The following is a 144,179-nucleotide window of genomic DNA, read 5'->3' on the forward strand; positions in this document are numbered from 1 at the left end:
GCTTGGTATTGGGTTTGGAAAAAACTATAAACTCTTTTCCTTATGAGTTCAAATCAGCCCCCCACAAGATTGGCCCCACAATGTCCCACAATACATCCCCACCATGTATTGGAAACATCTTCCAATGATAATATGATGATGTCATCATCAGGAGATATTCCCAATGCACGACAGGGATGTACAATGGGATATTGTGGGGGGCTGATTTGAACCTATTAGAGAAGAGGATTTCATTGTGATTTAATGTGATGGAGGTGTTTTGAATGGAAGTTTGGGTTTTTATGGTACTAGCAAAAGTGCACGTGGCAATATCAAATGATGATGGTGATAATAGTTAGCAACCAAATGACCTTACTGATTGAACCATTAACCTATTTAATCAAGAAAATAAACTATGATTAAGACATTAATTCATTTTTTTCTTTGTATTTTATCCATTTGTATTTTTACTAACAATAATTCTTATTTTTGAAACATATTTTTGTTTAATATGAAGAATATATAATATTAATGCATGTTTAAAATTTTAAATAAAATTTATAAAAAATCTATTTTTAATTTTTATTATTTAATTTATGAGATAATAAAAATTACTTATTTACCGAGAGGAAATGTAATTCCAATATATTGTTTGAATATTGGTTTTTAATATTGTGGTCAAATCAATTATATATATATATATATATATGTTATTTATTATTTATTTATAAATATGTTATTTATATTGCATTTTTGTAAACTTCTTATATGATGAAAATAGTTGAAAAATACATATATTTTTTGTTTTTCTTTATTTCAACTATTACATTTTCTTTTCCTTTTAATAATTTGTCATTCTTTTAAATTAATCGGATCATATCAGATTTGGATATCCAACATCTTGATCAGATTTAGATTTGAAGCAATATTTTATGATATTCGATTGGATATTCGGATCAAATCGAATTTAAATATACCATGATTCAAATCCAATTCGATCTAGTTGTTTGCATCCCTACCAAACTACTTACCTACAATGACCTAGCTAATTAAATCATTGAACCATTTGACATGGTTAGTAGGGTCATGCGTTATACATTAATGCTCTTTATTTTTGTATCCTAATTTTTATCCCATTTCTATCATTAATGAAAATAGTTCTCATTAATCACACTTTTTTATATGATAAATACATAATATTATAGAATGTACCCAAAATTATCTACAAATTTTTACATTTTTTAGAATTTTATGTATTTTATTATTTAACAATAACACCATGTGTTCATCAATTTGACATGGATAGTCGAATCCCTAACCCACCACTTGGATGGAAAAACCATTTTTTCTTTTTCGATTAATTTTAAATCATGTATTCAATTTTTATCATTAATAAAAGTAATTCATTTTTGCATTTATTTTTGCACGGGGTAGTATCAAATGATGATGAAGATAATAATCAGCAACTAAATGACCTTACCGGTTGAACCATTAACCTATTTACCCAGGAAAATGGACTATGATTAAGACATTAATTCATTTTTTTTCATTGTATTTTAGCTATTTCTATCTTTACTAATAATAATTCTCATTTTTCAAACATATTTTTGTTTAATATGAAGAATATATAACATTAATGTATGTTCTATATTTTTATTTTATATTATTTAATTAATGAGATAAAAAATTACTTATTTACCAATAGGAAATGCAATTCTAATATATTGTTTGAACATTAGTTTTTAATATTTTAGTCAAATCAATTATTTATATATATATATATATAGTATATATATATATTATTTATATATAATAAATGTGTTATTTATTATTTATTTATTTATAAATATGTTATTTATATTGCATTTTTGTAAATTTTTTATATGATGAAAATAGTTCAAAAATACTTATATTTTTTGTTTGTTTATTTCAACTATTATATTTTCTTTATTTATTTATTTATTATTTTCTAAAATTAAATCAGGTCATATTATATTCGAATATCCGACATTTTGATCAAATTCAAATTCGAATCAATATTTTTGAAACCTGATCGAATCTTTGGATCAGATCATATTTGAATATACCCTGATTCAAATCTGATATGATTTATTTGCATCCCTACCAAACCACTTGCCTATGATGGCGTAGCTAATTAAATTATTGAACCATTTGACATGGTTAGTCAGGTCATGTGTTAGACATTAATGCTCTTTATTTTTTATCATAATTTTTATCTCATTTATATCGTTAATAAAAACAATTCTCATTAATCACACTTTTTTTATATGACAAATATATAATATTATAGAATGTATCCAAAATTATTGACAAATTTCTACATTTTCTAAAATTTTATGTATTTTATTATTTAATAATAACGTCATGTGTCGATCCATTTGACATGGATAGTTTAACCACTAACCCACCACTTGAATGAAAAAACCATTTTTTCTTTTTCAATTAATTTTAAATCATGTATTCCATTTTCATCATCGATAAAAGTAATTCTTATTTTCATATTTATTGTTGTTTAATATGATGAATATATAACTATAGAACAATATCAAAATGTTTTATACAAAGCTTATATTTTTCTTTGAGTTTATGTATGTATGTATGTATGTATGTATTTAATATTCTTACTTAGTTATGACATCATAAATTGACCCATTTGACTCGGAATGTTAGATCATTGACTTACCTATCATCTAGATATGGAAATGATTTCATTTTCAAACTGGTTTTAAATTTTGCATTTCATTTATATATATCGTTGATAAAATAATTATTGTTTATTGTACTTATTTTTGTTTATATTATTAGTATATAATATTATAGATGTGCCCAAAATTGTTTCATATTTTTTATACTATTCTATTTTAAAAATTTTATTTTTAATTATACATCATGGGTTAACCTATTTGACCTGAAAGGTTAACCTATTTAATTTCCCATCGGTTCTAAGTTGTATATTTGATGTCCAACATTAATAAAATTATGTTTATTTTATCATATTTATTTTTTAATATGACGCATATATAATAATAGAATTGTGCCCAATTTTTTCAAATTTTCTTTTTTTATATTTTTTGTATTTTTATATTTATAGAATTGTATTATTTATTTATGACTTCATGAAATTATCCATTTGACCCAAATGGTTGAAGTACTTACCCACCACCTAGATGGAAAATATGATTTCATTTCTAAATTTATTTTAAAAATATAAAATTCCATTCTATTAATAATTATTGTGTATGGATTTATTAATGGAATTTAATTATGATAAACAAAAGTATTTTTTATATTTTTTAATTTGTATTATTTATTTATAACATCATAAAATTATCCATTTGACCCAAATGGTTAAATTACTTACCCACCACTTAGATGAAAAATATGATTTCATTTCTATGTTTATTTTAAAAATATAAAATTTCATTCTTAATACTTATTGTGTATGGATTTATTAGTGGAATTTAATGATGATAAACAGAAGTTTAAATGTTGGATTCAATGAGAGATAATGTGATTTATTTAATGACTTAAATGTGAGACTTAATAAAAGCTAATTGAATATACTTAATGGTATTCTTTTAATTACATTTTATGCCCTTTTAATAGAGATGAGCTAAATTCAAGATGAGGGGTATTTAGTAAAAAAAAATCCAGAAGCCAATACCTCCTCATTCGCACTTTTATAAGTAGTATAGATGTGTGTTATGAATAATAAGGATTCTTTTTGTGGTGACTATAGGAGGGAGCCTAGGTGAAAACAATGATCCTCTAGAAGTTGAGTTGGGGGTGATCCTTAACTTGATGACCAATGCATTGGAAAAAAGGGTTGGAAGAAGATAATTGTTGTGTTAGACTCCAAATCTACTATGGATGCCAACAATGGATCGACTTTTAGTGCATATGGACTTATCATTATATTTTGGTTAATATTTTGAATTTAGTTAAAAACTTTTCTTTGTTCTCTTTGTATATAAAAGTACTTTTTACTATAGAGCTCATAGTTTTAGCCATGGTTTTAAAAAATGACCTGGAAATGGAATCATTCTGGCCACCGGTTTCTAAGTCGATGGTTTAACTGTTCGGTTTGAATGAACGGCCCATTCTGACAAAAAATAATTAAAAAAATAAAAAAACGGCCAAAAACCATTGAACAGGTCAACGGTTTGACTGCTTGGGTCAACGGGTCATTGACTGATTCAACAATTTTTTGCCAATGACCAGGTTTGGGGTAAAACGGAACCAGTTGTCTGGATAGTTTCCGGGCTAATCTGACCGTTGGGGTCAACGACAGTTCGAAAACCATGGTTTTAGCCCAATGCTATTCTAAGTTAAGTAGTTAATGTATTGATGAACAAATCCAGATTACATACCAATAATAAAATAGTAAAATATATCTTTTGATTGAAATGATTTTTGATATATAGCCCCACGCAATGCACAGGGAAGCCAATACCCAACATGATGACAAAAGGTATTAAAAGAAAACATAAATCTTATATCATTTGTCCCCCAAAAAACAATAGAAGAATAATAAATTAATGTAACTCATTAACAATTTCAAATTAATTAATATAAAATATATTTCTTTTGAAATAACAATGCATTTCAAATTCATATTAGTTTTATTATTTATTATTATTAATATTTATTTTTTACTATTTACAAGGTAATATTTAATAATCATTATTTTCTATTATTCATTACTTTATTATCTATTATTTTAAATAATATTTTTATTTGTATGATCAAAATTATATTTATTTATTGAATATAAAGTTCCTTTTTATGATTTTTAAATTTTATTAATACTTTTTACTTAATAATAAAAATAAAATTATTATTTAGAAGAATAATACAATAGTTTTTATATGGATTGCAAATGAGTTAATTTTTATTCATGACTCAATTTAACCCATGTGATTATATTACATATCAGCCATTAATTAAATGACATCTAAATCTATCTCATTACCGCAATACCAAATTTGAGTATGATCTAGACTTGAATGCAAGTCTTAACATTTAAATACAAGTTGAATTCAACAATTTCAACTCTAAATTCTATCAAAGTTTAACATTGGGTTATGGATTAGATTTAGACTTGCCTACACTCTATTATCATTAAACACGTAAATAATAGGAATGGCAATTCCACCCTATATGGTGAGTACTTGCCCTGACAAGGTGGACTTTTTTTTTAATTTTTTGCAGTTAGAAAAATAAATTTTGGGGTGGGAACAGGTCTTGGGATTTCACAACCTATCCAAGTATAGGTAGAGTCCAATATTAAGCTAAACCCAACTCTCCCTCGATCTATATATTGAATTGAACACATAAGAGCTTAAGTATTATGTGTTGAATTTAATAATATTATTAATGTTTTAGAATCTTATGTAAAAATATGATTGATAGTTTATGTGTTTTCTACACATTTTGATCAAATGATTGGAAATTTTGATGTTTGCTTATGTTATGATATTTGTTTATTGCTTATATGTAACAAGAAACTAGATGTGGGTTATAGACTTAACCCACACAACTCTCAAATGTGGGGAGGTTATGGTCAGGAAGGATTTGGATTTGGAATATCCAACCTGTTACAAGCAAGGTACAAAATTTTGATATGTATTGGGTCGTATCGGCCGATACGTATCGTATTGTGGCCTTCTCGGTATGCCCCTATAGGGGGTGTTTCGGGATCTAATCCGGTTCATGGGCTAGATGGGCCTTAAAACAACCCCCCTAAACCAAGTTGGAAAAAACTAAAAGAAAATGATGCAAGCTTCGATACAATCCGATATGCCCCTATCGGCGTATTGGAATGTATCGATATTTTGAACCTTGGTTACAAGCTTTAAGGATGGTATGAGTTTGGAGGTTTGGGAGGCGATAAGGGTCTAGAATTTACAAAACAATCCTGACCTCCCCAAACCCACCCCATTACCACCCATGCTAATCAATGTTTGATATTTCATATTTCAGACCATATTCTAATTAATATGTATGCATTGTTATACTATATATATATAATTGGACTTGGATTTTTATTTGCCTAAATGGGAATAAATCCACATTCAATCAAATTACTAAATAGATGCAAGTTTTAATTCAGTTTAGGTCAAGCTAGGTCAAGGATATGCGAGACATGCACAAAATATACTTACTACCATAATCCAAGACCTACAATATACTTCTATAGACTCTTTACAAATCAACATAGAGCACATTTTTCCAATAAAGAAAAAAATATCATTAAATTAAACCAACTATTTCAAAGAAAAACCCTCAATAGTTCACCTTGCAAAGTAATTCCTACACTTAGAAAGAAATGAAGTAAAAACATCCAAACTCCTTGAATGTTAATGCATGAGTTGGCCTTGAGTTTGTGTATGTTAATTAACTTGTTAACTAACTTAAACTAAAATGTAAAAAATGTTATTTTTCCCAATATAACGAAGATAATATTATAATTTTCAAAAATATTTCAGCCACATTTTATCACTCCATCAAAGAAGGCAAATATGTAATGAAACAAAAAAGAAAAAAAGAAATTGAGGCAAGAATAAAATGACAAAAAAGAACTTACAAAATTATACACCATCAAGGAAATTGGGTTGTTTTATGTCCTTTTTTTTAAGTGCATTAGTTAAAGAAGTAAAATATCACTTTTGCCTTCATTTATTTATAACTAAGAGACAAGGGTATTTTATGTGTGCTAATTAGTCTAGAAGTCAATGCAAGTTATTCGCACTTTAATAGTATAGATCAAGGGCAACTTCTTATGGCAACTATATATATACTCCGCACATTTCCACTACATATATATTGATGAAAGTTTTCGATAGTAAAAAATGCCCTTGATTATTCTTTAAGTATTTTATACATGTTAGATTGATGAAATCTTATTATTTGAACTTTGGTCAAGATTTGTAGTTAATTTCAGATTCTAAACCCCAACTTTGGTTCAACTCAAGCCTTATTTCATTTCCCTCCCTCCCTCCTCAACTTTGATATGATTTATGTTCTTCAAAAATTCTATTATTTTTAATTTTGTAGGTATTAAAGGGTTCCACCAAGGATTTTAAAGTTGTTAAAAACTTAATATGGGACATCATATTATATCGATGTTTTAGTACTTGGTGATTCATCATCATCGTTGTCATTGTCATCATCTTCCCCCTCATTTTTATTGTTGTTGTTGTTGTTGTTGTTATTGTTATTGTTATTATTATTATTATTATTATTATTATTATTATTATTATTATTATTATTATCCATTCCTTTTTATAATAAACATAAGCAGGGATGTCAACAAGTCGGGTTTGGCATGGGTTTGCCTCAACCCTAACCCGACCCTATAATGCCTCAACCTGAACTTGACATGACTCGCCTTAAAATACATGATTTCTAAACCTGACCCGACCTTATAGGGTCTAACCCAAATACCGACCCAACATAACATGTAGCATTTCAATTGTATTTTTTAACATGTTTTGAAAACCTAAAATCCATTAATTTAAGTTAGTAAATTGTTTTATATAATTTAAGATGTCACTTTTCCCATTAAAAAAAAGAAAAAAATCAAAACCAACATGTAAATAAATGTTAAGCTTTAAAACTGTAGAGTTAGAAGTTAAAAAGTTACAAGAATACATTGTATATATGCAGGGTATCATGATTGGCGAGCAGGTCAGCCAAAACCCAAACCCAACTTGGGTTGAATAATCAACACCCTAAAGCCCGATATATTGACCCTAACCTGACCATATAGGGTTGGGTCAAGCTAGGTTTACCATTTGACCCGACCCATTGACATCCCTAAACATAATAAATATATTTCTTTATACATTAATAAAGGTTGGCTTAGTTTGTTTGTAATAAAATTTTCATTTACATTGGTTCTAATGTATGGGGAGGGTAGATAGGATAAGTGTAAATTTTTGCTTAATTTGTTTTAGATCTAACTTTGTCTTATTTGTTTGTAAGAAATAAAATAAAACGTAAAATAGAGTGATCCTTGCATTATATGAATGAAAATATAGATAGGAGGGTTATTTATTGGGAGTCTAGTATGAAGCAATATATTGTGGTTCTCATTTTATATGAGAAACGAGGTAGAAGGGAAATTGTACAAGTGTTTTACCATTTTTAAGATGCAATATTTGTATTGCTAGTGAATGCAAATGAAATAAGAAACACAATTTTTTGTATCAGGTAGGAGTGCAAATCATAGCTTCAAACAAGTAGGCATGAACTTTGTATTTTATTCAGACTTTCATTACAAAAAAAAAAGGTTGTAGTCACTTGAATTTTCATTAAATGATTATAAAAATTAGTTTATGTAATTTTAATGTACATTGTTAGATTAGAATTATCAAATAATTTATCATAAGTTCAACTCATGTTAGTTTTCAGTTTGTTTTTACCGTTTTTCAAGATGCATTAACGTGTAGCAGAGATTATGTATATCTATTAGGAGTTTAGATCTACTGACCACAATACACTAGCCACATCTTATACATAAGACATTATAGTTGCACATCATAATATCTCATTGTGAATGACAAGTAAATACAAGAGAATAATTACACATCATAACATCTCCTCGTGAGTCATGAATGACAACTAAATACAAGAGTTGTTCTTGATGAGTGAATATGAGGTTTTGTACATAGCCATTGGCTCCATATGTCTTAATAGTAACAAATTCACTAAGGGTACCAACAAATGTGTTAAGTGTGTAATTGTATCTGTTGAGTTAAAAGTATTTAATAAAATGTTATGAAAAATAAAGCATGGATAAAATGATTGGGTGGTTGTCAACTATCTTGAATCAATTTGCAACTCTCCAGAAAAGAAGTTTGCTACTAAGAGCTTATAGAATAAAGCATCGAAATTTAAGTGGTCTACAATGCTTTTATGTTTTAGGAGTTAATATAAATCATATGCATGAGATACACTTTATAAGCTCAAACTTAACAAATCTTGGTTAACCAAATTTTAGAGACCAAATAGATAGTATTGGGTATAGTTTTTAAGTGTTCCTATACTTTAAAAAGTAATCAATTTAAGTACCTTGAGACCAATATGAACCCAACCTTTCTCAACTTGATCCCACCTAAACAATACATATATGCATCTTATTATTTTACATATTTTCGATCCATGATGCTCTTATCATCATCATTCATACCTTATCCCAACTATATGGGGTTATCTATATGAATCCCATCTCTAAAGGATTGGACACCATTAACAAGAATGTAGCATTCTCCTTTCATTTTTTTCAACTGTAAAAAAAAAAAAAACAAAAGATAATAAGTAAAATATAGGTTTGATTACCCATTTCAACTCAGAGGAAAAACAAAAGGGGGTAAGAAACATTGAACAAGAGTGTAGCATTTCCCCTCTCCATTAACATCAACCAAGAAATATAAAGCATTTCCCATTTTGGTATAGCTACACTTGTTTGATATTTATTGTAATATCTCCTTAACATTGACATGTTTTAAAACATGAAACCTAATAAAGTATGACAAACATATTCTCATGCAATCAACAACACCTATATACCTTTGTAACAACTAAAAGTAGAGAAGCAGGATGAGAGAAAATTCACATTGCAAGGGCACTTGTAGCTTCTTGTAGAAAAGCAAGGCCATTAGGAACTTGCCTAATAATATCTCTTGCAACTGCCTAAACTTCTTGATGTATTAATAAACTTAAATTGTAATGATTTATATCTTTGGTTAATGAAAAAATGGACATGGCTCTATTTGGTGACTCGTTTTAAATAATTTCTACCTCTTACTGAAGAATATTCATTTCAACTAAAGAAATATATAGATAAGTATTTAAGTGGTTTCTCTATAACTTCTCTATAATTGGAGAAAAAAAGGCTCATTCTAGATGGTTTCCTCATTGGCATTGGCATGAGAAGGGTTAGGGTTTTTTCTCCCTTGTTTCTTGTCTTTGTAATATTAAAACTTATATTCTCAATTTCTTTTACACTTAAATTAAAAATGAGAGGGTGCATAATGGAAGGGACAACTAGGGTATAATGACCTTGCACATGTGAGATCAAATGCTTTGTATGGCTGATGTGTAAAAGGTTGAATGGAATAGCACCCTAGCTTGCACCAAGGTGATTGCAATGGACCCAAAGTCTCCTTTTTGAGGATGCTAAGTTACTATCTCAATTTCTGTATTATCGATGCCATGAATTGTATTTAATTTTGCTTTTTCTTTCCATGGTATTTATCCTCCATTAGCCAATTGAGGAGTGGCTCAATTGGTACATTAGCTAGTTTGTTCCAATAAAGGCATAGATTCAATTATTGCAACCATCGACTTTGGGGAGGGGGTTATTAGTGTGGTGTTATACTATTCAAACAACCTCTATGGGGGGGATCTGGGTGTAAAACCAAAATACAAAAAAAAAATCTCACTCTCTCTAATGTGCTCTATACTGGTTTATGTACTTTTTAAATGATGTAATTGGTGTGGTATAATTCGTATAGATGGGCACTGAGAAATTCCATAAATTTGGCCAAAACTACATGAATTGGGTATTGCCAAGTCTTATCTTTTTACTTTATTGATGCAATCCTTGCTCATCGGTTGGTATTGGGCTAGCATGACTTAAACCATAATCTTGTTTTTCGAGCATAATAATAACTAATAAATCGATTAAAAAAGTTACCCTTAGCTATGTTTGCAAACAATTTAGAATTTGGAACCAAAACTTGGTTGTCAATATTGGTTACAAGGTTGGCTCCAAGGTATATTCATGAAACCAATTATTAAAAAATATATAATAATATGTTGTCATTGCCTCTTTTTTTTCCAAAGCTTTGACCTTGGATAACAACCTATCAAAAGCATTATACATTTTAAATCCACATAGTCATTCAATTTTAAAGAAAATATAACGTAATCCAAAAACAACCTAAGTAATATCACATAATCACTACTAATTCATAATCTAAACTTTTACACACATTCAACATTCTATATCTATATCTATACTATTATAAAAATTATAATAGTATAGACACATTTGGAATTTTTCTTGTTTAAAATGTTCATATTTGTGTATTTAGTACATCTTTAATTATGAGGGTTGAAAAGGTAATTCCAGTTAATGTTTTTCACCTCATTTACCCCATTTCATTAAGCCTTATATTTAAGGTATTAACTTCCATTATCTCTTATTAAATCATATATTTAAGTTATTTTTCACTAATAAATGATACTAATTAGATCTATGTTCAGTATTTTTAACAATATAAACCCGCATATTTTAAAACTTTTAAAGGCAAAACCTATCTTTATCCAAGCAATGACCAACCAATTCAACCATCTGAATCAAATTGGTCAATCCATGAAAAATTAGACAAATTTTATAATATTTTTATTAATCAAATTTAAAAAGTTAGTGTAACAAACAATACTTATTTTTATTGATGATGAAAATGAAACACATAATTTAAAACTAACAAAAAGTGAAATTATTTTCCTTCTTAGCAAAGATCAATAGTTCAACTTTTGGGTCAAATGTGTTGAACTTTAATGTTATAATTAAATAAAAAAAATAATAAAATATAAAAACACAAGAAAGAAAAAATACATAAATTTTACACAAAATATTTGGGCATATGTATAATATCGTATATTTGTCATGTTAAACAAAAATAAGTGTATATAGTAGAATTATTTTTACACATATATATAGAATGATAGAAATGAAAAAGTACAGAAAATTTGAACAAATCTATAATTCTATATTTACACTAATACTAAAAATATGAATAAGATTGTAAAACTTTATTTTGACTAAAATACCTTTTATTTGAATTTAATCCATATTTAATTGTGAGGCTTAAAATGTAATTTAAACTATTACTTTTCATCTCATTTAATTCTCTCTCTTTAAATCTTATATTCTCTTTAATAAATGAACAATAAAAAGATGCACTAAGAAGATAAAACATTACAAAATTAAAAGAAGAGTCTAGCTAAGCAGGTAAGCTTGTAGATGATATCCAAAACTTTGTAGCCCAATATGAGGTGTTTACATAATTAAATTCCAATTTTGCAATGTGCATTCAATAAATAATAGGAAACAAAAATATAGAAAAATACATTAATCTTATAGGAAAAATTGGATACATTATTAATATCATTATCATGATATAGTATTGCCATGTGTGAAGTCGTACTAGTCTACTTAAATGCAGAACCAATACAAATAGAACACAATCAACCATCAACCCAAAACAATACAACACAATTAACCCATAACCCATCATTCAAATTTGTATGGTCAAATTATACATATTGAAATTGGATCCTACCCGATAACAGATTGACTTGACATACAATTGACTTCGGGTAGAACCGACCCATTTGCTACCATGTTTTTTTAGCAAATGGGTCATTAGTCAGGTTAGTGGATTTTTTTTCTCACAAAATTGGTTTTCACAGCCCTTGCAGTCGTGTATTGAGAACTTGAGGACTTCTCCCTATCCCATTAAAATGTTCCTAATGTGCGGCTGCCATTAGGGGTGTCATTGGATTGGATTTGGTCCAATCCGATCCAGTCCAATGTGAGTCCATTATAAATGGATCAGGTCCAATCCAATCCAATGAATATTTTGGATCAATTTGGACCGGTCCAATTCAATGTCTAGACCATCCAATCAGTTCAAATTCATTTTGATTTAAATTGGTTTCAACCCAAACCCGATCCATGAACACATATATTCTTATCTTATATCAAGGGACCAGATATTGGCTTAATCCAACCCATTCCAATATAAATTTATTACGGATGGACCAGGTCCACAATCTAATAAATATTTTGGACCAGATTGGTCCAATCCAATATTTCTTGTTGGTCCGTCCAATCCGCCCAAATTCATTTTGTACTGGACGGGGTCAAATCCAAAATCGGTCCATTGACACCCTTAGCTGCGGTGCCTGTGAAGCGGGTGTGTGGACCAATTTTGTTACGAGTAAATGTAAACCCAATAAACTCACATCCAAAAATTTCAAATCCAAATAAAGCGGGAAAAATAAGGAAAAGTGCAAAACCGAGCCTCCAGCCGGGCTTAGCTAAGTGGACAATCTTCTCCGGAGACCAGACGCACAGACAGCGCTTTTCATCTCTTTCTGTCGCTGTTGCGAAGTGGAGCCTCTCGCTCCGATGGCGGAGAAGAAGCCCCTGAGTCTCAACGATCGCCACAGTCGCCTTCTCGAAGACTTGTCTTCCCACCGCCAACCACCCAAACCCTCCCAGGATCCGGAGCAACCTCGCAAGGTCAAACTAGAGGGTCGACGTCGACTCTGCAAGCTCTCGTCGACTTCGAGAGATGACGACGATGAAACTGTGTTCGATGCACCTAGTTTTGCAGGAATCACGGATTTTGATTCCCCGCCTGCAAAGAACGCCACCGAGAGTGTCCCCAGCTGTGGTTACGAATTCAGGGGTTTTGATTCTCCACCCGGAAAAACCGTTGCCAATGACGCTGCCGGCGGTGGAAACGAGATTAGAGACATACTCAACGAGTTAAGCTCTAGACTTGAATATCTATCGATTGAGAAGAGAAAACAAATCCCTAAAACGGCTGAATCAATTGAAGGAGATGAAGTGCCCAAGAAACAGGAGGACGTTTCCGTTGTTCCTGAATACGCCAATGCTTCTTCCCCATTCCCTCTCTCATCTGACCCGTCCGGTTCCTCGTCGGACGCTGTTACTCAGTTTAAGGATGCAAAGAATGTTGAGGAGAAGGCGGAGAAACCAGCAGAAAATCCCAGTGATGCGGGGAATTTAAAGAGCAAACCAGTCAGTGATAATCTTGCTGGTAGGGTAAGAATTTTAAAGAACGCTAGTAGAGAACACATGCGGCATTCGCTGGTTCCCTACGACGACGATGAAGACGATGATAATGATGATTGTGTAGTTTTAAGCAGCAATGAAGCGGCTAAAGATGTAAAGCATGCTGCTTCTATTGTTAGGGAAGAAGTTAGCAATGCCGTCTCGGTTGATTTCTCCGAAGATTATACTGACGGTTCAGTTGCCGAGGGTGACGAGATGGATTCTATCACTTTGAGTGGGGCGAGCTCCACATACAGGTTGCCTGGTAAAATTGCAAAAATGCTGTATCCGCATCAGCGCGATGGTTTGAAATGGTTGTGGTCGCTTCATTGCCGGAGAACTGGTGGAATTTTAGGGGATGATATGGGTTTAGGAAAAACAATGCAGGTAAAATATGGGGATTGTTTTTCATAAGAACGATTACTTCTCAAATCTCACTGTTGTATCCCGTGTTTTCTGTACTGGTTCATACATGACTGATTAGTTTTGTACTTTGACACAACATTTTACAAATCCTGCAACTCGAGAATTAAGCTTTGTAATTATGTATTATATATTGTTCTATTTATTCTTATAATTAGTTTGATATGCAATTATCCCTTTATTAAATTATAGATGCAATGCAATGCCCTCAATATCATCTTAAATCATGAATTGATAGCTGACTTACTTATGGGTATACAGTATATTGCAAATATATATGTGTGTGTGTGTTTATTACACTTGGGATTTGTAATGCAAGGAAGAAAAAAAAAACCTTGGGAGTTTCTGAAGCTCAGTCAACTTGTTCTTGGCTTCTTGCCTTGAAAGTTTCGAACTATTTACTATAGACAACCTCAGAATTTTCCTACTAGATAATTAGTTGAGAAATTTTGGGAATACCTATCCACCCCCCCGCCCAAAGAAAAAAAGGGAATACTTCCTCTTCCATGTCAAGATTGAAAGCAAATCGACTCAACTTTGCAGGTATCTTGTGATTTTCATTTGTGAATGTAAATACATACATATTTATTCACATTTTGGTTAAGCAGGCTGATGCAACCACATCTGAAAGGCTGTTAATCTGTTGTTAATCAAGATATAGCTAACTTAAGCCTGCTGCAACATATAAACAAGTTACTAGAAAGTGAATGATTGTGAAAAGATTGCCATACTCCTTTTTCTTGAGGGTCTATTTTTTAGTTGGGGTGGTGATGGTGATCTATGCAATGCTAAGTAATTCTTCTGTTGCATCAATATTTGATGAGATCTGTGGTGGGCCTTGAGATACTTCTTCAATTGGTATCAATTATTTTTCTTTTTGGCTACCATCTACCATGGCAGAATCATCCATGCCATTTGATGGGTGCACTGGAATTTTGATATTCAAACATATCCCACCATGCTCCACTCTTGTTTATCTAGGGAATCCATTTTTTGATAATTTGCAGTTTGGATCTTATAGATGATTTTTTTTAACAATTTTACATGCATGGACCTATTTCCTCCCTCCTTTCTCTCATTTGTCAGACCATTTTCAGATGTGCAGCTTTTTAGCAGGGCTTTTTCACTCAGGTTTGATTAGGAGGGCATTGATTGTGGCCCCCAAGACGCTTCTCTCTCATTGGATCAAAGAACTATCAGCTGTGGGGCTTTCTGAGAAGACGAGAGAGTTAGACTTTTTCTTTAACTCTTGTTTTCCCCTTTCTAATATCATCTATTTTCATTTATTGGTTATTTCTTTCCCTTTTCATGCAGTTACTTTGGGGCTTGCGCAAAACTACGTGAATATGAACTTCAATATATACTCCAGGTTTAAATTATCTTCTTAGAAAACAAAAATAAAGTTGTTTAATTAGTCATGAATTAGTTAAAGTCTATGTGGAGATTTACTGATATAAAAAGAAATACTCTGGATGTACAGTGGAAGCTTTTTCCAAATGGTACTACTTATATTATTCGCATGGTTTACTGTCTATGCTTGTATGAATTTCATATTGAACAATGAACACTTTTTTTTGAAAAGTGTGTAATTGTACTAAAAGGAGAAGGAGCTTCTATTGGAGCAAAAACATTTACAAGTACATGCTATCTGTACCAATCCAGTGTCTAGCTCTATACATGACAATATAGACAAAAACAAAAATTCAGAAGACGCACTACATCAATGTCGGACAATATAGCTTCTTTCATAGATGCTCTGTTCTTGGAGATCTTAATGTTTTGTTCCTTCTGCAAAATCTGGAACATTGTGAGAGGAACTAAGTTCCAGAGAATAAACCCCACTGGCTGAAACCTTGAGCAGGCCAGGTTCATAGCAGATAGTGAGGGTCTTGTGGAAATGGCCCTTGTGTTCCATGTTCCTGTTGGGGTGGGCTGAAGCACAGGGCTTCTGTCTCTCTGAGGTGGGACCTGCACAGACATACTATGAGCTATGTTTGGTGAAAAATCTGGAGAGCCCAAATTGGCTGTCAGTCAGTCATTTGAAGGGCTGTCCACTTCAGCCTCTTTGAATAGTTTGTCTGGAGCGCTTCAAAGCAGCTGATCCATCTTAGCTGTATGCCTGTATCTTCAGTTCAGTGCTCCCAAATGGGCCCTAAATAACTGGGGGAAATGAGTCCAGATGCTATAGGAGAAGTTGGAATGGATGAGTAAGTGCCCGGCAGATTCATTTTGATTCTTGCAGAAATGGCAGGTAATTTCCAACTGCATACCCCCAGTGATTAGCTAACCTATAGTTGGGATCTTCTCCAGTGTTGCCCAGATGAAAAAGTCACTTTGGAAGCAGCCTTGGCTATCCAAATCCAATCCCAAGGCGCTCCTGTTGAGGCAAAGCATCATGATGGGACTTTACTGTAAAGATTCCTGATTTTTCTAATTTCTACCTTCCACCACATTGCTGAAAGAATGAGTTGAATCTGACTGATGCAGTCAAGCATCTAAGTTAATCTTCCAGATTCTCAATCAAACATATTTCTTCTCATCCTTGGAGCCCAGACCACCCTGCTTCCTACCACCTCACAATTATCCTTGGTTGTTGTCTCCTTGTCATCTGTGAAGCTGAATGGCTCTGGGAAATATTTCACAAAAGGGCCTTGCACCATACAAGCAATCCTTCCAAAAATTTAATAGTGAATATGTTATTTGTGATATTAGGTTCTTTATCTCGTGCTTGTTGATATTTCCATGTTTTATCATAGGATGACATGCATACGAATTTGCTTTCTCTCTTGTAGGACAAAGGTGTTCTCCTCACCACATATGATATTCTGAGGAACAATACAAAATCCTTAATTGGGGATAGTTATTTTCATGATGAGAGAAGTGAAGACAACATTACATGGGACTACATTATACTTGATGAAGTAAGTGTAAATTTGATTCTTTTCTATTTTCAGTTGGAAATTTGGTGAAATCCATACTGAATTTGAATTTATTGAATCTCATGATTCTACTAGCCATATGATGTGGCACTTTGACTCTGTAATATGAGTTGTATATATACATGTATGTATGCATGCCAGCCTCAGTTTGTGCTAGTACATATGCACACACTATGCAGTGTGTATGTATGTGTGAATGAATGGATAGTGCATGCATGCATTCTCAGTGCTATGTAGAGAGATGTTATTAAGAAGTAACTTAAGATTGCATATTAAGAGTGAAAGAGTATGTGCTTGTAAACTGATTATTTAATAAAAAATAAAACTGTATGAAAAAATTCTTTCACCTAAATAGGTGAACAAGGGGGCTGAAAGATATTCTATAAAGGGCAGAGTAGGGAAGGTGATGGTCTAAGCAGTTGGGCATTCCAATTATCATTGTCTACAGTGAAGGTTTAGTATCAAGAGAGGTATTCCTTTGTGGCTGTTTCATCAGTAGTTTTGAAGACATATCTAGAACCCCTTTAAGGATTAGTCTTGCTTTGGTAAACCAATAGTGAAGATATTGAATGGGTATTCCTTTTTTTTCATCTTTTTGTTTGAAATGGAAGCGGTGGAAGTCCCATCTTACCATTGTTTGATCTTGAATGATTATAGACTTTGACTTGACATGTGGGATCTTCTTTTTGGTATAATGAAGATTCTGATGTCTACGTAATATAATTTTTGGGGTTCCTTTGGATGTTTTCTGTAGATTGACCTTTTGCAAATTAGTAGAGTATTGAATGGATTTATCATGGTTGCTGATGGGAACCTAAACTTGTCTGTCGAATTCTTTATAAGTGTTCATTTGGCGGGTAGGACACTGGGTAGATACCCAAAACATTGGACTTGGTTGTAACTATGGAATCCTTTGGATAGTGGACTAGTGGTTGCCAACCTGAAACAACCATCCTTCTTTATTATAAACTATAAAGGAAGATTGATTTACTAAATGATCAAATAATACTAATTTACCATTTATGCCCAAACTTTATTCTGAATTTGAGGTTCTTTGGTAACATATTATAGATGTTTTAGATAGGGGTGCAACTCTTGTTGGCCCAAGTTAGCATTATATACTGCTTTGGGCAGGGCCCATTCAAATTTTGACAAAAGCCCAACCTGAGCCTGTCCAACTTGCACCCATAGTTTTTGTAGGATTTCAAGACTGCTATTCAGTCTTGATCACTAAGAGATTTCTGGTTCGATGAGAAGAGAATGTGAAGAAGAAGTAGAAGAAAGAGTGGTGAAAGAGCAATAGAACACAGTTTTTGAGGAGAACAGAATGTCAATATTCTGCCGCCGCCACTTTTAAGTTAATATATATAGGTTATGCTAGTTACATGAAAGGACATATCTGCCCTTGGTGTTTACATCATAACTGCTAACAAATAACAAACAATATAGAACTGAAACTAGAAATAACAGAATAGTAAAATAACCACAGCTGTGACTAGATACATTCTACCCTACGGACAGAGTGGGACCACAGCTGTGGGGCCCACATCAATGTTCTCTACACTCCCCCTCAAGTTGGGAGTATATGTTCATCATTCCCAACTTGGATAGATCCGCCTCTAGCTTTTTTCTTGATACGGCTTTAGTGAGGATGTCTGCTAGTTGCATACTGAATGTGATGTAAGGGAGGCATACTTCTTGAGATGAGACCCTCTCTCGCACAAAATGGCGGTTAACTTCAATGTGTTTGGTTCTGTCATGCTGTACTGAATTATGTGCTATATTAATGGCGGCTTGATTATCCAGTACAACATCAGGGGCTTCTCATACTCAATACCCAACTCCTCAAGTAGAGATCTTAGCCATAGGATTTCAGTCACTCCATTGGCCATGGACCTATTCTGCTTCAGCACTTGACCGGGAGATAACACTTTGTTTCTTACTTCTCTAGGAGACGAGGTTTTCTCCCACAAGAGCACAATATCCTGAGGTAGACCTTCTGTCATCAACACTCCCAGCCCAATCTGCATCAATATAGACCTCCACCTTCATGTGATTGTTGTTCTTGAAAAGTATACCCCTACCTGGGCGTCTCTTCAAGTAGGCTAAGATTCTTTCTGCCGCAAGAAGATGTGTGGTTCTAGGAGAATGCATGTACTGGCTGACAATATTAACAACATAAGTAATATCTGGCCGAGTGAGGCAGAGATATAGGAGCTTTCCTACCAGTTGTTGGAACATAACTTTGTCTTCAAGAAGCTCCCCACTCTCGGCACTAATCCTATGATTCTGTTCAATTGGTGTATTTGCAGGCTTGACACCTAACTTTCCAGTTTCTGCCAACAGGTCTAGGACATATTTCCTCTGAGATATAAAGATCCCCTGTTTGGATCTAGCAACTTCAATACCCAAAAAATACCAGAGTACACCAAGGTCCTTCACCTGAAATTCTTGGTGAAGAAGCTGTTTAAGAGACTCAATCTCATGGCTATCATTCCTTGTGACCACAATATCATCAACATATACTGCCAATAGTGTCAAAGAGGACTCCACCCTCTTGATGAATAGGGTATGATCTGACTGGGTCTGTACATATCCAAACTTTTCAAGTGCTAGTCTGAATCTATCGAACCAAGCCCTAGGTGACTGTTTCAAACCATACAAAGCCTTGTTGAGCCGGCAGACCTTCTTACCTATTTCTGCATCATAGAATCCAGGAGGCAAACGCATGTAAACTTCTTCCTGCAGATCTCCATTCAGAAAAGGCATTTTTTACGTCCATTTGGTATAAAAGGCCAAGTGTGACTTGTTGCAAGGGACAATAGAACTCGAATAGTAGTCATCTTGGCTACCGGTGCAAATGTCTCCAAGTAATCTATGCCATAAGTCTGTGTAAACCCTCTTGCAACTAACCGAGCCTTATACCTCTCAATAGATCCATCTGCATTATGCTTCACCATAAATACCCATTTGCATCCAACTGGTTTCTTTCCTTTTGGCAAATCAACTACCTCCCAAGTGTTGTTTTTCAACAGGGCATCCATTTCAACTTGCATTGCATCTTTCCATTCAGGGACATATAGGGCTTCTTGCACTATTCTTGGAATAGGGACATTGAAAATGGAGCTAAGGTAGGACCTAAAGGTAGGAGATAGGCGATCATAGGATAAAAAATGGGAAATACAGTGGGCTGTGGATGTGGTACAATGTCGTTTCCCTTTACGGACTGCAATTGGAGGGTCAAGATCATCTGTAGGGGAAGTCTCTGTGGGCTCTGGTACTGAAGTAGCTGGACCTGGAGCTGCAGATGAGATTGGAGCTGGTCTGGACTGTTGATGATCAGGATCAACCTGCCTGCACCGCCTGTGATAAACCCTCAACTCCTGATCCCCCTGACCACCCTCATCATTGCAGCTCTCATTACCCAATGGAATAGGTAAAGGAACTGCCCCACTCTCACTGCTCTCCCCCTGAGGGGCAACCCGAGGATAATAGGGTGTCCCCTCAAAGAAAGTGACATCCATGGAGACAAACTTCTTCCCAGAGACAGGATCATAACAGCAATAACCCTTTTGAGTTTGTGCATAACCAAGGAAAATGCATTTGGAGGCTTTGGGTTCGAACTTGGAGGGATGGGGTCCGAGAAGCTGAACAAAGCAAGTACAATCGAATGTTTTAAGGGGAATAGAAAACAAGTCCTCACGTGGGTGTAGAAGCGAAAAAGGAGATCGCATATCAAGGACCCTGGAAGGGACCCGATTAATAAGGTATACCGCCGTGAGGATAGTATCCCCCTAGAAGCGAATAGGGACATTGGAAGTAAACATGAGGCTTCTAGTCAGTTCCAAAATGTGCCTATTCTTCCTCTTGGCAACTCCATTCTACTGAGGTGTATGAGGGCAAGAGCTTTGGTGGATAACCCCATGATGAAGAGGATAAGATGTCAATGATTTAGCAAAGTATTCCTTTGCGTTATCAGATCAGAGAACTTTGATCTTGGCATCAAACTGGGTTAGGATCATTTGGTGAAAATTTTGGGTCAGGGAAGGTACCTCATCTCGTGAACGCATGAGATAAACCCAAGAAAAACGGGTATGGTCATCAACAAATAACAAAAAGTATCTATACCCACCCATGGAAGGGATATGATAAGGCCCCCAAACGTCAGTATACACAATATCAAAAGAATTATCACTCCTTTTATTACTCAATAAATAAGGCTTTCTACAATGCTTATCAAACTCACAACTTTCACACTGTAGCTAAGACAAATCAATAGACTCAAATAAAGTAGGAAACAGACTCTGTAAAGATCGAAAAGACAAATGACCTAATCGGTTATGCCAAAGCATAACCGGACTCACACTCTGAGAAACAAAAGACAGCTTCTCTATTGATTCTCCCTGATGGAACCGCTCCATGAGCAGATAGATCCCATTCGTCTCTCGGCCAGTCCCAATCACCTTCTGCATCTCCAAGTCCTGAAAAACACATCGGTCAGGGAAGAAGGTTACTGAGCAGTTCATATGCTTGGTAATACTACTGACTGAAAGAAGGTTAGTATCAAGCTTAGGAACATGCAAAACAGATGATAGGGAGATAGTATCTGAAAGCTTGATGTCACCATTCCCAGAAATAGGAACTAGGGAGCCATCAACAATAGATACCTTATCCCTACTAGAAGACAAATGGTAAGTAGTAAACAATGAAGGCAATCTAGTCATGTGATCAGATGCACCTGAGTCTATTACCCAACAAGGTTCAGTAGTACCTGGAGCTGAGGCATGATAGGCTGAAGCTTGAGTACCTAAATGGGCGAAAGCAGATGTGATAGGGGCTGATGGAGGCTGCGGTGGCTGAGCTGAATTTCCAACCTCCTTTTCTAGCTGTATTAGGGCAGTCCGAACTGCAGTTAAGGTCTCCAACGATGTTCCTTTTGTGCTAGATGAAGATGCTGAATCAGTGTTCATGGCTACATGAGCAGTGCCCTTCTTGTTTCTTAACTTCGCAGGAACCAAGTGGGGATGCAGTTTCCAACATGTCTCTTTTGTATGTTTGGGTTTCTTACAATGTTCACATACTACATCCTTCTCCAAATCACCCCCTGATTTGGGTGTAGCCGCTACGAAGGCTGATGTGGGTTGCATCATAACCTTCCTTCTGGTCTCTTCACTGTGTACAAATGAGTAAGCCTGAGAGAGAGTCACACTGTCTCTAGTCAAAATCTGCTGCCTCACAATATCATATTCTGAGTTCAGTCCCGCCAGGAACTCAAACACTGTTTGTCTTGATGTGCTTTCTATGGGTCTGAGCATCTTTGGGACTCTCCCACTCAAGAGTTTCTAAGTGATCAATCTCATGCCACAGGGAATTCAAGGTAGAGAAGTAGACCGACACCGTTTTCTCTCTTTGTTTAAGGGTGTTCACTTCACATTTCAATTCATATGCTCTGGCAACATTAAGGGGTTGGGAGTAAGTCTCTTTCATAACCAAGTAGTTTTCTTGCATCCACTTGGTATATGTCGGGTCTCCTTTGGAAGGTTCTTTCATATCTCCCAGGAGGTACCCTAATTTACCTCATAGCCATCATGGCTGATTGGGCCCATTCCAAATAGTTTGATCCATCAAACTTTACAGTCGTAATCTGACCACCCATCTCAGAAATACCACCATAACTGGTGTTCCCAAGACTGCCTTCTGCCTGAATTTTAGACTCCATTTCTGTCAAGTCTCAAAACAGCACTTGAAGCACCAATCACAATCAAAACAGTATAGGCCTGATCTATATTCCCAGTGTATGTGCACAAAACTGAAATAATTCTGATCTGAAAACAACTAGCCAACACAACAGTAGCTGTCCGTAGATTTCTAACCCCCTTAGAACTCTGAGAACAGCCTTTAAAAAACTGATATGCTAAGGAAAGTTAGGGTTTTAATCAGTCCTGAAAAGAAGCAATTCAGTCGCACAGTCCAAACTGTATAGATGAGCTTGCAGTAGGGTTAATAAGAAACCCTAGAATCTGATCGGACCTACCAATCAACTTAAGAGTAGCTCTAGGTAGATCACAGGGTTCAGTCAAACACTAGGGCTTGCCGCAGATCACTTTCAAACCCTAGAGTAGAGAGAAACACAGTTCGGTCCAGGGTTTGCTGTAAAACCCTAGTGAATCGAAGAGAGAAAGAGCTAGAATGGTTCGGCCTTCCCCTCCAGATAGGTCCAACCTATCTTCTCTGAAAGAACTTCTCTTAAAAAATAAACAACTTACAAGGAAAAATAGTTCGCTGCCTTCTAGGGTTACCTGAACCCTAGTCTTCTCTGATCCTTCCTGACCACCAACACTCTGCAACCCTAGCAAGTTTCCAACAGCTGCTAGCACCTCTGGCGATCTCCAAGAATCAGTCTGCGAACTCTTCCTTTTCAGCTTTCAGTCCTAGGAGATTCTCATGTGGTCGGCTGGTATTAGACTCACATGAAAAACCCTAACTTGGCTCTGATACCATGTAGGATTTCAAGACTGCTATTCAGTCTTGATCACTAAGAGATTTCTGGTTCGATGAGAAGAGAATGTGAAGAAGAAGTAGAAGAAAGAGTGGTGAAAGAGCAATAGAACACAGTTTTTGAGGAGAACAGAATGTCAATATTCTGCCGCCGCCACTTTTAAGTTAATATATATAGGTTATGCTAGTTACATGAAAGGACATATCTGCCCTTGGTGTTTACATCATAACTGCTAACAAATAACAAACAATATAGAACTGAAACTAGAAATAACAGAATAGTAAAATAACCACAGCTGTGACTAGATACATTCTACCCTACGGACAGAGTGGGACCACAGCTGTGGGGCCCACATCAATGTTCTCTACAGTTTTAAAGAAGAGTTTCCTCAAGTCTCGTGTTGGTGTTAGTGTCTATATGTGTCTAATACTGTTTTATTTTTATGTTTTACTTTTTTAGGTAATGGTCTTACATTTGTTTGGACCGTTTGGTACTCATATTTTAGTTCCATATTTGTAGCCTCTGATGGATATTTGGAAGAACAATGATTTTCTTTTGTTTTGATCAAATAATACTTCATTGATATTTTTTTTTATAATTTTCCTTTCTTCTTTCCCTTGATTTGTTTTCCATTTTAGGGGCATCTGATAAAGAATCCTAGTACACAAAGAGCCAAAAGTTTGCTTGAGATACCTAGTGCTCATCGTATCATTATTAGTGGAACACCACTACAGAACAATCTGAAGGTGACACCTTAGTTTATTTGTTACTAATTCTTTATGGTTTATAGAGTATGCAACACTGAAACTCTGTTGTCTCTCAAAAAAAAATTGTTGTGAAACAGGAATTATGGGCCTTGTTCAACTTCTGTTGTCCTGGACTCTTGGGTGATAAGAATGAGTAACTGTTCACATGCTTCACTTGTCCTTTTCTGAACTATTACTTTTCATGTTATTGAATTCTGAGATCTTTTCAGGTTTAAGGAAAGATATGAAAAAAAAGTTCTTCGCGGGAATGAGAAGAATGCTTCTGATAGGGAAAAGCGTATTGGCTCTACAGTTGCAAAGGTATTGGTTTATTAGTGGGAACTAGGAAGTAGGCTTATTAATGGTACTGTGTCATTGAATATCAAAAGATGTAATATTGTGTCTTATTGGTTCTACATATTTTTTGGGCACAGATGTAATATTGAAAGAAAACTCTCGAGTTTTTTGCTCATTTTACTGCTCTTTTCCTGGTTTGTAGGGGTAGCTGAGGCTGCCCACTGATGTAAATTCTTCTTACAAATTAATAAAAATCTTGTGTTTTTTACTGATAAAAAATGATATTGTGTCATTGAAGTGTGGTGTGTCTAGTTTCCTCCACAAAGTGAATGCTGAAACTGTGCAAATACGTAAATGACTCTTGTTCCAGCTAGTTTGGTACTCCAAAACATGGACTTTGAATATCTTCTGAGGTTCTTTGAAAGATATCATAAGTATGAAGTGATATGCTGAAATTCCTATTCAAAAATCCATTTTTGGAAATAGTTTATGTTCTAGTTCTATCTTCCATTCTTGTGCTCCACAGCTCCATGCATGCTACCTGGTTATTTCAAAAAGGATTGTCTATGTGTTTCGGATGCTCTAATTTGCATTTACTGTCTTGCTAGCCTATACCTGGATAACATTTTTTGTGCTTAATTTGCAAGTCGGAGTTTTCATCAGTTTTAGATGGCAGTAAACTTTACAATTGATTCTTGCCTCTTTCACTCTCCAAAACACCATTACTAACTCTTTGTCATCATTTTGATTCTTAAAGAAACTTGTTATTGTTATAGATGCATTTTTCACAAGTGATGTTTGTTTTCAGTATCAGGCACAGACCTCAAAGCATGCGCTTATGTTTCTAATGCATCTCATGAGTGGCGTTTGTTTGATACTAGGAAAAAAGGAGTCATGAAACTCATAAAATCCTAGGCAATAAACAAAGATAATCATGTTGTAAATTGATTCCTATTATTAAGTATCTAATCTTTCTATAACCAACCTTGAAGAGTGCTGTTTATCTTAAAGTGACTTCAATGTGTTTCAACCACATGAGGTTTGGACAAGAATGGAATTTATTAGTCAAAAGAAGCATGTTTATTGACTAGATGTTGGCAAAACAAGAATATAAAGAGAAATAAAAGGGTGGAGATTTTCCTGAGCTTACGGTTTTTATTGAATCAATTGTCCTCAATCCTTTTCTTTTGATAAAATTTATTTTTTGTTATTATCAATAAAATTGTAACCATTAAAGGTCCATAAACGTGGATTCTGTTGTTTTACATTCTTTTCCATAACTTCGTTGACCTTAAATGTGGATTTAGTTTTTTTCATTTAATTTTTATTTGCCTTGCAAATGTATTTTCCTGAAAATATGCATTTAGATTTGATTTGCCATGGTTTCAATAATTGTCAGATAGCATTCTTAAAATGTAGAACAATATAAGTACAGTGCTTAATCTTTTTACAGGAGTTAAGAGATCGTATTGAACCATATTTCTTGCGTCGCCTAAAAAGTGAGGTTATACTTGAAAATGAAGCAACAAAAGGTGCCAAACTTTCTAAAAAGAATGAGGTCATTGTGTGGCTGAGACTGTCCCCTTGCCAGGTATTATCTACTTTGCAATTTATTTATTTTATCTCTAACCTTTTTGTTATAAATTCGTCTGATGATGTTCTTGTTGATTTTTGTTCTTGTGTAGCGGCAACTGTATGAAGCCTTCCTGAACAGTGAGCTGGTTCTTTCATCATTTGATGGCTCACCTTTGGCTGCACTTACGGTACTGATATTGGAAGTCTGTTATTTCTTTCTAAATTAATTTCCTTGTACTTTGTTTTATATCCTTAATAAATTTTTTATTGTTACTGATAAAAAAATTTCATTGTTTTGTACTTAGAACCCTTTCTCAGTTTTGGCTTATTTGCTTAAAATTTTGAATTCATTATTATTTTTGTAGTATACTTTCAGTCCCTTGAAACCCTAGTCAGTCAGTCTAATTTTCAGTTGCCAAGTTATGTCTAAATGTATTTTGATATTTGGCTGATATATTTTGAAATCTAGCAGGTAGGTATTTAAATTAGAATGTTCAACATCACAATTTGGTATTTTCATGCTATTGTTTTTGTTAGTGGCTGCTTAACCTCATGCTCTCTTACATCTGTTTGCTACTTATGGAAGTTTTATGCTATATGGATTGATTTGCATTATTCTTCTAGAATTTTGAAAGAATTAAATATATTGGTTTCTTTTTAATCAAAGTTATGTTGGTTTGAAACAGATCCTGAAAAAAATATGTGACCATCCATTTCTTTTGACTAAAAGAGCTGCTGAAGATGTATTAGAGGGGATGGATTCAATGTTAAATCCGGAAGATCTTGGTGTGGTGGAAAGAATGGCATTGCATTTGGAAACTGCTTCCTATAGTGATGACTCTGAAAATATGCATTACAATGTTTCTTGCAAGATTACATTTATATTGTCTTTACTGGTTAGGATTACAGACCTTTTCCAACTTGCTCCTCCTGGATATTTCATTTGACAAGCTGCATTTGATAGTGTGTTACATTGTTGTAGGATAACTTGATTCCTGAAGGGCATAATGTATTGATTTTCTCTCAAACTCGCAAAATGCTAAATCTTATTCAGGTAATTCTGGATAGCTGAATTGTCTCTTTTTTTTATTGCTAAATTTATGGTATTTTAAAGAATACTGCTTTTCTCATCCTGGTTTAGTTTTGTACTCTGGCTTCTGTGTCTTTACTGACTTTATGTGCACAAGTACCTTTAGTTTTTATCTTTGTTTCTATACATTTATAAGATGTCCTTGAAATTTGTTGTTACATAATAATGTTCAGCATTGCAGCTAATGAAAGATAACACATGTCAAAGTTTAGTCATTGCTTTTTCTAGAAAAAGGGTGGCATTTTATCAAGGATTCACAGGTGAATACATTGTTTGGTTTTGCCATTGCAGATGATCCATTTTGTGTAGTCTCCCCTTTTAAGCTGTGTATTATATTGGGGGGCATGCGATGATATTCCTAGGATCTTTGAAGGAGTTTGAAACTCTTTTGTAATGATTGACTTTTCTATAGTGCTTGTGATATGAATAATTCATGTGAACTGCCACATGCCTAAATATGACTGAAGTTTATTTGAGAGCATCATCCCTTAATGTATTGAAAACATTGTGTTTTTGCATAATAATAAATGATTATTTGTTCCTGCCTATTTCATTATCATATTGGTTATTATTGGTAGTTTCTTGGAGCATGATACAATGTGTCAATGTGAACAACAATCCTCAGTATGGATTCCTTTTGTGTTGTTGCTCTGGTTCATTTTTTGTGAACATTGTGTTTTATGAAATTGACACTCATTGTTAGAAATGGGAACCAAGAAACATGGTTTTTGACAAAAAAGAATCGTTATTTTTTAATATTATCCAATGGAGAAATTTAGGTAAAAATAGCTCCAGAGATCTTACAACTAATGATTTATGAAGGTGATTTTGTTTGTTAAGTCTTAGATAATCCCCGCCAATAAGAGAACCAGGACTACCAAAATTGATAAGCACACCCTTGGAATATGTAAAGTATGAAACAATGTTGAACTTTTGATTGTATTGCTTAATTCCATTTCCAGTCATCACTTTTTATATTTGTCTCATATTTACTAATTCTCAATTAATGCACTGTGAGATGATATTGGATTTTTTCTTCAAAAATCTTGTTTGGTATGGGTAGTGTTCTTATATATATGCAATGTAAGCTTGTTTTGTATAACTCTTAAATTGTACTTGCTTGGCATGAAAATTGTTTTTCCTTTGATATTTTCCTTCTCAGGAAGCAATAGTATCAAAGGGCTACAAGTTCTTACGGATTGATGGGACTACAAAAATCAGTGACAGGGAGAAGACTGTGAATGTCAGTTTTCTGGACATTGACAACAATTTCTTATTTTCTTCTTGAATCGGTTATCTTACTTTTGCCATTCACATACAGGATTTCCAAGAGGGTGAAGGTGCACCCATTTTTCTCTTGACATCTCAAGTTGGCGGTCTTGGTCTTACGCTTACAAAAGCAGACCGTGTGATTGTGGTAGACCCAGCATGGAATCCAAGGTGATTTAGGTGCACATCGGGTGTTTTTTTTGTAATTAGTTGACACTTAAGTTTTCCATTATGTATAGTTGATTCTACAAATTAATTTTCTTCATCCTTTTTTAGCAATGATTAATATTCCATTAATATTTTCTTGCACCATTTCATTGATCTTTTTCCTTGTCCAATACATTATATTCTTTATATGGATGCGTGGTTTTGAAATGTGCAAGAAACATGGAACATAAATTTTGAAGCATGTCTCTATTTTCCATCTAAAATTTCTAGCTTAGAGTTGTATACCTGTCCATGATTTATAATATGAGAACACCAAGTTGCAACTTCTTTCAAAACCAGGTTTATTCTCTCTTAGTTAATTATCATTTACAAGGAAAGTGAGTAATTGATCTGGTGGTGGCTCTGATTTTGTAGTACGGATAACCAAAGTGTTGACCGTGCATATCGAATTGGGCAAAAGAAGGATGTTATTGTTTATCGATTGATGACGTGTGGCACAATTGAAGAGAAGATTTATAAAATGCAGGTTATAAAATTTTCTCCATAAAAGTTGTCTGGTCCCTTTCCTTTTATCTGGTCCCTTTCCTTTTATCTGGTCCCTTATACTTCATGTTGAATTAGTTTTTATGTGAGCCAATCTGCATGCTGTCCTTATATGCATGTGCATGCATATGGAAAATAGGCAATATGAATATATTGGAAAAGCATGCTTTTCAGCGGAGAAGCCTTCTATGTCTTTATGTTTACCTCTGGAAAATGTTTATGTTGGACTTTGGAAGTTAAAATTGTTGCATCATTATGCTTTCTCCATTTGATGCAGGTATTCAAGGGAGGCCTGTTTAAATCTGCAACTGAACACAAAGAACAAACTCGGTACTTTAGCCAGCAGGTATACTTGTATGTGTTGTCTAACTTGCAAAGTTTTTGAAGGGGTGTTCTCTAACATGAATATCTATGATGCCCATAAATGCACAAGGACATCCACACGGATACAGGAAACAGGGTTATGAGTCTCCATTTCCTTAAACCCTGGACACTAAGGGGTATCCCATTTAATATGCTTATATTCATGCTTTTACATCTAGTTTTTTGGAGCTGAATGTCATTTCTCAAGACTTATGTCTTGCAAAATTTTATTGAGTTGCTAACATTTAGAGATTTTTTCATAGTGTAGTTTTTCTTAAAACATATAAATTTTACACATTTTAATATTGTTAATGCTATGGAGTACATCTGGAAGTGCTTGTGCAGTTTTTTCATAGTATAGTTTATTGTGTTGTATCTGGCAAGTATCATGGTTGACAACAGTGCACTAGGCTTGTATAGATATCCAAGTATTATAAATGAATGTTTTTGTTTTTCTTGTTTCTAAAGGATGCTGCATTAGAAAATAACAAAATGCATTTTTGGATGTGCGTTTTTTTTTTTTCCAAAACTATGTGCAAACATTTTCAGTTTGATTCAAGGAAAATAAAAAATATCCCTATCAAAAAGGTGTTTCAAGAATAAAAAAAGTTTTCATTTCCAGAAGGATGGTGTGGCTTCTATTCAGTGTATGGCACACTTTGAAATTTCCTATAGACCCTCTTACAAATTGTTGTTTTGAAGTTCTTATCGTCACACCAGACCACATTTAAATGGGTTTGTGTCCAAAGGGTAAATAAAAATAGAATTATGAATTGGTAAGCTAATATCCATTTGGTCATAGTCTTTCTCTGTTTATTCTCTCCCTCCCTCCCTCTCTCTCTCTCTCTCCCTCTCCCTCTTCATATTGTTGTATATTTTTTGACACATATAATCAAGCCACTGGATAAATACAAGTTTTTGAAACCAGAAATTCAATTGTGTTTCTGTCTCAGTTTTGGAAAAAGAACACTAAATGACCAATAGCATGTTTTCTGTGTTTTTGTTTTAAGAGTTTAAGAAAACAATGCTTCTTCAGACCTGCTTTGGGCCCAATTTTTTGGACCACCACCACAACAACACAAAATTCAAATGGAAAGTGCCCACTAAATAGTTTACATATTTTACCCCTTATTGGACTTGGTGGTTAAAAGTTGTTTAGTGACATAAGTTTTTAGATTTTCTGTTGTTAATTTATCTTAAATCTTTCAGGATCTCAAGGAGCTTTTCAGTCTTCCTAAACAAGGATTTGATGTATCACTAACTCAGCAGCAATTACATGAAGAGCATGATCGACAGTGCACAATGTATTGTCTCTATACCAGCAGCCATGTTATTTGCAATAGCAGAAAAATGTTGTCTTTAGCTGCATTCATATAAAGAATGCTTTGTGCCAATACTAGGGTAAATCATGCTTATAATCATCTTAATTCTTTTTTAAACATTCCTGATCGTATCAATTTGGTATTATTCCTCTGTCTTAATATTTTCTTTGAGTGCCTTTTAAGGAAACAATTTTCTTCTGACATGCATATGGGTTTAAGGTGAAGGAAAACCACTTGTATTGTGAAATAGATGGCTTTGTTAGTGAAGTTAGTAATATGCCTAACACCTCGTTGTTTAAATCGAGGTTCAAAGTGTTGATACACCCCTTAGTGTATTGGGATGTATTGGCACTTTCAAAAAGAGTATCAGTCTTGTTACCCTAATCCTGCATATTCCTCAGTTCTCAGTTTGCTATTGTTCCAGTCTCTCAGATCACCAGATTTGGAGATTTCACCTCACTTTTCATTACTACCCCAACTTTCAGAGTCTTAGACTGCCTTAGCCATTGCCGCTGCCTTACAGTTTGACAAAACTAAAATTGGAACCTTACCACTGATAATGTGACTGCATTGGGGGGCTTTTCCCCCACTGTTCCAGCTGAAAACTGCAGGTAAATGGAAAGTTATCTAATTACTATTGTTTACCTATAAATGCTCTCCTATTAATCATCATTTTCCATGTTTCAATTCTGTTTTAGTTTGGATTGCATTTATGCAGTTATGGTTATTTCTCCATTATTACATTTCACTCTTGCAGTTTTCTCCTAATTTTATATACTTTGCAATAGGGAGGACTCTTTAAGAAATCACATAAAGTTTCTAGAGTCTCAAGGTATAGCGGGGGTCAGCCATCACAGTTTGCTCTTCTCCAAGACTGCACCTCTACAACATGTAGAAGAAGAGGAACTGCTAAGGTGAGGCACCACTTTTTGCCATGAGTAATATATAGGTGTTAAGATGAGGTTCTAATGGAAGTACACTCTTCATTTTTCTTGTTCTTTGTCTTGATATATGATACTCTTTTCATGAGTTCTCTTTCCAGCAACGATTCAGCTCTATAATTTGCAGTTGAACTTCATTTCACTGACTGCAAAATTCCTGTCATGTATGACCAACTAGTTGTGTTACACAAACTTACAATGTCAATACTCAACTGCCCATAAATCACACATCTTAATTGTTATATCTGTGTGAAATAATATTTTAGAAAGAATAGAGGTATATCAGTGACCTGAAAAGTCAGAAGCAAGATGAAAATGTACGGCAATATGCAAAAGAACATAAAATGATAAAATAAGATTACCTTTGCATGTAACAATAAAAGAGCAATTAGATCTTGAATATTGGGAGGGAAAACAGTTGTTCCAAATCACAATTATGGTATTGTTTTCCCAATATGTAGGATTGTATAGCTTTTCTGTCAATAAGATGCAATAAATTAGTTCATGTTTTGACTACACATGTTAATCAGATCTAGGGATCACGTGTCTGGTTTCCTATTGTAGGTTACCTAGAAAAGATTATTTTGGAGATATAATATTCTTTGATTTATCTGAGAGTGCAGGAGAAAGCAAATTACATACGTGGGACCTTCATCGTCATGCTTTTCACTTGATCGCAGTGTTGATGGGTATGACACCTGGTTAACCCATCAATGCTGTCCTCTCATGGTGGTGAAAAAAAACTAGAATGCAGTATCTGACATTTGAATTACCCTTTATTACAGGGCTCAGTATGCTTTCAAACCCAAAGATGTGAAGCTCTACAGCAATAGTGCATCTTCAGGTGGTCCAGGCAAACCAAAGGAGGTGGAAATTATAGAGAGAATTGAACGTCTATCTCAAACTTTGGCAAACAAGGTATGCCAGATCCTTGTGCTAGTAAATAGGTTACAGGTCTAGCCAGTAGCCAGTAGCCAGTTGATGCAATTTACCCGTATAATGGATCAAAGCTATGTTAGATGGCTTCCTTTAATCCTTTAGGCCTAATTATTTTTTCTATGTTATTGAAAGCATAAATTTGGTTTATACTGAAATTAGATAATTTTTTTTAGCTGGCTTCTGATGACTTGATATACTTCACTTTTTTCTCCAATAAATATGATTTGTTTACTTGTTGGAAACAATGTGTTTCAGGCCACAATTTCAAGGTTACCAGATAAGGGAGACAAGATACGAAGGCAGGTCGCTGAATTAAATCTAGAGCTTGATAAGATAAGGATGGAAGACAAAAGAATTGAAAAAGAAATTATTGATTTGGATGATATCTCAGGGGACCTTCATAGGGTTTTAACTGTATAGAGTTTAGCTTTTTTACTTCTTTAATTCTGCAAAGTTACTCTGATTATTACAAACATACAAATGAAGTTTCCAGTTTGAACCAGTAACTCTGTACATTAGTATGCTGTGCCCTTGATTAATGATTTAAAGGGCTAACTAATTTTATTGAATGAGATAGTTTCATCAATATCGTTTTTAGAGCATCATTTACAATGAACTTATCATAGGGATGTTAATTAAATTAGAACCAAAGATATTTATGATTTGAAGAAATGAAATCCATTTCTACTTTTATTTTAAGAGACCAGGAGGATTAACAAAAGGTTTGTCAGTTATAAACTTATCATTGGGTCTTGTTGGATAAAGCATAAAACTCAATAAGCTTGATTAATAAGAGGGTTGATTTTGGTTCTGTTAGAAATCCTTGTCTCCATATTGTGCATGTTGGAACTGGGTTTGGGTGCTATCTTATAGGTATGGGACACAATGGGAGTATTCAGTCCTCACAGAACCATTCTCACACTGCTCACAGCCTTTTGATCCATTCATTGGGAACATCTTTGTATTTGCACTAGCGGGGACCCATGCGATGCATGGGATTTATCAACGAAAGTGAAATAACCAAAACTTATAACTAAGAATGCAATGCTCTTTAAAATAATTAAATCTTTGTTTTAATAATTTATTATAAAATGTTTTACTAATTTAGTAATTTAGTAATTTGGATTAACTATATTAATATTTTTAATAAAAATAATAAATTATTGCTATCTACTTAATAAAATAATTATTTTTTTCCATATTATTTGTTAGTGTTCTATTTTATTTATTTTACTTTATTAATGATTAAATGTTTCAACTGTTGTAAATATCACTTAAATATTTAAAATACTTAAAGATCAATAAAAAACCAGCGGTTTCAGTTTTTAGAAATATATAGAAATAATATGTATACTAGTTGGTTCGGTTAACCGACTGTTTTTTATATGGTTAATCGAAACCGAACCGGTACCTTTGGTTTTTCTAGAACATTGAACCGAAGTTGAATTGACCGGTTCGATTAATTGATTTTTTGGTTTGGTTTTGGTTGATTTGGTTTTTCATTTTTTTTTTGCTCACCTAGCCTGCAACAATGGGGAATACCTTCATATGCATCAAAACATGTAAAAATAGTGAAAATGGCTCGCTTTTGCAAGAGGATTATAGATATGGTCTAACCTTTGCTCGAGATCACTAGAAAAGCTGTCGGAATTATGATTGTTGGGACAATGGGCTGAAGGAAGAAGAGACTCTCGAGTTCCAAGTCTAACAAAAGCTGATAATCTTTCTCAGACGCATCTCACTATTTTTCTCTCACTAGGGTTACACTATTTTGGTATGATCCCGCTCACTTGTTATTGGGATCTTGCGTCTCACGTTTTTCTCATCCCAAACCATTGTATCACAACAATCAAACATGGGAAAAAGGAATTATTTAGGAATATTCCTCTTTTCCCATCCCTATCCCGTAAACTAAACAGAGCTTAAGTGTAATAATATTTGTCTGGGCCCACAAGCTTGCCCATATTAATTATAAAACTATAATTTTTTTACAAATTAAAACTTTTATCTAATTCAAGTCTAGTATAAAAAAATAAGGTAAAATACAAAAACCTCCTATGAAGTTTCTGACAATAAGAAAAACCTCCCCTTTAGTTTCATTTTAACAAATACCCCTCCTGAACTTTTAAAAATCCAACAAAATTCTCCCTTCCGTCACTAACCTAGACGGTAAATATACAAAGTTATGAAATTACCCCTGACAATTGTCATTTAAAATATTTTTAAAAATCAAAATTGCCCTCATTCAAACAACAACACATTCACCATTTTTTACATTCTTTTTCAAAGCAAAAGAAAATAATGTATGGCTGTGATTGGGGAAATGCAAAGAAACCAAAAAGGAACTGAGCAGATTGGCAGTAAATAAGGGGATCCCGGAGGGCACCGGGTTCCAGTGATTGAAGTCTATTTTCAGGCGGCCGGTGTAACAGGCGCAGAGACTACTAAAGGAGTGTTTCTAGCATATTTGGGGAGCTACACGTCAGCACTGTAGGTGCAGTGAGGGTAGTCCGCTGGATAACCAGTAGCAACGGTGATGATTCATGTCCGAGGGCAAAAGTTGTGGCAGAATTGGTTTCCGACGAGAGGGTGGTGGCTCTTTTTCCCGGAGAGAATGGCAATGCACGCAATCTTGTGGAACTATTAAGTTTCAAAGCTTCTAATGTGTGCAAAACAGAGGGCTCATATACGCCACATCTAGTTTCTTCTTTTAAAATTTTTGCCACTTTTTGTTTCTCAAAATCATAGCCGAGCATATCATTTTCAATCGAAAGATTGCAAGATGAATACAAAGATGTTCAAGATGATGATGCTCTATGTACCATGGAACATGGAACATACGTCTGGATCTGCTAGATATAACAGAGACTATTTACCAAACAAGGGATGACTGCGAATGTATACCAGTAGGCCGGAATATGTCACCGCCGGTGCAATACAAATCAAAGACAGAGCTTTTACATTTTCATACGTTTTCATGCACACAAACGATAGAACAGAGAACACTCAATTTCTAACAAAGACAGTAGCAAAAGGTATCTTGAAATTAGACCTGTTCATGGGCCGGGTCGGGCCGGGTTTGATTCGGATTTTCACTCTGTATTAACAGAATTTTCTAAGGTCCGAGCCCGAGCCTGATCCAACCATCGGACCTACAACTTGGGCCTGAGCCCGGCCCTCATAAAAAGCCCGAAGCTCGGGCCTGGGCTCAAGTCCGAAATTTAGCCCATATTATTAGCGGTTGAATATAGAGAGAGATTATAAAGAAAAGAATAAAAAATGTAATTAGCCCGCGGGCCTAATTACATGACCAAGCTCGACCGGGGTGCGGACCGGGCCGGGCCATCGGACTACCCGGCCCATGAACAGGTCTACTTGAAATGTGAGACCCGCTCAATAATACTGGTCAAATGACCCAAAATTATACAGTCATTTTAAGAGCTTTCTCATTTTCTATCATCAAACACCAAATGCATCTTAATCATCGTCCTCCAGAGTCTAGAACACTCCCATGCCTCTGAATCGTTACTTTGGTTTGCTTTGCTGTTTGATTGTTAATATGTTCCGATATAAGCCTTTCTTCAGACACCTTCAACTATTTAACCCATTTGAGCAGCTCTGAGTAGAACTTCCACAACTCCACGTGCCTTTTCACGCTCAACCAAAGCAATCCGAGCAAGCCTTTCTCATGTTTCAGATGACAAGATTTGACTAAGCATCTTGCCTCCTTTCATCTGCTTCTCTTTTGGCTTCTTCTGTGCTGCTTCGAGTTCTGCTAATTTTCAATACCATGTTATGCCATTAACTTCTGCATTCTTCTTTGTCTGTTAACTTCCATTTCGGGATCAGCCATTGCTTTTTTCCTTCCTTCTCAAACCCTGGATATTCTCTTAGCAAGCTGAAACAACCAGCCTTAAGGTAAAATAATTTAGGGATGGGAGATTGAGGTCATAGTAAAATTGTATGTAAAATAATTTATACAAGGGCAGAATGGGTATTTGAAAATTTTGATACATCAGCCTTAAGGTTTTTCGTCTGGATTAGTGACGGAAGAGAGGATTTTGTTGGATTTTTTAAAAGTTGAGGGAAGGTATTTGTTAAAATAAAATTAGAGAGGATTTTATTATTGACAAAAACTTTAGGGGAGGTTTTTGTATTTTGTCCAAAAATATATAACATTTCTCTCTCTCTATATATAATTTATTGTCTAAATATTATATAATAATATTACCATATATGCATATAACTTATAAGTTGAACTTATTAGAAGCTGTTTAGCTTGGGCCTTATCCACTAGAGCCATCATTAGACTTCGAAAATACGATGCCCAATTTGACTTCAAATCTAATTATTTTAGATTTGGATGTTAGAAATTGCATTTAGTTAATAATTGAATTGGATGTGGATTCAACCTCATCCAATTTGATTAAAATCCACGTATAATAAAAAGTTATTATTTTGTATATATTGTATAATTATTATATATACATATATATTATGTGTAATTATACATATATACATTTATACTTAAAAATTCAAAATCAAACATAATAATAAATATAAATTTCGTAAACTAGTCCTAGTGTTTAACTATTATCTTAAAACCTCCCTACTATTTACACTTACACTTAGTTAAATTTGACATCACGTGACCGATATTTTTCTAAAAATTCCAAAAATACCCTTTCGAATCTCTCTCTCCTCACCTCTTTCCCTGCACAGTAGACCGTCAACCAACGCATTGCCGTTGAGACTTCATCTTCAACTGTTCTAACCGAGATTAACAGAAAAATCTCATATCCAGTACACAGACTCCATGCTGAAAGACTCGGGTTCCATGCTCCTCCGGTAGTTAGATCCAGTTCAAATCTCCCTGCCGTCTCCCTAATCGGATCTCAGATTTGGGTATCCATCACCAGAATCGATTCCGTGGTCAGATACAGTCCATATCTCAGACTCATACCGCTCCGGAGGTCGAGTTGTTGCCACGCGTTGGAGATCTATGTCTAAGATCTGAGATCTGGATTGCACATCGCAACTCAAACTCAGAACTTAGTTGGGCTGTATCTGACTAGAAATCTCAGTCCTCTGGGGCGGCACAAGTCTGTTGAGGTCTCCGGCGTTTTATCACACATCACTGTGTTTTACGCACCCACTGGAACTGAATGTCGGACGATGAACAACCATGGGAACTGCTCCACCGATTGCCTTGAACTAAGAAATTGCTCCACCGGGTTTCCTTTGATCCAAATACTGAAAACTGAATCCTAATCCCCCAGTCGCGAACTCGATTGGGGCTAGATGTGTAGGATTTGCATCCTGTAACTTCTGATAAAAAAGAGGGTACAATTCAGTGAGGAAGGAGGAGACGGCTTTGCTATTCTTCGCCATCGTTGTCAACCATGGTAACTTGAGCGAGAAGTTGGTTTCTCTCACAATTTCACGAATGATGTGATCTGCATATTAGCTTTTGGGAGGAAGTACAGCGCAGATGAGGGTGGGAAGAGGTTTAAGAAGTTGCTTATGGAATTTGTGTCGTTGTTGGGCACTTTTTGTGTGAAGGACTTCATTCCATCACTTGGGTGGGTGAATTATCTGAGTGGTTTGGACGCTCGGGTGGAGAACAACTTCAAAGAGTTAGACTGTTTTCTTGATCAAGTAATCAATTACAACAACCTCTTCTTATCCTAAAATTCTAAATTCCAATACTCCCAAAAACAAAAGAAGAAGCTGCATTTGCATTTTCCTTTTTTTTTTTTTATTCTAACAGATTGATTCATTTGTTAGAAAAAGTCACGGTAGATTCAACAACCCAAAATCATCTCTGTTCTACACTCTGTTTCTGGCACGATCCATGCTTCTCTTGAATCAGAGCTCTCACTCGTTGAGAAGTCATTCCATGCTGTCATCTCAACCCAATCGTTAAACGCCGGTGTGATAAAACCCCTGGCCAGATTCCCCTATTGCTGCACATCGCAATTGATACAGTCCAGATCTTAGGCATCCACTCTGGAGACCCGACTCATGCTGCACATCACCGGAGATCTCAGACTCAAACTCATTTGTGCGAGAAGAACCGACCTTCGGTCAGTTCAATATTAAATGTTCAATACATGGGAGGATGAGTCGCTTGTTCCCCATGTCTGATTTTTGTCTTTGGTAAATGCTTTCATGAACTCGTTACATTGAGGAATGTCTGCAGTTATTCCCTTGTTTAGAGTTTTGTTGTTTTATCGGTCCACGGGCTTGGTTGTTTCCAGTCATGAATGTCCATTTGCGTATTGCTTTACCGTTACATAATTCTATTCCCGTGTTAGAGTCCCTAACGTCTACACACTGCTAAAGATATGGAGTCTCTTTTATCATACCACAGTAACACAATTGGTGTCCGGCGACCAGCCTGTATCCTACCTTCGGTAATTAGCCTGTTCTTCTATCTCCAGCAAACAGCGATTAGCTGTTTTTTCTGTGTTTCCCAGCCTTGCAGTTTTTTGGGTCTTTTGGTTTATAATCTGCAAGATGACAGAGGTTAGACGATGATGTTTGATGACTCCGGCAATCAATCTGTATTCTGGTCAACAGCAACCAGCTATATTATTATGTGTTAGGTGATTAAAAATCATCATCGAGTTTTTTCTCGTTATTATGGATCATCATTCAAATTGCTCGGTGTTTCAAGTTATCGGTTCGGGAGCAAAAAACAAAGCAAGGGAAGCAATTTCAATCCTCTTCAGGTGAAAATTACAAGTGAGGCAATCAAGAGTTGAAGCGTCTCAGGTCACTCCCCAAACTGGAAGATGAACAGTATCACTCTAATGTGAATACACCTCACCGCCCTTTCAGAAAACACATGGTCATCATGCAAGCTCCCACCTATCAGCTAGCATGGTAAAACACGTGGCATTGAGCCTAGTCACTATTTGACAGGTACTCTAACTCTCTCAACAAATTTACAGCCTTCATTTGCACTGATTTTTATTATTTCCATTGAAAATATTGGCGTGGAATATTCGGGGTTGTAACAACTCATGTACTCAGAGGCACCTCAAAAGGCTGATTAAAGCAAACAAGCCGGAGATAATCTTCACCTCTGAAACTAGGCTCGATACAGAGAGAAGCCATAAGCTAGCTAAATATTTGAAATATAATAATTCTGCCCATGTCGAAGCAACAGGTCGATCTGGTGGCCTCTTATGTTGTTGGGACTCGCATATAAACATTCAGGTTTTGATGACCACAAATCATATTATCAAACTGAGCGTTCTCGATCTTCATGTACATCAAAATTGGAAGATAGTTTTTCTATATGGTCATCCACACAGAGAACATAGATGGTCTATATGGGAATCTATATAAAACATGCATGATCTTCGAGGTGACCCATGACTGTTAATTGGTGACATGAATGCCCTTGTTTCTCTTCATGATTACAAATCTGGCCGGATTGGTAGAATAGCACCACAGTTATCCCAAGCCATGCAGAATACAATCGATTCATTTGCTCTCATAGACCTTGGGTTTATTGGTCCACCATATACATGGACAAATGGACAATCTGGCTCACGTATGACTGCTCAAAGACTGGACAAACCTCACTTTCATCTCCAGATCTTCCCAGACTCAAAAATCTTCCATCTCCAGTTTAACCACTCCGACCATTGCCCTTTACTTCTCAACACTCGACCTTCTAAAGAAAACATCAAACTTCACTTTCATTTCTTGCCCATTTGGGCAGATCACGAAGACTGCAAGGAAATTGTGGAATCAACTTGGGGGAAGCAGATCCCTGGTTCAAAAGCACGCCAAGTTACCTTTAAACTTAAGGAGTGCAAAATTAAACTCAAGGAATGGAACAAGAAAGTGTTTGGAAGGGTGGAGGAAAGGCTTCAACGGCTGCAACAAAAAATACATGATTTGCAATCTAATCTGAGAACTCAACGTGACAAGGAAAACCTACTATACAAGCAATATGATGATTGGCTAGAAAAGGAAGAGCATCTTTGGCGAGTCAAGTTTAGAGAATTATGGTTAAAAGCAGGGGATCGCAACACTAAATTTTTTCATCAAATGGTGAAGTACAAAAGGAGAACACAAGACATTGAGTGGATCCAAGGAAGGAATGGTGAGTGGCTAACCAATTGCAACGATATAACATCTATTTTTGAAGAAGCAATCAAGCAAGTGGGTAATATAGATGAATCAAGTCAATTTCATCGGCTTGACATTTTGGATTTTCCCAAACTTACTTACACCCAATGTCAATCATTACTCTCCCCCCCAATTGCAGAAGAAATTAAAGCAGCATTATTTCAAATGCACCCTCACAAGGCCCCCGGTCCTGATGGATATATTGCCTTCTTTTTCCAACATTATTGGAGTTCTCTAGGAACAGACATTATCCAATTAGTATCTGATTTTTTTCAATCAGGACAACTTGTTAAGGAAATTAACAACACATGCATCACTTTTACTCCCAAGTGCAAGAATTCAGAAAGGCCGTCTGACTATAGGCCAATAAGTCTATGCAATATTATCTATAAAATCATCACCAAATGGATGGCAAATCAAATGAAGCCATTACTTTAGGAACTAATTGCGCCAAATCGAAGCTGGGTTCCTCAGAGACAGACAAATATCAGATCATGTCTTGCTCACTCAAGAAATTCTCCATCATGTCAAGAGACAAAGAACAAAAAAGGGATGGGCTGTAATTAAGTTAGACATGTCCAAAGCCTTTAACAGAATGGATCGGCTTTTCTTGGTTGAAGTTATGAAGAAAAAGAATTTCCCACTTCATTGGTGCAATCTCGTATAGGAATGTATATCTACTCCATCATTTGCAATCAAGTTACGGGGAACCTTATCAGGACATTTTCAACTGAAGCGAGGCCTTAGACAAGGAGATCCTATTTCACCATATCTCTTCATTTTAGGTATGTAAGTTCTAACTCTCCTAATGCAAGAAGCAGAAAGCAAAGGACTCATTACGGGTTTCAAACTTCGTAAATCCAATTCTAGCATAAGTCACTTACTTTTTACTGATGATTGCTTCTTTTTTTGCAAGGCTGACCCAAAGGAACTTACAAAATTAAAACAAATTCTTAGTTCTTTTGAAAGTATTTTGGGCAACAAATAAATTACACAAAATCAGAAATATTTTTCAGTCCCAAAATACATAGAAGGCACAGAAAGTTACTCTCTTCTATCATGGGTATCAGACAAAGCAGTCATATTTTAAAATATTTGGGAGCAAGAGTAGGAGGTGAGAAATCTAGAATCACACAACAGCAGGGTTTGTTACATAGGTTACAATCACCAGTGGAAGGATGGAAGTCAAGGTTGCTATCCCAAGCAGGAAGAACTACATTAATTAAGGCAGTGGCTTAATCCATTCCCATCTATGCAATGGCCACAAAGTTATTTCCCAAGAGATTTACATCACAGTATGATAAGCTTTGCAGGGATTTTTGGTGGAAGGGATTTCGACAACATCGCTCATCTCACACTATCTCATGTTTACCAAAGCAAAAAGGTTGATTAGGCCTCCCGTTAGTAGAGGAGATGAACAAGGCAATGTTTGCAAAGCAGGTTTGGAGATTATGCTATGGAGCACGTTCACTGTGGGCCAACTATATTAAAGAGAAATATTATTCAAACTGTAGCATTTTTGTAGCAAAAGTGGCAAAAAGCAATTCAACTTGGTGGAAGAAAGCGGTCCAAATCGCTCAAGTGATCAAGTCACATGTTTGCTGGATACTTCATCATGGGTCAAAGATAGATGCAGCAAATGACCCTTGGGTCCCTACTTTGCCAGGACATATTCCCCAGATATATGGTAATCACATAATGCCTATGTTTCATCTTTTAAATAGTGATGGCACTTGGAATGTTGGTGAGCTAAACAGACATTTTTCAAATGAAATCATCAGGCATATATTATCCATTACACCTCAACCGGACTTATCATTTGATTGCTTGCTTTGGAAGCACACACATAGTGATGTTTTCACTGTTAAATCTGCTTATTAGGTATTTATTAATGCCAAACCATCAACATCTTTTAGTTTTTTTTCCATTGGAGTCTAATCTAGAAGCTTAAGGTCCCATGTAAACTCCAAGTTTTCATCTGTAAGGCTTTATGGCATGGAATTCCTACGTTGGACAAATTTGGTTTCATCGCACACATGCAAGACAAACTTTGTTGTTTTTGTAAACAGCACCAAGAAACCTTCAATCATATATTCTTTTATTGTTCCTATGCATGGGCTATATGGTGTCATGCTCAATTTGGCATCGATCCGGATCACCATGAAGAAGTTTCTTTACATCAGATTCTCAATAATTGGTTCTTGTCCACCAAACGGGAGTTAACAAAGCCAGATCAAATCGTGTTCTCATCCAAAATTAGTATCTTGCTGAAACTAATATGGGACGAAAGGAACCTTAGAAGGCACCAAGGTCGGGCATCTTCACCAGAGGATTTATTCCAAAAAATGCCATCTTTCCTTCTTGAGATAGGAAACTCCAAGGGACCAAGAAACCTGAAGCAAGAATTGGTTCCCATAGATTCCGAGCATATCAAAATTTATACTAATGGTTTTTTTAATCCATTCTCAAATCGTGCAAGTGCAGTTTTTGTCATAGCTACTCACGATAATCACTTACTATTTGCATCAGGAAACGTCATTGCAGCTGAAGGAAGCCAAGATGCTGAATTCAAGGCAGTTGTTAAGGGACTGGAAAAAGCACATCAAGAAGGATATAAACACATATCTCTCTTCTCTAATGCAACGTAGGTTATACAGGCCATTCAAGAAAGAAACAACATTGGCAACTAGATAAGTCAAATGCATATTGGAACTATAATGCTCAATATCACAAAATTTGAGGGCTTTCAAGCAAAACATATCCCTAGAGATCAGAACACTCTAGCTCATCTTTTTGTTTACTACTAAATATAATATACGACTTTTCTGGGCTTCATGTACTTTCAAATTATCAATAAAAAAAAGTACAAGGTATAAGTAATTGCTATAAAAATTTTGAACAAAAAAAAATGGGAGGATGGTAATAGAGAAGACACGGAATAGGGGAGAAGAGGTTGGGGAAGGACGAAGGAGTTTTTCTTAGGGAAAAAAGGAAATTTCACCCTTTTCCGTTATGATTTGCCTGACAATTGTCAGGAATAGTAGGGGTGGTTTAAGACAGTAGTTAAAGAGTAAGGGTAGAGTTATATAATTAGCTAAACAATAGGTTTGGTGCATATTTGATCTAGCCCCAACTCAAAAGAATATAGTTGCTTGAGCATAAAAATTTATAGATTTAATTGGGCTAGGTTATGTTATAAACAATTTGTTACTTTTCATTATTAATTTTAATTAGGGAAAATTCTCGATCAGTACCCTGTATTTTGCCTCGAGTGGCAATTTGTTCCCCAAACTTTAAAATGCAACAAGTCAATACCCAAATTTTCAAAATGTGACAATCCAATACTTATGGTTAACCAGTCCATTAAGTGACATTTAAAAAGTTAAAAATGCCTTTCGAATGCCATCTAATTCTCTTTATCAACCATCCAAACGTAGACAAAAAACTAAATAGCCCCAAATTCTAGCATCTTCTATTCAAAAAAGTTGGTGATTGTTTAGAAGAATCTAGAATTTGGGACTGTTCATTTTATTGTCAACATTTAGATGGTTGATAAAGAGAATTAGATGACATTCTTAGGGCATTTCTGACTTTTCAAATGTCACTTAACAACTGATTAACGGATTAGTTAACTGTAGGTATTGGATTGTCACATTTTGAAAGTTCGGGCATTGAATTGTCGCATTTTAAAGTTTAGGGACCAAATTGTCACTCGAGCCAAAGTATAGGGTACTGATAAGGAATTTTCCCTTTTAATTATCCTATGAATACAAATTTTTATCAATTTCTTAATTTTTAATAGTTGCTAAAAATTAATATTTGTTATTTAGTATTTTTATAAATTTTATAGCCATACTACCCACATTATTTGTGGGCTTGGTGTAGTTTAGTGCTAGACCTAGGTTGGGCTAAGTTATAAATGGTTATGCCTAAGTAGAAGGAGTCTTATGACATTATTTTAATTAATTTTTATAAGTTTAATATTAAACTATATTTTAGTTTTTTAATATTTTTATTAACTTTATTATTTTTTTATTAGTTATAGCTATTTGGTTTCAAATTATTATTATTATTCACACCTTACGAACAAGAACCATTTTCGAAAATGGGTCAACACAAACCTGTTTAACTTTTCTTCATTTGAATGATAAAACAGGTTCTACATTTTGGGCACTATGCAAAATAAAGGTCTCAACTCATAAAAAATATTAATTAATTAATTAAAAATGCATTAATACAGAGTTATCTAATAAAATAAAAAGAATAAAAAAAAACAAAATGAAACATTAGAACATGGATTCTATTTGTAATATATCGAATTCATATTTAAATCATAATATTATTAAATCTATCAATTACTATTTTTATATTTAAATTTCTTATTTTTATTAGTGTTGATTAAGTTTGATTTTTTTAAGTGGAACTAAAATGTTTTTAATTTTTACAAAGTTTTGTTAATATTCAATAGTTTTACGTGGAAATTTAGTGGATTTTTTAAATTAATATTTTTTAAAATTTAGTGGAATTGAAATGTTTTATGTTTGATTATTTAACTTCAACATACTAATATTTTACTTTATTATGTTGACTTATTATTTTTGGTGTTCTATTATTTGACTTATTAATATTTTACTTTATTATGTTGTATTATTATTCCCCTCCCTCCCTCTCCCTCTCTCTCTCTCTCTCTCAATTGTCACTTTTAAATGTAATAATAACATTTAAGAAGTCTCTTATTTTAATAATAAAATGCATTAAAATAAGAGGCCTTGGAAAATGCAAATGTCTCTTTCTCTCTAGCATTGTAAAGTTTTATTGATCTAATCAAAATAGACAAAGATTACTTTTTTACATTTTTAAAACAAAAGAAAATAGGAAAAAAGCAAAAAATGGAAAAAATAGATAAATGGCTTCTCTCAAAGGAGAGATATGTTGACATGGACTGTCCGTGATACTTGAGAATATTCCATATTTTCCTTTACCATCAGAAACTAAATGGAGCCCAATTAATTTGATCTATACAAAAAATCAATAAAAAATAAAATAAATTTATTTAGAAAACAAATGAGAAAAATAACAAACTAGGGATGTTAAATTTAGAATAACAAGAAAAAAATCCCACTTCATTTATCCAAAAGAAATTAAGAACTTGATTGACCCTTTTTGCATGAACTCTCATAAAACACCAAAAGAAACTAATAACAATGATTAAAGTATCGGTATCAAGTTTTGTATCGGACTACTTGGATACGGATATGGATATGCTTTGGAAACGTATGGATACAGATGAAAAATAAGGATACATTAGGGAAACACATAAAAATTTCATAATACATTAAAAATATTAAATTTAAGGCCAAATAACCATAAATAATGTATAAATACATAGAAAATGTATATTTTAATGATGTATATGAAAAAAATATATCACAATTAATATAATATGATGCATATATATCATACGATTTTATTGATAATGTATCAATCAAGAGTTTAAAATGCAAAACATATTGTCCTATTATATTTTATTTATTATATCAATTATTTTCGATTTTACTATTTTTACTTCTTTACATTAACAAAGAGGTCAACTGAATGTTAATTTCTTTCTATGTAAATTAAAATATTCATTAATAATTTATAAAATGTACAATCTCAACTTAAAATATATCAAATATATTAAAATTTCTAAGATACATATCATATGCAATTCATAATTTTTAACTTTTAAAATGATTATTCCATTATTATATTTTTATTCATATAATTTTCTAATTAAAAATATTTTTTGGTATAAATGTAGATTGTAGATTGGTAGATTTGATAGATTCAATTTAAGATTATATTTTTGAATATTTTGTAAACATTGTTTTTATTTTCTAAATAATAAATATGATTTTATGTAATATATATATATATCTTGTTCAAATTTATAAATTTTAAGTTCTAAAATAATTATTCTCTTATTAATATTATATTTTTTATAATTCTTTTGAGATTCAAATAATATTTTGATATAAATGTGGATTTGATATATTATTTATATCTATTATTTTATAAAATACTGATTTTAAGTATTACTTTTTAAATTTTTAGTTAAATCTAACAATAATATGTATTATTTATTTGAATTGCATTAAAGTAATAAAACAATAAAACTTTTATACATTTATTTATAACTTGAAGGATAGAATGGTGTAGTGGCTTATAGGCGTAGATGTTGAGTTCTTTGTTACTTCTTGACGTGGTTTCAAACCTTTATAACATTTTTTTCCCAATAGAAGAGCATGTGCATTCACGTATCACGGGTAGCGTATCGTACTATATCGGTTCATATCAATGTGTATCAGCCGATACAATATGATACGGATCGATACATGCCTGTATTGGCCCAATATGCATGACTAGCAGGATACATCTTCAGTTGTAGTGTATCCCATGCCAGACACTAACGATACCGATACTCCCCATATTGGACATATCGTATTTCTATTTCAGTTCTTGACTAATAGTACTTGTTGTGTCCTATTGGTTGTTCAGTTTTACTCTTTTTATTTGGCCTTAACTACTAAGGTGCTTCTAATATATTTTGAACTATATAAATATAAATTATTTCTTTGTTGGACCACTAAATAACTAATGATTCATCACTTTATACTTTTTTATGCCTCATGCCTTGAGGCTTAGTGCATGACTCATTTTAATATAGACCTAAACCTTATATAAAAGTTGTGAGGCTTAAGCTTTGAAGTAAAATCTATGTACCTTGCTTCAAGATCTATACCTTATGCTTCAAAGCTTAAGCCTTGTAAAGCAATGCTGACAACCTTCTTTGAAATTAACCTCTTGGAGACTTGGTTAGGGTGAGACTGAGGAGTGCCAAAACCGAAATTTGTCTCTTTAATAGCAAGGCCCTCTTGGAGTCACCTGAAATGCCAGCGAGTTGGGTTACTTGGTAAACCTGCTTCGACCCGACCCTGTTGAGTCGGTTTGGTGTCAAAGCCAACCTGTACCAAACCTAAGTACCCAACCACTATGATACACAGCGACATAGAGTTCATTGAGTTAGGGTGCTATTTGAGGGATAGGGTGTGCTAGGTTTGGTATATGTTTTAGTGAGTTTATCATGTTGGTGTTGAATAAAATCCTCAATGGTTGAGACCCGTAGGAGTTACCAAAATCCTCAACAGTAAGGTACGGAGTAGAAACATATTGCATCAAACGTGATATAATCGACCTTGAATGCCGGTCTTATATTGGAGGATCTACTATAGCAGCAAGATTGGTCCACCAATATCACGAATAGAATAGTAGACAATTCCAAGGGTGAGTTGATAGATTGTGGTGAATAAGGGGTGACTTCATATGGATGGAGTTCGATTCTAGTGTTTACACAATTAGGTTGTTTTCAATGCAATGTTTTAAAAACTGACTTGGAGGATGAACGTCATTGCATATATTTATTAAGTACTCTGGGTAGAGTAAAGGGTGGAGTGTGCGAGAGATTGGAGCTTGTGTTTCAGTTCGCTGCAACCATTCATCAATCATCATGGAGCGTTTCGGAGAAGCTTCGCAAAACATTTTCGACCGATGTCTCTTTGGAAAGGTAATTGCAGACAAACAACTCAATGCAAAAGGGACTTCAGATGCAGTCTGAAATCTGTGGAGTAGATCTTTGAAGTACGAAGTGGAATGGCTGATGGGGGATGTGTTATGGATTTCATTTAGGAAAGCTTCGGACCTTGAATGGGTGCTTGAAAAGGAACTGTGGATGGTTAAAGACTATCCTCTGCTATTTAGAAGGTGGGAGCCGAACGTCGTCCCTCGTGAGCTGGTCTTTACAGGCATGGTTATAACGGTTCGAATTTTAGATGTCCCAGTGGAGATGATGACTGCTGCATGGACAAGAAGGTTGGCCAGGAGAGCTGGGACTGTTGAGCAAGTTTTGACTGGAGATGTAGAGGACGATGAGGATGAGGACCTACATTGCTGGGGTCGTTTCCTTAGGGCGAGGGTGAGGATCGACATATCTAGAGCAATCGCAGTGGGTATCAGAGAGGTGTCACCTACAGGAAAGTCTCTCTGGTTCCTACATCAATATGAACGGTTACCCCTGTTCTGCTACAGATGTGGGATCCTTGGGCATGGGGAATCAAAATGCTTAAGAGTCTCAGAAGCCCACTTTCTGGAGGAACTTACTGCCACTCTAGTGAGCCAGACAATGAAAGATGAGAGTGGAAGAGGAAGTTTCGGGCACTGGATGAGAGCACCCATTATAAGCTTTGCTTTCAGTATTTTAATAGGAACTGATTTACACTCCTTAGAAATAGTAGAGGAGAGTATGGGGGTTTGATACCGCGTAATGCGCATGCACGCGTGTATGCAGTGCAATGAGGCGTTTTAGAGGCGCACTTTGCTTGCACTTTGCTCACACCGCGTGGTTCGCAAATGATGGATTTGGTTTTGGTGCGATGCTGAACCAACACCTACCTTTTCTTCATACCTCTTCATAAAATATTTAAAGAGCATGAATCAGGCTTCAAAAACACACATTTTTGTAATCCACTTTCTCTCTCTCTCAGTCCGGTCTACTATAGTCTCACATAAGGTTTTTTTTGGAGATTCTTCAACTTTGCTGGTTGCAGATTCTCGCCCAAGGCTCTGTTGTATCTTGGGAACGGATTTGCCAGTAACCCAACATCAAACTCAGTAAAATTGAGTGGGGGCAAATAACATTCTAAAGACAGTGTCTTCAGAAGCGTCTTAGAGCTTCTCCTCCAAAGTTACAGTGACCCCATTTTTCAACAATTTTAGAACGTTATTTTGCAATGGAGGCGGAAGAAAGCATGACTTCGATCAAGATGATGAACCAAGATCTTGTTCTACTAGACCAGTTCGATGGAGCAAACTTCAGCCGATGGCAAGACAAGATGATCTTCTTTCTGACCACACTAAAACTATACTATCTGCTGGACCCGAATCTGCAATCACTTCTTGAACTCACTGACAAAGACTCAGAAAAACTAAAAAAGGAAAGAGCAAAAGAGAAGATGACTCACTTCTATGTTGAGGACACATACTGAATGCCTTATCAGACTGGCTTTACAACTTCTACAAGGAACTTACATCTCCAAAAGAAATCTAGAAGGCCCTGAAATTCAAATACAAGGTGCAAGAAGTAAGTACGAATAAGTATCTTATTGCAAAATACTTTGATTCACCATGAACGGCCATAAACCCATACTAGAGTAAGTTCATGAACTATATGTGATAGTCAACAAAATTCGATCCCTTGATATCATCATTCCTGAATCTTTCCAAGTGGGAGCAATCATTGCCAAACTTCCACCCTCTTGAAAGGACTGCAGGAAGAAGCTTCTACACAAGGCTGAAGAACTTACCTTGGAGCAAATTCAGCAACACCTTCGTATTGAAGAAGAGTCTCAGATTAGAAACAGTAGGGATAAGACACTAGTCGGTATGCTGAACTCTAAGGTCAATTTTGTGGAAAACGGATCAAAAAAGATTAACCTTGCATTACAGGTAAAGAAGAAGGATGGAAACTTCAAGAAGAGCAACAATAAGAAAGGATCCTACTATGTTTGTGGAAAGAAGGGGCATTATGCCCGAGTCTACCGACAACGAAAAGGCGGAACCAAGTCTGCAAACATGGTAGAAGACAATCTAGTAGCCATGATTACTGAAGTCAACATGGCAAAATCGTCTTCTGCAAGCATAGTAGGGGTTATGCATTAAGCCAATTACATTATATTGAGAAAGTACTTGAGAAATTTAAGAATTTAGGGTTTAAATAATATAACACACTATATGATTCTAGTATAAAGCTAGTAGAAAATACTGGTAGAGCAATTGCACAACTTGACTATGCTAGTGCAGTAGGAAGCTTGATATATGCTATGCTTTGTACTAGACCTGATATTGCATTTGCAGTAAGCAAACTTAGTCGGTTTACAAGTAATCCCGGTGCAGAGCACTGGAAAGCAATTGGGAGAGTTCTTGGGTATCTCAAGAGAACCTTGGAACTTGGCTTGTCTTATTGTGATTATCCAGCTGTACTAGAAGGGTATACTGATGCAAGTTGGATTACCGGTAATGGAGATAACAGGTCCACCTTTGGATGGATTTTCGTCCTTTGTGGGGGTGCGATCTCTTGGGAATCCAAGAGACAAACTTGTATATCTCACTCGACCATGGAATCCGAATTCATAGCCTTAGCGACTGCTGGAAAAGATGTTGAATGGATTAGGAATTTATTATTAGATATAAAACTTTGGCCTAGTCCTATGCCTCCAATTTTCATTTACTATGATAGTGAGGCAACTCTATCAAGAGCCTATAGTGGTACCTACAATGGTAAGTCTAGACATATAAGTCTGAGACATGAATTTGTTAGGCAATTGATTCAAGATGGAGTCATCACTATAACCTATGTGAGGTCAAGTAAAAATTTGGTTAATCCTCTTACCAAGAGCTTGGCCAGAGAATTGGTAAGAATGACACCAAAGAGATGAGATTAAAACCCTTTACTTAGTCACCTGTAATGGTAACTTGACCTAAATTGAAAAACCATCAGTATTGGGTTTAATGGGTAACAACAAGTTACAACAATGTGACTGTTAGCACCAACATTGAGAAATTTCCCATCACAACATAAAAAATGTTGTCTGTTATGATGAGAGGTTAAGTTAAACTCTTAATGAAGTTCTCAAATGTGTCAAATAACGGAACACATAGTGGAACTTCACCTATGTGAACATAGAAGTGGTGTCGCTTCTTTTGTATGCATAACTGTGTCATAGTAATTTGGATTGAGAGAGAGCTATGTAATTGATCAATCAATGTGAGGGATTGTTGGATTTTAATCTCATAAGAGATTAAACCCAATGGGTTTGATTGGTCAATTACATAAGAAATTACACTTGCACACTTGATTGGAAAATTACCTTTTCTCTTACAAAACCTAGTTTTGAACTTGTCCCACATTGGAAAATTATAAGCTTTGTTTTCAGTATTTTAATAGGAGCTGATTTACACTCCTTAGAAATAGTAGAGGAGAGTATGGGGGTTTGATACCGTGCAACGCGCGCACACGCGTGTGCGCGCGTGTGTGCAGTGCAATGAGGTGCACTTTTCTCGCACCCGCGTGGCTCACGAAGGATGGATTTGGTTTTGGTGCGATGCTGACCGTTGATCACCGTTAATGAGATCAATGGCCACCATTCGATCGGGTGTGATCAAGAGGAACAATTCAAAATTAATAGTCATTAACTGTTAACTACCTTTTAAATAGTCACAATGTTTGAAATTGTGACTGTTCAAGGTGGCTTCTCTGAACCAGCACCTACCTTGTCTTCATACCTCTTCATAAACTATTTAAGGAGCATGAATTAGACTTCAAAAACACACATTTTCGATATCCACTTTTTCTCTCTCTCAGTCCGATCTACTATAGTCTCACAGAAGGTTTCTTCGGAGATTCTTCAACTTTGCTGGTTGCATATTCTCGCCCAAGGCTTTGTTGTATCATAGGAATGGATTTCCCTACAACCCAACAACAAACTCAGTAAAACTGAGTGGGGGCAAATAACGTTCTAAAGACAGTGTCTTCAGACGCGCCTCAGAGCTTCTCCTCCAAAGTTACAGTGACCCCATTTTCCAACACTCACTGGTAAAAGGTGACCGAAAAACCACCATGATGGAAAAATGGGTTGAGTGTAGTATTGACAATGGTTCTCATTTCGAGGGAGTAGTTACCTTCTTCATGAAAGGGCCTAACATAGAATCCTACGATGCCAGATCCTTTCCCAATAGTGGAAGTATTCCTCGATAATGCTCACTGAATTAGTAGACCAAGATTTTGGCATCCTACAAGCAAGCAAAGTTGACCAAGGCAAGCAAAGGAACTTGATTGGAGCCGCACGAAAGCTGGATTTGGGTAGGATGGCGAAAGGTAAAATGAAAGTTCTAGAAACTGAGCCCCTGGCAAAGATTTAGAAAAAAAAAAAAGAAAAGACACTGGAGTGATAATCAAGGAACCCTGCGAGACAGGTACATGGAGACCTACAAAAAGACAAAAAAAGAGCTGGGAAGATTTCATGAGTAGTAGGTCGGGTGTTGAGAGGGTCAGAGCTCTTCAATCCCTAGACCCGAATTGGGGTGGCTACCAACAAAAAGGTAATTCCTGTAGTAGACCCGGTTCTCTCTCCCTTTTAAAAGATGATAAGGTCTGCAAAGGAGCCCTGATTTCCCAAGTTTTCTTAACAAAGCAAGGGACATACACTCAAGAGATCAGCATGGAAGAACAAAGCATCGAGGCTGGGTTGGATCAGAAAATTGATGTTGTCAATGATGCCGATCTTAATGATATTGATATCAGCGATGAGGTATAGTGTCCATGCTATTGCTCTAGTTTCTTTTTTGATTATGTTAACTACTTGAATTTTTGGGGAAAAAGAACTTTGTTTAAAATGCATAAGTTGCTTCCTAGCATGAAACATAATTGCCGAGCTCACTACTCCCCTGTTAGTAACAGAAGCACCAGAAGCTGCCCAAAAAATCCTCTAGGTGCTTCAAAGGGGGTTAAGAAACGTATTTCCTCAAGTCGAGCATCCTCCACTTACATCAAATCGGGCTTCTTTGTTGGCCCTTATACAAAAATTTGTAAAGGATCTTGCATCAAAACCAGTTTGGTTCCTAGATTGTTGAAATGCTATTGCTCTCCTTTGTTATAGATAGAGTTGTTTTCTTTTCTTTTGAGTTGGGTTCTCTTATCGTGTTTGCCAGATGTTGAAAATATGTGGGTTAAGGTGGCTGTCCCGCAACAGCCCCCAAGGTGACAATGAGAATTTTCAACTGGAATAGTCAAGGGATCGTGTCTCCCAGGACAATTGCAATTTTGCTAAAGACCCTTAAGGATGAACAAATAAATATTTGCTTTCTCTTCGAGACCAAGACATCTCTTCTTAGGTGTCGGAGGAAATTGAGAAGACTTTGGGAGTGGAATTGTTGGGGGTGGATGCCTGTGGGGTATAAAGGGGGACTGGCTCTATTTTGGGAAAAACAAATTAAGCTCACAATTGTTGGAGCTGATTAAAACTTTATCCATGCAAGAATCTCTGATGATAACTTTGGTGACTGGTACTGCTCTTTTATTTATGGTGAGCCTAAAGCTAGCAAGAAAAGGACTTTCTTTGAAAAATGACAAAATCTCTCCCAAGTGTATGTAGGCCCCTGGCTGTGTGTTGGGGATCTGAATATGTACTTCAGCAAAAGCAACAAATACGGGGGAAAGCTGGCAAAGAGGACAGTCATCCTCAGAAATAGGAAGGTGATAGCTGATTGTGGTTTAAACATTCTAGAGAGTAAGGGTCCAGTTTACACATGGTCAAATAAAAGGCAGGGGATAGAAAATGTAAGAGCCAAGTTGGATTGGGTTCGCTCAAATGCAAATTGGAGGCTTCTGTTTCAATGGGTTGGAATTAGAGTCCTACCTGCCTCGGGACCAAACCATTTTCCCCTTGTTATTGATACTGAGGCCCCTCCTACTAAAAAAGTGAGGCCCTTCTAATTCGTGGAAGCCTGGACGACCCATAATTTTAAGGAGAAATGTAAATTTCTTTGACAAATTTTTCAAAAGTGCAATAGAGAAGTGTTTGGGAACATCCAAAGTAAGATAGCTGCAATGAGGGAAGCCCTAGCTAGCGAAATGAGTGCCAACAGAGATGACTTTAACTTAGAAGTAGTAAATAAACTATAGGACCAACTTGACTCTTGGATGAGAAGAGAAGAGATGCTATGGGCCCAAAGATCTAGGATTAATTGGCTTAGTCTAGGTGATAGAAATACCAAATTCTTTCACATTAAGACTATTAAGAGAAGGGCCAAAAATCAAATTTCCAAAATACAGGACTCCAATGGAACTTGGGTCGAGGGTGATGATAGGATCTCTGAAATTCTAGTTAACCATTTTGGAAGCATCTTTAAATCTTCAAACCCTTTTTGGGAAATGTTGAATATGGTGACTAGTTTTGGTAATAGCAGATTGACAGAGGATGCTAGGGACTGGCTTGGGAGAGACATTACTGAGGAGGAGATTACTATGGCTTTGTTCCAAATGGGGCCTAGGAAGGCACTTGGACCGGATGGCTTTCCAAACTTCTTTTAGAAATACTAGGAAATTGTGAAGGAGGGTGTCTTTAGGGTTGTTAAGAGTTTTTTTCACTTAGGCCACTTTCTGAGGGAACTGAACACAACTTACATAGCTCTGATCCCAAAAAACAAGAACCCAGAGTGTGTTGCTCATTATAGGCCCATTAGTCTATGCAATACTATATACAAGATTATCTCCAAAGTTCTAGTGAACAGGCTAAAGCTGATGCTAGACACCATTATCAACAAAAACCAGAGTGCTTTCATCCCAAGCAGAATGATAACTGACAACATCCTCATTGCTCATGAACTCATTCATCATATGAGGACCTCAAAGAGCAAGAGAGGGATAATGGCCTTAAAACTTAATATGAGTAAAGCTTATGATAGACTGGAGTGGCCTTTTCTTGAAAGGGTTCTTCAAATCTTAGGTTTTGGTCCAAAATGGATACATTGTGTAATGGAATGTGTTACCACAGTAACTTACCAAATTCTGGTGAATGACCCCCCTTCTGAGAAAATCATCCCAGAGAGAGGGATAAGACAAGGAGACCCTCTCTCCCCCTATCTTTTTATTCTATGCTCTGAGATGTTCTTGGCTAGCCTAACAGACCTAGTGCAAAATGCTAAATTGTCAGGTATCAAGTTAAATGCTCATTGTCCTGTTATATCTCACCTGTTCTTTGCAGATGACAGCTACATCTTTATTGGAGCCTCCCTCCAAGAAGGAGCCCATGTGGTGGAAGCAATTCACATTTATGAAAAAGCCTCGGGTCAATAGGTGAATTTTGCTAAATCTGAGGTTTTTTTTCAGCTTTAAAAAACACCATAGATTCATGAGAATAATAGCAAAAAGCCTTAAAATCAAGCTTGTTAGGAGCCCATCAAAGTACTTGGGCTTGCCAACCTAGATGGGAAAATCCAAAGCAAATCTTTTCTCCTATCTGGTAGAGAGGGTGCAAAAGAAAACAAATGCCTAGAATGAGAGGTACCTCACCCAAGCGGGCAAGGAGGTGCTCTTGAAATCAGTAATTGCTGCTATCCCTACTTACTCCATGTCTTGTTTTCTTCTCCCAAAGAAAATTTTTAATGAAATTAACAAGCTTTAGAGGTCCTTCTAGTGGGGGAAAAATTCAAATGAGAAAATCAAGATTCATTGGCTTTCTTGGGAGTCCTTAACATAAAACAAAGGCAATGGTGGCCATGGCTTCGGGGATCCTCATTGTTTCAATGCGGCTCTCTTAGCCAAGTTAACCTGGAGGCTTGCAAATAAAGAGAATAGTTTGTGGGCACAAGTAATTCAAAATAAATATTTCAGAAATAAAAATTTTATTAGAAACAAGCTGCCCAACAAGAGCATTTTGGCAGGAAGAGAACTAGTGTTAAGAGGGGCTTGTTGGTTAGTCAACATAGGTAGTGATGTTTCCATTTGGATTGATAACTGGCTGCTTGGGGTGGAGGGCTTTAAGGTTATGGGGCCAAATCCTGGACCAGGTACTCCTCAGTTTGTCAATGAATTTATTGATTATGAGAATAGGAGATGGAATACTAAAGTAATCCGGGGTTGCTTTAGTGGGATTATTGCTGACCAAATTGAAAAGATCACCTTAGCTAGGGGTGAGTGGGATGATGTCTTAGCTTGGATTCCGGTCAGTGTCAGGTCGGCCTATTTTTTGGAAAAACAAAATCAGGTCTCAAAAAACAATGGTAATAACCTTGTGCCAAGAAGCACTCTTTGGCAAACAATTTGGAAATTACCAGTGGAACCGAAGATAAAATCTTTCCTTTAGAAATGCTATAGGAACGCTCTTCCAGTTAGTTCAAATCTGGTCCACAGGAAAATTATCAACTTTGAGAATTGCAGACTTTGTGGTAAAGAACTTAAGACTATCTTTCATGCACTGTGTTCTTGTGAGGAGATAAGGAAGGTGTGGTTTGGGAGCTGTTTCAATGCAAGAATGGAGGTTTATCCTCCAAGTATAACCTTCACTGACTGGTTTGTTGGATGGATCCAGTCCTGTAAAGTTTCAAAAGAATACTCAACTTTTCTACTCCAAAACACAGCCTATCTACTTTGGTTCATTTAGAAAGCCAGAAACAAAGTTATTTTTGGTAATTAAAGTTTCAATGTGAATCTTATCCTTTCAGATGTTTGCAAGCAATTGCTATTCATGATAGAGATTTCGAAGAACTTCTTAGAAGGTATGAGTGTATCTGATACAAACCGGAGCTGCAAAACTTTTTGGGTGCCTCCCTGTGTAGGTGTTTTTAAGATAAATGTGGATGGAGGTTTCAGACAACCTAGTTTAGGAAGTTTTGGTGCTGTTATCAGAGATCATACTAGATTTTGCATGGCAGCCTGCTATGGACCTGCTTTTGTGGCTTCATCTCTTCAGGCTGAAGCTATTTCGGTTAGGCAAGGTTTAGACTTGGCAAAGGTAGCGGGCTTCTCTTTTTGTGTTCTTGATTATGACTTCCAGGAGATTGTAAATGCCTTTCAGAAAGGCTTCTCTAAGGTTCCTACTATTGTGAAATCCCTGCTAAAGGATATTTTGAATGTGGCTGCGACTTTTTCTATTTCTTTTTCCTTTGTGAACAGGAGTTGTAATTCCAGTGCTCATACTTTGGCTCAGAGAGGTTTTCAGGATCGGGGTCTGCTTATTTTCGACTAATGTGTGTGTGTGTGTGTGTGTGTGTATTAAGTATATATATATATATATATATATATATATATATATATATATATATATATATATATATATATATATATATATATATATATATGAATTAAGTATATATAATAATAATAATAATAATAATGTGTGTATGTATATATGTGTATAAATATATATTTTAGCAATAAATAATGTATAAATATATTTTAGATATGTTATATATATTATTTTATATTTGATTATGTTTTTTAATTTAGTTTTTATATTTTTTTTAATTTATAAAAAATATTAAATAAATGCAATTTGAGGCCAAAATAGGTTTTTTTCACAAAAATAATGGGGTAAAGTTATGGCCTCCGAAAGTTTTGCATGCATTGAGTGTGTAACCTGCAACCTAGTTACCAGGTCAAATAGGTCAATGGTCGAATTGGCCGAGTCGAATGGTTCTTGACCAAGTCAACGGTTTTTGACGGCTTGATGGGTCTTGACTAAACTAGACCCGAAATCCTGGCTGGGTGATGGTTCAAACGGTTCGATCATCCAAGTCAATACACATAAATCAAGGCTTGCTTTTGCAAGTCTCTATGCGTACGGATCTGCATAATGGGGGAAATGTGAAGTGGTGCCTATGTAGCAACATTTATTCAATAAACACCCATGGTTCCAAACACTACCTAAGTTAACACAGAAACTCAAGTCAAGTCTAGTACATGGCATGGTTTACATTTGGCTTCCAATTGCTTGAGCATAAGGTTTCTTTTCCATTTCTTGTTTTTCTTCATCTTGTGTAGGACACATTTCTCTTATTAGCTTAGCTCCTATGGTTATTGGTGTGTCTACTAGGTTATAGTCATCCAATCTAAATCTCTTCAAAACAAAGTCAATGTATCTTTCTTGTGATAATTCTAGTGTCTTGGATTTTCTATCCCTTTTAATTTTTATTCTTAAGACGTATGAAGCATTCCCTACGTCCATTTCAAATTAAGAATTCATCCAAGCTTTTATATTTTCAATTAATTCTATGTCATTACTAGTAGTTAGTATATTATATACATAAAGAGATAGTAATACAATGGAACTCCCACTATTCAAAACATATACATAGTGATAAAATACAATTGGATGAAAGCCAAGTTTTACAATTGCATTGTGAAAGTATAATCCCACATGCGAGATGATTGTTTTAGACCATATATAGATCTTTTTAATTTGTAGACCTTTTATACTTTCACTCTTATTACATTAACCTTCAGGTTGATGCATGTAAATCTCTTCATTTAATTCACCATTTAAAAATGCTATTTTTACATTCATTTGAAAGAATTCCTAATTATAATGAACAACTAATATCGCAAGTATTATTCATTTACATATGTAAATCTAGCTACAGGGAAATACATTTCGTCAAAATCAACACATTTTGTTTAGGTGTACCCTTTTGCTACTAACCTAACTTTGTATTTTTTCTATTCATCCATCAGATTTTAGTTTTTTCTTGAATATCCATTTATAACCTACAACTCTTCTTTCCTTGGGCAATTCTACTACTTCCTACAGTTATTTTTTATCATTGAATTAAATTCTTTATCCATGGCAATTTTCCAACTTTTATGGTCAAGAGAGGACATGGCATTATGAAAACTTAGAAGGTCACAAGAATATGTTTCATGGTTTAATGCATAATCAGCTATATAATTGTTTTGGAAATTATAATAATCCTTATATCTAGTGTATGGGATCCTTTCTCTTTGGATTCTTGAAATTGTATTAAACTTTAATGGTTCTAAATTTTCAAAAATTTTAGTAACTTCATCCTTTTCTATTTCAAAAATTTCAACTAATTTCTTAGGCTGATCTGAGTTAATTTCATCTTCTAAGAATACATCCTTGCTTTCAATTAAGTCTATTGTTCCATCAGATTTGTATCTCACAAACCTGTAACCTTTTGATTATTCTAAATAACATATAAATATAGCTTTAACACTCTTCTTATCCAATTTGTTCCTAAGTTGGTTTGGTATCCAAAAAGTGCAAGAACCCCATATTTTTAAACTTAGTTCATAGTTCATATGGAGCTAGTTTAATGGTTTTGGTTGGGACTCTATTTAAAATGTAAACAACCGTGGATATTGCCTCCACTCCCCAAAAAAATGTTTTCCTAAGTTAAAGCGGCTTAGCAGGGATCTTGTCATTTCTAGAAGTCATATTTCTTCGTTTTACTACTCCATTCTGTTTGGCTGTATAGAAAATGGTCAATTGGTGGTTTATTCCATTTTTTAACACACAATTCATTAAATTGTTTGGAATATACTCACGACATCTTTGAGTCCTAGTCTTTATGTTTCTACCAATTAGGTTTTTGATTAATGTATAGGAATTCATTGGCTTTGCATGGTTGTCCAAAAGTGAGAATGGAACCCACCTACCAACATGATCTGACACTGCACATCTCACCATGAGACTGGAACCCACCATAAAAGTGAGACCCGCCATGTATGAGATGAGCGGTGTTAGATCATGTGGCTAGGTAGTTGGAATGTGCTTTGATGGTTGGTGATCCGAACTCTATTTCATGAGTGAAAATGGAATGCAAAGCTATAGGTAATGTGATATAGATGTGGGAAGAGCTTGTGCATAGTAAATTCAAGCCCAAATTCAACATGTTTCTAGAAATAGGGGTGGATTCGAGTCAAGCTTGGGTCATTAAGAAAGCATGAGGCTTGAGCTCGACTGTGAGCCAAATGTTTTATAAAAATAAAAAATTATTTTTTATTTGATATTTAAAAATTAAGAATTATAATAATTAGTTATTATTATTATTATTATATACAAATAAAAATATTATATATATAACATTTTTATTTTACATATATTATTTTGGGAAAACTCTAGATTAGTACCTTGTACTTTGGGTTTAGTGTCACTTTGGTCCCCAAACTTTAAAACGTGGCAATTTAGTACCCGGACTTTCAAAACGTGCCAATTTAGTACCTACCATTAACCGTTGTTAAGTATCATTTGAAAAGACACAAAGACCCTTTAAGTGTTATCTAATTGTCTTTATCAACCATTCAAACACTGATAAAAAATGAACGGAGAGATATAACCCTAACTTTTTTAAATAGAAGAGGCAAGAATTTGAAACTGTTCATTTTTTAACAACATAGATGATTGATAAAAAAATTACATGACACTCAAACGGTATCGCATTTTAAAATTCGAGGAATAAAGTGACACTAGCCCAAATTACGGAGTACTTATCAGGAATTTTCACTATTATTTTCTATATATAAATATAATATTGTTATATTTATTATTTAATATGTATGTATATCACATATGGCTCGATTAAGAAACGAGTCCTAAATCGAGCCCAACTCGAATAACTCGTAAAAAGTTCGGACTTCGGAGTGGGTCGTGTCGCTTTTTTCTCTTTCCCTCTCAAATCGTCTCGAGTCTGAGAGAGTCTGTAGTCTTGACTCTGCAGACTCTGAGAGTTTGTGAGGTACGCTTCTCTTCTCTGCTGTCACTTCATCTCTTCTGTCGTCTTTGGAAGACTAGAAAAGAGCCGTTGGCATTGTTGCTTGATTCCATCATGATTCTAAAGTTTTAGGTTTTTTTTTTTTTTTTCTTTTTTTTTTCTGGGATAGTTTCTGGTTCTTGAGTTTATTTCACCGCTCGCGAAGTCCGGGACTCAGGCAAGAACTTAACGTTATTCAAGCCCTAAGAACTCACCAGGTAGGTGGAACTGTAGGATAACTTTTGTGATATTAACTTATTTATTCTCTTCTTTCTTGGTTTCTTGCTTTAGACTTCGTTTATGCCTTAGTAAGCTTAGCTACTTCACTATTAGTAAATATCAAAGAACAACGACAGTTGTCTCTTGATTATGCTTGAACTCCATTGACGTCTTATACTAAAGAGAAAAAAAAAACGCTCCACTAACGTCGCTTTTATATTGATGAATCATTCTCTCTAACTTTTTGGCAATATTTTGTTGTAAGCTGATATTTTCAATGAAAGAGTGAGGTTGAGTTTGTCTAAAGAAAAAGGGAAAATTTGTCTTACCAGTTACCTGCATATTCTTAAGAAGAAATTGCTTCTTTGTGCATGTTAGCATGGGTCTCTTCAAGTTGAGCGGAAACATTGGGAACTTACGGTCAGATTATACGCATGATCCAACTATAGCTAGAAATCGTAAGAGAAGGCGCCTAAATTCTGGTGGGTTTAAGCCCGATTCTTTCATTGGCAATCGGGAAGAAGCCTTGCATTCAGACCCTGAGGATCAAATTCCGATAGATGATACTGAGGATCAAGTGGATGGCGACTACAAGATCTTCCTGAAAATTCTAGGTGTGGACTCTGATGCAGAATCTACGGAGAATGACGTGGATCCTGATTATAAAATGTTCATGGACAATTTGAAAGAAGATGGAAAATCTTTTATATATGAAAGAATGAAAAAAAATGGTAAATTTGTTGCAATAAGGTATGCGGAGGAGGATGATTTGAGTGATAAGAAAAAAATAGAAGGCCAGAGTTCAGGAGATCATTTTCCAAGCGGTGAAGGAAAGGATTCTATGTTGGAAGAAGATTTGAAATTGGAACCATTAACTCCTTGTGGGGAAGATAGCTGTGCGATTAAGAAATATTGTCCCGTGGGTTTTTATACTCCGTTCCCTGATTCCAAGAATGAAACAAAAATTTCCACGGTGGATGAAAGCTATTCTATGTTCCTAAAAAATGTCAAAGTGGACGGTTATTCAATGATTCTGGTGGATGAAGATGGTAACACTGTGAAATATGAAGATGACTATCCAAGCCCAACTAAATCAGAATCACTAGGAGCAGAAAGTCCTTTGGATTGTAGTGCACAAGATTTAAATTCATCCGTAAGTTTTCTGTTTTTGTTACTGTCTATGTTGTGTTTTTATCCTTTTTTGGGTGTTTTATTTCAACTAATTCCTCTTTACTCTTCATAATGCAAATTCTAGATGGATGAAAGTGACTGTAGTTGCATTGAGAGTCAGATGGCGAGAAATCTCTCTGAATACAGGGACAACCTTATTGCTGTCCTTAGGAAGCCTTATAGTTGGACAGAATACGAAAAATTGTTGAGTGATGCAACTAATCAAAAGCAGGTTGAGCGGCATAGAGACTTGCGTGGAGGGTTAAAAATTTATCAAACGGAGCAAACTGGTGCATCATATGTGGATTACTTCCCCGGTAAGTGGAATATTGCAATAGTATTTCACGTTCCTTGACTCTTTGTCTTTGAATTATGCCATTTATGATGATAAGTCTAAGATATCTCTCTTACAGCTGTTGTCTTGGATGGTCTGTAAATTGTTATAAAATTTATCCTTAGGTATTGGGTTTCAGGTGTGGAACTATATTTCTTGTTATTGTCAAGGTTTAAACAAATTGAAGCATAATAATGAGGAGAAAATAGAAACCAGGTGTTGCAATTTGTTGGGTAGTCAAAACTTTCAACTGCTCTAGTATCTCTTTTATTTATAATTTTATATGTTAAGAAATTATGTATGATTGCTGAAATGCCTATAGGGAGGTTTGAACAAGTTCTAGTTTCAGGATGTAAGAGGGAAGAATGAGAGGAGTCTCCCAATATTTTAGTAGGCACACTACCAAGTACCAACTCCAAAATTTCCTGGAGTTAAGGAGTAACCTTCAAAGGAAAGTTTGATGGTTCTCTGTAGGAGACTGTCTGTGTGTTTCTCCCTGTCAACAAACCAACGGACTTCAAATGATCTGCCAGCCTCTGGAGGAGAGGATTGAATGGTGTTGAGGGCCTTTTTGTTTTGGGGGAGATAGATGAAGATGGGTAGATATGGTTTTGAGGAAGTGTTGAATGGTATTGAGGGTTGGTGCTTTTCAAGTTTAAACTTTCTTGTTTTATGTCTGGATTTGATTGATCACTTGACTATTATTATTGATAAATTATAAGAGATAGTAGGATGTGGCATGGAAATATCTGTTTGAATTTAGAAATGCAGTAGGTGATCCAGAATACTGTTATGGTAATCCAGGATAACTAGGCGATAGGGGGGCCTTGTCGCCTAGTCACCTAGGCGATGGATTTTTTAAGTAAAAACCACATATCCTAGGGTAGTTCCCTAGGTTCCATAACCATCTTTCCTTAATAACTATCCATAATTTTCATAAGAAAATTATAAACTTCATGTTTAAGTCTAGAAAATCAACATATTTATGAGAAGTAAAAGAAGAAATAAAAGAAAATTCAAAAAAATAGGAAAAGAAGAAAAGAAAAGGTGGAAGAAGAAGAAGAAGAAGAAGAAGATGTGGAAGAAGAAATGTGTTGTTGATTAGACAAAATTTTAAGTTCTTCCCTTATTGATTCAGATTTTGAAGTCTTTGAGGGTTCAATACAGCAGTTAGCAATGTTTGTGTTGATTAAACCCTAACAAATAAGAAAATAATAAAAGAAATTAGTTTATAAACATAAAAAATGAATATTTTTGTTTAATAATGTCTATTTTATAATTATTATAATCTCAAAATAATAGCAATGTAACAGTATGTTATAAGACAGTATACAAAACTGCTTGGCGGCTGGGCGAGGCGAGTTTCCAAGGGTGGGTCTTGGCAACTATGCTGGAGCTACATCGATGAGTTTTTCAGGTTCAACTGGAGATAGGAAACTCCAATTGTTCCATTCTGAATGTGGAAGGAGCTTCCTAGGTTGTGATATCTTGGTTCTCTTCTACAGCTGCTGGCTTGGGGCCGTAAATATTTGATAAGGGAGGCAAAGGCATTGCATCCAATATGAATTGATAATTCAATTTGATCCCTAGATCTGCCAAAAGCCTTGCCAGTTCTTTGGAAAAGACTGGGGGTTACAAGAACTGAATTGGATTGGAGGCCTCTAGGCCCAGGGTTTTAACCTATAGAAATGTTAACCTTGGACTGTTTTTATTATATTGGTCTTCATATCCCTATATATGGTGAATGTGGGGGGTTTCATTACTTAATAAATGTTCAAGTATTCTTGCTGATAAAAGAAAAGAGAAAAGAGAAAGAAATACAGTAGATAAGTTTGTAGGAGGCAGTATGGTCATGGAGGTTTCCAGTCAAGCCCAGAGATGTGCTTCAGTTTGAGGTTGAGAATTATAGGGTTGAATAGTATAATAGCAGAGGATCAGGGTCCCATAACTTAATAAGAGAACTAAGGAGATAAAAGTAATGATTGACTCTCAAATGTCAACTCTGACTAATAGATATGCTGATGTGGAAATTGAATGACATTATAATCATATTAAGGAAAAAATATGTAGATACATGATAACATGATATGAGTGCATTTTTTTGGGTATGTTCACATGTTGCAAACATTGCCTTGTAATGGTTATATTGATTTTGATTGATATTTTCTATTAAAGCTCCAGAAAATAATTTGTGGATAGTCACCTAATTATTCTATCTCTGGCTTGGCAGTCCAAAAAGTTTATTTATTTCATTTTAACAAGTGTCAATTCCTGATTTTTTTAGCTGCAAATTTGTTTTATTTGTTCATTTTGTAGATTTTTCTGAGGTGCTTAAATCAGTTCAACGTAATCGTCGTAGAGCTTTGAACCTGTTGCGGGGATTTTTCTTTTATCTGAAGGTGATTTTTATTTGATATTCATTTGAATATGTACTACTATATGTTTTTTAGTTGTACAATGTACTATTGTAGTTTACGAGTTTCCCTTTTGTTTGGTTTTTGGAACATTCTGGAGTTGGCTTGAAAGTTTCCCTTTTGTTTGGTTTATGTATCTCTCTTTGTTTTGTTAAGTGTGTCCCCTTTTGTTTGTTTCACTCTCTTTTGTAGCTTTGTTTTCTGGTGATACCTCATCACTATCAGATGTACTACTTTCTTTTATTAATAAATTTTCTTTTTATTTATTACCAAAAAATGTACTATTATAGTTTACACATTGCTTTTGGTGTTATGTGTTAATGCAGATAGATGTACCACTACCACCATCAATCCACCCAATATTATTGAATATATAGGGGAAGCATTATATATTTGTTTATAGGAATAGGAAAAAGTGGGGCACTGTGCCATTATTTCGACAAGAAAAATACTAAATATCAAAAACAGAATAAAATCTTTAGAAAAACTGTAAAGTGCCAATTGATGTATCTTTTGTGTGTTCCCCTTGAGTTTTGGAGATGAACTCCCTTGGCCACAATATATTCTCAAGAGTCTTGGTTACTATGAATGGTCTGTATGAGAAAGGGCCATTACCCAATGTTGGTCCCAGCCATTTGGAGTTTGGGATGAGTAGACTGGATATGGACATAACCGTTATAACTTTCTTGTATATGAAGTGGTTTTTCTTAGATTCAAACCTATCTTCTCGTGCCTGCAAGCCCAAAATTGTACCATTGCACCAAGCATGGCCCCTAACTTCAATATACTGCAATATGTAAATCAACATTCTTGAAGAAATATTTCGAAAAGGCTGTTAGCTCAGTCGGTATAGTGTTATTGACATGAAGGTTTAAGTCTTGTAGGGTTAAATTGTTGAAACTCCAAAAATCATAGGTGCAGCCCATGGTGCTAAAATTTACCTACTTGGGTTCAAATTCAAGTTTTTTTTTTTTTTTTTTCATGGGGCTACACAATGGGGGGCAACCTGTTCCCCATACCCATTAACCCCCAACCCTGGTGGCAACGGGATTTGATCCCAAGTCTCCGCTACAACCAGCCAGGGAACTTATCAACTGAGCTACCAGCAGTTGTTGCATCAAATCAATGTTAATTCACCAAATGTAGCAAGTTAGCAACAAGCCAGGTGAGGCACACCTCACAAAAAGAGCCATGCCTGTTAATCTGGACCTTTAAAAACATTGATCAGGACATATGACTGGATTGGTCCCACCCAAACCTCTGCAGTAAAGATTAGCATGGTTGATGACTTTTAATCATCTAGTTTATAGTAATGTTTGGAATATTCCCAGGTGTAGGTGTGTAGCCAAGCATTAATAAAAATTCTCCATTGTGACCATATTGTAGTTCATGACTATCATCTCCATTATGACCATATGGTAGGCTGCTGATCCTTTGACACTGGGACAAGTTGCAAGTTATGTGATTAAAGACGCCAATAATGTGGCTAAGTAATTTTTTTACATGTTGCTGTTTTTTATCAGCTTGCACATATTTGCTATTTTCAGAGGTTTTACTAAGCAGTCTTCATTTTTCTTTGTTGCATTTGATAATTTGATTCTACCTTATATATTCCATTAAATATTGGAATTTTTTTTGGGTTTCAGCATAATGTTAGGTTTTGTAAGCTGATGTTGACTGAGGTTATTCCATGTGTTTCAACCAAAATGCTGTTCCATGTGTTTCAACAGATATTTCATTGAATCAGCTGATGTTGGCATTTAATAGTTTCAATTTCCAATGGCGTTTCTGTGAAAATGCTAGAAAAAGATACCCTAACACATTGAGTCACTCGGGAACATAAAGAATCTCTACAGAGAGTTAAATCTATATTTACATGCAGTATGGACTATACAGCGCTGTCTTGGCTAAACCAAAACTAATATAAGAAGTAATACTGTAGTATATTCTATTAAATGTGTAATTTTGTACTTCTTCTAACTTGCCACAAGCTCAAGTCCAACTGAATTATAGAATATGACAAATTGGTAGCTTGAGGAGCTGCATCTAAGGGCTTATTATAGATTTGTATTTATATGATTTTCACTAGTCAATACACAAGTTCTTCCTTGCAATTTTTCTTTTTTAAGTTCATTTATTCCTAATAGATCAAAATATTTTCTGATACATTTGGTTGCTGTATATTACTCTTATGCAGAATTTATCGCATGAAGGAGCATTTAAGCCATGGTCAGACCCCTCTATTTTGGATATATTGCCGGGAGATGATGAATAGAGCCTGGTAACAAGCAATTCAGATTACACTGGCCCACAGATGAGAAGTTGAATGATTATCTTGTCAAAATCCTTCATATTCTACACACCCAGACGCATGCACTATTTGCTGATTATGCCAAATCGTAGTTTAGACCAATTGCTTCACTCTCAGATTACCACCGGCTGGAACTTTTTAAAGTCTTCGTTTTTATGGCAATTGCTTCATGGTTCACTCTCAACTCTCAGATTACACGGTTGTATCCAAAATCCAGATTTTTTTTTTTTTTTTTTTTTTTACTTATACAGCCTGAGCAGCTGGTAGTGTAACACAACATATCTGCTGGCTTGGTGTAAAGTGAAATTTTATCATCATCAATGATATAATGTCACAACCTGTCATGCTTGTTCGTTTTCCTTCTAAAATGTATCACTTACTGTACATCTGGAATTGGGTTCTCATTGTCCTTAAATAATACACGGGGTTTTCCCATGCTGAAATTTAGAACTCTAGCATTCATGTTGTACTTGATCTCCCCGTTGTATAACAGCTTCCTGATGTAGTGCTCTATGTCTGAACCAATCAGTCGGAGTGTGTATTCCGTCAATGGAGCACCCTGATCACATAAAAATTCTGTTAGAGTCGGCTGTAGAGGGGTAATATAGGTATTTTACATTAAGTTATATGTTAAATGTAATTACAAGTAGATCTCAAGTTAGCTGATGCGTCTCTCACTTAAGTGAGGGCATAAGAGTAATTATGATTTTCTTAGAAAGGTATAAATAAAGCCTGGCTGACTAGAGAGGGTGATTTTTCTCTCTAGTTCGACCAGAACAGGTTTCTCTTTTCTTCTCTTCTTTTCTTTTTTTTCTTCTTCCTACTGTTTCTACAGGTTCTTCTTCTTCTTATTATCTGGAATGGAATTATAAGGACGTTATACATGAATTCTATCAAATTCAATATCTAAAGTCAGATCTCAACCAAGATAGGCATTTTGCAATATGAAGTTAGGTGCCATAAGAAACTTCCTGTTGGCCTTAAATGATGAGTTCTTAAGCCCCAAGTAATTGGAATTCAGACACAAGATCTGACAGTGAGCCAAGGAATGGCTCTGCTTATTTCCCTCTTCACCTATTCAGTCTCAAATAAAATTCCAATACAAAGGTGCAATGGTGTCTACGAAAACCATGAAGGGGAGTCCTTTAAATTCGGATGCAGCTTCAAAACCAAATACGCATAATGCCACTGACCCAAACGGAGAAAACTATTGTAATTCGTTCTAGATTACCCTTATTTATATTCGGTAGGCATCAAAAGTCAGGACTATGATTCTTTGGTGTTAAATACCACTTGGATAAAGCTAGGCCACCCGGTAACTCCAAATAAGAGACAGATTGGTATACAAACAGTATCCATGTCTGAATCCGAATTTGAAACTGAGCTGATTAAGGGTGATTTGAATTCAACCCATTTATAATTGAATGATGCGCAATCTCAGTCATATTTACTTCATTTTCTTAAATTACATATAAAATTTTTAATAATTTTTATTTTAATTTGTTAATGGTATTTATCGATCTCTGAATTCAACCCGAAATAAGATTCGGTTCACATCCCAATTATTAACAAATCAGATTTGGATCTATATACAATTCAATTTGATCAGTTTGCAGCCTCATCAAGCTGCTAATGCATCATATGTTTAATCTGTACCGTTTAATCTGCTAATCCACTGGAATCACTTAAGAAAGCAAGCCATTCTAGATTTGTTTTCCCATCAAATTCCTACAAAATAGAATCACTTAGGTTATGTTTGGTTTGTAGGGAAAGGAAGGGAAAGGTAAGGAAACCTTACAAGTCTTGTATAGGTTTTTCTATCTTTTCCTTACTTTCCCTACCTTTTCCTTCAAACCAAACATAGCCTTAAGGGTTTGATCTTCTCAGTAATGATTAAAATGCACTAGCAGCCTGAAATCAAAATAGTTGACTAGTTCAAAGTTCAAACTACAAAAGGTTGAACAATAAAGCCAATTCTGCAATGTTCCTTTAAGCTGTGTTTGGTTTGAAGGAAAGAATAGGGAAAGGAAGGGAAAGATAAGAAAATCTTTACAAACCTTGTATAGTTTTCCTATACAAACCTTGATTCTAAATTTGTTTCAAATTTTTTAAGTTGGGTTCAGACTAAACTTTTTTTCCTGAATAACAAACTAAGGAGATTACGTTGAAATTACCTCATAGTGATCAACCAGCTCCTGGAAGTAAGCGTAGACGTTGTTGCACGTCTCAGTCGTCCATACAAACTCATCGGTTGGATCAAGGATAAGGGTGAGCTTATCCATCTGGGTCTGATCGAAGGCGTTGGTCTCTGGGTCGATGTAGGCAGCGTAGATCCTCACATGACGACTGACACTGCTGAGCCACTGCCCACCATACTCTCTGCTCATGTTCTTGCTCTTCACCATAACCTGCGGCTCCTGTTGTTTTGGCTGTTGCTGCTGCTCCTGTTGTTTCACTTCCTTTGGCTCTTCTTGTTTCTCTACATTCATTTTTTCTGCTTGGAACACTTCTATCTGTTGTTGAGCTGACACAGAGAATGGCCTCCTTGCTCTTGGTCCTCTCTTCCCCCCAACCCAACCCAACATGCAGAAACTTGTCGACGTAGAGGTTGCAGCCATGGCGATTATGGTCTTTCTTTCTTTTCTTTTTCTTCCTGAATCTTACTCTCCTTTGGTGTTATTTTTTTTCGAAATTATATAGAGACGCTTTTTTTTTATTTTTTTTGGCAAATTAAGAATTTACACCCTTGTACCAGTGGATAAGGCTTTTTTGTATGCCAGAGGATAAAGTGTGGCTTAGAATGAACACATTTTGAGTGGAGACTAATATCCCTCATGTGACATCAGCAGTACTGTTTGTGTAGGAAAGCTTGTGGCAATCTGTACAACGGTACTGCTTATGCCTATTGTATAATTAGGATTGAGAAGATGAAGAAAAGTTTGGGCTGTGAACCATTCAAATAGATGAGCATGGTCTTCTGGTTTGGTTTATCCTAAAAAATTTTTTGATTTCTGTTATTATACGGCATTAAGAGAATTTGGGAATGTCAGGTTGCGTACATCTGTACCTCCCCAGACTCCGCATTTGCGGGACCCTCGTGCACTGGACTGCACTGCACATTATATGGCATTAAGAGCAGACAAATATACGCCATTCTCGTAATCATAACCAACTATTCCATGCAATATCTATGACTGGTCAGGCAGTTGGGTTCTCTCCCAAGTCCCATCTCAAGGAATGCTTTTTAACTGGGGTGCTCTGGTTGTCCTGAATTAGTATTTAGTAGGATGTCGAGCTAGCAAGGCTGATCCAGAGAATTGCCCTGATGTTTGGTATAGTGCAAAATTGTTGGCCATGAATTCTCAATGGCGGACTTGCATTGCAATTAAGGGATCTAGATTGGTGACCGGACCTGCTTCCAACAAGACACTACAGCCGCACATCAGGAGCATCTCCCCATGAATGGTAAGGGAGATGTTACAGATGTGCGGCTCTAGCGGCCTTTTGGGAGCAGAACCAAATTCGATTGGTGGTAGTCGTATGCAACATACTTGAGGGAAAATAATGCATTGCATACCCTTAGAAAAAGGAATTTGAAGCAGACTAGAAGCTTGACCTCTTTGCTCTTTGGAGCTGGGGTCCTTATTGAGTGTTCTGAATTAATGATATCTTTTGCTTTGACAAGCTAATAAAGACAAGATAGTGTATTAACTATCTAATAGTTTAAAAAGATTAAATTCTCCAAGAACTAGCATCTTTTATTTTTTAAGAAAAAAGCTGGCATATCAATGACCCCAATATTCAATAAAATACACCTGATACTTAAAGATTGTTGTTGGACCTTCGGTAGTTGGCTTGAGGGCTAAGCTACAGTTGCAGTGATGCTTATGAGAGATCTCTAAGTTGCACATTCACTTGGATATATTAGAGGTGGGGAGGTACTTTTGGACTGGATGAGGAGATTGATGGCTTGGGATGAACCCATTGACACTACATGAGTTGAATCAATACCTTCCTTGGGGAAACTAAAATCCTTGGCGATCAAATTCATAAATCCATTCTTCCTAAGATTATAGCGTATAGGATAGCACCCTCGCTACATGGTGCATCCTTGCACTCAATCACCGCACGGATTCTGTCATTCCCCATTAAGTTCTCTGAATCAACCTCAAGCATGGAAAAAATAAGTTACGTATTGTAACTATAAATGCACATTCGAGCAGTAAAAAATATTAGCCAAGGTTCCATAAATCATATCCGTGTCAGTTAGCCTCTGTTGAACTCGAGCACGTTGACAACTGTATAAAAATGAGCTCTCTTTAGTCTTCATTGTGAATCTGTGATCATGTACATAATAGACATGGAATTAAAGACCTGAAAAAAAAAAAAAAAACATTCTGCAATGGCAGAAAAGAACTCTTTGTAGAATTATGCATTATTTTTACAATGGATTATATTCCCCATGACAGCTCACATGCTTAGCTTTTGGGCTGCAATGATTGGAAAAGAATATGTCAAGTTCGATTTTTAACCATGATGCGTATTGGTTTAATAAGTTCATCAGAATCATCCAATGGTAATTCTGAGGGGTCGCTCTCGCAAGAGGTTGCTTGCGTATCAGTTGGATCACTAATTTCCTTCATCTCTTCATCACTAATATCAAGGCTGATATAATCTGTGAATTTTCCTTCAAGAAAGAATATGTCTTCACTGTTCTGTGCGCTAGACAAGTCAGAAGCAACTGGCTTGGGCTCAGAAACATCAGTAATTCTGGATCCAAAGTAACGCCCTCGTGTGTTCTGATGATCCTTCGACCGTTTTCTTTTCTTGCCTTTGTTTCTATTTTTTGGGTGATGAAGTTTGCACATAGACCTTTGAGGACAGATTCCTGTTGCTTCAAACGCAGGGCAGACATAGCTGTGCTTCTTACGACACTGCATGTACGTTCAAACATGTAAAAGGAATATCAAGACTAATTTACAATAGAGGGGGGGGAGGGGGGTTAGAAATACAAACTATGTAATTGAAATATGGAATTCCCAAAAAAAAAGATACAACTTCGCAGTTTTTTTTTCTTTTAATAAATTTTATTTTACTACCAAAAAAAATATAATCAACATCAGCAGGGTAATAATGAGAAGCTTATTTTCTGTTTCCTTCACAAGCGCAGTTTGAAGCATTATAAAAAACATAGGCTTTTTGTATATGATAGAACAATACCTCGTTACCATCAGCACAATAGCCCCTTAGGAAACCTTCACAAACTGAAGCATCTGGGTTAACGTTTACATGCCTATATGGACAATTCTCGTTTGTACACAATCCTGTAAAGAGCCATGTCAGAGTTTTTTATCAATCATTGTTTTAGGCATTGAACTAATAAGCAAACCTACCTTGCAAGAAATAAGAACAATCCTGCATTCTTTCTGGAATGACCTGCATAAATAATAACATGAAATAAAGCAATCATGGAAGAAAAACCTAGAACAGGCATTTCTACTTTAAATGAAACTTAAGAGGCTGTATTTGGAGAATCTGTAAACCTTATGTGTCAACTTGCAGTTAGTATTTGAGCATAAACCTTTCAGGAACTTTGTGCAGACTGCTATTTTGCTAGGATCATGAATATATGGACATTTTCCATTATCCTTGTTGCATTTACCAAATCTTGTAAAAAACTGGCAATACTGTTGTTTTCTAGCCAGGCGCAATCTAGCAGTGTGCAAACTCCATCGAATTTTCTCACTTGCAAGGATGCGAATCAGTTTTTTTGGATCTCTTACAAGCTGATTACCATTTCCAAGTCGAACATACCTATTCAATATCACAAGGCATAAGAATAAAATCTTACAGATAAGTTTCTACAAATCTTTTACAATTATTTTTTCCCCTTAAAACCAATTTCTTTCACATTTACTTGTAATATTGCAGTTGAAAAAATTATGTAATTAAAAAACTAAAACTAAATGGAAATGCCCAGAAACATACTCATCATTTCCAATCACCAATCTCCTTGGAATAAAGGACTTTGTGGCTTTCTTTCCTGACTGGAGATCAACTGCACTTGATTTCTCATCTATAGAAAATGAGCATAAGAGACTGAGGCTGGTTTCTTTTGATAAATAGAGGCAACTTGTCAAAAAGAAAGCACAAAATACTCCAAAGAAATAAAGAAAAAGAAAACTTGTTAATCACAGGATGGGCATTTAATCCCCCATCAGAATCCTCAAGTATTAATATTAATCTCAATTTCCTGCTATGGTCCTGAAAATGGCACCACTTCTTGACAGAATTTCTATCGCCAACTAAACCTGCATAACAAGCCTTAAAATTTGAAGCAAGGGAAGCTTGTTAATCTGTACTCCAACAGATAATGGATCTTATAATCCTCTATACAACCTAGGAGTTGTTCACCCCCAAAAAATAGATTTTGTTATAGTTCTTATTCTATAGTCCCATTAACTGGCTAGGAGATGCATCAGCCCAATTGCATCCCCTGAAATTGGTCAAGGGAAAGGACAGATAAACCAGAACCAAACAAACAGCTGGAAAAAAGCAAAAATACCATTGATGAAGTCCTGGTGACAAAGATGATTCACTACCTACCACCAAAAGAGAGTAACAAATGTATGGAACAAGAGAATTAAGACTCAGCTGCAATAAATCTTATTGGAAGTCACAGCCAAACAAAGTCCTGCCCTAGAAGCATTTAAGGGATCCACACTCTAATGAAGGCAGCTTCTTTAGTCACTAGTTAAGCAATAACCAAATGAAATTGGTAATTTGGATTTTTACTATAGATAAGAATCACTTGAGATATCTTCTTTGCTGGTTTGAGGTGGTATTGGAATATCTGGTCAATCTTGCAAAAAGTGAATCGATAGCTATAGGGGAGGTGCAAAACTTGGAGCTTCTGTCTTCTTCTTACCCTCCTTCCACCCCTAGTAATTTCTTTACTTTTCTCATTATCATAATCATTCTCTTCTTTCACCTTCTTTTTCCATTTTTTCCTTTTTTTACTTGGTCTTGAATTTTCCATTTTTCCCTTTTTTTTACTTGGTCTTGACTTTTCCACTTTTAACCTTTCTTTTGCTTTGTTCAATCATTCTCTTTTTTCTCTTATTTCCTTTCTCGGTTTTTCTTCCTTTCCATCTTTTACCCCACTTTCCATCCCACAAATTGGAAGTTCTCTCCTTACTTTTTTCTTATCCTTTTTAAGAAAAATTTTCTCCTGAATTTTCCCTCATCAACATTTTCTCCTTTTTTCTCTTTTTTCCCCTCTTCCCATTAGAATATTAACATGATACATATGCATGGATGTATATATGCCCCCCAACCAGCATTTGTATGTATATCAATCACCCTATACAGAAATAGAAGAAAATCAGGTAATCATGAACATTGGCATCATATATCAGAACTATGAAAACTACAAAGTCCATAGAAAAACTTATCTTTAGTCCTTTGTGAAGTTTCTGTTTTGTTAATATCCAAGGTTCAAAATATCGATACAGGCCGATACACCAGTAGGGCGCATCGGCCAGTGCTGGTGCTTTTTTCTCTATTTTTTTATATTTTTTTCGAATCTGGTTCAGAGGGGTCGGTTTAAGGCCCGTCTACCCTCTGAACCGCTGTCTGACCCGAAACACCTGCTGTACCTGACATCATAACCAGTCCTGCTAATTTCCTTGAGTTGCTTGTAAGCTAAAGCCCAATTCATAAAAGAAAAATCTGCATCCTTGCAGCTATCATGACTGAAACTAATCAACTATCCCAGCCACTATAGTTAATTAAAAAAGGACAATCACAAAGAAGATGCAAAAACCCAAAAGCAAAGAGAACCCTAAGGACCGAAAAGGAAAGAAGTGGTTAAACCAGAAAACAGAAATAGACTACATAGGAAGGCGGTGCCCCAAAAATGATTCCACATTCTTGGCACTACATTTATCAAGAACCAACAAGATCTTTGGCCAGACTTCAGGTCTATATAAATAAGTTATTAAAGCCAGATAACAAAATAGAGAGCCTCCCTGGTAAGACACAGATCCAAGGCCCACCATCTGCTGAACTAATCCAGCCAATCACCATCCAAGAATCTCCACTCACAGCCACCTTCTTGATTCCAAACTACCAATATCTGTTTGCTCCATTGCAATACCTTTCCCTACCAGCTAGCAATTATGCCTCTAATCAAAGAATAACTCTTCAGATATTTGATTTTCAAGTGCTTATACAAAGAGAAACTGCAGAAGTCCTCTTTTAATGATTACTGGTCATTTTTTTCTCTCATTGCAATTTTGTCAGTGCTTTGAAGAATTCCAGAGAATGGTTCTCTCCAAATCATAGTTGGATACTAATTTTCATCCTCCTACCACTAAAGACCTACCTATCAGTACAGAGTCATCACTTACAATCTTCACTCCATCATCCCAAAACTAAACTTTATCCAATCTCAACCAGTAAAAAGAAATGGAAATTTTCGTCCGAGCTCATAGTAATTAGAAAAAACTTCTAATACTCTAGAGATCCTTTCCCTGCCTAAAAGGAAGGTCAGTACCTCTATCTTAACCATGTTTGAACTTCTTGTCAGTCCTACAAGGGCCATCTAAATAACATTTCTGACAATAGAACTTGGATACAAGGAATATAGATTGGAACAAAACATTGAAGGTGTTGATCCCTTGATAACTCCATAAAAGCTGCCTTGGATTCCACATTGATGACTTTGAACTCACAAGGGAGGAAAATATAGGAGATAGAAGTTATATCCATGCAAAAGGGGAAAACATTGGTATGAAACTACCTGCAATCCTCTGCAATGTGTGCCTTGATGGATCCATTTTGTATCGCATAGAACCTATACGGAATATGCGCTCTCCTGTAAAAGTTAGATAATTAGAAGTCAATACATTCCACATAAAAAAAAAGAACACCCCCCCCCTGTTGCAAAAGGAAAAAAAAAAAGAAAGAATAATGAATAAAGGCATAATAATGTTTATGAAGCCTACAAGTTGTCACAGGTATGAATTTTGACACAATGTACTAAGTTCTGCATCTAAAAAACAACAATTTACTAAACCTAAAAGTGCATCTGCCACACCAGGACTATTAATTGGCCTACCTGGCCGCAGCTCTATACTATGAGCTGACTTACGGGAAGATTGATTTCTATTCTTTGCAGTGGACATAACGCAAGCAGCATCCTTCTGTTCTCTTTTCTTCCGATCAACTGCAACAACTGCCAGTGTAGCTTCCTATATCAAAGAATGGGGCAGTCAGTACATCATTATAACCAACTTGTATTCTACTTCCATGAATCCAGATAGATAGGGATATTGAGCACCCCTATGATTAAGAAGAAACTGAACATTGAAACACCAAAAAAGAACATGGAACTTAAATATGGGCCAGTACGGATTTTTTTTTTTTTGATAATTGAAAATGATTTCATTAAACAAGAGAAATAAGATTTTACAAGAATCCCTTGGAGAGGCATGAGATGCAACCTCCCTTAAATATTACAAGAGATCAGAAATAAAATTACAATGCTGCCCAGAATAAATGGTCCCTAGCAGACCCCTGTTTAGCAAGATGATATCTACATGTTATGTGACTTGTTAAACATTTAACTTTTTTGATGAGATGTGCCTTGTTAAACATTTAACTTTTTTTATGAGATCCCCTTCAATCAATAGGTTCACTCCTAGTTGATTAGCAATCTGAATTCCCTGTACTGCAGCCAATATCTCAGCTCTTGTAGAGTCCCCTATCCCTATCAGGCCTGAGAATAAGGATATGATGTTGCCATTCTCATTCCTCAATACTCCTCCAATGCCAGACGGTCCTGGGTTACCCTGGCTGCTTCCTTCAAAATTCAGTTTAAAAAATACTTCTGGGGGAGTTACCCAAACTGTAGTGGCTCTGGTTTTTCTAACAGAAGTGTGTGCAACTGTGGCCCAATTCCTCCAGATGCCATCAAATGAAAAAGAGCTGAAAGAAACCAAGGATTTCAGCCAATGGATAGCCCTGGTTAAGAGACATTCCTTCACTTCTGCAAAGGACCTCTCTTCATCTTGGAAAATTCTAGTGTTTCTTTCTTCCCAAATTGTCCATAGGGTGGCTGCTCTGAAACATCTCCACATACTCCTCCCTCTTTTTGTTAGGCAAGCAATGGGAGTTGGTGAGAATAATGGTTTTACCTCTGTTGGTTGATTCCACCTACATCCAAACAAAACAAACATCCAGTCCCAGAGAGCTGCAGCAAAGGAACAAGAAACCAGTAAGTGGTAATAGTCCTCACTATGAGAATTGCATAGTACATACCAGTTTGGGGTCACATGACAGGTCACGTGAGATTTTAAGTGGGACCTCCCCTCCAACTGGTTCACAGGTTCAGCCGGCAGTTCAACATCTCCTATTCTTGACAGAGCCCTCAGTCGCACCTTGTTCTTTTCCTTTTAAAGAAACAAAATTCAAATTAAAAGGGCCTGATCTTTTAGCACCTAAAACAACTACTTGAGTAAAAGAGCAGCCCTTCTTCAGATCTGAAACTTGTGTCTCATGGCTTTGACTCTCCAGCCTGCCCACACCTTTTTGCATGTTCCCCCACTGCTTGTCTATTTTCGTGAAAAGTTCAGAAGCTTTTTGGGTCACCAATTCTGAGTTTCCAGCTAAAGCCCTGATCTCCACCAGCTCATCTTCTTCCGGGCGAGCTTCTTTCCACAAATTAGCTTGATAGCTTCAATGGAGGAAGCCAGCCATACTGGAATGAATAAACCTTCGACCCTAACCAACACTTTTCTTGAAATGTCCTCAGGCCTTACTCCACTCAGAAGGATGGCAGCTGATCGAAGATCATCCTAGAACTCCCCTGCCAACCGAGCTCCACATAAGGCTGCAATAGAATCTGCTACTTCATGATTCCATACATGGAATGGTAGCCCAACCAGACGTAATATTACTCCATCCTCAACGCGGAAAGATTTTGAATTAGAAGTTGGTGTCCATTTGAATATTGTAAAAGATCCCAGACTGTCTTGAATATTTACAGCTGTGATTTCCATCTTGTTATCACAGAAATCAATCACAGCCTTGCAACTGTTAAAAGGGGTTAACACAAACAGCTTCTTCAGATTGAACTTATGTATCAGTAGAGCTGCTACCTTCTTCCAATCTGTAACAGTTTTCTCTGCAACCAACACCCATTTACTGGCCCAGAGTTCCTTTTTGGCATTTACCAACACTGTTGGATTGCTGATATTCTGTGCCATAGTCACCATCTCCTGCTCCATATTGGTATTACTGAACTCTATCTTGAAAGATTCCTCACCCTTCTCAGTCCTTCCAGGATTTTCCTCAACATTTGCTTCTTTGCAATCCAAAAAAGCCTGAAAATCTGCAGTCACATCCTTCCACCCTTTTCTGTCTCTGCCTTCTGGAAAGCATACTAGTTCTTTTCTGTTCCTTGCAAAAAATTCTGATAGGGCTATGAAGGAGCCCTTGGCATTCTTCCTACATTCTATCATGCACCTTCTACCAGTCTATTTAACCTTCTCTGTCCAGTTAATTTGCTTGCCTTTCGGAGCTGCTTCAGAAATAAAATCTTTGACCCATTTTATTATGTCCAAACCTTCCAGAAAAACCGTCGCCAGTTTCATCTCCCTTATCTTCAGGCCTGGTTTACCTTTAATCTTTAGCTCTTCAAACAAAAAATCCTTTGCCTCCACCCTCAGGCTTTTTCTCCACCAAGCAGAACCCACAAGCATCCCTTCCATCTCTTTTTTTTGGGCCAGTACGGAATATTCATGTTAGCCCTCGCTATTCAGGGAGTATTGGGAGTGGTGGGCTAGATACAGATCTAATATTTGGCATTTTTTGCACAAAGTAGCCACTTTCAGATTCAAACCCACATTCTGACACTTGTCCGCCCAAGATTTTACCACTACACCAAGCAATGGCCCCTAACATTTAAACTAATGTGATCTATAATTAACAGATGCCATGGTATCATTTTTTTTCTGAAAGGTAACTTAAGTGCCTTATTTCTATTTGTCAAGAATATGGCATGATGTGATATTCATTGACTCATTCTCAGACAAAACAAGACACATTACCATAGAATTTAAAACAACATTTTTTTTGAAAATTTTAAAACAAAATAAAGCAGAAACATTCATAGTCAAATCAATTTTCTCTAGGATCCTTTATAAAGATATTCATCAATTTATTACATCACCATAAAACGATCATCATAAAGTTTGATAAATGGGACCTTTTAAGCATGATTTATATTACAGAAAAATAAGTATCAGAACCTAGAAAGGACCACATAGAATTCTTAGGACATTTGGGAAAGAAAATTAACCACATAATAGTGAGACTGCTTCTTGGATAAAAACTAGGAAAAAAATTTATTAAGATCAGAAGAATATGTGAGCAATCATTGAGCCCAGACAACAGACTAGGAGTAGAACAAGCATAGGAAAAAAACTCATAGATAACAGAAAGCATCAATCCAACGCAACTGAACAAAGCCATACCAAAATCAAACTATATAGGATTAGTTACATGGATCCTGTTTTGTTATCCTGCTCTATCAGGGGCCATATCCTCTGTCAAACTGTGAACCCTCAAATCATTTCTCACGGCCACAATCCCTGTCTTTTCTAGCCTGTCTATGGCTCTTCTAGAACTATCAACTTGCATCTGAACTTCTTACATCAACACAATTAAAAAAAAAAAAAAAAAGATGCCATAGACAGAGATAAAGCTGCTAATAATCATCCCCTTGAAACCACCCCTAGCCAAAGCATTTATGGAAAAGCTCAAGTCAACATAAGATGCCTATTAAACAACATAAGATGCCTATTAAACAACAATGGGGTCCTTGGTAACATCAACATGTGCTGAGAGAAATAAGGTAGCTTGCACAAAAATTAAAAGTTCAGGTTTATTTTATGGATAAAAATGGCTTGCATGCTGATGGCCTAGCCAATCAAAGGATCAAAAGGGAAAAGTTGTTTTGGAGAATGATAAATGGGGATGCTAATATTTTTAGTTAAACGACAGATGCAATCTATAAAAATGTTTTAGGGTGCAAGGTACTTTCACTTTGTAAATTAAGATTTTAGTTCAAATAATAAGGTAAAGAGTTACTAATAAAAAAGGGATTGGCTACACAAATCCTGTCCTACTATCAAGAGCCATGTTTCTGTGAAATTGCAAGACCTTAAATCATCTTTAACCACTTCAGACCATGTTTAGTTTGGTTTTCCCCTTGCTCTTTTAGACCCTTCTACTTGCACCAAGTCACTCCTCACTGGTGCAGCCACTTGGCCATGATTAAACCATCTCAATTGATTTCCTCTCATCTTGCCACTAATTGAACCGACTCCTAAGTCCTCTCTAATCCACAGATTTCTGGTTACATCCTTTTTTAGTCTTGGCACTCAACCATTCCAAGTTGTCAACATCCTCATCTTGGTGACATTCATTTTTTGAACTCATTTCTTGATTGCCCAACACTATGTCCTATAGAAATACTGGTCTTATAACTGTCTTACAGAAATTTCCTTTCAGTCTCATTTAGGCCTGTAGTTGGATCAGATTCACCTAAATCCGAGTTCAATTCAATTAAGATATGATGCCATCTGAATTGAAATCCAAGCAGATTTATGAGAAGCCCATTTGAATTTGGCTCCAATGGGATTTATCAGGTATTGGATGTCATTGTGAGTTCAATGGCCTTATGGCCCCTTGTGACTGGAGTTTTATTGCTCAATCTTTGCAACTTATAGTCACGGCAATGCAGGGTTGGGCATCAACCAAGTGTTCGCCCAACTTAATAACAGTTAAGAAACATATTCACAAACATAAACCAGGCAATAATGTGCACCTTATTTGAGTTTCAAAATTTCTAGTTCTTTGGTGCATTTGCATACAAACATAAGGCAGGCAATAAGGCATACCTTATTTGAGTTTCAGATTTCTAGTTCTCTACTCAGTTTGGATTTCAAATTTGAATTTGTCCAGGTGTTAGGTAATCTGCAGTTTGGTATTCTAATAGTCATAAACAAGAGAGAATGGGACTATGGGAGTTAAGAGATGGCACAACAGATGAGAAAATCAGCAAATGGTGAACTCCCTTTTGTTGGAGATAGTAGTGGTAGCAGATGTTGGGGCTTGAGAGTTGAAGACCTTCACAGCTTCATGGCTTCACCTGAGAATGGAGAAAGGGAGATAGCAGCGCACCAAACATTGAGATGAGATCTTCATGGCAGCACATATAGAGAACAGAAAGGATTTCATGATGGCAAGGCCGCAAGGGCAGAACTCTGAGATGCAAACTTAGATTAGGATTAGGGATAGAAATCCTATCTCTCAATGCACAACAAAAGGAAATGGGGCCCTCTTACCCATTTAGCCTTTAACGTTACAAAAAATACTATGTATTAAAGAGAAATAAATATATATATATATATATTAGGTTATTTTAGTAAATTTATGATCATAAATATATAAGGCACACCATTATATTATGAAAAATTGATATATAGTTGGATTCAGATTATTATTGGATCAGATTGAGCTACATTCGAGTTTGATCCAATTTATAATCAGAACTGACTTGCTCTGACTCTGATCCAATTATATAAATGTCAACCGGGCAGAGGGAGGGATCACTAAAGTACCCTGGTGGAGGTTTCATATAAACAATCTCTTTTAGGTGCCCATGTAGAAAAGCATTTTTCACATCTAGTTGAAAGATAGACCAAGATTGTGCAGTAGAGAGGGCTAAGAGAACATAAACTGTAGTGATCTTGGCTATTGGGGCAAATGTCTCCTCATGATTGATACCATACTCCTGTGTATAGCCCTGAGCCACGAGCCGAGCTTTATAACAGTCTAGAGACCCATCAGATTTCAACTTGATGGAGTAGATCCATTTGATCCCAATAACAAAGCCATCTAAAGGTGCTGGAACTAGGTCCCAAGTGTCATTCTCATGCAAAGCTTGAATCTCGGCATCCATGGCATCTCTCCACTGAGGACTGCTAATGGCTTGTTGGTATGAGCAAGGAATATCTGTGGAAGACAAAACAACAGAAAAGGAGCTCTGTTCTGAAGGAAAACCATAGCGGTCAGGTGGTCTAGATATACAGGTAGAACGACATAATGAAACAAGAACACCCGAGGGATCTGAAATAGGAGTGTCACACAAGGTTATCTGGGACGGATGAAGGATCCGGGCTAGGAGGAGGGGAGTCATAGACGTAGGTACTAGACCACAAACTTGCTTGCGAGAGAAGACAAGAAGATTTGTCTTAGCAGTTGATGATGAAACATCCTATGAGTCAAAATCATACAAAACAGAAATAGAGGGTGCAAAGAACTTGACAACTCCTGAGAATAAAGAGATATGCTCAAGAAAAATCACATTCCGAGAAATACGAATACGACGTGCAGAGGGGTCATAGCAAAGAAATCCCTTGTGGTTAGGACTATTTCCCACAAAAGCACACATGACAGATTGAGCTAAAAGCTTTGATTGTTCACGAGGGGAAAGATGTACAAAGCATAGACACCCAAAAACATGAAGATGGGAAAGATCTAGGGGGATCCAAACATCTTTTGATAAGGAGACATGTTATCAAGGACCGATGAAGGGATATAATTAATCAAATGCACAGTCGTACTAGCGGCCTCAACCTAGAAGGTAGGAAATGCATGTGACTCTAGTAGAAGAGTCCTCACAACACTGAGAATGTGGCCATTCTTCCATTCTGCCACACCATTTTGCTAAGGAGTGTCTGGATAGCACCGTTGGACTTGTATGCCATGCATGGTTTAAAATGTTGCAAAATGTCCGAGATGTCGCCCAACATATGTCAGCGTCGAGACCCAGGGACATAAACTTTACATGAATTGAAGAAAATACAATATATCGGTCGATATTTCGACCATTTCGGTAAATGTCGACCATATCATTCCAAAAAACAAAAAAAAAAAATAATTTTTCAAAATATTTCCAAGTATATGTCGACAACTCAGCATATATTTGAACTACAAACATCTCATGTCAAACAAAAAGAGACGTTAAAGGGGGAAAAAGAAGAGGGTTTTACGTTTTAGCTCGTGTACCTGGAGCTGGAGCACTACAACTTCAGAATCTAACCAAGCACAAGAGTGGTCATGTGCTGAAATACCTTTTTCTTGGAAGCAGGACATTCAGCTTATGAAACTTGAAGAAATTGCTCTCATCTTGATTCAGATATGCAATAACCTATTTCATGGTGAATAACCATGAAAAACCTAGGAAAAAAGAAGAGAGAGAGAGGGCGGTGGAAGGTGTGGACCCAAGGTCGAGAAGGAGGAGAATGCTCTTCATCTTCTATTTTTTTCTTGAAGGGCTTCATTGAGTGTTGGTTTGTTGCTCATTGGTTGCAGACACACTCTGCGTTTCTTCAAGATTTAAGGAGGCTGAAGTTCTTTCGAATAAAATTGAAACCTTGAGGCTTAACTCTTGAGTTTATTTAAACTTTAAAGACTTGCTATAGTCCATGATGATCTATGGAAGCCTATAGACCATCACAAATAGCAAGCCCTGAAATGAAATCTTTAAAATGCCTTTATAAACATGTTACAATGCAAGAGGGTCTATTGTAATATTATAAACCTCATAAATGAAAACTTATAAATAGAATCTTTATTTCACTCTTATTACAATACATGAAGGTCTATGGCAATAATGTAGACCCTCACTACAAAAGCCACTAAAATGAATAAATAATAAAAAAATTAATATTTGAGATAAAATATACAATATTCATTAGAAAACAAAATTAAAAACGAATTATTAAATTAATAACCTATTAAGATAAAATAAAATGCATAAATATAATATTTATAATAATAAAAATATCAAATGGTTTATATGGTAATATTGTAGATTCTCATTATAAAAGCCAATAAAAATGAATAAATAATAGGAAGGTTAATACTAAAGATAAAATAATCAGAAAAAAAAAGGTTGAACTAATTAATTATTAGAAGAAAATAAAATGCATAAATAAGATATTTTATAATAATACAAATATTTAAAGGATTATATGGTTTATATGATTTTATTCTAATTATTTATTAGAACCAAAAGAGATGCATGCACATGATATTATTTCATACTAATAAAATGTTAAAATATTAAATGGTTGAAATCTATAGGACAACTTTGTTGTTCATCACTTTGTTCTTAATATTAGTTTCTTGGCTTTCTATGATGTTTTGGAATATGATAATAATCTAGAAAGGTGTAATTATGTTTCTTTTATCATTTCACAAAATATTAGTGCATATTTCCATATATCCCATAATATTTCCCCAATGTCTATACTTTTTTACAATATTTCCATTCGACATTTCCGATATTTCGATATTTCCGATATTTTGACATATGTCCTTTATTTGGGTGAGCGACATTTCATCGACGTCGACATTTTAAACCTTGATGCCATGATTTTTCAAATAAATCAGAAATTCTTTGTCACTATTCTCCCCCTAAGTTGGAGCGTAAGGTCTGCAAATTTGCTTGAAACCGGACTTGAACCATGGTATGAAACAACCGAAAGGTTGGGAAAACTTTTGATTTGTGTTTGAGAAAGTAGATCCAAGTGTAACTGGTACAGTCACCAATGAAGAGTACAAAATACTTGTATCACAATCAAGAAACAATAGATGAAGTCCAAACATCACTATGTATAATTTCAAAAGGTGAAGTAGCATGTTTAGCTTTGTGAGTGAATGGCAAAATATGACTTACTCAAACAACAAGAAACACAAGGTGTATCAAAGGATTTCAGAGAAGGAATTTTAGTTCTAATAAAACCAGGCTCAAACAAATATTTAAGTTTTTCAGAGTTTGGGCGACCCAAATGTTTATGCCACAAATCCCATACATCATTTCTCTAACCCAAAATAGAACTCAATGTAGAAGAGTTCAAATAAGCAGATGATGGTGTTGATTGTGATCTCTCAAACTCCAATGCAAACAGGCGGCCCAGCCTATGCCCCTTCCCTTTCACCTTCCTAGTGCACCGGTCCTAAATCAAACAACCATCAGAAGAAGAAAGTGACCTTCATCAACTAGTTGACCAACTGAAATAAGATTAGCAGTAAGTTTAGGGACAAGGAAGGTCTTGGCAAGGGACAAGGAGTTTGAGGGGTGAGAGTTTAAGACACAAATCATCACTCCCAATAATGTCAAGTTTCTCACCATTAGAAGTGACAATATGTTTATGGTTGGCCTCAGAAGGTTTGTTTGATGGTTCAGGGTAGGCCCCGGTCATATGATTTGTAGCACCATAATCAATTATCCAAACTTAAGAGGGAGACGAACATAAACCAGAGAACTCACCATATAGGCCAATTGCAGAAAAGGCATATGAGATAAAAGAGGATATCAGTTGTTGCATCTCTTCCTTATTCATGAAAGCAAAGGATTCTCCCTTGGCAGTAGGGACATCGATCATTTGTCCCTCGGACACCTAATAAGCCCGTGGCTGATTGTTCTTCATAGTGCCTTTGGATGGACGAATTAGGCAGTCTGGAATGATATGGCCATGTTGTTTACAATAGGTGCAAACATTCTTCTTCTTGTTGTGTGAAGTTATATGTCCAAATCCCTTACACTCATAACATTGAGTTTTAGAGGGATCCTTCCCACCTGATTTCTTTTTTTTTTTTTACCAATAACTGGAATTCATTAGATTAAAAGAATTTAGTTACAGCGCTCCAAAGAGAGATAAACAGGCTTAACTCTCTCCGGGAAGATAACAAAAAGGAAAAATTTATAGAACAGCCCAAAACATTTGATCCCTTCCCACCCCCTGCTTTGCCAAAGCATCAGCAAATGCATTTGCTGTTCTCTTGACCCACTAAAACTTGATTTCCAGTCCTCTAGTTAGCCACTTGATCTCCCTCCTCTCATTAGCATATTTCCAAAGTCCACTACCTTCTTGTAACCAACTTAAGACCAGCTTTAAGTCCCCTTCAACGACTAACTTTTGTATATTCGGTTCCTTAGACTTCCTTAGACCCACCAGTACTGCATAGACCTTAGCTTTGAAAGAGTCTCCAAACCCAATGGAATCTGAATACGAAGCGAGCACCTTCCCACCTTCATCTCTGAAAACCCCTCCTACACCTGAAGGACCAGGATTTCCTTCACTACTTCCATCGAAGTTTAGCTTTATAAGTCCACTTCCTGGTGGTGACCACACAGGACAAACTAAAGAGCGAGCAGGAGTAGAATTTGCCACCTCCAGCCAGCTATTCAGCAACATATCCGTAGAAATATCAACAAACAGGTCCAAAGATTTCAGCCAATGTACCACCCTCACTGTTACTACTTCAATAAGGCATTCTTTACTTCTTTCAATTCTAGAGAAAATTCTGATGTTACTTTCCTCCCAAAGAGTCCAACAAACAGCAGCCCTCACACATCTCTACATTATCCTCCCCCTTTTGTTTGGCCAACCAAAGAATGAGGGGCTAAAGAAACTTTGAATGTTTGGCGGTGGGGTTCACCTGCAACCAAAAGAGGAAAGAAACCATTCCCAAAGATCAGTAGCAAAGAGGCAAGAAACTAATAAGTGGTAGGAGCTTTCACCATTAGCCTTGCAAAGAATGCACCAATTCGGAGACAAGCACCAGAAAGGCCTTTTTCTTTGGAGTACATCACATGTATTACATCTTCCGAGGAAGGCTTCCCAACAAAAGGCTCCAATCCTTGGAGGAATTAGCTCACCCCAAACATCCTTAACTGGAAAGTTTTGTGCAAATGGACTGGATGAAGGCAGTAGGGACTTGAAGAAAGAGGCACAAGAGAAGGTTCGAGAGGGAGTTAGGGTTCACAATCTCTTATCCCTCTCAAAGGGATTCAACACCACCCGATCTAAGATCTGAACCAAACTCATGGCATTTTCAACCTCTACATCCTTTAAGCCTCTTCTAAGCCCCAGATCCCAATCAAACCCAAAAATTAGACTGAGAAGGAACTAGAAACTGGACACAACATTGCCCTTAAATCGGGAGAGTGAAAACAAGGAAGGGAATTGGTCTTTCAAAGGTATCTCACCCACCCAAATGTGCTCCCAAAACTTTACCTGATTCCCAGAGCAGAGGTCATACCTAATGTGCTGCAAAAATGAAGGAAGAATGGCATGTATAGATTTCCAAGGAGAGGCACCAATAGACCTTGCCAAAGTCCCAGTGTCCTAGCCATCATCTGCCTGACAGTGAATACTTAAAATTACCCTTGTCCACAGTTTATCCCTCTCACCTCCCAACCTCCACAGCCATTTCCCCAACAAGGCTTCACTTTTCCTCCAAATGTTACCTAAACCTAACCCTCCGTCAGCCCTACTCCTAGAGACTAGTTCCCAATTCACTTTGTGATCCTTCCTCCCCTCCCCTGGTTCCCACAAGAAGTCTCTCATTAACTTCTCCAAACTCCTACTTATCTTCACTGGGATCCTAAAAACCGATAAGTAATACACAGGCAAAGTAGCTAGTGTAGACTTGATCAAAGTAATTCTACCACCCAGAGATAAATAGTTCTTCTTCCAAGAGGCTAGCTTCTTAGCAAATCTATCAATTACAGGGCTCCAAAAGCTCTCTTTCCTTGGGTTATCCCCTAAGGGCATCCCCAAATAGTTTAGCGGCCATTGAGACACCATACAACCCAAAGCTTCAGCCCTCTCCAATATAGCTCTTTCTTCCATATTGATCCCCACCACACAGCTCTTATCGAAGTTCACCTTCATATTTGACATTTGTTCAAACACTTGAATCATCAACTTCAAGTTTTTTGCCCATCTCACATCCTCCCCCTCACAAAATAGAATTGTATCATCAGCAAACTGTAAGTGGGTGATAGGAATGTTGTCTTTTCCAACTCTCCATCCCCTCACAAAACTTCTTGAATCTGCTTTCTGTTTTCTGCTTTCTCAATTAGCCTTCCCAACACTTCAGCAATCAAAGTGAAAAGAAATGGAGAGAGGGGGTCCCACTTGATTTCTTACTCCCATGTGCAATAAAAACCGTATTAGTCCCTGAATCAAGTTGTTTTCCTCTATGTAGCAGTCATAAGTCTAGTCTCCTCCCTCAACAACTCTCCCATCACAGAGTCAAAATCTGGAAGAGTTCCTCTACTCAAAATATTTGACCTAATTATTTCATATTCGGGTCTCAGCCTCATAAGGAATTGATTCACTTTTCTACTCTCAAAATGCTTTTGCAGATACTTGACACACTCTAGGGGATCCGATGGTTCAGTGTGAACTAGTTCATATTCAACCCAGAGATCAATGAAGCCTACATAGTATTCCTGTACCTTTTTGTCCCCCTGGTAGTAGGCAAAGATTTTAGATTCAATCTGATATTTCCGAGACATTGGATTGATGGTAAACTTTCTTCAAGTAGGAATACATTTCATGGGTTGTTCTCAATCTTCTCATAGCAACAAAAATATGAGGTGCAATGGAACTTAGAATCCAGGAGACTACTCTTCCATTGTCCAGCTTCCATTGTGCAAAGGCTTTGTCGTTCGCTTCATCAAGTTTGAAAACAGTGCCATTCAAGTAGCCTTCAAGTCTTTTGCCATCAACGAAGAAATCGAAATGGAACTTCCACATATGGTTCCATCAAATTTCACAGGGATAATATCTACTTTTTTAGTCATCAGAAATAAGTAAAGGTAACCTAAGAAGAAAAGTAGCAGCACTGATATTTGCAATTCAGGGTTGTTAACCACTTTACTTAATTCAAAAACGGTTTAAGTACTAAAAAATAGTATTGCATCAACTAAACACATAGCTTCCTTCACAGAAAAGGAACTTAATATCACGGTTGCAACAAGCAATGCAGACAAATAGTAATGAAATCTGATCTAGAAGAGAAATATAGTCAAATATCTTCAATACAGATATGCCACTCTATGGAGGAATCAAAATCCTCCAAGAAATTATCCAGAACAACTCCAACCAGATTGTATGCTGTGTTGACAATCCAACCCAGCAATGTTCTAGGACTGTCGAACTGAAGAGAAAGGAAATACTCTCCAAAACTGATAGACAACTGCAACTGGGTAGTTTAAGAAGTAAGAGTACCCTAGTGTCACGAGCGACTCCTTCACCGTGCCATCAAGCACCTACCATGAGCCATCAGAGTGCCAACCGCATGCCTTCAAGGTGTCAGGATGTGTGTCATGGGTGGGCTATGCATGTATTTTGTAAGGGGGGACCGCCAATGGCGTTATTGTAATTACATAGTATGAATTTTCATCCTTTTGATGTTTCCTATTGTCACTCCCCCAAAAGCTTAATGTACTCTTTGAGGGGAGGTAGGTAGTCGAGTGAGCTCATAAGCGTGTAAAGGTTAAGCATGAGATCCCCTCGACATTGTACTGTGTGCTTGTGCTTACCACTGATTAATGCAATACAAGTTGCCTTTTGTCTAATTCGTGTGCCTTCTTGTTGCCTTTTGTGTGTTGTTGCTTGCATTTGTAGGCTTTCTCGACCCCATTGAGCGTCGCACGGGGCCTCGTCGTTTAGCCCCGTGACGGTTGGTATCAGAGCGGGTTGCTCCTCAACGCTCGTGACCCTTGCATAGCAACACTAGTAGTGGCGCAATGAAGCACAACAAGGAACTCACCGACGAGATTAGGCATGGCCTTGCCCATGCGAGGGAGACTGATGAGTCTCTAGGCGATGAAGCCGCTGCAGAGAAGGCCCCAAGGGGGCGCACATCCAAGACAAGCAAACCTGACAAGTCAGTTGACACGCTTGCTGCCTTCGACACACGCATCCTTCGCTGTGAAGTGACTGTTGGGGAGATGCGTGACCGAGTAGAAGAAATCCACTTGAATGTGGAAACAATTGAGAGCTACATGGTGGAGCTAGAAGCCCGTTTAAATGGCATTATGAACGAGGTCCAAGACGTCCTAGATAGAACCCTCAAGGAAGTCCTTGGAACAAAATCCCGACAAGAAGGGAGCTCATCTCGATCAGACATCCAAGACCAGGTGGATGAGATGAGAGCTGAATGGATGGCCATGAAAGTAGCCATGGCCTCTCCTTCCGACCTCCAGACTCAATTGGATGAACTAAGAAGAGACATGACGCTCCTCAAGAGATTAGTGGCCAACACTCCAAGCCCCTCCACAACACTGACCCCTGCTCCTGTGAAGATTCGGGAGCCCACACCTTATGCCGGCTCCCGAGATGCTAGAGAACTTGACAACTTCTTGTGGCAAATGGAACAATATTTCCATGTCGCTGGCATTGATGATGACCTAACGCAAATTCGTACAGTGATCATGTATTTGACTGACATTGCTATGCTATGGTGGTGCAGGCGATGCCAAGACATTGAACGGGGTACGTGCACCATCGGGACATGGGCTGATTTCAAGCGAGAACTAAAGCGGCAATTCTACCCAGAGAACGTGGAGTACCTGGCGCGGAAGAAGTTGAAAGCACTCAAGCATGGGGACTCACTCCACGATTATGTTAAAGAGTTTTCAGCCCTTACCTTGGAGATCACGGACATGTCCGACAAGGATCTACCATTCAACTTCATGGACGGACTGAAGCCATGGGCCGAACTAGAACTCCAACGCCGCAACGTACAGGACCTCGCCACGGCAATGGTAGTGGCGGAGCAACTCAATGAGGCCAGCTTGTCAGATGAAGAAGCCCCTAAGCCAGAAACCCCGCGTTCCCCTAATTTGAGTGGGGGAGCAAGTCGCTCACGCCCTCCGTACGACAACTCCAGCTTCAACAAGCCAGCAAGACAAGACTATGGGAAGAAGCCACAAGGAGAGCAAGGCCCTCAGCACCATTACAAGCCCAGAACCGCTGGGTCCCCAATTTCTTGCTTCCTTTGTGGAGGAAATCACTTGGTTCGCAACTGCCCAACCAAGAAGAAGATCAATGCCCTTGTCGCCAAACTCAGTGATGACGAGCAAAGTGATGAGGAAAAGTCTGTGCAAGCGCCATGAGTGGGCGCCCTTCGACTCTTCAACGCCATGGTGAAGAAAGAGGCCAATCATGGAAGGCCAAAGAAAGCCCAAAGGGGGCTGAAGTATGTAGACATCCTCCCCGGCGGGAAGCCGACTCAAGCCCTTGTTGATACAGGGGCCTCCCACAACTTCATTTCAGTTGCCGAGGCCAAGCGACTCAATCTGAACACTGTGAAAGAGACAAGGTGGATCAAGGCCATGAACTCCGGGGCAAAGGCGATTGAAGGCATGGTTCGTGGGGTTGACCTCCAAGTTGGGCCATGGACAAGCAAGATTAATCTTTCAGTGGTACCCCTGGATGACTTCTGAGTTGTCTTGGGAATGGACTTCATGAGACAAGCAGAAGCAGCACTCCTACCTCACATCAACTCTCTATGCATCTTGGACGAGCGCTCCCCTTGCATGGTACCAGTTACGACTTCTACTAGGGTTCATGGGAAGCAAGTTTCTGCACTACAACTTTTTCACGAAGAAGCCTTGTTCAACGCCAACATGAAGGAAGCAGAGAAGTTCCCCACTCCACTAGCTGAAGAAGCCGCCCCTCAAGCCAACAACTACAACAGCAGCAGGCCATCCAGCCGTCTACACCTCTCCAACAACAGAGTTCGTGCGCGTCGACAACCGTCAAGCAAAGCAGAAGACCCAAGGCCGTGTCCAAGTTCGCCCTCACCTACTACCACAACCACAGGGGAAAGCGAGTGCCACCCAAGCCGCCTAGGGATCACTTTCGCACCATCCCTCAGACTGAATCACGTAGTAGCCTTGTGAGTCACCCTTGGGGAAAAATCAATGGGAACCAACACCCCAACAATCCAAAACATCATTTTGACCCTTACTTGGCCCAAACCTACCCTATAACCAAGATGAATCAGCCATTAACATACCTTGAGGCTGCTAGGAAAGGACTTGGCCATAGGAAACCCCAACAGAATAGGCCAACCCAACCATTCTACCAAACTATGCACCTCGGCCTTGGACAACCGCCAATTCGGGAGCAACAGAAGAACCTTCCTTCCGCAACAGAGACTCTAAGGGACCAGCCGAAGCCGATCTCCGAGGACGTAGATCGAATTGAGTGGGGGAGAATGTCACGAGTGACTCCTTCACCGCGCCATCAAGCACCTACCATGAGCCATCAGAGTGCCAACCACGTGCCTTAAAGGTGTCAGCATGTGTGTCATGGGTGGGCTATGCATGTATTTTGTAAGGGGGGACCGCCAATGGCGTTATTGTAATTACATAGTATGAATTTTCATCCTTTTGATGTTTCCTATTGTCACTCCCCCAAAAGCTTAACGTACTCTTTGAGGGGAGGTAGGTAGTCGAGTGAGCTCATAAGCGTGTAAAGGTTAAGCACGAGATCCCCTCGACACTGTATTGTGTGCTTGTGCTTACCACTGATTAATGCAATACAAGTTGCCTTTTGTTTAATTCGCGTGCCTTCTTGTTGCCTTTTGCGTGTTGTTGCTTGCATTTGTAGGATTTCTCGACCCCATCGAGCGCCGCACGGGGCCTCATCGTTTAGCCCCGTGACACTAGGGCGACACCAAATCTAGGGTCCTAAGAAAAACAAACTAGCCGATTGAGCAGAAGAGGCAGATTCACCAACTTGATATGTGCAGATTTCCAAAAACTGCTGCCCCAAGCGAGATCAGAATTCCCCCAATACTTGTCCAATCACAATGAGATTTTCTGAGTAGGTAAACCAGGTCTGGGAGACACACCAGATAAAGTTTCACTTCAAACAGATGCTTTCCTAAAGAGTTCTATGAAGATTTTCCTTGCTGAAATCGCATAACAGAGTAACTGGGATTAGGGTTGACTGAAACAGCCCTAGCTTCAGTCGATGAGTCCAGAAACCAGCAAGATTTTGAGATATCAGAGAGAGAGCATGAAGCAAGAACTGATTACAGAGCAGCCTGCTCTGATACCATGTCAACCAGGCAGTTCGTACCAGAGAGGAGAAGACAGATTTCTAGGGTGAAGAACTGAATAGTTCGGCCCCACCCCAAGAGCCTCAATATAAAGATTAATAAAATAAGAATGTTTACAAAAAAGCCCTTGCAGGGCTAAAGAGAAAATAAGAATAAAATACAAGATACAATACAACAAGGATTACACTAATATGGTACATCAGTGAGACTCTTCACAATAAATAGATCCAAGTCTGGGATTATCGGATTGGATGTCGAATAGGGTATAAGACTTTCAAAGTCTATTAACAGCCCTAGCCTTAATGGTATATGTCAGTCAGGATACTAGATGCACCTCTCCATTTTCACCACCCTGCTCTAATTCTATGTGCAGCATCCTCTTTAGCTTCTCCCTTGTTATAGATGATTGATCCAAAGTACCACAAACAATTAGTTTGGGGCAGGGCTGTAATCAGGTTGAATTCAAATCAGATTCATCAAAATCCAAATCAATCTGATTAATAGAATATTAAATCCAAATTCAATATAATCCAATCCGATTTTGGAATCTTGAATCAGATTCGGATTTAATCAAACTCTGCTTCATATTTATTACAATAAAGAACTAAACTTAAAAATAAAAAATAATTGTTTTAAATTTATATTCAATAAATTAATATAAATTTAAAATATACATTTATTATATAAATTAATATAGTATAATATATAAAATTATATCTATTTATATTTATATATAATTATATGATTTTAATATATTAATATAATTATATTTTCATATGTTATATATAATAATCAAACTTGGATTTTAATCGAATTGAATGGGGTTAAATCTACATCTGATTAACCCCGTCTGATCCAATTATTAATTGGATATGAAATGCAAAATCCAAATCTGGTCCAATTATGTAGGTGGATCATCTGAATCCAAGAAAATCGGATCAGATGTCAGATAGGATATTAGAGTTCCAGTGCCCATTAACAGTCCTAGTTTGGGGTATCTCTTGATCATCAATCTTAATTGCACCACCACTGTTACTGATACTTACTAAAATAGTAAAATTGCAATACATGCATTCTGCCCAAGTCCAACTTATCTTGAAACCTTTTCATTCAAAACCATCTCTCCACTTTTCTAGCTTTCAGCCTATCCTTCATTCCATCTTTAATCTTATAATCAATACTATATCATCGCCAACAAATTCTTTTATATGGTTAAGTAAAGAAGTTGTTAGAAGCAAAGAGACATACTAGAATGAATGTTGAGACAAGACTTCATAATGAAAAACAAAGTGTCTCTCATGTCTCAACAGGAGACTTTGTCCATAAAACTATACATCTTCAAAAGTACATCTAAAACATTCCAAAAGTTGTTGCCGAATGAGATTTTCTCCACATTCCTCAAACTTTGAGATGGCTATCCAATCCAAAAGAAGAGCACCTATATATCAGCAGAAAACCTTCTTCATTTCTTGATTTTACTTCAAAGATAATCTTATTACTCTCTGTCTAGATTCCCCCAACAAAATACAAATGTAAGTTTGTCAACTAGTCAAGTTTAGTACAGTTTGCCTCCACCCTAACCCAGACCGACTTAATAACACACGCTTTCCGAACCCAACCTGATCCTATTGGGTTCAACCCAATATCCACCCGACCAACCCTCAATCTTTCAATTGTATTTTTTATAACACAGTGAAAGAAGAAAATCCAAACAAACATGAAAAGAAATCCTAAACTTTAAGGTTATGGGGTTAAAAGTCATACCAAATTGCAAGACTGCCCTCTCTATGTAGGGACATTATGACTAAGTGGGCCAGGTTTACTGTTTAATCCGACCCATTAACACCCCTTTACAAATGGAATAGCAGAAGACCAATATGACAGGTTTCATGAGGCATGGCAGTGTGATATCTTGGCCTCCAAAACAGACAAAAAAGAATGACCAACATACACTACCACCATGTGGGAAATGAATAGATGGCAAGCATCCTTCTTGGGTTTAGCACATGTGAAGCAAACACTTGCCATATGAGAGTTGTCAAAATACTATCCAAAGATAGGAGACAAAATGATTTTATTCTTGTTGTATGGGATTTTTTCCCAAAATTTTCCACTGCAGCAATTAAAGTCATCATCTTCTTCAACCTTCATGCCAAACTTGCTGAAAACAATATAACCTATAAAAGAACTATAACATAATGAAACCAAAATGAAACTATATCACTAGGAAAGAAAAACTACAAGAAAAAAGGATCACACCAAGTCACTTTCTATGGTTCTTTATTTTTCCCTTTTTTGTGTATATGAAGCAATTGTTTCTTTCATATTACACAATTAACTACCTTAGAAATGGCCTTTCCCTCAAAAGTTTTTTCTGTTCCCTTCCCATCCATGATCCATGTACAAAGTAAAAAGGGACATGCATTCTTATCCCCCCCTGGCAACCTCCAGCAGAATCACTAGCCTTCTTAGTTATGATCAAGTAGCAGTCTCAATGTCAAGCTAAAAGGACTAACACAATACTCATATGTAGAGAGGAGAGCAATACATTGGAGATGAATCAACAGTCACCTTTAATTGATTACAGTACAGATGAAAATTAAGGATTCTCCCAAGCACATGATGTAAAAATTTGAGTGCACCAAAAATACATGTTTTTGTTGCCAAAAGAATTTGAAATGATTCACAAGAAAAGTATCTCAACAATCAAGAACTACATTAAAATAATCATATTCTGTCAAAACAGATTGATTACTTAGAAAGCATCCAAACAAGGAACAATGCAGGTGCTCGTCTTTTAGACCAACAAACCTCATTAGCTTTCTTGGAGTGCTTTTCAATGGATTTTGACCACTTAAGATTTTTTCCACCAATGCTCAATACCTTTGATTTCCTCAGAGAAAATCCGCATCTTGTGTAAACTGTGTCCCTCTTCCTTGAGAGCAGCAGTTTCCTACTGAAAATAAAATGGAAATCGATTTTTTGTCTCATTTTTAGCAGATTGAGTTTACAAAAAATATAAATTATAGCATACCAGATCAGTGAGAAGGAACTTATATTGGGAATGGAAGCAGAACTATGCATAAATTGTCTCCAGTATGCTGTCCTTTTCCATGGAAAGATGTATGGCAAGACTTTTTGACGTTGCATTGCATTAGTATCTTCACTTGGAGATTGTGCCCCACGTAGTGTCCACACCAAAGAGAATTTTGAAGGTTTACATGTCTTCTGTAAGACTGCATGAGTGAAACCAACTTAAGAATTTGTTTGACCAGGTTTTTTTTTATCAATAACAGAAATTCATTAGAAATGCTTAAAAAATTACAAGATAGGGAGAGGTAAACTTTCTAAACTCTCCACAGACCAAAAAAAAACTATTACAATTGAGCCCAAAACAAATGGTTCCTCCCCACCCCATGTTTTTGTTGTGGATGCTTTTACAGCCGCTAACAGCAGCAGTGATGGACAAAAGCAGTAATGGGCGATTAATTCAGAGTTTAATGGACAGCAGCAGTAATGGGCGATTAACTCAGTGTTCTCATCTTATCTAGCTAGATACAGTTCTATCTTATCTAGTAGGGAGTCTTATCTGTTCAGTGTTCTTATCTAACTTCAGTAGTATAGATCAGTAGGGAGTCCTCCTAAAAGTGGGATTCTTATCTTCTTGTAATCTCCTATTTAAAGGAGCTAATGATATTCAATAGAGGCATCGAAATTCTCAATCAAGATAGAGTAGAGGAGAGTTGGTGATCTCTTGAACAAAGCACCATTAAGGCGCCAAGATAGGTTCCTCAAGAAAAGGGAGGAACAAGGAAAAACAGGAGGTTTTCCCCGTGGACCGACCCGTGACGAGATCCTATTCGCGGGCCTGTAACAGTTTTGCTAAGACATCAGCAAACCCATTTGCTGCTGGACTTCCATATCTTGAGTCATCCACTTGAATCTCTGTTTTTCATTATTGAAAGTCCAAAAACCTTTATTTTCTTTTTACAACCACTCCAATACCAGCTTTGATTAGGTATTATATAAATAGAATATTTTATGGCCAGAATTGTGTCAGCAATACCAGCTTTGAAGTACTCCGTGGGCCTTCAAACAAGTGATAAGGGAAGTGGAAAAGGTTGCAAAGGAGGTAGAGGCTGAATTCAAATGGGTTAGATGATTATCTTGCCAAACAAGGGGTTTTGAGGTAACAATTGTTTGGGCTGCAATGTAAAGTGGGACAGAAATATGTTCTAGTGTGGGAGCATTAATCCCATACACAAGCTGTAAAATTTTATTTTAACCCTAAATTTAAAAAAAGTTCTCTTTTTCTTATCAAAAAAAAGATATCCATTTTTTGGGCATTGGGTAGCCCAAGATCTTTTTTTTTGTCTTGGGACTGCTTATTTGCACCTTTCTTTCTCATACTTCAATACAACACTTCAAATGCTGATCAAGAAAATTCATATGGATACATTGGGAATACGAAATAGAACCCTTCCATGTGCCCTAAAGTCATGAAAGTAAGCAACTCTCTAGGAGGGTTTGGGCAAATAGCTGGAGTGAGGCACTTTTCACTTCATACAGTTGCATTATCATGAGGCAGAACCTGTAATCTTTAGAAGATTCCAAAGAACTCAAGGACATCTCACAATTATCTAGGCCAGAATTGAAAGGCTCTTAAGCTCTATAAGACCATAGATGGGCCCAACAAAGTGTTTTAGAAGTGCAAGGTAAAAAAAAAAACCACAAAGGCCATTTTGTGCCTGAGGCGCAAGGTGCAAGTTTTTTAAGAATTTTAAAAAATGAAAAAAGTGTTAAAAAATCAAAATAAGTTAAGAAAAAATTAAAATAGCTCGACAAGGGGTGAACAGAAATTCCATATTTTGGGCTGCATTGTAATCCTTGTTTTGATATTTAATGATTGTCCTCGGGAGCTAAGATTGTTTAGCCCCCTTGCCTTGTAACTTTTCAAAATATTAATACAATTCACAGTTATTGATTAAAAAAAATCTAATCTCAATTTTAAACTAAATGATTTAAAAAGTCTATTAGCTCAAATTAAAACACATAAACATAACATATAAAACATATTCAAAGTGAAAATTGCAAAAGTTTAAAAAAAAAACATGCAAAAATATTCAAGCATGTCAAACTTTTAATTTCTTTATTTCCGTCCCAATTGCATTATTTCCAATAGCTAATGTGATGTTAAAAATCTTCCATTCCTAATTCTCCAATTATCAACTTTATTGAAGTTTCAATGAGAAGAAGGCTTGCTCAACAACTCAAGTATCTCAAGTTAGCAATTTGGGAGGCTTGGACTCTTGGAGTTGAAAGGCTTCAACTGTTGAAATCAAGTTGGGATTCCGAACCGGTAATACGGGTAAATGCAATTAAATTATTTTTTTTAGAATTTAAAAAAATGGCCATCTCCTCTCGAAACTAATTCCCCAACATGTTCAATGTCAACGATATTCAATCGCAAGATGGTAGTATTAGCACCAATATGGATGCTATTGACATTGACGGAACTTCCACCCCTAGTACTAATACTAGGGGAAAGAAATGGAAGGCCACTAAGTTGATTAGCCCGGTTTGGAAAATATTTAAAGTAGAGGAGATTCAGGGAAAGAGAAAAAGAGTTGTTTGCCAAAAATGTAGGAAAGACTTTAGCTATTGTAGCAAGGGTCGTACTGGCCATTTGGGCAGACATTTGCTCACCCATGAGAAAGAAGAAGGGAGAGAAACAATACAAACACAACTTGGGCGAGGGGTTTTGGGACTTTTAAATATTCTCAAGAAAAAATGAGGCAAGAATTAGAAATATACATTGTACATGTTGAACAATCATTTTTGTTAACTGAAGATACTAAACTTGAAAAATGGTTACGTAATTCTGTAAATCCACAATTTAAAAAAGTTTCTAGGAATATTATTAGATCAGATGCTTTAAAAATTTTTTATTCATATAAACAAAATTTAATTTATATGTTATCAAATCTTAATTCTAAAGTTGCAATTACTTCTGATATTTGGACTTCTAAATTTAACATAACTTATATTTGTGTTACCGATCATTTTATTGATGAAAATTGGCTTTTAAATAAAAGAATTTTAAGTTTTACTAGGCTTGAATGGCCACATACTGGCCAAGCTATTGTTGCAAGTATTTAAACTACTTTACATGCTTATGGAATTGACAATAAATTATTTTCTATTAGTTTTGATAATGCTAGTAATAATGATTCAACAATAAATATTTTAAAATCTCAATTAAAACCATGTTTAAATGGTAAATTATTTCATATCACATGTGCATGTCACATCTTAAATTTATTTATTCAAGATGCTTTAAATATTATTTCTATTCATATTTCTAAAATTAAAAATTGTATTATATATTATATATTAAAAGTTCTGGAGCAAGAAAACAAGAATTTAAATATTTGTCAGAATTATGGTTTAAAATATAAACATTTTAGATTAGATGTTAAACATAGATGGAATTCTACCTATGCTATGTTAGAAAGTTGTATTTCTCACAAACAAATTTTAAGTGATTTTTATAATGCAAAAATGCCTACTAATATTATATTTGAGGAAGACTGAAAAATGGCAATTTGTATAAGAAATTTTTTAAAACATTTTTATGATGCAACTAATGAATTATCAGGTATTTATTATCCAACTAGTTGTAATTTAGCTTATTAATTAATGATGATTAGTGATTGTTTTGCAAAATATAGAAAGAATCCACAATTTAAAAGTATTGTTAAAATAATGGAAAATAAATTTAAAAAAATATTGGGAGAACATTTCTCCTCTTTATTGCTTAGCTACAATATTAGATCCTATGATTAGGAAAGATGGTTTAGATATTTTACTTGAAACATATTGTGAAAATAAGAATATTGAAATTGGAAATAAAAAAGAAAAATTTAATTGTTTATTATTTAAAATGTATAGTTTATAAGAATTTGAAGTAATAGGGAATAATAAAAATTCTACAACTTGTATAGTTGCATCTTCCACTTCTGAACTTGAGTCCAGTAGTGGAAGAGAAAAACTTTTTTATTTAAGAAGTAAGAAGCAAAAATCCACTATACAAGAAGTTCATTTACTAAAGTTAATTTTTATTTACAAGCAATTTTTCCTATTTTAAGTGATTCTTCCTCCACCTCGGAGAAAGACAAACACTCTTATCTTCCAAATACAACTTAAGCCTTCAAAAGAAAAGAAAAGGAAAGGAAGAAACAATAAAATTACAATTTAGCCCAAAACATTGAATCCCTTTCTACCCCTTGTTTAGCTAATCCATCAGCTAAAGAATTAGCTGATCTTTTAACCTAAATCATCTTCACTTCCATCTCCCGCACCAGCCACTTAAATTTTCTCTTCTCATTGCTGTAATTCCATAAGCCACTGCTATCTTTATTCAGCCACCCTATCACCACCTTCGAGTCCCCTTCAATTATCAGCTTTCTAATATTCATCTCCTTAGCTTTTTGGATTCCTTCCATAATTGTATAGATCTCAGCTCTAAGGGAGTCACCCACTCCAATTTGGCCTGAGAACAAGGCAGAAATGACCCCATTCTCATCCCTAAATAGACCCCCAATCCCTGACTGTCTAGGATTCCCCCTACTACTCCCATCAAAGTTTAGTTTTATGAATCCAACAGGTGGTGGGGTCCAAGGCACACTCAAAGTTTTTTTTTTTCATTTCTTTGTTAGATTTCTTATTTTTTTCAAATAGTTCCCAAAGGAAAGTTAAATATTTTAGTTTTGTTTAGCAAATAAATAAATAAATAAATAAATAATGCCAAAAAAATAGTCTGGCCCGGTTCAGCCCACACCCAAGGCTCGGCCTATGGCCCAACTCGCCCGGTCCAAACCCACAGCACGGCACAGGCCCGCACAGGCTTGGGCCCTGGGCTGTGCCAGGCCACCCCCCTAAATTATCCCTAGGGAGGGTGGCATGGCCTAAGATGGCCTGCGGGCCAGCACGACCCATTTTACACCTCTACCTTGATGCAAGCACAAACAAGTCCATGTTAGGGTCTTAAATTCTTAATCCCTTACAAAAAATGATTTTATAATTTTAATAATCTTCTAAAATATTACGATAAATGAATAAACAACATTAGCAAATAGGGGTTCTCTGAGCTTCGATGAGCAAAGGCAAAAAGAGCAAAAAAGGCGCACACCTGGGCTGAAGCACAAGGTGCACCAGGCACGCACCTTTTGAAAGTGCTGCAACAGGGGCATAGGCAAGGCGTATACCTTAAAATGTCCCTTGCCTTTGTCCCTAGGGATGCCTCCGAAGCAAATAAAGCAAGTCAAGAAATCCATGTAATCCACATAAGCATAAACCATGTATTATGCGTGAACTTCTGCATTTCATAAGTCCAGTAAAGACTACAGATTCTGAATTAATTTAAATCGGCATATATTGCTGAACATAGTGAGACATTCATTAAACGTATCAAGATTTTGTACAACGATAAACCATTTAGGTGCAACAATCAGCATAAAATGCAATGTCAAATATATTTCAAAAGCTTATAAATCATAATAGAATGAAAAAATATCATGTTCTAGTTCTAGTTGCTCTAAACTCCATATAGATTTCCAGGCAACTAAGGGGGTTTTCACCAATAGGTATTATTTTGTTTTTTTCTGATGTGGCAGTTGTTTTTGTTTTGAAATGCAAAATCATCCATATTTGCAAAAAAACTAAGAGAAGAAAAATAAAACTACAATAATTGAATAGGTTGTGAAAGACAAACCTTTATAAGGTGTCTTCTTACTTAAATTTCTGCTGCATTTTGAAGAGGAAACCTTTTGAACCCTTTGTCCCTCTGAATTTGAACTGTCCTCGGGGGCAGCAACTGTTAGCTTGGCATGGCTTCCTGATGATGTGGCATTTCGAATAAGCTGGTTCTTTTTCTTTTTGTAGTAACAATCAGAAGATATCAAAGAAGATAAAGATTGCATCTTTTCTGCAACATGGATAGATGGATCACAATGCTCAGGACTTGCAGCAGCAACCAACTGATTTGACTTACGCTTTACATATATTATGCTCTTCGATAAGGACTTTGAATTTCCATCATTAAAGATGTTTTGAATTCCAGAATTTGTGCTCGAACCAGCTTGAGTTTCGGAAGCTCTGGTATTCTGGAGTGTATCCTCTCTTTCCGCAAGTTTGGGAAGATCCAGTATATTTTCTGAACCATCTTCTGAAAGAGGATCTGCCAATGCTGAAGACATGCAATCTCGTGAAGACTTCATAGTGCAGTTTGCTATATTGGTGCTTTGTGGTAAGGGAGGTGTTTTGGGAATCTCGAGAGAAGCATTCATTCTGCCTGTTCCTGTTCTAAAACTATTTGGAGGATCAACATTTTCAACCTTGAATTCAGAATCTGTATCATTCTTCGTTTCATCCTTACCCACAGGATTCAACCGGTAAACCTTATTCAAACTACGAGAAGCCTGAGGAAGAGCAGCAAAAGGAGCACATTTTCTTACAAGGCTGTTACCCTTGCGTATGTAAGAAGTGCCCTGAACCTTTCCAAGTTTTCTTGGTGACTGCCTTTGTGAAGTACTGGTGCTTGGAGATGACTTTTTACCATCCAAAGTAGAAGGATTATCTGTTCGACGCCATGTCCGTGGCCTTGAAAGATGAGTTGAATAAGAAATTTCTTTCAAGGGACCCAAAACAAAAGATGATCGACTGGGAAAAACATGAGATGTTTGCTGGGACTTCTTACCATTCAATTCGACACCCTTCAGCTTCAGACTATGTGTTAGTTTTTTGGTTTCCAGTGATGGCAACAACACATTCTTCTCTGTAATTAAGTTACAACTCTGTACATTCTTATTTGGTTTCACATTAAGTTCAAGCTCAGAAGCAAATGAATCATTACCACTTAAAGGGGAACCACCTATCAATGACTTCTCATCAAGTTTATGATCACCCCTAATGTCCTTTTCATTGGACACATGGCTAAGCAACTGCTTGGCATTCAACATTTCTGATTCTGTATCCATAGGAAAAGATTCTGGGGTGTCAACCTTGTTAACATTATCAAGCGACTCCATTGGCACATCAGTGGAATTACCCGTAGAGACTTCAGGGGTCTCTGCACCTAAAGATAAATAATTGGACTCAAAGGGCAATTCATCTTTCACCAGAAGATATTGACCATCACCCTCTATTGTTCTACCAGGTGATTTCTGATCTAAATCTGAAGCCTGGAGTTCTAAAGGCACTCCAGACGATTCTTCCCGACTCTGTGAATGCAATGCAGCAATGTCTTCACTGTTCTTTCTACTAAGCATATCATTTACATCTGATTTATCAACTTCAGTTTGTTCTCCACTTCCTTTTGCACTTTCCATGTCCATAAAATTATCTTTGCAAGAATGTTCCTTGCAGTTGGTCATGGACACACAAGGAGCTTCTTGTTGCCTACCTTGCAATACTGATGAAGGGGACTGCGTACTTGGAGCAGCCAAATCCTCAACAACTGAACTAGAACCCACATTAAGTTGATCCAGTTTACTTATGTTCTCACTAGATGCACCTCCAGCTGAAACTATGGGCTCACAGAATGCCTCCACTGCTCTAGTCTCAGGTACATTTCTTCCATTTTGGCAATTCTGCAAACTGACATTACATACAATTCCATTACCAGAAACTTCAATGTGTTCTGGCTGCTTTAAACCTTTCCCAGAACTCAAAGCAACATCTGCACCATTGGCAGAGGTATTGGTGTATAAGGCTATCTTGTGAATTTCAGGTGCAGGAGAGCTTGGAAAACTCAAAAGCGGAGCCATGGCTTTCCTCTTCCACTTAATCTTAGGTGTACATGTCCCATCAGAACCAATTATTGTGAGACAACTCTCTGAACCTTTAACCTCCAGAAACCCTTCTCCTGCATAGTTCCCACATGATGCACCAGGTTCATTTAAAGAGTGCAAGCCAACATCACAAACAGTCCCAATACCAGAAATTGGAACTTGTAGTTCTAAATGTGTTCGGGCCTTGTCAGAACTCAATGCAGTGCCCACCTTTCCTGCAGAGCTATCTCCATTCACAATAGGTCCCTCACCAATTTCCGATGCCTGTGAATTTAACAAACCCAAAGAAGGGGACATGACCTTCTTCTTATCACTCTTCGATATACATTTTCCATTTGAAATAAATGTACCCTCACCTCTCACTGTATCTATGGCCTCCTGAAGTACTTCTATTGCACTATTCTCAAGTTCTACCAAAGCCTCCTTAGGACAAGGATGTGAGCCTAAATCATCCGCAGTTCTAGTGCTGGAAATTGTAACTGCTTGTTCATGTCTCAGACCAGTGTCAGAACTCATGCTGGCCTCAGCATGATGGTTGGAGCTACCTGAACATGGCAATCCTTCGTTCATGTCAGATACCTCCGAACTTAATGATCCAGAAAGAGGGACTACGACTTTCATTTTCTTCCTCATCTTTCTTGTAAGTGCCCTAGCAGAAACACCATTTGCACCACCTTTCACTGAAGTCATAGTCATGGAAGATTGTCCCAATGTGTTGTGCCCAAGTGACACAGTAGCTTCCTTAGGAGAAAGTTGCAAACCAACATCATTCACGGTCCCAATGCCAGAAACACTAACTTTCTCTCTGGACTGCATTAGATCTTTGTCGGAACCCAAAGTGCTACTTGTACCTTGGGGAGAGCCATCAATGTTTTTAGGTCCCTCAGGGGCACCAGATGTCTGTAAACTTGATGCACTGGAAACAGAGGACAGGACTTTCTTCTTTTTCTTGTGTTTAGGTGCAGAATTCTTATCATAGATGACATTAACACAACTCATAGAAACCATGGACTTTTGAGGTCCTTCTGCTACACTATTCACGGTCACAGACAACCCAGTGTCCTGATTTGGAAAAGAATGCTTCCCAACATCTTCAGTTGCTCTCAAGCCAGAAATTCTAACTTTCTCTTCGGGCGCTGTTGGGCCCTTGTCAGAACTCAAGGCAGCACCTGCACCACATGTGGACCAATCCACATTTACAGGTTCTTCATGGACTTCAGAGGGCCTAGAATTTGACAAATCTGAAACAGAGGACAAGATTTTCCTCCTCTTCTTCTTAGTTTTAGGCATACAAGTCCTATCAGAAACAGTATTAACTCTATCAACAACAGAAACTGTATCCCTAGAAGATCCTTCCTTTTCAAGTGATAAAATTACCCTATTTGGACAAGCTTGTGAACCAACATTTTCCTTTTTCTCTGTCCCAGAAACTTGAACCTTGTCTTTTGACTCCCTTGGAACCTTGTTGGAACTAATGATAGCATCCACACCACAAGTGGAGCTATCTGCATTTCCAGGTCCCTTATCAGACGCCCTTGAATTTGATAAACGTGAATCAGAGGACCAGGCTTTCTTCTTTTTACTATTCGGAGTGCAAGTCCCAGCAGAACCAACATTAATACTATTTCTTGTCGAAACAGCCTCATCAGTTCCATTCGTTGCACTGTTCTGAAGTGAAAAGGTGACCTCATTTGGACAAGGCTGCACACCAACATTATCCACTGTCCCAATACCAGAATTTTTAACTTTCTCTTTTGACAGAATTGGAGCCTTATCAGAACTTGAGGAGGCATCTGCCCCATGTGTAGAAATATCTCCATTTACCGATCCCTCACGGAGCTCAGGTACCCGTGAACTTGACAAACCTGAAACAAGCGTCAAGACACTCTTCATCTTCTTAGCCCCTGGGGTGCCCGTCCCTTCAGAACTAACAACAGAACTTGGAGGAGTCAAAATAGCTTTGGCCACTAGAGTATTAGACTTGAAAGAAACATCGAGTTCAACAGGGCTACCTTCTCTGTCTTCTTCTGTTCTATAATCAGAGAATACAAGGGGGCCTTTACCTCTAAAAGAACCAGAGTTAGACTCATCAAAGTATGTGGATGGTCCAAAATGTTCATCTCGCCTTTTCCTAAGGGAAGGATTTGCTAACTGAACCCTAACTAGAGCGCTTGGCTTTTGTATTTTCTTCTTTGGAGTATGAATAATTTCTTGGTTACCTTCCACGGTAATCCTGTTCTTAAACCTCCCCATTTTTGAAGTGTAGGTATAGTGTTTTTCTGGGAGAATTCGACCATTTTCATCTCTAACAATCTCTGTATTTTCCCTTTCAGTTCCCGAATGGTGATGAGCATAGGAGCCCACGTCTTTCGAATGTGGCCTCGACGACTTCCATCTCCTGTTTGCATCCAGATCGGCTCCTCCTCCACTATTCCATGAGCGTCCATTATTGAACTCTAAGTTGTGGCGAGAACCATGATGGCTCGTCGTCACAGACTCAAAATCCCTAGACGACATGGTGGGCTCAAACGCAACATGATGACGGTAATAATCACCATGACCATTACCACTACCATTACCTCGATGATTAATTTGATCCCATATCAATTCCTTGCCAGAATACTCTCTAAACCCAACGGCCGCTTCTGGATCGTCTCCAAATCTATTTTGATCAACGAAATTGCCATCATACGGAGACATGGGATGGCTGAAGGGAGGGTGATGGGGTTCATTTTCCCAAGCAACAGGGAAAGCCGCCGGAGGATGAGGCGGTGGCGGGGGGCGGTTATCGGGCGGAACCCTATGTAGATCCCAGGCATCAGAAGTGTTGAATTCGGGCCCTCGAAGACGGGGATGCTCTTCGGGGAAAGGAAGGTGGTTGTGACGGTGGTGTTCGAAGATTAGACGATCGACAACCCTAGCAGGGCGGTCAACATCGAAGGCATGTCTTCTGGGGTCCTCCTCGATAGGGTGAGAATTAGGGAAAGGGAATTGGGAATGGTGATGATACGGAGTAGGGTTTGGTGGCGGAGCCGGTGGTGGTTGAAGGTTGTGGTGTGGGTGGGGTTGGGTGTGGTGGTAGAAATTCCGGTCGCCGGAAAACCTATGATGGATCGGAGCGTACCTGTTGTTGTTGCCGTGTAGGAAGGGTGGTGGTGGTGGCTCCATGGAAGATCTAGCTTCTGTTGCTGCACTTATCTGCTGTATGTGGAGTTTGGGAATTCCTCTCCAATTGTCCGATCTCGAGTTGTTGTGAGTCCATGAGGTTGGATATTGCTGCTGCTTTGTCTTTGAACAACTCTTTTGGCTGGAAAGTGAAGCCAAAACTCCGCTTTAAGAAGGCGCGAGAGATGCGTTTCCCGCGCCATACGTCTTCTTTTGGGCCGTGCGGCTCGTGCCATGTAATTGAAAATTTGAGATATGCTTGTGGGCTTCCGTGGGCTGTGGGCCTGTGGCCACCGTAAAGGCCCAAACCCATGTTTACTGTTTAGGAGGCGCAACGAAATGGGTCCGTATTGTTTTCCCCCAATTGTTGCTATCTGGTTCATTTGGAGTTGGAATCATAATCAATTAAAATGATTTTATTAATATTTTATGAATATATTATTGTTATTATTATTTTATTAGTACTTTGTTCTTATGATGTTATAAGTATTTAATAATTAATATCTTAATATTTCATTAATATATTATTACTTTAAAAATATTTTTATTATTTTTTACTGATAATTTATTATTTTATTACCAGAGTATTAATATTCTATTATAGTATTATTTTGTTATTGTGTTAAATTTAATTTTTTATTATTATTTAATAAATAATATCTTTGCTTTTTATTATTAATTTATCAACTAGGGGGATGCCCCTACGTCACAAGGTGAAATAGAAAATTGACATTTGGAGATACAATAATAAATTAAGTTACTCTTTTGTTAAATAAAATAACTATAAGTATATTGCTACGAATAATAAACAACTATATTGGGCCCCATTTTGGTTTAGGACTATCAACGGATTAGGTCTAGGTAGAACCAATCTTGAACCAATTATTTAATTGGGATAAAATCATAGACCTGATTATGTCCAAATAATAACTTAATACCAAAATGTTTTTATGTTAATAAGTTAAACATTTTTAACTAATATTATCTTATTTATTATTTATCAAATTTTCTACTTTAAACATAAAACATGATAAAAATTACAAGAAAGTTAAAAAAATTATATATTTTCATAAAATAATCGGTTCCAGATCTAAATCATTTTTTTGACAAGTAAGAGCAAAAACCAACCCAATTATTAATCGAGACAAAATCACGGAACAATAACCATTATAATTATGTTCAATCAATAATTTAGCTCAATCAAGTCAGGAATGGCAACAGGGTAGATTTAAGGCGAGGCACCCCCTCAACGTCTCTGCCCTGTAGCCAAGATACTTTGCCCCGTCCCCGCCCCGTCCCTGGTTCAAGGAAAAAATATTTTCCTCGTCCCCGCCCAATCCTTGTTTAGGGTCAGGGAAAACTCGCCCCGTTCGGGGCAGGGCCCCAGTCTTATAGAGGAAATTGCCATACCTACATCAGATAGACCCAACCCATTGGTTCAACCCTAGTTTTCTTAAATAAATTAATGTTTATATAATAATTCATAAAATAAAATAAAATAAATGAATAAATAAAAATTTATTGGCATGAGACTAGTATAAGCTATTTCAAACCAAACCCAACCTATTGCCAGCCCTAAATATTGGGCTCAAGGGGAGAGAATAATTTGTTAGTAAATTATTTATAAATAAATAAATAAAAGTTGATTAACTCAATGTTAAACATCCTTTATTTTATTGATTTATAAATAGTTTATTTACTTTTATTAAACAAATAAATGCTTAGATGATGATGATAATAATAATAATAATAATAATAATAATAATAATAATAATAATAATAAATTAATAAATAAAAGTTGAGATAGAGAATAGGATGAGAGAGAGAGAGAATTAGGCGATAGGGAATAGAGATTATATTTTATTTTATAAGATGGCATAATTGTAAATTATATGTGGCACTCCTCTAATTTTTGAATGTTATAAAATCAGTTACATTAGAAGGTTTGTCTTATATATGTCATTCCTGTAATTTTTGAATATCATTGAGGCAATTACATAGTGAGTTAAACAAAGTAAAATTGTCTTATATGTGACACTTCTATAATTTTCAAATGTCATACAGTCAACTACATCGGAAGGTTTGTCTTATACATGACAGTCTTGTGGTTTTTGAATATCATTGAAGTAATTACATAGTGAGCTAAAGAGAGTAAATTTGTCTTATATGTGACAATTTTGTAATTTTCGAATACCATAAAATTAAATATATAAGGAGGTTTGTCTCTATTCGGCATTCTTGTAATTTATTGATGTCATTTTCGCATGCTTCGTGGTATTTGTATGTGAGATACCGTTTATTGGAAGGAGAATACACGACCGTACACCCATTTTATTGTTAGTATATATATAGATGTCTTATTATAGTACTATTGCTTTATTAACATTTTACTAATATATTATTGTTGTTGTTGTTGTTTTAATTATTAATATTGTCTTATAAATACTTTTACAATATTATTAATTATTAATGTTTTATTATTATTTTATGAATTATTTATTAATGTTATATTATTATATTTAATAATTAATATCTTTGTTTTCAAGTATTAATTTAATAATATTTTGTTAGTATTAAGGTTTGGGGATATTTTTGTTATGAGATCTTTACTTCTTAACAAACTTTAAAATATGAATACATTCCTTAGGGGGAGCCTAGAATGACTGTTCCCCCATACTAAGAATCCCATTCTTGGCATAATGGGAATTGGAATCTCATTCCAACCAAACAAATAGTTTGAATTAGAATTGGTCGTTATAATTCAAATTCCAACACCTATTCCAAGGAACCAAATAGACCCTTAGCATAGAAGGCTATTTGACCCATCTTCACGGATTTCAACCTGCCCAGGGTAGTTTACTGTATTACATAATATAATATAATATATCTTAACATAAATTTCAATATAAATTATATTATATTATATTACATAATTATACATAGGTTAAAAAAATCCAATGTTTTAAAAAATGACTCGAAAACATAACCATTTTGGCCATTAGTTTCTGGGTCGACGGTTCGACTGCCTGGTTCGAACAAATGGACCATTATGACAAACAAATTAAAAACATAAAAAATAATTAAAAATAAAAAATGGTCAAAATCATTAAATGGGTCAATGGGTCGATAGTTCAACCACCCGGATCAACAGGTTGTTGACTTTTTTAACAGTTTTTGGCCAAAGATCGAGTTTGGAGTAAAATGGAACCAGTTGCCTGAACGGTTCCTAGGCCAAACGGTCCAACCGTCTGGATTAACGATGGTTCAAAAAAATTAATTTGCAAGTAGGGATAAGGCAAATTCAAGATCCCCATTCCAAGAGTTGGAATCTATAGCCTTGTTGGGGTACAGGCTAGGGACGGGGTTGGTTTTTTTGAGTTTGGGATCAAGGAAGAGGCTTGCAAAACCCTACCTCGACCCATTGCCATTAATACTATTTAAAGGGTAGATGAATACCATATCGTGAAACAAAAGAAAAAAAGAAAGAAAGAAAATCATATTTCAATGTGAGGATTATATGGTTAAATTAGGGACTATAAACGGATTGAATCCAATCTGATTTAAGGAGAACTAAATTTGATTGTTCATATTCAATTTAGAATTGAATTTATATCAGATTCGAATCGATCAACCTTGTATTGCAATCAGATATTGAATATCATGAATGAATTAAATTAAGCATGGTAAAAATAATATGCATTATTAAGAAAATAAAAATAAAAATGATTTTGATATAAAACACAATATTCAGACCAACGTTACTAGTATATACTATATAAGTTTTAATTACACGCGAGCATATATATCTAAACCAAATGGGATCGAATAGGGATGCATCCATATTAGATCAAATTATAAGGAGACCAAATAAGGATCTTCTTTTGGGGGCGTTCGTATTTTAGATATTTAGAGAGGGGAAAGCTGGTAAAGGGGATTTTGGTTTCTACTAACCAAAATACCCATGATCTTTTTCTTAGATTTACGTGGGGTCTGATGTTGTCTAATCTGAAGTGTTTTGAATCAAAATCGTAGTCAGATAGTTTTACTAATTGGCGAAGTCGAGGTGGAAAGATGAAGCTATGTAGTGAGATTTGAAACCAAGAAAGAGATCAGAGGCCCGAGGAGTTGTTCCCTGGGTAGGCACTTCGACGCTCAAGTCAGTAATGAAAAGAATGGGTAGGTAGTCAGGTCAAGCAGTTGAGAAGAATGTCAGTCCGAGCAGAGGCAGAATAACAATATGAAAGCTAAAGAGTCTAAACGTCCATTACATTGAGCGGAGGTTATCTATCTATAGTCGAAGATCCGTGTCTGATTCGGATGAGGCTTATGGGGTTGTCGGGATGAGGTTGTCTGCTGAGGTCTTCGATCGGGATAAGTCCTAATCCTTGGCGGATCTGTCCTCCTTATCCGCACGACGCTCCTCTTCTTGGTCGTGCTTATCTGTCCTAAAGAGATAAGATGGCTAGGTAGGTGCCACATTTGGGGTGTTCATTTTAAATCAACGTTTTAAAAAACGACCCAGAAAATGGAACCATTATAGGCACTAGTTTTCGGGTCAACGGTTCGACCGTCCGGTTCAAACGGATGGCTCGTTCTGATAGCAAAATTTAAAAATAAAAATTGTCAAAAACCATTGAATGGGTCGATGATTCGACCGCCCAGGTCAATGGTTTGTTGACTTTTTCAACAGTTTTTACTAGATTCCGGGTTTGGGGTAAAACGGAATCGATTGGTTTTAATGTATGAATATCGAAGCCAAACTGAATCGAATCGATCTTATATTTTTAAGTAATTATTAATTAGTCCCTACCCTATATGTTAAATGTTGATATATTTTATTTGTGTTTTGTTTGAACTTTGAAAAAAATTGGTTATTTATGATAAAAACTAAAAAGAAATAAACTTAAATATAAATAGATATTCATATATAAATATTTTAGTTTAATATGTATATATAAGAAAACCGATAAACCGACCCAAGCCGACCCTTCATGTTTGGGTCAGTTGGTTTTGATTTAGCTAATAAGTAAACCAACTAGGTCGGGTTGGTTGAAAAAAAAGACTCAAATCGATCCAACCTGACCTGTGAACACCCCTACGCCACATTGTTACAGTTCAAAGCAGGCTTAGCCTTGCCTACGCTTGGCAGGCTTACGTTAGGGACATGCCCGTCATTTTCACCTGTAAGATTTTTGGGAGAACTGATGTCATCTTCAGGCAGACCACCAAAAGCTTAACGTACTCTTTGAGGAGGGGTGGTCGACCTCCTTGGGTGCCTAACCTTGGCACTCCTAGACCTTCATCCCCTTGCAGGGCGGCCCTGGTTAACGGCTAGCATGGCTACCAGGGTTCCTCATGGGCGCACACTTGCTCATGGGGACAGTGTTGGATCGGCACTGCGCTACCGATACTCAAGGGAGGCTTGGCATGCGGGCCTGGCTCAAGCATGTCCCTTCACCTCGCCAGCCCCTTGCCCAAGCTGATTGAGCTATCCCGTTGCCTCTAGCGCATGGGTGTGTTCCAGCCCAAGCAGTTGCCTATCATCATGGCACGCAAGTGCCTATCATCATCGGCATACAGGAGACCCTTCACATCGGTGCCAAGTCACCTCATCGGCGCATGGTCGCCTTCCATTATGGTTGTCCCCCTTTAGCACGTAAGCGGCGCCTCCCATGGACTGGTCTGAGCTAGGAGAGTGCCCCGGCCATTAGACTTGAGGTCATGATCCAGTGCTACTGACTTTGGTGGAGCCATTCCATCGGGCAACTCCTAGCCTCTAAGCGCATAAAGGCTTGTCCTGGCCTGCCTTGGCCAGGACGCCGCACGGGTTTCTTCCGCTGTAGAACTACCCTCGTGATAGTTGGTATCAGAGCAAGTTGGCTAATTGCAGCAGCAGTTGGTTTTCAGTAGATTAGCCCAGAGCCAGTTGAAGCGGTCATTTCGACAAGCAGCATTTTGTGGGTTGCGGTCCCTAGGCACTTCCACCCAGGAGCGAGCAGAATTCAGATCAGGCCTGACAAGAGGCCATTTCATAGTTTGTGTCCCCATTCCAATGACACTAAAACAGCTTCCCTTGCGGTTGCAGACGCTTTGGTTGTTGTCCTCATGCGGTGGCAGACGCGTGAGCCTTGATAGGAATGTGGGTACACTGCCCGAGCAGATTGTTTATCAGGCCTATCAAGAGGCCATTCAATGTTCGCATTCCCATTCCAATGACCCTAAAACAGCTTCCCTTGCGGGTGCTGACGCATTGGTTGTTGTCCTCATGCGGGGGCAGACGCGTGGACCTTGTTAGGAATGCGGTTACGCTAGCCGTTGGAGCATGGCGGCCCTACACCGGCAAAGTTTCAGGTGGACATGCTCAGTTTTCAGGTTGAACACTTGCAGCAGCAGAAGCTTATCACAAGGCGAGTGCATGTTCGGCAACTCATGGGTAAAAGTTGCCACACTCGCGTTTGAAGCGGTCAGGTCTCCTTGAGGCAGCAGCAGTGGGGCCCCCTCGGAGTGAAGATGTAGCCTGAGTCGGCGAGGCGAAGCATAGTTTCGAGGGCCCAGAGAGCATGAGTCATGGCTAGGTTTGAGTAACCCGAATCGGCGAGGTGAAGTCTGTAGGCCAGCATGGTGAAAGGGTACCCAGGTCATCGCCAACACGAGGAGTAGACCTATCAACGTGTTCGGTAGCATCATTGAAAAGCTACCAAGAAGACGGTTGAGCCTTGAGGTAAGATGATACATGGGGCGGACCTCCGCGAAGCACCACACACATTTCTTCGAGGGCCCTTCTTTCACAGTTCAACGGCATAGCCATTGCGCGGTTTGAGTAACCTCGACACTGGGGGTGAAGTCCAGGCAGGCCGGCATGGTGAAATGGTTCCGTCCCCATAAATGGACACCAATATAGGCAAGACCCGGGCTAGCCAGACGAGCCCTGGAACTGGCAAGGAAGTGGATGGTGCGGGACACAGACGCCCATTCACGAGGAAGACCCGTTGTCGAGGACGACAATGGATTGAGTGGGGGAGCCTGTTACGATTCAAAGCAGGCTTAGCCTTGCCTACGCTTGGCAGGCTTACGTTAGGGACATGCCCGTCATTTTCGCCTGTAAGATTTTTGGGAGAACTGATGTCATCTTCAGGCAGACCACCAAAAGCTTAACGTACTCTTTGAGGAGGGGTGGTCGACCTCCTTGGGTGCCTAACCTTGGCACTCCTAGACCTTCATCCCCTTGCGGGGCGGCCCTGGTTAACAGCTTGCATGGCTACCAGGGTTCCTCATGGGCGCACACTTGCTCATGGGGACAGTGTTGAACCGGCACTGCGCTACCGATACTCCTGGGAGGCTTGGCATGCGGGCTTGGCTCAAGCATGTCCCTTCACCTCGCCAGCCCCTTGCCCAAGCTGATTGAGCTATCCCGTTGCCTCTAGTGCACGGGTGTGTTCCGGCCCAAGCGGTTGCCTATCATCATGGCACACAGGTGCCTGTCATCATCGGCATATAGGAGACCCTTTACATCGGTGCCAAGTCACCTCATCGGCGCATGGTCGCCTTCCATTATGGTTGTCCCCCTTTAGCACGTAAGCGGCGCCTCCCATGGACTGGTCTGAGCCAGGAGAATGCCCCGGCCATTGAACTTGAGGTCATGATCCAGTGCTACTGACTTTGGTGGAGCCATCCCATCGGGCAACTCCTAGCCTCTAAGCGCATAAAGGCTTGTCCTGGCCTGCCTTGGCCAGGACGCCGCACGGGTTTCTTCCACTGTAGAACTACCCCCGTGACAACATGGCATCTGGGGCCAATTCGATCGTAACCCAAACAGGGTCCATGAAAAATATATTTTCCCTGGGAAGTTGCCAACACTTAGATGGGACAATAGTGCCCCTTTTTAATAATGGATTATTATGGCTAAAATAGTCATTGTCTTATTTACCTGGAAAACAAAAGAATGTGTGTAAAGGTACCTACTCGGGTAAGTGAATTTATCCAGATAAATAACTTAGGAGATGTTTGGAACCATGGCCGCTTTTAAAAAAAATGGTGCCACGTCAGATTTACATAACAAACGCCTATGTGTCTCATTGTTTGATTCAGCCAATTATTAAAAAACCGGGCATGCCTAGAAAATCGGGACCCTACCGATGGATAGCAATATCTATAATACATTATATAGAAATTATTGAAATATGTGACTCAAATTGATAATCGGGGGCGAAACTTTTGGAGATTAGGATTGGAATTTTATCAAAAATTCAATTAACCTAAATCAAATCCCAAGTCGATAACAGTGTAAACTATTAACTCAAACCATGCACCTTTAGTTTAACAGTGTAAACTATTAATTCAATTAACCTAAACCAAAGCCCAAGTCGATAACAGTGTAAACTATTAACATGTTGACACTTCAACTCACGACAGCATGCCACGTCTCATTTCAACATGTAGAGAATGATGGATTGAAACCTATAATGTTGGTCTCATCACATTCATTCCTCCTGAAAATACATAGCAAAATTTTGACACCGTATTCCATGTTCCATGTCTTGTGGACCAGAAACAAGGAGCATCTTTTATTGTCTATCACTGTCAAGCTTATCCTAACTTGATGGTCTACATAGTCATCTTCTTGGGGATTCATTAGAGGATGGATATACATTCCTCAGTATCTCTGTCAATCACCAATTAATTTTGTTCCAAAACCAATTATAAAATGAGGCTATGCTTGGGGAAATATAAGGTTGTGGGAAAATTGTTTGAGAAATTCCTCCCATTTTCTGTTTGTACTTATTTCTTTAAAATCAAACAAGCCTAAAGAAAAAATCAAAAGTATTTCACCAATTCACCCCACCTTAATTTTTGAATTACAATTACCCCCAACAGCAATTCAAATACCCCCAACATTTTTGTGAAATTATAATTACAAGTATGAGCCCCTTTGTATATACTAATGCTGCCCCCACTATTTAAGGCTTATGGGGTGATGGCTAATATGTATGCTTTTATTTATTAAGAAAGAAACAATTGCCATATGAGAAAAATAGGTTTCATGTTTGGTCTCGCATTTTTATTTAGGGTAAAATACAAAATCCTCCCCTGAAGCTTCTAACAATCATAAAAACCTCTCCTATAGTTTCATTCTAATAAATAGCTCCCCTAAACTTTTGATAAACTCAACAAAAAACCTCTCTTCTGTCATTTTTTTGGACGGAAAATGTTAGACTGGTGCATCAGTTTCTTTCAAATACCCATTCTACCCTTTTATAAATTATTTTACATACAAAATTACTGAAATAACCTTTCTTCAACTCGATAAAAACATTAGAAGATGACCGTTAAAGGAGGTTTTTGTCAAGTTAAAATATTGTTATTTTAGTAATTTTGTATGTAAAATAATTTATTAAAAGGTAGAGTGAAAAAAAGTGGTGCATTAGTCTAACATTTTCCATCTGGAAAGGCGATTTTTGTTGAATTTCTTGCAAGTTCAGGAGAAGTATTTGTTAAAATGAAACTATGGGGGAGTTTTTTTTTTTGTATTTTACCCTTTTATTTAATTCGCATCAGTGCCCCACAGAGCATGCCCTACACTTTTGCCTTGCAGCCCATCCTAGCTATGTATTGGGAACACCTCCCCACGACAAGTATAGGAGATGTTACCAATGCATGCTGAGCTATGGAGCTTCAATCTGATCTCATTTTTATTCGAGTCTTGTCTGGCTCACATATAAGATGGGATGGACTTGGGGCTCATGCCCAAAGCTTTTTGGGCCCATATAGGAAAGCCCAACTCTTGCCCAGGTCTATGCATGTTGTAGATGGGCACCTAGTCCTTTCTATGGTAATCTCACCTTAATGCTTAAACTTTCAAACGTGCCACTTTAGTACCTGAACTTCCAAAAATATACATTTAAATCCAATTATGTCAAATTACCCTTATAGTGAGGGATAAACTTACAAAAATGCTCATGTTTTGATTCTCTTTCTCTCAATATTCATCTTCTCCTACATTTGGACTTGGAGCACAAGCCAAAGTTGATAAAGACTTAATTTAAGTGTGCTTTGGCTATAAATTACAAAAATGTCACCACTATTTTGCATCTAAAGTTCAAAAGGTATAAGATGATGAACAATGAGGAAATGAATAAAAACATGGGTGTTTTCAAAAATTTACCTCTCCCTATAACAGTAGTTTAACAAAATTGGACTTAAATGTATATTTTTGGAAATTCAGGTACCAAAGTAACATATTTGAAAGTTCAGGCACTAAAGTGAGACTACCCCCAAAGTGCAAGATACCTAAATGCAATTTACCTTGAGGGTTCCTCTCACCACAATGCTCACCTGCTCACACACTCCTCCTCATCCTCTCATTTTTCAAACACATGGTTCGTTATCTTAAATTAAATCATTAAAAATATAAGAAGTCAAAATAAAAAAATATCCAGTCTTGATTGTTTCTAATAAAATCCATCCACCCCTCAAATAAAAACTGTCTTAGGTCTTAATTGTTTATATTAAAACCCATTATTGCTCCCACCAATAAGATCTCTCTCTCTCTCTCTCTCTCTCTCTCTCTCTCTCTCTCTCTCTCTCTCACACACACACACAATGATGGCCAATGTTTGTAACACAAGGTTCAAAGTATCGATATGTATCGGGCGTATCGTATCGTATCGTATCTTTTACAAACGATACGGTCCGGGCGTTTTGGACCCCCATTTTTTAATAATAAAAAAAAGCCTATAATCTTTCCAAAAAACCAAAGTTTGAAAAAAAACTAAAAAAAATAAGTGTTTAGGGTCTAAGTACCGATACGATACGGCCGAAACTCGTATCATATTGATACTTTGGACCTTGTTTTAGTATCTTCCCTTGTCTCATTAAATCTCAAACCTATATATGTATATTAAAGCAAAATTTCCCAAGCGTGGTTTTTTTTCCTGTTTCTTTCTTCTAAATGCTATAAACTTCAATTGTTATACTGACGATAGTAGTTTTTGGTGCTCATGAAACGAAATTTATTATTATGTGGCAATCTTGGGTGCTCACTAATTGAAAATAAGTGTTAACAAACCCATAACTTGTAAATGTTTTACAAAGTTATTACTTTCATGGTGTTTGGAAGCACTAGCACTTTTGGGACCGATTTTCAAGAAAAAATGCCCATGCTTCCAAGATCCGTTTCTCACAAAAAAAATGCTTTTGCCACGTAGGCAGTGAGCAACACTATGCTGTTTGGTAAGCACCGTTTTTCATGTATGTGCTGACAGGTAAGCACCACATAGGGTACACATCAGTCAACTGTTGGGGGAAACGGTTCACCAATGCATGAAACGCCAAAGTGGGATCTCAATTTTTGAGGCATGCCCAATTTTTTAATAATCGGCTGAACTAAACAATGAGATACATGGGCATTTGTTAAAATGCCTATGTGGATCCAATGTGGCACCGTTTTTTTTTTTTTTTTTTTTTTGAAAATGGCCACGGTTCCAAACATCCCCTTTATTGGCAATTTCCTACTGAAGTCTTCCCATGGAAAGTATTACAATGATATTTCTAACAAATATAGGCTAAGTAAGAAACTATGAGAGGCTGGTTGAGGTTGAACTGAATCTAAGTTCTAATGCCATAGTTAAAGAGCACAAACAATCTTGCACACTAACCACAACAACCAAGATTGTTATGGTCCTACCCCTCATCTAATATACTCTCTTGGCATAAATTCCAATATAAAAAGGATTTTCATGTTTGGTAAGGTAGACAAAACAGATGGTCCACTATAAATTGAATGATTAATTTACAATACAATATAATATTTTTTCTTATAATAATTATTAGTTATAATAATAAATAGTAATTATTAAAATTAATAATTTCTATTTTATATTGCCCATTGATTTTACTTCTGTTATGATGTTTTGACTCCATATAAAACATCATAAAATTGATTTGATTTGTGACACAAAAATGATTTGGGCATACCAGGTATAGGCAATTTAACAATGGATATGGCTTTAAATAGAATGGATTGGTAAAACAAAATTCATGTACCCGACCTCATATAGTTGAGATAAGGCCTGATTGATAATGATGATGATAATGACATATGGACAATTTATTTTGATATGGGCACACAATGGGCACATGTGGCTGATTTAATTTGATATGGCTACACCACATTTTTCATTTTGTTATGTGCATGGGGTATTGATGGAAACATGAAGAAGACTTTATTATTCGGGGTAGGGTTGCAAATAGATGATAGGTAAACCCAAATTTGATTTGTTGATATTCCTAAATGAATATATATATATATATTAAGAAGGAAAATCAAAAGAGTGGTTATTTCCACTCTCAAAAAAAGGTTAGTGCTACCTACTCTCAAAAAAAGTATGAGATTCAAATGGTAGTGGCCTCTACTCTAAAAAAGGTTAGTGCTAGTTATTCTACTAAAAGCTCATTTCAAATGATGTAGATGACCAGTTATTGTTTACAAATAAAACAAATCTATATATCAAAACATGCCAAATAAAAGTTTAACCTAAATTTACAATACAAATGATGGATGTCCAATAAAATTGATCACAATATTGGTCACGTACGTTGAACGGGATGGTCATCCTCTACCTCTAGTTATACTCAAGGTAAAATAGCGAAGAGAAAACAATATTTTCATCAAATGGGCTAGTATTCTATTTAATTGTCCAGGCCCATTTTGAAAGTTGAAACTATTACAAGATTGGGCCAGACCTGCGTTTTATAGATTGTTCTAGGTTTGTGGCTGTTATACTTAGGCCCATGTCCAGTGTTCGTGCCAAGCTTGGTACCATGTTGGCCCCAATACAAGGGCTATTACAGAACGAGACAAATGATCCACAATTTTAGAGAATAGGACTGATGATTGATTGCACATCCCAAAATCCCCCCTCAAAATTTTAATCCTGCACATTTCCAAAATAAAAATCAACTAACACTAACATACTTAGAGGAAAAAATAGAAAAATGAAGAGTGATTAAGGAATAGGGATGTGCCCAAATTAGTCCTAATCCCCTAGAAAATAAAATAAAAAGAAAATACTAAAGCTCTTAAAGCATTCAGGATACAAACGATGCTACTTGGGACTAAATCAATATGATCCCTCTAACCCTAGCTTAATTGGGCGACATGAGGAGAACAATGGAGAATTCTTAAGTCTTAGCCTATACAATCACATGCAAATACAAAACTAAGAAACCAAATCGTCGAGAAGATGTTAAATAAAACTAGATGCTCTGATGGGTCATGCTTCATTTTTCTAAAGACATGGATTTGAATTTGAATTCAAATATTGCACATTTATAACCCAACCAAGTGAGTTTGACAAATGTCTAAGCGCCTTCAATTTGGTCATGGGACAAGGACAACTGCTCCATCACACTCCAATTGGACATGTGGTGAGGTGAGAGTGAAGGCCAGTTGAGGTGCAGAGAGTCAAATCGTACCATTAACTAGCTCAATGAGATTGTTCGGCCACGGATTAGAAATAAGGGCCCAGGGTCAGAATTTTTAATCCCAAAGTAACAATGGTTGATTTTTATGTGATTGATGGTTTCAATAACGGTTCTTTGATCACCCACTAAAAAATAGGAGAATGACAATTTAACCCAGGGTCAGAATTTTTAGGTCCAAAGTACAGTTGGGTAGGTGTCAGATTGGAATTGATGCCAATTCATGGGTGAGCATTGATGTATAAAATGAGGGTATTTGATATTTTAAATTTTTATAAATCTGCAGTGAAATTCAGAAATCTACAATAGGCCTATCCGTACTTTTCCGCTAAAAAGTTAGCTATTCTGAGATCCAGCCCTGTAATATCTGGTCTTGCAATGTTTGATCTCAAATTCGCAACCAAAAATCGTATAGCCATTGTTGTCAGATCTAGATTTATTGGACCCTAGATCACTAAGCTCACTGGGTCAACTGATTTATCAGTTTAATTGGTAATTTAGGGGTGTCAACAATGTAAATGGTTTTATTTTCTAGAACAAAAGTAACTATTATATCAACAAAAATGTATTACTTCTTATGGAACCACTCTTCTAACTGAAGGGTGGTTCAGTTGGTTCATTTCAGTATGGATACAGATTTGATTCTCACAATCACCGACTTTTGGAAGGAGGAGGGTTATTAGTGTGATACATAGACTGTTCATAGATCGGGCTTAGATTTGGCTTTTGCCAAATTTTAAATGGATCTGATCTAAAACCCGAACAGTCAGGCCCAAAGCTCGGCCCATAAACAAATCTAGTGGTACATATCACCAATTGACACCAAATACCAAAAAAAATACTCTTAACCCCTCCAATCCAGGATCTGATCCGAGCCTCACCAAATACCCCACACCCCCCTGCCCCCCGAAGAAAAAAAAAACCACCATCAGTCGTTTTTATTTTAGAAAGCAAAACCATTCCTGTTGTCAAACTCCTCCTTAATGGTTGTCGGTCAATATGTATGAATTTGTTTTTCAAAACAAAAACATTGTTACAATATCAAAATTGTATAATTTTTCTTGACGTGACAGCAAAATCATACACATTGACAAACACCCCTTAATAACTTAGCCATAAAAAATAATTAAATAATCAGAAAGCTTTTTTCATGTTCAACAGCCCACATGCTCTCTCCACATGACACACTAGTTCAGACAGTCATGCCTTTAGCATTGTTTTCATATAACATAGACAGCCAATTCCCAAAATTACTTTGGAAATGGAAAGTTCATTGAATAACCAGTCCACACCAGTTCAGTGGTTTGACCATCTAATTCGATCCAGGTCTAAGTTTCTAGTAGGAGTGTTAATGGACCAGTTTTGGGTGGGATTAGTCCAGACCAACATCAATTTAGATGGACCAATAAGACATTGAATTAAACCAGTTTAGACTTAATGGTTCAAAGTATTTATTGGATTGGACTGAGTCTGCTCCATCCGTAATGAATTTATATTGGATTGGATTGGATTGAACCAATATTTGATCCATTAATAGAAAATAAGAATATAGGTTTTAATGGGTCAGATTTGGGTTAAAACCAATTTAAATTAAAACAAAATTGAATGGATTGGACGGTCCAGACATTGAATTGGACTGGTCCAAAATATTCATTGGATTGGATTGGACCTAGTCCATTTGTAATGGGTTCACATTGGACTGGATCGTCCAAATTCAATTGACACCCCTAGTCCCATGGTTCAAAATTTTGACATGATATATATGCCCCATATGGGTATATCATATCATATTTACAGGGTGTTGATATTCTAAATAAAGCCCTTTTGAGATTTGTTTTTATAGGAGGCAGGCAGGCCTAAGACCTAAGTATCGAACTATCGATACATTTCTTCTTGTGTATTGGGGTGTATCGATATTTTGAACCTTGAAACTGAGTTATAGGCGGGTTTAGAACCAGTTAGAATTACAGATATGGTTACAAACTATGCACTTAGGATCCAAACCAGGCCTAATACCATCCAAAGAGTCTCTGGGGATTATGTAAGAGTTGCAGATAGGCTGAAAGGAACCGGAGAGAAGTCTGCTGAAGAGGGAGAACAAGGTAAGTTGTAGCGAGTCGGGATCTCCGGCCCATGAAAACTTTGCCCACGCCTACCCACAATACACTACCCCCCGTAAATTGTAAACATCACCCCTAGAGGATGAAATGTTCTCTATGTATGACTACGATAAATGTGAGCAGAGTTTTTGTGGACAGGAAATCCGGACTCAGTTGTAACATAACTAATTTAGGGGCCTGAAACCACTGAGAACTAAATAATTTTTTTTAGATCTCAACACAAACTTTTGTTCTTATTTTCTTGTAAACAGTTGGATAATGGAATTTAACTTAACCCATGGCTGCTTTTTCTTCATGTAAAATGGGTGGGGATTTTTTCAGGCTAAAAATATTTGAACCATATTTTCTCCCCTTTTTGATGAAAACTTCATTTTCTTACCATTTAAATCAAACCAAGTTATACAGGATACAAAACACTGTTTTGTCCAAACTCTAAATAAATGTATGATCATAGTTCATCTCTCCTTTTCCTTTTGACCTTTGTAATTTAATATCTTTTCTTGGGCTAACAAGCATTTATTGGGTAATGGCTCTTTTTATTTATTTATTTCAACAGATTTCAATAAGTTAGTCCAAGTATCCATGGCCACAGGACAAAGCCAAAGAAAAGAGCTTGTGGTTAGTCCAAAACCACTGGATTTTAGATCTTTTCAGCCTTCATTATACCCTTACCTGCCCAATTTGCTGTCATTTGACATTTTATATATACCTAACAACAAATACAAAGGCCATCAGGATCAACCATCCAGTGTTCCTGCTGAAAATATTTTCTGGACACTTCTAGCTATTGGGGTTCATCATTATATATATATTACATTCCCCACCACGACGAATGATGTATGGGTCTCAACACTCAACCTCTGAGGCGTATAGTAATTCCTTGTGGAGGGTGATGGGATCCTTCTTGAACAACTCTGGTCACATGGGTTCATGGTCAATAGAGTCCTAACGTCACCCATGGACTGTTTATGGCATCCATCCATATGGAAAGAGGCATCTGTCTCAGGATGTGGTGAGTGGACGGTAATGGAGTTCCTGTGACTATGACAGTTCCTCCCATCTACTGCTACTTGGGTTGAATTGACCATTTGACAAAACTTGAATGGGCTGGGGCCTAAATGCAGTCATTTCAATGGATATCCCTTTTTATTAACCAATTTTACGGTGTTCATTTTGGGCCCATGATAAATAGTAATGTTTTAAAAACTGACCTAGAGGTTGAATCATTTTTGCCTCTGCGTCATGGGTGATCGGTTTGATTGGCCGGGTCGAATGGTTCAGACTGTGTCATCTCATCGTATATATGTATTGAGTATGTATATATGTATATAAATATATTTTATCAATAAATAATGTATAAATATATGTTTTCGATATATTATATGTATTTTTATATTTAATTTATATTTTTATTTATAAAAATATTAAAAATTACAATTTGAGTCCAAAAAAGTTTTTTTTTTATATGGCGCATTGGAACACATAGATCTCGAAAAGTTGCCCAAAATCAAAAAAAAAAATCATACCAATTGAGTATCAGAGTGCAAAGTTATGGCCTCCGAAAGTTTGCATACATTGAGTGTTCAATGCGTGACCCGGTGACAAGATCAATGGTTGAACTGATTGGGTCGAATAGTTTTTGACCAAGTCAAGGGCTTTTGATTGTTTGACAGGTCTTGATTGAACCGGACCTAGAATCTTGGCCGGGTGACAGTTCAAAAGCTCAGGTCAATGGCTGGTTGAAAACATTGGTAAAGAGAACTTCATTTACCCGAGTAAACTTTCCCATCTCTCATGTGGACAAATAACTTTCTCATTTGGGAGAAAAGTTCATAAAGCATGATGAGCAAATTTTCCCTTTTTAACATTAATTTTTTATGAATAAAATGGTCATTATGTTATTTATTTGGGAATCAAAGAATATGAGTAAGTGAATTTATTCAAGTAAGTGTTACCCAACAAATATTTAAGTAAAAAATTGTAAACGAACAAGGCCTTCAAGTTGGGTAAGCACCATTATCGATCTAGAATTATTCAGTTTTTGTCTGTGCAAATGTTATCACACAAAGTGGTTGGTGATTAGGTTACAATTAATTAGTTTTAATCTCATAGAAAAAAATCATCCTAATAATGCAGTGGTTTGCAAGTTTCAATCTTGAGGTTCATTCTTGCCAGTTCCAAACAAGGGAATTGAAATGCCAACAACCAGAGTTTAGAGCCAGACCTTTCAGAACTGTTAGAGCTTTATAGAGGAAGAGAGGCCAGCAGATTGACAAGTTTTATAATTTAGGGGAGCAGGTTCCTTGGGATGATTTTTGGAGCCAAGGGTTTCAATTTCAACTTACAAACCCAGTTGTTTATCCTTCATGTGGGAAACTGAGGTGACAGCCCAACAGTCAATAAATAGAGTTTCGTGGTAGGTTTTCCACCTAGCCTATTGTCACATGGACAGCTGGACACTCTATCTTCTCTCACTCTTTCTTATTTGAAATGAATAAAATAGGAATAGAACAGCTGCAGTTCAAGTGGAGAAAGTCTGAAACGTGGTTCTTTGGTTAAGGGCTGAGGTGGGCAGGAAATGTACACTTGGCCAACCAATGCTGCCATTTGATTTGATGAACAGTTTGGATCATGGTTTTAAAAATCGAACCGAGAATCGATCAGACAATTGGTTTCGTTTTACCCTAAAATTGCTTGTAGGACAAAAATTGTTGATTTGATCACACCCATCAATTCAGATAATGGTTTTTGGATGTTTTTTTTTACATTTTTTTAGGGAAATTGTCTAAAATTCACGTTTTCAACAATTCTCTTAAACTCACCACAACTTTTCAAAATGTCTAAAACTCACCGTGTTGTGCCAGTAAGTTTTTATTTTCCAAAACTCACCTTCCGTTAGTACACCGTTGATGCTTCCTAACAGAGGTGTCCATGTGTTTTGTTATAATTTCCAATGTTTTTTTTATAATTTCTGTTTTTTTTTCAATTTTCAATTTTCAATTTTCTACAATCTATAAATTTTCCTGTATTTTTGTTATTTATTTACAATTTCTGTGTTTTTCTATAATTTTTTTTTTATTTTGTTTTTCAATTTCTATAGTTTCTATAATTTGAAAATAATTTTTTATTTTGTTTGCAATTTTTATAACTTTTTATATTTTTTGTAATTTCTATGTTTTTATGCATTTTATATTTAAAAATATTTTTTGAACTTTTTTTTCATGTCTAAATATTAAAATGGTAATATATTAATATCCATTAATTTATTTTATATATTTTATATTTTTCTATGAAGGTTAAAATGGTAATATATTCACACCCATTAATCTGTTTAATGTGAAGTTAGTCACATGGTGAATTTTAGACATTTTGAAAAATTGTGATGAATTTAAGAGAAATGCTGAAAACTCATGATTTTTTTTTGTTAAACCCAAATGAGCCGTCTATTCAAACCAACTGGTCAAACCTTTTTTGACCCAAAAACCAATAACCAAAACGGTTTCATGTCCGGTCCAGTTTTTATAACCTTGGTTTGGATTGATCTGAATCAGCCTTGCACATGGCCAGAAACCCAGGAGGCGAGGCGCAGCAAACTTCGATGTCTAGCGGCATTCAGCAGCACATGTGCAGAGTGAGGGTGCTCCGACACCCCAGTGGCCAGTTTAGTAGTTTTAATTGTTCTCTGTTCCATTCGATGCATCTGGGTCTTAACATTCTCAGTTTGTCCTCCTTTTGCGGTGTGATATGTGAGAATTGGGTATTGGCCCCTATTTTTAGTGGACATGTTCGATCCACACGTAGTGGGATCGTGCTTTTGAACTTCTGTTTCCCGCTTCAAATTTCTATTCGATGAATCTGGTTCGCAGTTGGCCCCTTTCTTACGATACAGAATTGGAACAGCCTCTAATTTGAGGATTAGCTGAAAAGGTCAATGTGCTTTGCTTTTAGATCTTTTGGTCCATAGAGTGAAAAGATCAAAATTTTGATACGACTCATATCGTATTTTTGGATTCCGAAACACCCGATAATCCTCTATTTTTAATGAAAAATATATATAAAAACCTTAACAAATAACAATAATCAATTTCTGAAAAAAATTGAAAAAATATAAAAGTGCAAGGTTTTTAGTGCCGAGATACTTTGAACTTTGCATATAGTTCATAGTTGTAATTGGAATCACAATCCCTCCAAGTTGGAATCGGAATGGTCTGTTCCCATTAATCTACTAGAATGGGATTTCATTCCTATGGGAGAGGGAGAATCCGGTTCCACCAGGAATGAAAATGAGATTTCAATTTTGCCTAACCGAACGGTCAAAATTGAAATGGGCCATTCTGGCCCTGTTTGTCAACGTTAAAATAAAAAGAAAAGGTGTTCTCGCGTGAGAACAACACCCAAAGAACACATTCTTTGAGAGTGAAAAATCGGCGCTCCCAAAGAACGCATGGTTCCCATGACGTTAACCCCTATTAACGAATACGTGTTAACGGTTCCCACGTGAGAGAAGGGGTATTTTGGGTATTTCACACTAAATGATAGAAAGAAACCCTACCAAACATTTCCATTCGGAAGTGAACTCCTCCAACTTGCCGCTGAAAATTTCAGAGGAAGGAGGGACTCCTTTAACTCCAGTTGGACAATGAGCGAACAATAGAAAGTACCGACGATATTTCTGGCATGTAGTTTAGAGATAAATTTAACAAACTGAGTTTGGTGTATAGGGAATTTGAAAAGTTACTTAAGCACACAGGGTGAATTTGCAAAACTGATGTTAAGAAATAGTTTCATTATCCAAACGCTATTTTTGTTCCTATAAAACAAAAAATCGTTATCAAAAAACAATTTGCCAAACGTATCTATTACTCCTGAAGAACAAGAAATAAAATTGTTGTTCTGGAACAGGAATTTCTAAAAGAATAGAAATAGGTGGGAACATTGCCAAACAGGACTTCTAATTCCCATTCTAGACCCTATTCCGATTTCTCCAACTTGGCCAGAGCTAGACTTGGTTAGGACTTAGAATAAGGGAAAGGGGCTTCACTAAGTTCTAGTGTGTTCTGTAAAACAAGAAACTTTACTTTTGTTTTTCAAAATTGAGATCTATTCCAATGTAAAATTCGCCGAAGCTCTACTTTTTACTAATTAAAACCAATTGAATATCTGATTGATTTTTCCATTACAACAATACCATCAAAGCCTTGTCCCAATTCCTTACTATATACATGAATCCTGTTTCAACAGTACTCATAAATGACTGCTAATTCCTCATAAAAAGGCCATGAGTTGAAGTAATAAGATTTAATAAATGATTTAAACACTCACAATATAACAGATATTGCACTAAACCAAACGGAAACAAAACGGGATTCATGTATCCAACCGCATATAGTTGGAAATGAAGATAGAGATGAAAAACAGGTGTTAGTATGTAGTATATTAGATGCACAAGGGATACGATAGAGATTTCAAGAAGAAAGTACTCCACCTCATGGTGGTTTTTGCTCTGTGAGTTGGAATTTCTAGTTCTACTTTACATCTAGCGTTCGCTGTGGCTTGTGCTCTGGTGGTGGTGGGGTTGGATATTGAGGGGAGACAATGGAAACAATCAAACAACACTGAATTCGATAACAGTTCGAAGTTTGTTCTTATCCATCTCTTTCTAGTTTGATATCTTTATTAACCCCCATCACCCATTAAAAAAACCAGAAAAAAATTGTAGCCCACTGAAGGGCAATAAGTGAACTCAATGTATGTCATTAACAAATGGGGTTAGAACTTAGAAACCAGGTAACCGAGCTTTTGGAACGATTAAAGAAGAAACTTCATAGTAAGAGTCATGGTGAAGCATGTGCTGAACAAGAAACTACGTTCACGTAAAGAAACTACAGCAGAGCCAAATTCATTAACTATCAGGAAAGCTTGCTTTGTTCTCTTCTTCAGGTATAATATATTGAGAATTGGTTACTTGTGCTCACATCAACCGAGAATTTCAACTACATTCAGCTCTTAATCTTTCTGATTAAGAACAACTAAAGAGAACTGGCATAAAGGTTCCTAAAACCAGCCCAAACAAATAGGGACTGAGACATTACTACTAGTAAGTCAAGGAGGAGGGCACAACTTCTGCAACAACCTCTCATCCAAGACCTACTTAGAAAAAAGCATAGAAAACTGTAAGTGCAAAAGACAACAAAACCCACAAGAATTTACAAAAAAGAATTACACAAGTAAAAGATGGTGTTCATCTTTCCTTGCTGAAACCGAAGTTAGTCAAAGCTTGATGAGCGGCTCCACCTCCCCTGCAGGTAGTCCTCCAGTGGGACACTCTGCTCACTGCTGCTAATGGAGAGTGAGTCATCCTCAACATCAAGCAATGCAACGTTAAGATGGGACTGGATGTTAGGAGGAGGGACTGCTTCATCATCCAGAGTATCAAACTGTTCTGAAGCATCCACCTGCATCCTTGCCCACTTGGATATCTCAGCATCACCTTGAAGGAGCTTCAACACCTATCATCAATAAAGAAAAACAGAATTGTAATAATTAGAACATCAATCCTATCAGAAGTGCTAAAAAAAAGTAGAGAAGATGTGCTTACAAGGCTCATTCGAGGCCGAGACTGAGGTGAACGTCTGATGCAGAGGGTAGCAGCTAAAACCATCTTCTCCATCTGATCAGGGTCATAAATATCACCTAAACATGGATCCAACAATTGGGTTGTCTTCCCTCCATTTAGAATTGGCTTTGCCTGATTATGCCATCAAATTACCATTATAAGCTGAAAAGTAAAAGGTTTTCAAACCAAAGAAACCACACCAAGAATATGCAGAAAGACCTACCCACATAACCAAGCTCTCCTGGCCCTTTGGACAATCACTGCTGATAGGCTTCCTTCCAGAAAGCAGTTCAAGAAGCACAACACCAAATGCGTAGACATCAATTTTGTCATTTACTTTGCCATACATGAAGTATTCTGGAGCCAAATATCTGCCAAAGAAAAATTTTAATTTAATTCCCAGGAAAAAGTCATGGGGATGCTAGAGGATGAGTGGATACAAACCCGAAAGTTCCCGCAACATCGGTGCAAGTTATATGGGATGATGAGGAAGAAGCCCACTTAGCAAGTCCAAAATCCGACAGCTGATGAAACAAACAAGGATGACATGAGTAATGGGTGACATTTACAACTGCAGTTACTCCAGATGGGAGGTTAGAAAATTTTAAAAGAACAGCACCTGGGGCTCAAAATCATCGGAAAGAAGGATATTAGATGATTTCACATCCCTATGGATCACAGCTTGATCACTTCGACTGTGCAAGTAATCCAATGCCTCGGCAACACCCAGTGCCACCTTATATCTCTCACTCCAACCAAATGCTGAATCGTCCCTTTTATTACCTAATAAACACCAGATAATAGAATACATAGTAAATCATACAATAAGACAACAGGAACCAGCAAATTTAGTCGATAGCTAAACAAGAAGGTTATGTACCATGGAGGTTCTCTTCTAGGCTTCCTCTGGGTAGGAAATCATAGACCAAGAGAAGATTGTTCTCCTCAAAACAGAACCCAAAGAGGGATGTGATGTTCTTGTGATGTAAAGCAGTAATTATCTCAATTTCCAAAACAAACTCATTCAGTACATCTTCGGATGGATTCAAAATTTTCACAGCAAGTTCCTTGCCATCAGGAAGATGCCCTCTGTAAACCCGGCTACTACCTCCTTTTCCGATCAAATTCTCTGGAATTAGAGATGAGAACATTACAAAGAAGCCCCATTTAACATATTATAACTCAAAATTATATCATATAATCATGAAACTGAAAACAAACCTGTCGTGAAGTTAGAAGTAGCAGAGACAAGCTCCTGGTAATTGAATAATCTGCACGTGGCCGAGTATTTCTCGTGTAGACCTTCTAATTCTTTTGGAAGGTTCTTGTAAGGCGAAGCTGGAGGCACGATAGCATCAGTATCCACTGGAACAATTGCACCGTTCTGTCCATCCAAATTGGAAGAACAATCTTCGTCCTTATCACAAGAAGCTTGTTTACAATCAGGATGCACTGCTGCCGAAGAATTCCTACCGGGTATCCGCATTGCCCACTGAACTACAGAGATCTGCTTTACAGAAGATTTTGCTGAACCTTTAGCCTTCCGGTCAGGTAAAATTGAACGGCGAAGAAGTGGCCAACCGGGTCTCAACTCTGGAACTTCTCGAATCAGCAGAGAAATTGAACTTGATGCAGCCTCTATGGTCTGTACTGGTACCAATGCCAAAGAATTGCCTTCACTATCGCAACCATTAGGCTCTTCTGCAGTTCTAGAACAATGGGTATCCCGTGAAATAGAGTCCGGCGCACAAATTGAACAATTCCGTTTCAGTGCAACTGGCAAACTCTCCGCCACGGATTTCAACAAGTCCGCCTCAGAATTTCGAGCAGCTTCCTCATTATATACCGTGTCAACTTCTGCCGTTGCCGTGGCAGTTGCATCACTTAGTACTTTAGAATTTTTACTCAGTGACCGATGAATTGAAGTAAGAAAATTCTTGCGCGGGCGTTCTTCCGCTCCTGCCACAAGAAGTAAAAATTGAGAGAGAAATCCACTCTGAATCAACATCAAAGTGAACATAAAAACTAGAAAAAAATACAGAAAAAACAATAAAAAAAACCTAATGAGCCACCGGTGGATGCCGAAGTTGCCTCTCTTTCGAATACGATCTTCCCATTATTAACCGCAAGAACCCAACAATCTTTGGAGAGTTTTCTCGCGCAGTACTTCGCAATCGAAACCGACGACCCAATTGTGTGATGGTGAGTAGCAGTCCCAACAATGACCTTGCTAGCCACATAGGATTTCGCTTCCCTCACCAGAACTTTTCGGATGGATGAACCTCTACAGATCTTAAGTTTAAGATCCACCTTCAACATTTCCACCAAATCAGACTCCACAACAAAAATTAAGAAAATAAGGAGGGAGGGAGAGAGAGAGAGAGAGAGAGAGAGAGAGAGAGAGAGAGAGAGAGAGAGGGGGAGGGAGGGAAGGAATGAGGGAGCGATGAAATTTAACCTGCTTCAGGTTGCAGAAACCTTCATAAACAGCAAGTACAGAATCAAAAGCTTTAACCAGCGACAGCAGAGACGATTTGCCCTCTCGATCAAGAATTTCTGCCAAAAATCAAAACCCACAAATTTAAACCAACAATATGAAAAACCGACGGATAATTTGTTGGTTATTTAACCAACTATTTATTGACTATTCCCAGTTTCTTCTCTTACCCGTATTGCCGAGAACATGAAGAGCAATAACACGATCTCCAGGCTGGGCGACTTTGACGAGAGACCACGTTAGTAACTCTCTACTTTGCTGATCCAACTTCACTCCCACCACAACCGTGCGGCCCTCACCGCCCCCGCCACCACCACCACCACCACCACAACCCTCGCCGCGACCTTCCCCGACGGGGAGAGTTCTCATAATAGTCATTGCGCTTCTTCTGATCCCTTAGATCCCAATCGCCCTCTTCTGTCTCCCGTCGTTACTCTCCGGTCCATCAATTCGTCAAACACATTTTCTGCCTGAGAATAACTGATTTTATATCTTCGTTGAGGATGGATGCCTTTTAACCCGTTAACCGCTGTTGCTTGCTTCCATCCGCCTTTCTCAGGGAAAGAGAAAGTGCCTGCAGTATGAGTCCCGACAATAAATCATAAATCATATCTAATACGTCTTTTTAATCAATCTCGACCGTTCGTTCCACAATTCTGTAGGACCCACAAGCCGAGCGGTGAAAAAGCTGGGCTGCTGGGTTAAAAAACAACGATGATGTAATACCTGAAGCCGTTGGATCTTCATCGGATGGATATGACCATGTTTTTACATCATTAGCCCCACAGTTTGAGTTTTTGGATGGATTAAACTTGTGGGCCCTATTTATTCGCATCTAATCTTGGATTCTTATGGGCGGTGATGAGGCCATTAATGCCTAAAAGGAGAATATGGAATCATATCCCTCTCCACGGAAGTAGATGCTTTGCTTGCTTTTAGCAACGTAAGTGGCTTTGTTGTACCGTAGGTTATCATTACTCTTTATTAGTTCCACCAGCGAACAACTGTAGAGAGTAAAGAAAAGTCAGGTTTTTAATGACAAAATTACCCTTACTATTTATTGATATACCGAAAGGGTCCCTCCCTTTAAAGCACACTTTGAACCAGTCTAATGCCCCTCCCTTACCCTTTTCGCGAAATTTGACTTTAACAGGAGTACCATCTTCATCAACCCAAAATATTTCAATCCAATGGATGAGATTCACAACTGAACCATTTGACCAGTCTCTCTACTGGGCTCACGGATTTTGATTTACATTCTGGGCTTTGGCATAAGTTAGGCGCCTTGTTTGGATTTATCTGAAAAAACGCATTTTAATGGTTTGTTCGTATGAGTACCGAGACTGGGTACAAGAATCACGAGGGCCATACCGCCATAGCAATCGCCACTGCTCCTTGTTGGTATTCTGGATTTTAACTTTATCGCAGGTCGTTTTGCTCTGTGCTTTTAGCAGAGCACGAATCAGAGAGTCGAGGGACGATGCCCACTTGTTTCTGTGAATTTGTGGATATTTAAGTGAACACCTGCTCCATACGTTTTCTAGTTCATTGGGTAGTGTATGAATCAATGGGGCCTAGTTAATATTAAATTGCTTTTACTGATGAAACAAGGCCTTACTAGGTTTGGTTGGTGGTATATATTATATAATGCTGCATGCTTATCTGATGTTGATTGTTCAATGGGACGCTGGTGAGACCAGAATCGTTAAATAAAAAATAAAAAGGGAGAATGATCAATCAGCCCAGATCAGAATTTTAAAGTATAGGGGGAATGCATGTTACGTAAATTGATATCAAATTTACGGGCAGGATGTAATTTATAGGGAGAGAGGGCTAATAGTAAGAGGGACTGGAATTCAGAATTCTGCATCGCATGTATCATCCATTCTCCCAATAAAAAATGGTTTGAACTAGAACATTTTTCTAACTTTTGTTGGTAAATAAAGGGGGGAGGGTATAGTATGTGAACTCAGCCTGATTCAAGATGGATCGATATCTATGAGATGTGCTTAAAATATGCCACTAAAACCATTATTAAAACATAGGATTCACGAAATTTGCCACGTGTAGGGTATTCAAAGGATAGGATGATTACATAATTTTCTAACATTTCTGACATTACATAGCCTTACTCATCAATCGTCCAAATATTGACAGCATGCTTTTCTTTTTTATTAATTTTAATTAAAATGGGACAGGTGGCAAGTTATAGATCCAAAATTTTATCTCTTATTCATGCCCTAGTAAGGTCTCGTTCTTTTGATGGGAATAAGGAGAGTTGACCAACTTTTTCACCTTCTTTTACATCCCTCGAATAAATTTTGGGCCACTTCTCTCTAAGGCTGCATTTGGCATTCTTTACTTTAAAGATTTATCTTTCAAAAACTCATTTTTCACAAGAGCATTTTAACTGTAAAAACTAGATAAATACTTAAAATAAAGAATGCCAAATGCAACTTTAAGTATTATCATTTTCATTTTCCTAGCTGAACAAATCACTTTCCATTAAAGAAGGTAACTACTCAAACTGTTGTGAGATTAAAATGCCTCTATCAGCGCACAAAACCCAAAGATAAAAATGATAACAAAGGAAAAATACTTTCTAAACATAAATAAATGCTTTCATTAGAAAATGCTAACCGAATGACACCTCCTCAGGAAAATATGTTCTAGCAAAAGAATAAGACCTTAAATAAAAAAAAAAAGATCAACGTTCTTGGTCAAACTTCAGCATTGATAATAGTATTTCTATTGTCATGTTAATCAACAAAATAATTCACGCTGAGCTTATGTGTTAAAATGAAAAAAAAAGAAAAAAAATAAGTCACTTTGCCTGGTTACTTTTTGACCAACCTCTATACCTGACAAACATTACCCAATTAGAAACCAACATGAATTTGGTATTGATTGATTGGTTATAGATTTTAGATACGATTTTTAGCATATAAGGGCAATTTTTTGGGGTTTAATATCAATAAAATAATATATTTAAAAAAAATCAAAAATAGGTTAATTTTTTAAAAATAATATCAATAAAGTGCAAAAACATTGTTCATCTTCTTTTTCTTGCCATTTGTTCACCAAAACCGTTGTCCGTCGCCATCTGCCACTGCCCGCCACCGCTGTTCGCTGTCGCCCACCTCCGCCTCTGCCCGTCACCGCCGCCACCACCTTTGTCTCCACCCATCTTTGACAACGTTGCCGGAGGCGGAGGCGGAGGTGCGCATAGGTGGCGGTGTTGGACAGAGAAATCAATAGCGCCACCGCCACCACCTCTAACAACATTTCCAGAGGCAGAGGCAGAGGTGGCGGCGACGGTGGGCGATGGTAGGTGGTGGCAGACGGCGGCGGATGGCGGCTCTAGTGAACAAATAGCAAGAAGAAGAAGATGAATAGTGTTTTTGCCTTTTATTGATATTATTTTTAAAAAGTTAACCTATTTTTGATTTTTTTTAAATATATTACTTTTATTGATATTAAACCCCAAAATGAGAAAAATACACATACGAGTTCTAATTTGATGGTTAACTTACATGCTTACATGGTGTTTGGAAGCATGGGCGCTTTTTGGGACCGATTTTCAAGAAAAAATGCTCATGCTTCCAAAACCCGTTTTTCAAAAAAAAAAAAAAAAAAAAAACGCTTATGCCATGTAGGTAGTGAGCAATACTATGCTATTTGGTAAGGTGATTTTTATCACCGTTTTTCATGTATGTGCTGATAGGTAAGCACCACATAAGATACACATCAGTCAACCATTGTGGGAAACGGTTCACCGACGTTCAATGCATTGGTGAGGTCTCGATTATCGAGGCATGCCCAATTTTTTAATAATCGGCTGAACCAAACAATGAGATACATGGGCATTTGTTGAAATGCCTATGTGGATCCGATGTGGCACTATTTTTTGAAAAACAACCATGGTTCCAAACATCCCCTTAATATTATCATAGTTAGAACTAGACCTGTTCAAGGCCAGGTAGCATGATGGCTGGCCCGCCCCGACCTATCTTAAGTCCATGGGTTCGGGTTCTAAAAATTGAGCCCGATTATTTCTCAAGTCAGGTTTGAGTTTTTCCAAATAAGTCTAGTTCAAGCCTGAATCCAGCCTGATAACAGAAATTAAGGTTTTTAAAATCGACCCGGTGATCGAACCGGTCAGGGGTCTGGTTACCGGGTCAAATGGTCCGATTATTCGAACCGAACGCTTGGTCGAATGGTTAACCGCTCGGTTCAGCGGTGCTGACCAAAACCAATGGTTTTGGGGGGAAATCCGGTTTTTGGGGAAACGGAACCGGTCACTTGATCGGTTCCCGATTTTTCGAGTCCGATAGTCCAGTTTTGAAAACCATGACAAAAATATAATATATAATGTATATTATATAATAGTAAAATTAATAGCAAAAAATGTATTGTATATATTATCTATATATAGAATAATATACAATATATTATTAATAATATAATTAATGTATTATAAAATACCTTTCAAAACCGGGCTTTGGGCTTTATATAGGGCCGAGCTTAGATTTGAACTTGGTGATTTTTTGTTTATAGAGAGGTAGAGCTCGGCCCATGAACAAGTCTAGTTAGAATCCTTTGTCCGAACCCAAGTCAAGGTTCAAAATATCGCAACGTATCGGTTTGTATCGGATAATACATATCGTTTCAACAAGAATCTGATACGCAGAACGTGTATAAATCATACGTTCCATTTTTTTATACATATTAGCTGATATGAGCCCATACCAGTTTGTTTCGGATATGTATCGACTGATACGGGCCCGATATAGTTCGATATGGACCCAAAACAGTCCGATACAGTTCGGATTTGTATCGTTATTCATTAATCCATATTTAATACCGAATCTCTCATTAATTTCGTTTATTTAAGTCTAATTTCTCTTCCATTAATTAGTCAGTTACTCCAAAGCAAATTTAAATTTAAATTTGAATTTTAGGATGAGTTTGGAAGGAGTACAAATGCAAATATGTAGAGTGCAAAACCTTATATTTTGTATTATTTCATATATATTTACGTTGTACATATTTGCATTTGTACTCCTTCAAAAGTGAGCCTTAGCCCCTAATTCAAATTCTCTCATTAATTCCTTTAATTAATGATCCCCTATCATTAATTTCGTTTTGTTAGTGTAAAAACTTCAAATTTTAGATATAGCAAGATTCAAACCTTGGTCACTTGATTTTAAGTTTTAACAACCACAAGTTTGTTAATGAGTCACACATATTTGTTTGCTATGATTATATGTATTTTTAGTTTTAAGTAAATGTTCACTTTTCTTATGACTGACACGTTTTTATTAATAAATGCTAGAATTAATTATTAAAATTTATATATTAATAAATATTAAGATTAATTATATTAGTTTTTGAAAATTGACATTCACATTTTAGTTTTAGTTTTTTTTTTTGTTTTTTTACATTTTAGTTATTCCATCATTTTTTCAACGGTTACTAATTGTGTCCCGATATATCACACTTTATATAAACCATTAAATTATGGTTTTTATATTTAAATGACTTATTTACAATCATATAAAATTTATAAATATAGTTAGTAATATATTTTTTAAGATTTATTTAAAATTTTATCATATTTATGCATATCTTAATTTTTTGTCTAAATCCATACATATCCAAAGCGTATCCCAATATTTTTTTTTAAAATTGTTTTCGATACATCTTACACTTCCGATATTTTGAACGTTGACCCAGTTCAAATCCGACCTAATCATGGATGATTTGAATTTGGTCCATTTGTAAATTACAAATTGGACTAGCTAGACATGAATATCCGATATAATATTTAGTTATAAAAACTCTATTATCATCATCATTATATGAATAATGAATCCCATTTCGCCATTAGATTCTAGTAAATCCATTATTAAATCATGAGCTCTTAAATATAGAAATACATACTTGTATCTAAAAAATTATATTTATTTATTAATAAAGTTGGTTGGAGTGTTGCGATTTTGTTAATTTACTAGAACCACCTATTTAAGTTTCATAGAAGTTATTTTTATAATTTTTTAGTTTAATTTATCAGCAATGTCCATACTCTAAATCAATCCCATCCAAATCTGATCTAAATCTGATGTATAAGATTCCATTTTAATTCAAATACGTTAACAAATCAAATTTGGATCGGGGCATCTGATTCGATACATCCGTTTCAACAACTAATCGACTAATCGTAAGAGAATAAAAGAATTAGATTTATTCTAAATCTAGGGTATCCCGGTCATTAAATGAAAAGGCACACGTACGAACAACCCCCTCCAATCCTCGGTGTGTCCGTGACCCTGTTTAACGCCAACTCTAACATCCCACGCTTCCCACACGCGCCACGTCCCTGTGAATCTGTGACCTCCAATCCAGTCACGTGCTTGTGATTGAACACATGACGCGTGGTATCCTACGTTGCGGGAACCTCACGATGACGACGGCCCCACACTGCTTCACCAGGTTTCAGCCATCCTGCAAATTCTGATTCAAAAGAAATCATCTCAGAGAAGGTACCATACTACTAGCATGAGTCCAAAACTTCAAGAGAGGAACAGCGAAATTTACTAGTGGTGAGGTGGGCCCCATCCCCGTCTAATTCATGGTCCACTGGGCTACCCCAAATAACGCGGGCTCCACTACCATCATCACTTCACGTGCTCTCGCCTCCCCCACGATGCACTGGTCGGCGGATTAATTAATCAATTTAATCTCAGAATTTGCTTAAACGGACTTGATAAGTATTAATTATGTGTCTGACTCAAATAGTTAAATATTTTTTGTGGGCCCATTACCCATCACCTTTAATCTAGGAAATCAAGGGACCAGGTGGAAATGGGATCTCTTCTCCGTCTCCCCATCTGAGATTCGGTTCTCTTATCTTAGTTCTTAGATTTACCCAATTTATTTTTCAACGTTGGTGGGCCCATCATGCACAACCACGATGCAGTAGTGGTTGCACATCTTATTGTGTGTATCCTGTACATGATGGACTCAACAGATGTTTAACTTTACACGTGGCATACAATTTATGAGTCTTGATAGGACCAATCAACTGGGCCCACCAGGAGATAACTTCATAACTACAATCGAATTCTTCCATATCTATGATCACAACTCACAACGATTGATAGATCACAAATTCACAATGGAGGGCCCAAGGCGTATGATGCATGGAGCGTGGTAAGAGTATCTTGAGCCGGAAGAAAATGTAAATACATTTTATATTTAATTAATTATGAATAAGTTAATTCATTAAAATTAGAAGGGTGATTAGTTAAATAGTCGCGCCAAAAGGCGGGATGGAAGAAAAAATGTTTTTTATTTCAGTGGTTACTTGTAAAGGTATTTGAGGGGATAAGGTTGGAATTTTTTATTGGTTCGGATCAATATAAAAGTATGTGACTTGAGCTGGGTTTAGAACTTGGTTTGAATTAAAAATACTAGTTGAAGTTGTAATATATTAGAAAGCAAGCCTATATATTAGATTGGAATTTGATTTAAAACTTAATTTAGATCGAATTGAATTGAGTTTTGTTGTAAAATGTTGGTTCCTCTCAATTTTTAAGGGTTCCTTTATTTTTTTTTGGATTTTTGGAGGGAGAAATTTGGTCAATAAGGTTTTGATTCTCATTGGTAGAGATATCATTTTTTTTTCTTCAGATTTATGTAAGATTTACGAAAAATTCATAGTTTCAAGACATCAATTGCGTGAATAAATAATACCTATCTCTTAAATTTTTCACTAAGAGAAAAAATTGTCAATATTTAAATGTGATAAAATTGCTCATTTTAATAATAAATTTTTATGACTAAAATGATAATTATCTCATTTAACCGGCAAATAAAATACCCTAAATAAATGGGGCTAAGAGTATTTAGATACGTGATGGGCCTGATGGCGACCGATTAATTGATCCATGGATTCAACACTCACCCCAATTCGCGCCTAATTTTAGGCTTTTTAGCCCTTCCCTCGCTTGAATTCTTAAAAGTTTTTGCAACGGACCAAAATCTGGACAAGGAAAAGCAACCGTGGCCCGTGGGTAGGTTGGCTTGGACCTTGGACTGATGGACTCCATTACTCAGAGGCCCATCTCTTGTCTTTAGTGAGCACTTACTCCCATGAATGTGTAATCAATCCAATCGGTTAAGCATATCGAACCGTTCATCTCGTGGATCGAGGGTTTTCCCCATATGGAGTACTGGGGGCATTGCCTCGTAGCCACCGGCAAATCCAATGAGCCACATGTGGTCTTCTGTCCTCGTGGACCCATAGGATTGATCTTGTGGGTCCCCCATGAGAGGGATTGATGTATTGTAATTCGTCCTTTGGATTTAGGGAAAGTATCTTACTGATTGTCTCTCCGGAGTCCACCGACATTCCCTTCAGAGTATGGATGGCGAGTTATGGCTTGGTACAGTAATCGGATAGACTGGTAGAGATCCCTTATGACACAAACAGTGTTTTAGGGTCTCGTACGTTGGTGGGTGACGTGGGGGTCCCACCAAAGTCATCTCCTGATGAGAGGAGATTCGATAAGATGGAGGGTTGATAACACTGATGGGTCCCATGGTTCATGTCAAATTGGTTTTGTAAGGGTAATATTAGTAGGAAGGTGCCAGCTGGTAAAGCTAATGGATATGGCACAGTTCCTATTAAATTGTGATTGAATTCCTGCTTCGTATTTGCATTCTCCTCCCCCACCCGGCGACACCCAAGGAGATCACGTTGGCGGAACGCGCCCAACGGCATATCCCATCCGTGTCTTCTAATGACTAGAATGAGAAATGTTTTATTCTGACCCCAACAAATTCGGTTTCTTATCCAATGTTTTTAACCCATTGTTGATCCAGATGGTCAAATCGTTTAAATCGTCATCAGGTCGACTTTCCGGGTCCGATGCTTATAAAACTCAGCATTGCTCCAAAGACCATTGAAAAGTCAATTAAACCATTGATTAGGATGGTTGAACCATTGAATCAGTGACCTGGTCACCGGGTTGTAGATTGCATACTAATTATATATGCAAACTTCATAAGGTCATAATTTTGTGCTCTGATATTCGATTAAGATGATTTTTTTTTTTTTTGAAAAAAATTTTGAGATCTCTGTGTCCTAAAGTGCCTGTCCCACTATTTTTCACAAAAAATCCTTTTTTTAATCTCAAATTTCAAATTTTAATATTTTTATACATAAAAAAGTTAAAACCAGAATTTAAAAGCATAAATTAAATATAAAATAATTTTAATATAAAATTATATATATATATATATATATATATATATATATATTATCTGGATTAGTTACCTAAGTAGAGGAGTGAGAGGGAGAGTGTTTATGAACGTAGGGTAAGTTATTTATCTGTATTGCATAATTGATAATCTCTGATATCCTTGATTATTGTATGACCCAATACAGTGGCAAACTAACACCATATCATGGTTACCTCTCTGTTAAATACCAATAAGCAAATTAGGCATGAAAAGAAAGAAAAGAGAGGATAATGCAATGGGGTTATTGGCCCCTTCCAAGTCAACAAGATTTTGTACTCGCAAATGATGCAATTTTGCTCAGTTAGTTCTTTGTTGTTCTACTTTTTCTAGTTCTTCTGCCCACACCACACCACATAGTTGACTGTCACAGATCGAGCAGCTATGATTATTTGATTAGGTTGGAAGAATCAAGAATGTCACATAGCCTAATTTTAGCCCTATCAAAATGGTTGGTTGAACCCAATTTTGATGTTTTGTGGTTGCATTTTAAGTTGATTAATAAAATTTTAGGATAAATATGTGTTGTTACATTATATACAAGTCTTATTTAGTTAGAAAAATGCAGAAATATCAAATTTGATGTTTTAGGTAAAATTAACTATTTATATTCATGAACTCAAAGACTTCTCAAAACATTTTGAGTAGAAAATATTTTCTTTCACAAATTTATATTGATCATTCCAAATACCTCCACCATAAATATAAAGTAAAAATAATGCTAAATCATCTTATCACGGATTTCCGTATTTTTTGAGTTCGTAGCCAATTCCATTCGATCAAAAATAGGAGTCAAGCCAACGGTGCTTGAGTAGAAAGAGCATGATGGGCCAGAACATGAGACTGAATTGGCCTCCTTATAGACATGATGAATCTCATAGCTTAGCAAATCTTGGAAGAAGGGCTCAGTTGGTAGGATCTCTGATTCATTGTAGCAGAGACTAAGGATCAATTTTTATTGCCACTAGGGTTGGGGGGTTATATATGGTATGGATATGGGGATGGACCAAATTGGTTGACAGTCTCTGTCCGGAAAGATTTGTAAATACAAATCTATTTAATGCAAATAAAAAAAATTCGAGATAGGATTAATTGAACACAATAACTGTTCAACAGCCTATGGAACTAATGATAACGCCCCACACCAGATTGTAAATACAAATCTATTTGATGAAAAAATAAAAAATAGCAGCCTATGGAACCAATGATAACTCTTCACACCAGTCATAACTATACAACCATTCAACCATTCAATCCGAATTCAAAAAAAAAAAAAAAACGGTAAAGACCAGAGATCCATCTCTTAAAAGCCAATGACTGTATAACCTAAGTGGTTTTGAGGAGTTCTGCTTTGGTCAGTCCAAGTCTATGTTTATATAATTCAGACAGTCTCTTACAATCTTGCATTGGTAATATCTTCCATGAAATAAAACACATTACTATAGAAATATTCCCAATACAAGACTACAAAAGCTGTTAATGAGCGTTGCTGACCGAATCTGATGCATGCCGGTTTTAAGAAAGGTGCACAGAAAGGCAAACCCTCTCTATCAACAGGACTTCATGATTTTTGGAGAAGTAATCTAATGTCGCATTTGGATAAGCTTTTGCTTTTAAGTTTTGGGCTATAGAAAAACTATAATAAGCCAAAAAAGGTGTTCTGAATGATAAGAATAGCTTTTAAGCAAAAGCTATGCTGCCGGAAAGACATCAAGTGACAAAGAAAAATCAAGTGGAATACTCCAAAGAAGCGACAAACCCCATCAACATACTACAAATAATATACTGGATTAAGTGAAAACATGTTAATTTCTATTTCTCTGATGCAAGTTTTGGAGAGTAACAATCTCATGCTGATCAGAACATCAGAACTAACGTCGACGGATCCACATCTAAGGGTAATTCGGGGGTTAGGGGTTGTTATCAGAGACCATGCTGCTATGCTTGTGTGTCAAAAGTGGATTATCTACTTCGTTGCTCATTTATTGACTCTGCAGAAAGTTATTGCTTTCATATTTTTGGGTTGACACTAAAGTTGAGGTAAAGTTCTTCAACAAAATCTTTGAGATTCTTTTATAACTTTCTTTCTATTTCTTCTTTATTTTCTATTAAACCAGACAAGCCTTATGATGTATTGATCCAACCTTTCTGGCTTTATTATCTCTAATATTGAGGAGAAATATAAT

The 144,179-nt window shown here is 36.7% G+C and overlaps 5 protein-coding genes and 1 pseudogene across 16 annotated transcripts; 2 read left to right on the plus strand and 4 right to left on the minus strand.

The window, feature by feature from the left end:
* Positions 1–13,072: 13,072 nt before the first annotated feature.
* On the plus strand, positions 13,073–33,579 carry CHR24 (chromatin remodeling 24). Of its 3 annotated transcripts, XM_010272006.3 has the most exons (20): positions 13,074–14,266; positions 15,400–15,530; positions 15,617–15,671; positions 17,095–17,223; positions 24,379–24,486; positions 24,585–24,640; positions 24,717–24,807; positions 26,237–26,374; positions 26,469–26,546; positions 27,045–27,254; positions 27,341–27,412; positions 28,611–28,691; positions 28,770–28,888; positions 29,300–29,411; positions 29,706–29,774; positions 31,001–31,095; positions 31,902–32,027; positions 32,678–32,743; positions 32,840–32,972; positions 33,249–33,579. In XM_010272006.3, exons 1-20 carry the CDS (start codon positions 13,208–13,210, stop codon positions 33,411–33,413), a joined length of 3,093 nt encoding a protein of 1,030 aa, XP_010270308.1. In that variant the 5' UTR covers positions 13,074–13,207; the 3' UTR covers positions 33,414–33,579. The 3 variants fall into 3 exon arrangements, with proteins under 3 accessions (XP_010270309.1, XP_088745261.1, XP_010270308.1); XM_010272007.3 differs by lacking the exon at positions 32,678–32,743 and having other exon boundaries at positions 13,073–14,266; XM_088889135.1 differs by lacking the exons at positions 31,902–32,027; positions 32,678–32,743; positions 32,840–32,972; positions 33,249–33,579 and adding an exon at positions 31,599–31,743 and having other exon boundaries at positions 13,073–14,266.
* Positions 33,580–36,017: 2,438 nt separating this feature from the next.
* On the minus strand, positions 36,018–37,050 carry LOC104606773 (uncharacterized protein C23C4.09c pseudogene; annotated as a pseudogene).
* Positions 37,051–61,336: 24,286 nt separating this feature from the next.
* LOC104606680 (uncharacterized) lies at positions 61,337–68,321 on the plus strand. Of its 3 annotated transcripts, XM_010272004.2 has the most exons (6): positions 61,337–61,490; positions 61,636–61,723; positions 62,103–62,877; positions 62,980–63,211; positions 65,545–65,627; positions 67,840–68,321. In XM_010272004.2, the coding sequence occupies exons 3-6, from the start codon at positions 62,104–62,106 to the stop codon at positions 67,915–67,917; spliced, it is 1,167 nt and encodes a 388-aa protein (XP_010270306.1). In that variant the 5' UTR covers positions 61,337–61,490; positions 61,636–61,723; position 62,103; the 3' UTR covers positions 67,918–68,321. The 3 variants fall into 3 exon arrangements, with proteins under 3 accessions (XP_010270306.1, XP_019054866.1, XP_088743136.1); XM_019199321.2 differs by lacking the exon at positions 65,545–65,627 and having other exon boundaries at positions 61,351–61,723; XM_088887010.1 differs by lacking the exons at positions 61,337–61,490; positions 61,636–61,723 and having other exon boundaries at positions 61,730–62,877.
* On the minus strand, positions 68,240–70,658 carry NDHM (subunit NDH-M of NAD(P)H:plastoquinone dehydrogenase complex). Its single transcript, XM_010272005.3, has 2 exons — positions 70,128–70,658; positions 68,240–68,512 (listed from the first exon to the last, which is right to left on the minus strand). The coding sequence occupies exons 1-2, from the start codon at positions 70,569–70,571 to the stop codon at positions 68,330–68,332; spliced, it is 627 nt and encodes a 208-aa protein (XP_010270307.1). The 5' UTR covers positions 70,572–70,658; the 3' UTR covers positions 68,240–68,329.
* A 1,594-nt stretch (positions 70,659–72,252) lies between these two features.
* LOC104606679 (Zinc finger C-x8-C-x5-C-x3-H type family protein) lies at positions 72,253–108,181 on the minus strand. Of its 7 annotated transcripts, none has more exons than XM_088888646.1 (10): positions 102,737–108,181; positions 96,998–97,199; positions 96,847–96,919; positions 77,108–77,207; positions 76,757–76,831; positions 73,942–74,029; positions 73,497–73,767; positions 73,347–73,389; positions 73,174–73,277; positions 72,253–72,887 (listed from the first exon to the last, which is right to left on the minus strand). In XM_088888646.1, the coding sequence occupies exons 1-10, from the start codon at positions 107,979–107,981 to the stop codon at positions 72,468–72,470; spliced, it is 6,621 nt and encodes a 2,206-aa protein (XP_088744772.1). In that variant the 5' UTR covers positions 107,982–108,181; the 3' UTR covers positions 72,253–72,467. The 7 variants fall into 7 exon arrangements, with proteins under 7 accessions (XP_088744772.1, XP_088744771.1, XP_088744769.1 ...); XM_088888645.1 differs by having other exon boundaries at positions 77,075–77,207; positions 96,847–96,916; positions 102,737–108,175; XM_088888643.1 differs by having other exon boundaries at positions 96,775–96,916; positions 102,737–108,175.
* Positions 108,182–129,500: 21,319 nt separating this feature from the next.
* Positions 129,501–133,280, minus strand: LOC104606678 (protein kinase STUNTED). Of its 2 annotated transcripts, none has more exons than XM_088888770.1 (10): positions 132,861–133,280; positions 132,652–132,749; positions 132,266–132,503; positions 131,415–132,152; positions 131,074–131,322; positions 130,813–130,976; positions 130,638–130,717; positions 130,417–130,564; positions 130,176–130,325; positions 129,501–130,086 (listed from the first exon to the last, which is right to left on the minus strand). In XM_088888770.1, exons 1-10 carry the CDS (start codon positions 133,066–133,068, stop codon positions 129,844–129,846), a joined length of 2,316 nt encoding a protein of 771 aa, XP_088744896.1. In that variant the 5' UTR covers positions 133,069–133,280; the 3' UTR covers positions 129,501–129,843. The 2 variants fall into 2 exon arrangements, with proteins under 2 accessions (XP_088744896.1, XP_010270301.3); XM_010271999.3 differs by having other exon boundaries at positions 132,254–132,503.
* Positions 133,281–144,179: the final 10,899 nt, after the last annotated feature.

Source organism: Nelumbo nucifera, chromosome 5 (genome assembly GCF_055504915.1).
Source record: "Nelumbo nucifera cultivar China Antique chromosome 5, China Antique-T2T, whole genome shotgun sequence".
Taxonomy (NCBI): domain Eukaryota; kingdom Viridiplantae; phylum Streptophyta; class Magnoliopsida; order Proteales; family Nelumbonaceae; genus Nelumbo; species Nelumbo nucifera.

Bases quoted from the DNA above. Each gene is read 5' to 3' on its own strand.
- CHR24 (XM_010272006.3), top strand. From the start codon at position 13,208: ATGGCGGAGAAGAAGCCCCTGAGTCTCAACGATCGCCACAGTCGCCTT. The intron at 14,267-15,399 runs GTAAAATATGGG...GACCATTTTCAG, and splicing joins GTTTAGGAAAAACAATGCAG to ATGTGCAGCTTTTTAGCAGG. The intron at 27,255-27,340 runs GTTAGGATTACA...ACATTGTTGTAG, and splicing joins CATTTATATTGTCTTTACTG to GATAACTTGATTCCTGAAGG.
- LOC104606680 (XM_010272004.2), top strand. From the start codon at position 62,104: ATGGGTCTCTTCAAGTTGAGCGGAAACATTGGGAACTTACGGTCAGAT. The intron at 62,878-62,979 runs GTAAGTTTTCTG...TGCAAATTCTAG, and splicing joins CACAAGATTTAAATTCATCC to ATGGATGAAAGTGACTGTAG. The intron at 65,628-67,839 runs GTGATTTTTATT...ACTCTTATGCAG, and splicing joins GATTTTTCTTTTATCTGAAG to AATTTATCGCATGAAGGAGC.
- NDHM (XM_010272005.3), bottom strand. From the start codon at position 70,571: ATGGCTGCAACCTCTACGTCGACAAGTTTCTGCATGTTGGGTTGGGTT. The intron at 68,513-70,127 runs GTAATTTCAACG...TTATGTGATCAG, and splicing joins AGCTGGTTGATCACTATGAG to GGTGCTCCATTGACGGAATA.
- LOC104606679 (XM_019199333.2), bottom strand. From the start codon at position 107,981: ATGGAGCCACCACCACCACCCTTCCTACACGGCAACAACAACAGGTAC. The intron at 76,832-77,074 runs GTAGGCCAATTA...TAACTTTTACAG, and splicing joins TAGTATAGAGCTGCGGCCAG to GAGAGCGCATATTCCGTATA. The intron at 72,888-73,173 runs GTATTGTTCTAT...ACGTACATGCAG, and splicing joins ATTGTGCTGATGGTAACGAG to TGTCGTAAGAAGCACAGCTA.
- LOC104606678 (XM_010271999.3), bottom strand. From the start codon at position 133,068: ATGACTATTATGAGAACTCTCCCCGTCGGGGAAGGTCGCGGCGAGGGT. The intron at 131,323-131,414 runs GTTTGTTTTCAG...CTCTAATTCCAG, and splicing joins TACTTCTAACTTCACGACAG to AGAATTTGATCGGAAAAGGA. The intron at 130,087-130,175 runs GTAAGCACATCT...TATTGATGATAG, and splicing joins CTCGGCCTCGAATGAGCCTT to GTGTTGAAGCTCCTTCAAGG.